Here is a 144179-nt window from a genome sequence, read left to right as displayed (position 1 = left end):
CCACCACCTGGCTTTCCCTGGGGAATTAGACCAGCGAAACAGCTTTACTAGCCTTTGCCTTTGTGACACAAGCAGCAATCTGGTGTTAGAAATGAACCCTTTTAGGGCGCCTGGGTGGCTCAGTCAGTTAAGCATCAGACCCTTGGTTTCGGCTCAGGTCTTGATCTCTTGGTTCACAAGTTCGAGCCACACATCGGGCTCTGCACTGTCAGTGGGATTCTACTTGGGATTCTCTCTCTCTCTCTCTCTCTGCCGCTCCCCCACTCACACTGTCTCTGTCTCTCTCAAAATAAGTCAACTTTTAAAAAATGAATGCTTTTGTGGGTATTATTTTCTCTCATGGTTGAGCTCAGGTGGTTAGGCCATGTAGGCAAGACCCTTCCTTTCCCATTTTCACAGGATACACCTTTACTTAAAAGAAGGGACTTTCTCTCTCACCACCTCTGTGGCCTCTGCCAGACAAGGAATATGGCAGGATTTTCTTTCCTGTTGTTCCCATTCATACAAAATGGCTAGAAATTCAGAGCCCCTGCTAATCAAGTATTCTGGCTAAGGTTTAATAAACCGTACTCTATCAGTTCTCAGCAAATTAGGAAATCAAATGAAATAAATCAAATACTAAGATCCAACAAAAAGGAATCCCCCTCTGGTAATCCAGACAGCACCTCAGGATTATTCCAAACATTGGGGGACAATTATGAAAGCCATTCATCACTGACCAGCACTTTTAGAAATATGCTCTGTTAATGTGAGCTCTCCAGATGTTTGAACTTTGGATAAACATGAACTTACTCATTCATTTCTAAGAACTATAGTTTATCCCAAGATTACAAATCCAAGAAGACAATCATCTTAGCTATTAGCTCTCCGTCCTGAATTGCAGATGGGAATAAGCTGTTGGGGCAGAAATGAAGGCTTGTCATCACAGTAAACATGAAATTAAAGGATTCTGGGTCTTTTTGTATGGCAATTATAAAGCACTAATTATTTTTTGCCCTGGCATTTCCTAACAAGGTCAACCAAAATAACAGTATAAGAGAATTTACAAAATGCACATGCTGTCCACTGAGCTCCCAAACATGAGTCAGACATAGAGCTGGTAGATTTCTTTTTTTTTTTTTAATGTTTATTTATTTTTGAGAGAGAGAGAATGCGAGTGGGTTGGGGCAGAGAGAGAGAGGGAGACACAGAATCTGAAGCAGGCTCCAGGCTCCCAGCTGTCAGCACAGAGCCTGATACGGGGCTCGGACTCACGAGATGTGAGATCAAGACCTGAGCCGAAGTCATACACTCAACCGAATGAGCCACCCAGGCACCCCGGTAGATTTCTTATTATTTGTGCTGGCCCATCTTAAAGAGATATCTTGAAATGGTCACTAGGTAGTTCCAGTAAAATTGTGAAGGCTATTTTATAGATCTAGTTCCGGAATGTGCTCAACATTTAGAAATCAGTTTGTAGGGGTGCCTGGAGGTCTCCATTGGCTAAGAGTCCAACTCTTGGTTTTGTCTCAGGTCATGATTCTCACTTATGGTGAGTGAACACAGGTTCATGAGTTCAAGCCTGCAATGTGAGTGTGGAGCCTGCTTGAGATTCTCTCTCTCTCTCTCTCTATCTCTCTCTCTCTCTGTCTTTCTTTCCCTCTCTGCCCCTCCCATACTTTCTCAAAACAAATAAATAAACTTAAACAAAAAAAATCAGTTTGTAAAAGAAAGAAGGAAGGGAAGAAGGATAGTGATCTCATGTCTCCATGAAATACAGCTAGCCCCACCATAATCTATATCATGTAGGCAAAGAACTGTATCAAAATAGTCCTAACAACTCTTGAACTTAAAAGAGACTTTAACAAGAAAATGGGAACAATTTTATCTCCCTCTCCCTAAAGCCACAAGAGCTGGTCATAGCAATCATTTTAAGATTAACCCCTTGCAAAGGAGAGGAATCTGGTCAAGTAAGAACTATTCAATTTCCATACATCATTCACTCTTGTGTGTTAGCATGCTATGTGGTGTGCGTGTGTGTGTGTGTGTGTGTGTGCGTGTGTGTGTTTTCATTTGCCATGAACATGGCTTCAACTCAGCAGTTGCCCTCCATGTGCCTCCCTTGGTTCTTTAAGTCCTTCCCTCGCAGCCTTAAAAGAAGGGAGGTGAGTCCCCCTTTTCTCAAAACCCTCTGCCTCTCCAGCATACTCAATGGAGCCTCCACTGTCCCTTTCCTTCTGTCATCCAACATGCTTTCATTCCCCATCTGTGGAAAATCCTCCCGAGCTATCAGGAGACGTGGCTTCCAGCCCCTCTTCCTCTATGCACTCACCATGACACCAGTAAGGCTTCCAGGAGCATCACCTCTCCCCACGCTATGTTTCCATGACCTGGCCTTGCACCTACCCACAAACATTGCTGTATTTTGGTTCTATCTTCAACAGCCAAATCTTCATTAACTTACAACCCATTCTCTCCATAAATACCTAAAATACAGCTTTCACGTCCACCACACAGCCGAAATTACTCTTTAAGATCATAAAGTCCAAGTTTTTTCACCAAATTAAACGGTCTCTATAGGCTCTTCACCCTTTGGGCTTTGGAGAGATCTGACATGACCAAGAAAGCTCTTCTTACAAACCTTTTCATCAACGTCCCACATTATCTGCCCCCCTCTGCCTCGCCTCTGTCTGGTCCTACCTGTTTGCTACAGGGGCACTTGGCTTTATTCATAGCTGGGTAACCAGCTATCTGGTGAGGGCTTCAAAGATGATAAGGTGTTGCTCTCCGCCCCCACTGTCCCCACCACCATCACACACTGAACATGTGATTAATGAGTCATCCCTTTGGGTCAACATCCTGCATCTCACAGAATCTTCTCTTTAAAAACTAAATGCCTTTGGGGCTCAGTCGGTTGAGCATCCAACTTTGGGCATCCAACCACATTGGGCTCTGTGCTGGCAGCTCAGAGCCTGGAGCCTGCTTCAGATTCTGTGTCTCCCTCTCTCTCTCTGCCCCTGCCCACTTGCACTCTGTCTCTCTCTCTCTCTCTTAAAAATAAATAAACATTGGGGCACCTGGGTGGCTCAGTCGGTTGAGCGTGCGACTTCAGCTCAGGTCATAATCTCGCAGTCCGTGAGTTCGAGCCCCGCGTCGGGCTCTGTGCTGACCGCTCGGAGCCTGGAGCCTGTTTCAGATTCTGTGTCTCCCTCTCTCTCTGACCCTCCCCCGTTCATGCTCTGTCTCTCTCTGTCTCAAAAATAAATAAACGTTAAAAAAATTTAATAAATAAATAAATAAACATTAAAAAGTATTTTTTAAACAATATGAAAATTACCATAATTGACAACAGGCATGGTAATATCCTACTAACTCTCCAGAACCCTGATTAAAAATGACGAACGTGATGCCCCTTCAGAGAGTAAAGTCTATAGTATGGAGGACTCTGGGAAAGTTAATTATCAATATCTGTCTATGAAGTTCTAAAATAGCATGATGATTTAATGTTGGAAATATGAAAGAGAACGTTCCTTTTCTACCAAATGTTGTAGTGCTTTTTAACTGCCCTCCCCGACTCTACCCAGAGAAAATTGGTCACAGTTTCTGCTGAGACCACAAGGACCTGATCCTTTTCCCCATAAATAGCTTTCTCTGCTCATGTGCTCTGTGGGGAATACTTAACCTTGTACCATTGCCGTTGATAAAGTCTTAGAGCCTCACCCTGATGATTAGCTCACCACCATTTAGGCAATTTCTGGCAATCACCATGCTTTGTATAAAGCAACTGAGTGTTTATTTATCAGACTTCACTCCTTAATTTTTGCAGCTGCCCGAGATACTTCTTTTTTTTTGCAGTCCCAGAACCTAGATCAGTGGGTAGGAAATAAATTGTCTCGATACTAGGTGTAAAAGTGGCCAAGTTTAAAGTTCTCTTTTCTCTCTCTGCAAAACGTACTCTGGTACCCGATTAATAAGATTACGCCTCCACTCTGGAGCAAAGTGCCACCTTTAATCATTTCCAGAAGTGGGCCACACGACCTTCTGTCTGGTAGGTTCATGAACAACAGGAAAAAGATCACCAGACAGTGTCAAAGGCCAAAAATACCTTGTCTCTGAGGACCCTCTTCTCACAAAGGGTCTTAGGAATCAAAGCAAGGGCATAACCACCTAGGATTCCACAAACAGGGGAACTGAAAGCCCCTAGCGTCTGTAATAAAGGAGACTGTGCAAATCGTGCTGAAATCAGAAGCACACAGGATTTGCAAGTAATATCCATTATCTGGTATGCTGGCATGATGAAATGGGATTCAAGGACAGCATAGAAACTGAGTGTATCGTGGATCTTACTACGAGCTGATTCTTAGGTTCTTTGCCTCTTTGTGTATTTGACTGGCCATGTCTTGAGGGAGAAAGCAAACTGTGGCCAGAAGGCAAAAAAGAGACTCTCTTGCCCTGCTATTAGTAAATTCTACCACAAACAGGGTCTGAGGATAGGAAACATGTGCCAAAGGTGAATTATTTAGTTCTTCTTTCCATGAAAAAAGACACCTGCCCTCTTTACCTATCAACAGGGTGCCTTCTTCCAGAAGCCATGGAGCAGGAATTCTTAATTGCACTGTATCAAGGGTTGGCAAACTATGGCCCACAGGCCAAGTCCAGCCCATTGTCTGTTTTTACAAATATAGTTTTATTGGAACACAGTCATACTCATTCATTTACCGATGGCTGCCTCCGTGCTGCAATAGCATAGTTAAATAGTTGCAACGAAGTGCTGATGGCATGCAACACCTGATACTAACTTATTTACCCTTTATGGAGAAAGTCTACTGACTCCTGCCCCGTATCCTCTATGGCAAAGCTAAAAACAATTATAATAATGGGCAATGTTTATCAAACTTTTCAATATTCAATACACTATTAAACACATTACATGAATTACATCGTTAAATCGCCAGAGCAGACGTATGAAGTAGGTGCTTTTGTTTTCTCCATTTTAAAAGTGAAGGATCCAAGGCTTGCAGAACTACTAAGTCTCCAGGACCAGGAAGTGGTGCAGGCAGGGTTCGAAGCCTGTCAGTCTAGCACCCCGTGCCCACTCTTTCAACTAGTAAACAATATTTCCTCTAATACAGTGATAATAATTGCTACCATTTGCCAAGTGATTTCTATACACGAGCCTTTGCACATATTGTCTCTAAAGCTCACCAGTGCCTATGTTTGTACTTTCCAAAGATCAGGGGACAGGAACCCAGATTGGTTAAATAATTAACCCAAGAGCAGACAGCTGAGAGTAGGAGATCCTGTGTTCGAACTTTCACTACATGTGCCACCTCACAGGAGAAAGAGAGCCTTTAGGACACAGCATAATCAGCATAAGAAATTAAGGATTTTTTTCTAATTTCCATTCTCTCTAGAAAGACTATGGGTCACCCCAATCAGGTACTAGCCCATTCGCTAACTATCTGTGTGGCGCTTGGCACAGCACTTAATCCTTTCAGATCTCAGTTTCCTTGTTGGCAAAAGGAAGAAGTTCAGGTTGGATGCTCTCTGAGATATCCCAACTCAAACACTCTCTAAACTTCCCTTTCCATCCTTTCACAGAGTTATGTGGTCATTTTTGCTCTGTGTGTATGCACATGGTCTTGATAAATGCCAGCTATCAGAAAGAAGCAGTCCGTTGCTGATTTAAAACTCTTCCCACGGGAAAAATTATCCCACAGGATAATCTCTCATTATCTCATTATATATCTCACACTCTACCTGCCTTCCATTCAAGAGAGAGTCTGAACTCAAGTCAACTCCTATCGTCACTTACCATTACATCATGGCTCATGAAGATAGCTGCTTCCCCTTAGAACACAAAAAGGATGCCAGGCACTAATGACTCTTGTTCCATTTTGTTGTCTTTGATTTGGGGTATTTTGGCTAATTTATTAAACAGCCGGTAAGATCTAATTCCTAAGACCCAGTTGGGTCAAATGCAATAAATGTACATTAAATATTATGTGATTTGGTGGAGGTGATTGTTTTCCCCTATTATATAATATTTTAAATCACTACCATCTATCTGGTAAATTAAAATAGAAGGCTTATGGCTGTTTATAAGGTAGGACTTCTCCAATGAGCTGTTTTATCTGTATCTTATTTCCTAATCCTATTATCTTTCTCAGTAGATTATCAAACATTAAGGGCCATGGAAGTCACCGTATAGATGCCTTCATCAGTTGAAAAATGGCTTCCCAAGCAAAAGCTGAATTCTAAAAACTGCCATGTAGAGGTTCTCAAATGGCAGCTCTTCTCAGCCTAGCTTCCCTTCACTTTGACTGATGGGCAAATCTGATGTAAGGAAATACTTCTACTGAGTTTACTTCTTTAAGCAACTTGATTTAAAAAAAAAAAAAAAAAAGGCCATCTTGCCAGTGATCCCTTTAAGCCTTTTTAATTGCAAAATTCTTTTTTATGGTGTCACTGACCCAGTCTTAGCAGAGTTCATTTCAGAAATGTGCTGGAGTGGGTACCAGCTCTGACAACTAAGGCTGAGAAATGTTTTAAGTATCACGACTCTACATTTTTCTCCTGTCTGTGAGGTTCAGGGATTCATCCTGTCTGCATCATGCCTGCCCTTTGTTTATGCATGAATAAGATATTTTAGACACTGAGGACACGGCATAGACACCAGCCCTTCCTGGAAAAATAAGACCTAGACCTCAAATCACGGTGAGAACACAGACTGTCCTCAGTGCCAGCTAATTTCCAAATGCGAATACAGAAACACTGGTTAGCAGGCTTCTCCAGTTCTTCTGTTGGCCCCTAACCTTTAGCAAGACAAAAATGTCACATATAATAGATCCTAAAATTAACAGTACATCTTGCTTTTCAGTTGATCAGATCAGCTGAGAATGAGGTCAGTCTCTTACCTCCTCCAGATAAGAGGTTGTCATTGTTTGAGTACATTTAACAACACCACAGACATTAGGCCCCAGAAAATATCTGATAATTTAGAAGCTCAGAATACAGATCAAAAATAAACCTGAAAAAAGTCATTCAGCTTCATGTCCTAATTCCTGGTAGGGCCACACTTAAAGCATCCTGTATCACTTAGGAAAACCTCTTCTTTGCTCATGCATCTACTAGATAACATTTCTTGGGCACCTGCTATTTACAAGACACTGTTCTAGGCCCTGGACATACTCTGAACACAAGAGACAAAGTCCACATTGTAATAAATCTTACATTCCAGTAAAGGAGACAGACAATAAACAAATAAACAAGAAAAAATGTATGGTAGGAGTTAGGACTATTTTGAAGATAAAACAGGATAGTATGCTACAGAAGGATGAGACTACTTTTTAAATAGTCAAGAAAGATTCTCCAAGGAGTTGACACTTAACTTGCAAATGGAATAAAATGATGATACCCTGTGAAGACGTTGGCCAGGATAAGAACATTCCAGGCACAGGGAATACCTAGTGCAAAGGCCCAAAGACAGAAAGCAACTTGAAGTTTTCAAGACATGGTGAGTCAGGGTGAGAGAGAAGAGAAATACGAGATAAAGTCAGTAGGTGGACAGAAATGAGAATTCATAAGGTCCCGAAGACTCCATTGGAGAACTTCATTTTGGCCTAGTTATGATAAGAGCTTGTAGAAGTTTATAGGGAAGTTTATAGTTTAAAGGGAGCTCTGTGACCCAATTTTTTTAAAGAGTACCCTAGGGGCGCCTGGGTAACTCAATCAGTTAAGCGACCAATTCTTGATCTCCGCTCAGGTCCTGATCTCATGGTTCACGGGTCCAAGCTCTACACTGGGCTCTGTGTTAACAGTGAGGGGTCTGCTTGGGATTCTCCCTCTCTCTCTCTGCCCCTTCCTGCTCACTCGCTCTCTTGCTCACTCGCTCTCCTTCTGTCTCTCTCTCTCTCATAAGTAAGTAAATATTAAAGAGTGCCCTAACTTCTGTGAGGAGAACGGATTTTGGAAGCAAAAGTGGAAGCAAGGATGCCACTTGGGTGACTGAAGTGGTCCAGGTGAGAGATGATGGATGCTTTCACGGGGCCACGATTAGTGAAGATGGAGAGGAGTGAGAAGTTTGGAGAAATGTCAGGGTTTGCTGACAAACTTGATGTAGAAAATGGGGGTGTCAAAAAACGACTCTCCAGTTTTGGGTTAGCTCGTACACACTCACCCTGTTCACTGTACTTGGCATCTGGGATTGTGATGTTCCAGCCAAATGGCACCAGAAGCATGACCAATTGCACTGTAAATTTGAAATGCACCAGAGGAAGCTGGTGTATTTTATAAACTGTCATCAGAGAAATCATCACTGTTCTGACTCACTCCTACAGAGATATTTTGCTACTTGAGAGAGCCTTTGAGCATGCCTGCCTAAGAGTAGTATTCTTAACTTAAGCAGAAAGAGTGCATCTCCTCATTATGTTCCTGTAGCCAGGAGGCACACGAAATAGAGAGTGGGTTTGGGATTCTGTGCTTTGTTAAAGTGAAGGGACAATCAGCATCAGGAACATTAGCCATGGCAGTACACAGGATTGCTCAACGATGTATGAAAAGAAGAACCAGTCATCTGAATTGAATTTTCAGCTGGAGCCTAAGAGGCCAAATTTAATCATCCACCTAAAATTATCACACAAGTCAATACTTCCTCCCTTCTCCTTGCAAAGGAAAAGGGACTGATTCTTTACTTTTCAGTCAAGCAGGTGGCCTTGAGGCAGCTAACCAGCTGGCTGAAATCTAAATACCTTCGCCAAGACAAAAGCCAGTAACATGATTGATTATCTTCTCATTGTAGGAGAAGAGAACCTCCCCCAGCCAATCAGCATGCAGAATCGCTATCAGATCACCATTGAACAAAACCAGACTCACAGCTGATAAACAAAGGTGCCCAAGTCCCAGGACCCGACTGGCTGGGGCTCCAGCTACCAGCTCAATTCCACGTAAGGCATTGATTTCTAACAAGGTTCAGTTAGTTCCTTGGTTGTTAAGCCCTAGCCTTCTTTTTTCAGACCCTGAATAGATATCCACACTCCCAGTCAATTATTTCAATACATCTAGCTCAGAGTTAAAACTGGTCTCCCCTAGAGAGAAGACTCCTCCCCAAACCTCTCGGAAGTACAGACTTCCAAACAGTGTATAGAGTCTCCCTTCTATGTGTTCTAAGGGTGAAAAATGCCTGGTGTACATCCCACTTAATTGGGAGCCCACAATTAGGATCCTATCTGACGATGGCTTGCTGTCCTGCGTCCCATGAACCTTGAAAGCAGGAAGCAGGATGGTCCACCTAAGGCATCAAACCTGACTTCTTTGCCCAGGGAACTACCAGGGGAGGGTAAGGCCATGCCAAATGGCCCCTGTTAGGTGGCACTCCCAAACTTTGGTGGGATTCCTGCCTTGGTGCTGAAATTCTCCTAGGCATCTACCATATCTTCTGATCTCCAACCCAGGAGGAATATGAAAATTGAGGTTAAGAGATTTTAACAAGCAGGTGACCACAGGTTTCAAATTCCACTTGCTCCTTGTTACTTATCAACCCTATCAGTACCTCAAACTCCTCATTGGTAAGATAGAAAGGAAGAGTCGCCAAATAAAACACTAAACAGAGGAATATAAGGGAATTAATCTTCTCCTGAATGGCAATCCCATTCGAGGGTCAGAGTAACTCCTTCTGAAACTTCGTAATATAAGTGTCCCTTATTCCTAAGAAACCCAAAGGATGCCATGCACTCTTCAAGAATCTTCTTTCTTCTTCTTTGTGATCGCCAGTGTCATGGTTGGTAATGTTTACTACTAGCCTTGATAATTGAGCTTAAGAAAAAGACCCTCATAGAAAGAAGTTGTCACAGAGGCAAAAGAAAGCCAAGCACCCATTACCCTAAAACCTCCTTCCACAGGCTCAGGGCGAAAGGCAAGATCTTCTTGCCCTGGCACATAAATCTTTCCTCTGTCAGCTCAAGAAGGTTGTTTTCCTCCTAAAAACTGAACATCAGACTTGTCAAAAACTTTTCCTTATTGATCAGACAGAGACAGAATATTGAGGTTAGACAGCTATTTGCTGAACCACTTCCCTTATTTCAAGGAGAGCCTGAAATTCTAATGGTGCCTCTACCATGAAGGTTTTGATACAGGTTGTGTGAGGGTGGAGGGAGGGCTGGGTCAGAGGCACTACCTACCTCCAGCCTGGAAATATGAGCCTGATTATCAAAGGCAAAATAATGGCAATCAAGTTAGTGGGAGCTGGGGGAGGACAGGGAAGCCAGGTACAGCTCCGCTCCCCTCCCTACCAACAGGATTCGCGACGAAATCACAGGAGTCCCATAGCTGCTCTGCTTCTACCTGCATTGTCTCCACCTATGCTCTTAGGCAGAAGCACAAATATATCTTGTGAGAAGCTTAATAGCATGGGCAGAGGAGGAATGCTATTTTCAAAGGAATCAAAGGAGCCTCAGCTCAGTCCTCAGGGTCCCCGCACAGCCTGCTTCCCGGACCCCTGCTCCTCCAGAGGCTTTTCCCCAGAACAGCAGCAGCCTGCCACATTCCATAGACAGCAGGGCCATGTGCTACTTGGTGGGTGCTTTAAATGGGTGTCCCCCCTCAGGGTGATCAAAATTCAGTTACAGTTCTATCTACAGGGGAGGAAAGGGAGAGAAAAGCCATTCTGTCGTGCTTTTGTTCACTAATGGTATCCTTTATATTCAAGTGGTGTTTTAAACAGTAAGGAGAGAAAGAAATACAGCAAAAGGAGAAGGAATGAAAAGGGAGAGGAGGAAGGGAGGGAGGAAGGGAGGAAGGCAGGAAGGCAGGAAGGAAGGAAGGCAGGAAGGAAGGAAGGAAGAGATGAAGGGAGGGAGGGAGGTAAGAAGGGAGAGAAAGATGTAAGAGAACACTTTCAAAATCAAAGAAGTGCCATTGGGGCACTGGGGTGGCTCAGACCCTTGGGTGTCTGACTTCGGCTCAGGTCATGATCTCAAGGCTCATGAGTTGGAGCCCCACATCAGGCTCTGTACTGACAACTTGGAGCCTGGACCCTGCTTTGGATTCTGTGTCTCCCTCTCTTTCTGCCCCTCCCACACTCATGCTCTGTCTCTATCTCTTAAAAAATAAATTTAAAATGTTAAAAAAAAAATCAAAGATGTGTCAGTGAGTATGCTACTGTGTCATCAAGCATAGTGCTCATGGTCACCACACAGAGGAGGGAGGGTATTAATCACAGAGGGGTCACATGGCAGCACCCAGGGAGTGGGGGAGGCTTAGCTATCAGAATTGCCTGAGCAGCTTTGCCAGAATATCATTCTCCTCCTCCTAGGTTGATCTACAGCCAACAATTTGGGAAGATGTCCAAGATGCGGTAAGTAAAAAACACGAGATGCAAAAGAGTCCATTTAGTAAGATCCCATTTCTGTAAATAATATAGCCATAGGGTACCTGGGTGTTTCAGTGGGTGAAGCGTCCTGACTCTTGGTTTTGGCTCAGGTCATGATCTCATAGTTCCTGGGTTTGAACCCCTCATAGGGCTCTGTACTAATAGTGCAGAGCCTGCTTGGGATTCTCTCTGCCCCTACCCCTTGAACTCTCTCTCTCTCTCAAAAGAAATAAGTAAACTTTAAAATAATAATAATAATAATAATAATAATATAGCCATAATTACAAGTCACATTTGCACATATCATTACATGCCTAGAATAAAATGGCAGAACATACAGCAAATATGAATACTGGTTTTAAGGGATGGTGTTATGAAGCACTTTATGTCTTGACGTATATTTATGGGAATATTTCAAATTATTAATCAGTATGTTTCGTCCTCTTATTAGACTCACCACAACCCTTTACTGGTACCTTGGCATGAGTCACACACAACAGAAAAGAAAAATATTGTCAATACTCGACTTTTAAGGAAAAAAATGTTTTTTGTTTTCTGCTCTAAATCTAGGCAGGAAGATTCTGCCATACACTAACAGAACAAAGGTTTAAGACTGAGCAAGACTGGAAGCAAAGACCCGATGGGCCGGAGAGAAGACACGCAGGGGGCACCACCAGAGACAGGAGAGGTTGACAAGAAGAAGTTGTGGGTCCCATGGAGGAAAATCTTTCCAGCTTCTGGGAACTGCAGGAAGCTGAGAGTGGCTGGGTTATCTTCTCTTTGTCCCTCGGTGAGGACCACCGATGGCCAAGGGTGGATTGCCACCCAGTGATGTCGATCTTGGAATGACACTGATCTACCCACCCCTCCACATGTACCCAGCACTGCCCCATGGCTGCTTCCCATCCACCTCCAGTGGAAAACTCCCAGTATCTAGTTGAACACTAAATACTCATGACCCACCACCTTATCCCAAATCAGATGAACCATGGGCAATAGAGAGTGATAACAGGAGGAAGTAAAGCCTTGCTACGGTCTAGATGGAACAACCTTGAGATTACTTCAGGATGGCAATGGGAACATACCAGTCTTGTCATATGAACATTTCATAATGCTTTCAGTTTTTGCTGCATGCACGTAGTACTGGACGACGAGAAACGTGTTTTAGGGACATTCGTCTGGCTCAGTCAGAAGAGCGTGTGAATCTTCATCTTGGGGATGTGAGTTTGAGCCCCATGTTGTGTAGAGATTACTCAAAAATAAAATCTTAAAAAAGAAGAAGAAGAAACATGTTTTAAAAGAAGCCAATATGATTCACCATTCACTATTTATCAAATCTAAACTCAACACTGGCTCTTAAGACCTTCCTTCTGTCAACTTTCTGTCAGACCAATCCAGCATGTAACTCGTGCCCTGAAGACGCCTTTTCCCCATTACAGGTGCATAAGCTTGTGTGTGCATGAGTATGCCCCATACGATCCCTTCTTTCCATCACATCGCCAGGCTCTCTGCCGGGAGGCCCTCTTCCTTCCACCCTTCTCTTTCCCTTAGTTATTAAACACTGACTGAGTTTCTCTTTGGCTTTTGAAAATAGCCACATTGTTTCACAGTGACTTGATCTGCTGCTGCTTGTCCTCACACAGAGTGAACTGGGGATGTCTCCTCAGCAACAACGGTTCATTTTCACTCTAGCATCATAGCACCTGACTCACCACTGTTCACTGCCTGTGATACAGGATTGGAAATAAACTGCCCTTCAACCAAATATGATCACTCACTAATAAACCTGGAAGCTAAGCACTGTTTCTAGAAAGTATATTTTCAGGGGCGCCTGGGTGGCTTGGTCCGTTGACGTGCGACTTCAGCTCAGGTCATGATCTCACGGTTCGTGGGTTTGAGCCCCGTGTCGGGCTCTGTGCTGACAGCTCAGAGCCTGGAGCCTGTTTCAGATTCTGTGTCTCCCTCTCTCTCTGCCCCTCACCCGCTTGTGCTCTGTCTCTGTCTCTCAAAAATACATAAATATAAAAAAAATTAAGAAAAGACATTTCCTGACCAGAAATGGTTTTTAATACTTCCTGGTGGTGGTTGAAATAGGACTCCATCACCAGATTAACAGAGAACAGTGATGCTAATAAGTGTGTACACAGAAATTTATAGTTTACAGAGATCTCTTCACATGTGGTTTTCTCACAGAATCTCATTCAGTCCTCAAGGAATGGGATATTAGAATGAGATTCTTTCTGCCTCCATTTCAACTGAGGTGCCACAAAATTGGCATCTGGTGTCAAGATGACTGGGACAGACCACTCCCAGCAGACTCACAGAGATGGTCCCAGAACCCCTTCCACAACTCTTGATCCCTATATTTTGGTGAGGGTATGAAAAGAGGGCATGGATGGGGCGCCTGGGTGGCTCAGTCGATGGAGCGTCCAACTTCAGCTCAGATCATGATCTCACAGTTTGTGGGTTTGAGCCCCACATCGGGCTCTGTGCTGACAGCTCAGAGCCTGGAGCCTGCTTCGGATTCTGTGTCTCCCTCTCTCTCTGCCCCTCCCCCACTCACACTCTGTCTCTCTCTCCTTCAAAAATAAACATTAAAAAAAAAAAAGAGGGCACGGAGGAGAGAGAACTGTTTGAATGAGAATATCCATAAAGATGTCTTCAGACAAAGCTATGCTGTTCTGAGTCCTCTGAGTAGCCAACAAAACCCCTTGTGGACCAAGTGGGGTGCTACCCAGAGCACTGAGAAGACTTCAGGTGACCACACTGAGCATGTGTTCTATGCAGCTGTCTCTACATTCTGCCCAAATTGAATAACTCTCAGAAGAAAGCGTGGTTGAAATGTGAAAAACCAGTAGAGATGTGCACTGCATTCAGCTTGCTTCATGAGCCTGAGAGCCAACAGAAGACTAAAAGGGAAAGAATTCGGCTGGAGAAGGAGCTGCAGGCCAATTCTGGCTCCCTTCCTGTCGGGTCAGGGTCTCAGCAGCTGGGGAGGAGGTAGACATTTCTGGTTCTACTATGCTCATATCCCAACGTCTGTGGCCTGGTTGAGGGGCAGCAGATGGTACATTCCGCAGCCTTGACCGGCGTGTGGCTCCACATCACCGAATGGGGATGCAACCCAAAGAGACAGCACCATTCCCCATTTGAAGACCAAAGACCACGATTTACCTCATCTTGAAGGGAAAGAAAGGGATCTTCTTGCCTAGAGAAAAGAGGGGAGGAGAGGGAAAGAGACGCAGCAGGCCGAAGGAGAGAGAAGGGGAGGAGAGGTGTTGCTGGTGAAAAGTCTTTGGAAATATCAAAGATAAACACAAAGCCTGGAATACATCCATCTGCTTCCTGTATTATTCTGTTTCTGGAAGTGTAAGTTTGACCAAAATGCGTGTCAATGGAAAAGACCCTTCTCTCACCTCATTGAGAGTTTCTGCATGGGTTGTCTTAAGACCTACATATGAATGTGTGCCTTATTATTCACCAGCATCACTTTTGCAAATGGCCACACGGGCCCGGGCTAAATATGGAATGATTATTTAGCATGATGGAAACCAATAAAACACCATTAAGCTCTGGGAGGAAAAAATATTGACAGACTAAGTGTCTCTTATTTAAGATACACAGTAATAAAAACAACACACCTGTTAAAAATAACGGTGCTACATTCAACTTTGGGAATCTTGATTTGATTGCTTTGAAACGCAGCAGAGTTAGTCCCCATTTTCGTGATGAGGATGTCCTGATTTCTACCCCACTTTTTCCATTCATAAGCTTGCTTGCAAAGTCTCTAGGTAAAGCGTCCACCTGTGGAAGAGTCATCTGCTGTAGGCAGATCTCAGGATGTGACCCCTACAAAACACAGAAACTAATCTGTTCACTCCATGCTGAGCCCAAGTCAAGCCTTCATGCCATCCCTTCCTTGAGCAAGTAGACCGAGAACCCACCTTGTGCCAAACACGATGCCAAGAGCTGTGCATAAAAGAGTGAAAAAGACACCCAAGGCATCTACCCTCCTCGTGCAGTTCCAGGAAATTAATTTGGAGAATTAGCTGGAAATCTGTGACAGGTAGAGATTTCAAAGGAATTATAACTCAACATCAAATTAAGTTTAGGTATGTGGGATTTGGGAGTTTGGGGGGTTTTTTGGCTGCCCACACATTTTGTACATGATAAATAATCAGCACACAAAGAGTTCATCGGTAAAGGCCAAACAGGTGCAGTCATAATCGGGAAATTCCAGCCCTTTTTGTTGTAAGGCACTGCTAACCAAAGAATTGATATTAGGAATAAATATGAGATGTAGGTAAACCTATGGTGCTGTTCTTATATAGATTCTATTGTTGATGCCCCCCTGGCAACCACGTGTCTCATGTTCTGTGATTCCTATTGCCCAGGGGATATGGGAGACTGTGGGAACATAAGAGTCAGGCCAACAAAGAAATGTATTTCTGTCCACCCATCTTTTGTTCTTAAACTCCCTCTCAAATAGGTAAATACTCCTTAAATGGAAGAAATTGGTCTCTGCTTTTTCCTGAACTCCCCTTCCAAAGTGAAGGAGATTTTCTGTAAACTTGTGTCTCTAACCTGCAGATTCTGTCTCAGTGGATCAATAAGAAAATGTTTTTGACAAGTCAAATGTTCATTTTTTAGGGGAAAAATAACCCTCTCTATCCAAGCTGCCAAGATTGTGGCTTATGTGTTCTCTGTCCCTCAAGCTATCAATCCGCATTTCACTGTAGACATTGCCCAGATGTCTTGGTCAGTGCACATTAAAGGCTTAGTTTGCTGGCTTCTTAGGAAAGAGATTTAACATTAGCACATGTTAGATGTTAAGGAACATCCTTCTCCATTGAAAGAGAAATTTTATTTCTCAGGGAGAAAAAAATACAACATGTAGTCACTAGGATGCATTATGAACCTGCTATTGCGTGTGGGATTTATGATCAAGGTCTCTCTCTTCTACAAGGATTCTTCAGCTAAGGGTGGAATTACAGATTTAGGTGGCCACAAAAAAAAAGGGGGGGAATCTTTCACGGTCCTTTGGCCCCATCTAGTGGCCATATGCTGTCAGGTCTCGCAAACGTTTTCCTCTCTGAATTTGAGGAGAATGAGAGGCTCTGGCCGCGAAAGCTCCAGAGCTCCCACTCTAAACAGGCTTGGCAGAGGACAGACTTGGCCAGCACGGGAACTGTTCCTCAGAACACTGTGCTGGGTACATGGCATTTCCTCACAGATTCCCAGAGAGAGAGCTGCCGCCGGATCTCATGGCATTCTGAAAGGAGCCATTTTCAAACCCATCTGTAAAGTGCTTTTGCTGTGTCTGCTTAGTCACCTGCTTGAAGCACACTGTCGGGAACACACGGAACGGGGGGGGGGGGGGTGGGGGGGGTGGTGAGTGTCTGCGCGTGTGTGTGTGTTGTGGGGGAGCAGCATGAAAACGCTCAGGGCTTGCGCTGAGCTCTGTGGTGCCAACTGGCATCAGGAAGGGACATATGCGAAATCACACTCCACATGGCCTCTAAATTTAGATAAGCTGTCAATATCCTGCACTAGAGGGGCCTTCTTTCTCCTTGCTCTGGTTTAAAGGCTTAGAAACAGAAGCCAAGTTTAGCCCATTTGAAAGCGCTGGCACTTAATGGTGCTGTCCAGAAGGATGTCAAATAGCAGCTTACGCTATTGACTGAATGCAATGGAGACGGCACCAGCCTCACAGCAGCGGTGACTCTGGGTCAGTCCCCTCCCTTTCTGCAACCCTGTACCTGCCCAGCAGACACAAAAGGCAAATGGGCAGAGGCGTGGAGAACTCGTCCTTACGGTTCCCTTTTCCTTCTCCCCGCTCCACACCTCCCCCCCCCCCACCAGGAACCACTACATGGCTGATAAATTTTAAGAGTAAATGTCAACAGAAGTTGGGCATAGATGGATACCCAGATCCTATTTTCTCCACCAAGTCTGTATTCCAGGAGGAGATGGTGACGGAGATGAAAAGGGGGCATCATCAGCACTGTAGGGTTCAAAAGGCCTGTGACAAAAAGCTTAAGCACCCCATCTGCCTTCCAGAAGTTCTCAAGAGCAGACAGGTAGGCGAGGACAATCCTGAGGTGACGTCCATCATTTCCACCCATCTCGACCCTGGCAGACCATGAATCTAGTAATCATGGCTCTATTTTTTTCCCTGCCCTATTTATCCTTATTGCCCTATTTTTTAAAATTATTTTGAAATTATTTTTGCCTGTCAGTAGGGAATTTAAAAGTAAGATGTGGGTAAGACAGAAATTCACTTTTTAGATTCCCGTGTCTATTTAATTCCCCAGTAAAATGTGCGCCTTACCATTGAAAAGATATTAGTTACCTCATTAACCCCCATCCTGTAAGACAGAGCTATTAATAGTATCTGCCCCATTGGGTGACTGTGAGAATTAAGTGTGTTAATACATGCACAAGGCTTGGAACAGTACCTGTGCTCTCAATAAATGTCAGCTAGAGTTACTTAATTCCAGCACTTCAAATGAGCAGGGCCAAGGGGCTAAGATAGATGATTTGCTCTTCACGAATGCTTTTTGTAGGCTGCGTGACGATGTTTTTAGGAAATGCATGTGTTCTTGCCAAGACCTCGAGCTCCATAAGGAGGAGAAAGAATGTTCCATGGGACTCTTCAGCCTCCAAATTCCATGCAGACCTCAGGAGACCAGGACAATTTGAATGGGAAGATGGGGACTGCCCACAGGTGCCTGGGGACGCCTCCCTGATCACACGCAGTGGCCTCCGAGACCCCTCAGAGAAGAGGGTCCCACCGCCAGCAGCTGTGATCCCCTGTCTTGGAATTTCTGAAAACCCTTAGGAAGCATTATAGATGTACGCTTCAACTTTCAGGGCAGGCTTGGAATTTTAATTCAATGAAACTATCTGAACAGTCCACTCAGGAGAAAGATTGACATACCGCGGGTGGGGAAAAACTGCTTCATTATTCATCCTTACTAGGAAGACAAGTAATTTCAGCCTGACGAGACAAAAATGAGAAGAGGCAGACAGAGCGAGCAAGTGAGAAAATGAGACAGGCAGGCAGACGGATGGGTGGACGAACTGACGGACAGATGGACAGATACATACATATGTACATACACACAAAGAAGGATTGATAGGTACACATATATGTGCATACGTTCATACGTGGAATGGTGGAGAGAGAGAGAGACATACATACATCCACAGGCTACTAAGGAGAAAGGTACAATGAGAGACACGGAATACAGCCTTTTTGTTCCTCGCCCCGGAAACACAATGGATCCTAGATTCCAGCCTGTACATCATCTCTTTTAAAGCTCATTGAGAAGTTCGGTCATGATCCTGTCCTTATCCCAGAGCTCTCGGGAAACCTTGCCATTAACTCTTACAATTGCTGCACCTGCTTATTCACTCCTGGGAAAATGTCAAGATCTTTTTCCTTTTGTGGAACAGAGGCTACAGTGAAGGCACTTTTCTTTTTCTGAGACTTTTTCAGATGTTTTTTTTTTTTTTCTGCTACGATTCCAAAGATTTTCTTTTAGACTGCGATGGAAGGCACAAAGAGGCATTCAGCTCAGCCTGCAGATTGCTAGAAAACCCTTCACATCCCTCGGAAATTAGAGAGGCAGCCGCACTCATCAGCAATAGTGTATAAATTTGGAAGGAGTGATTTTATAGAATCAGACCATTTTAGAATGAGGAGAAACATTAGTCCGTCCTCTACATCTCAGAGATGAGGGGACTGAGGTACTTAGGATCTAATCTTCAACTACTCAGTGCCTCGTTTTTCTCATCTGTGAAGCAAGAGAATGATAGTACAGTGGCTAAATTACCCACAAGTTGATATTCAGGACTGTGTTGTCAAAGAGCTCATGCTGCCTCTAGAAGCCCTGGGCCCAGGCTGCCTCGTCCACGCTGCTGAGCAGAAGCATATCTACCCGCTCCGGCCCCCAGGCCCCAGTCACAGGCCTTCTTCACCCTGGATTCACAAGAAGTAAATCCAGGTAGACGTCCTGGCTAGTCCCAGGCCACCCGGCAATTACAATTCTGAGTGTTATTTACTCGACGACCACATTAAGCCCACACCTGTGGTGGGGAATATTTAATGCAGCTGTTTGGGAAGCAGCTTTGCCAACACCGTGCAAAAATGCATGCGAGGAAATTATCTCTTGGTCCCTCGGTGGGTATCATGTCTTTTATTGTCTCTGTATTTTGAAGTATTGTCTTTTTTAAAGATGCAATTTTAAAAGACTGCTCCGTCGAGGGCATGGGGAAGAGGGGAGTAGGGATAGAATAAAACAAAGGGGAAATAACGCAAGGGTGGCTCCCGCCTGCAGCAACCTGAGCTGGGACGAGCTTGAGCAGCCTTCCCGCCGCTGCCCGCACGGAGCTGTGAACCAGACATCTGTGTGGAGACAACGGGAAGCTGATGTGAGGAGCAGCAAGAAGGGAGAAGACGAAAAGGATGAAGGTTTCTGTAAAGCAAGATGGCCTCTCCCAGTGGGGCCGGGCTGTGTCAAGAAGGTAGGCCCGTCGGCTTCAAGTGGGAGGGAAAGATGCCAACATTTGGCCAACACAGAATCCACTCAAGGACTGGCCAGTGAAGAGCAACTAGCAAAAAAAAAAAAAGAAAGAAAGAAAGAAAAGAAAAGCAGAGAAAGTGGCCACACAGAAGGCAGCAGGAGTTCCAGGGGCGAGAGTGTTCCCCAAAGGCAAAAGATGAAATCTTAAGGCGCTTTGGGTTTCAATCTGGGAATGTCTGACATCTCCAAAGGAGAAAGGAAAAGGATAGTTACCTGGGCTAGAACCTGCAAGATCACCACAGGAGGGAGGAAGGCAGGCAGGCATCTGGAAACAAGATGGCCCACAAGGTAGCACCTGCTCCACTCCACCCATCCCAAAAAGCAATGTCCATATGGATGAATCAAAGTTTAAAACACGAATTGGGCCGTGGGAGCAACAGCATGGAGCTTTCAGGGGGGCAGTACACATGACTAGTTTCTTTTTGGATTCACCCACATCCTAGAGGAAAGAAAGCCTGAGGGCGTTCCCTCCTGAGAGCTGTTTGGAACTGGAGGAATGGTCTAGGCAGGGGAGAGGAGAGTACGCAGAAGTAGGCTAAATGGGCAACGACAGTCACCTGGTCTTCCCTTAGTGTCCAAGGCCACAGAAGTCTATTTCTAGCCCAGGAAAATGAGTCCTGAAGCGTTTTACCTGAGCTTGCCAGCCACTGCATTGGGGTTGGGCTATAACCCAAATAGCAAGGAGGAGTGGCCTCTACCTGGCTCTGTGCTCCGTGCATATGCTTGCAGGAAGGTCCCAGGAAGTGGATGTCACAAGAGAGGAACAGGCAGCCTGCACAAAGCAATTGTGCAAAGCAATTCCCAAGAGCCATCTCAGGGACTCTGAGGCCAATATAAGACCTCCAAACCTCAAAAGATTAGGAAAGACAACCAGGAAGATCCATAGCCCCATTGGTCTGAGCAGTTGAGGGTTAGGGTTTAGGGTGAGGGCAGCATCCAGCCTAATCCGACCAGGGTAGCTAAGACTGACCAGATAGAATAAGAAGGACATCTGAGAACATCTCAGAGGAATTCCCCACACAATTTAAGAGAGGGAGCACAGAACTATGGATAGGACTCACTGCCCTAAGATTGTTATAAGGTGCCTAGAATCTTTGCTACATTTCTGTGGCTGTTTCTTTTCCCTTGTTCTGTTTCCCCATGGTGAGCAGCACTGGAGACCTTGGACCAGATGCTCCTTGGATCCTTGCTGCAGAAACCAGGAAAGCTAGAGAAGGAACCTCCTACTTTACAACTTAGATTAGGAAGGAGGAAAAGGGCAGAAGATGACAGCTCAGAAGAGGAGCATGAGGGTCAGGCTGAACCTCTAGAGTCTTCATAACTCAGTAAGTGCGAAGCCAGTTGTGGGACTTGAGGGACTGAACTCGGTCCTGAACTGTTGAGTGAGGAACCAATCTTGACTGTGGACCTACCTCTGTCGGCAAGTCTTCTCTACCTCTCTGGGTCTAGTCTGATCAGTAAAGTTGGAGTTCACTTCTTTACTGAGAAGTTGGCCAGAGCAATGGTGTACTAAGGTGGCAGGTGTGGGAATGTTTAGCCCAGAGTGCAGGAAATGGGGAGTGCATTATCATTAGAGAATTTTAATACAGTCATAAAACTGGCTCAGTCATTCTGCTTTTTTATTGTTACTATTTATTTTTTATTATCACCTTGCAAAGGCAATTGGAAGCAACGTCTATGCTAAAATGTTCTCTTTGCCAGACTATTGTATTACACACACATGCACATATACACATACCTGTTTGCTCTGAGGACATGGGGTCCTCAATGGGCAGGAAGTCCATGGAAGAGCTTTCCAGTGCCATTCAATAATTCCAAATGGTTAGTGCTACACTAACATTGAAACACAGTATTGCTGAAAATGTAAGGAAGGTGATGTAGTGAAGAAGGCCCCAAAGATATCAGGTCTTAATATCTGGAGCCTGTAAACGTTACCTTACTTGGCAAAACCTTTGCAGATGTGATCGAGTTAAGGATCTTGAGGTAGAGAAATTATCTTGGATTATCTCAATGGGCCCTATATACCATCATAAGTCTCCTCATTTAAAAAAAAAAAAAAAGAGGCAAAGGGATATTTGACACTGGCAGAAAAGAAGGCAATGTGGCTGCTTTGAGCAGCCATCAGAATCTGGAAGTAGGTGGGCACCTGGCTGGCTCAGTCAGTTAGGCATCCGACTCTTGATTTCGGCTCAGGTCATGATCTCACAGTTCCTGAGTTCAAGCCCTGCATCGGGCTCTGCACAGACAGCACCTAGCCTGCTTGGGATTCTCTCTCTCCTCCTCTCTGCCCCCTCTCTTGCTCGCTCTTTCTCTCAAAATAAATAAATAAAACTTTAAAAAAATTTTTTTAAAAATCTAGAAGTAACAGATTTCCCCCTAAGCTTCCAGACGAAACATAGCCAGACAGACACCTTGAATTCAGCCCAGGGAAACCGATCTCAGACGTCCAGCCCCCCAGAACGGTGAGAGAATAAATTTCTGTGGTTTCAAGCCACCAAGTCAGTGGTAATTTGTTACAGTAGCAACAGGAGCCCAAATCAGGCAGTGAGGGGAAAGTAAGTGCAATGAATGGAGAACATCTTCAAAGGGGAATTTGGTCTCTACAGACAGGACTTCCCGAGGTTCCATGGCTCATTTCCATCTGCACCTTCTCCCTGGGGCCCAACATTCCAGATCATCGGAAGGTAGCAGGATATACTAAAGACACAAAGTTGGAAAAACAGCTCCAACAGCTCCAGCCCTCCCTCCCCCAGTTAGCCTCTGTGAAACTCTACCTCGAAGAAGATGATAGCCACCCACCTCTGTCGACAGTGCCCTTGGGACATTAGTGTGAATGTGCCACCAGACCAGAGCTCCCGGTTCGGGCACCCGGCCCGGCCAGGGCGCTCAGACTCAACTGACGTCCTGCACAATTCCTGGAAAGCCTTCCTCGCTTGGCTTTGCCTCTTGTTCTCTGTCTGGACTGTCCCTTTGGTAAACATTGTTTGTGTGCTGTTCAGATGGCAGATCATTTATCCATTGCATGGAGCATTTCATTAGTGACCTACTTTCGCACTCCACACATCACAGAAACCCAAATCTCTGCCTAAAGTGAGAAGAGAATAGAGCCAGGAGTCCAAAGAAATGAGTTGTGTCGTACGTAAGCCCCCACGAGCAGAAGTAACACAACAGGCTCACCTGGGCTTCACTCTGCCCCGTAACAGAAGAAACTTGAAAAGCAGCAAAATGCGATGAGAGATGAGGATTCATATTGGTTAATAAACGCACTGAAAACGTGAACCGCCTCTGTAACTTATCCCAGCTGTGCCTCACGTTTCCCGCCGGTGTGCGGCTAGGGAAAGCTCTATCGGGAATGAGTGTATGTGAATCAAAACACAGCTTAAATACACTGAGCCAGAGTTGCTCACTAAAGCAATCTCCCTGTGAATTCTTTCATAATGTGAGGACTCTATTTTTAATTTATTTCTGATGAAAATCTGGATTCTTCCCATCATATTTGTTTAAGGAGAGGTGCAGATTTACAAGTACAAATTCAAGTGAGTTCTGCTCCACTGCCAAGGTTAATTGCCGTCCTTCTTTCAAGGAAAGCGAGGACTCCAAGCCTCAGCTGCACTACTTTTGCAAAAGCATCAACCCTGCCTGCCCTACAAGAATTCCCCCGGCAATTCCCACAACTTACTCCCAGGGTGAGGAACACGAGGGCCCCTGAGTCAGGAAATCACCGAACCACCCCCCCCCCGCCCCCCGCCCCCCGCCTCCATAGTAAAAGGTACCTATTCAGGAGGAGTAAATTTTCAATGAACAAATAACAAAAGGTATATTGACATTTTTAAACAAGAGGATGAACTCAAAATACTCTAATTCTATTATATAATTAGGGGGAAAAGAAAGGAAGATAAGGGCTGGCAGAGAAAAACAGAAGAAAAAGAGAGGGAAGAAGATCAAAATAAAATAAGACACAAAGGAGGAAAAGTCAATATCATGAAAAGATAATGAAGGCTATGAGGATAAAGGTACAGTGGGTTCCAAAATGTGGAAAATCTCTCACCGCTGGGCCTGTGAATTAAGAAGCCGGGGTGCACAGTGGCCCCAAATCCTCGCGTGCTTCTTCCATTGTGTGGAGGCAGGTAGGCGAATACTTTGAAATCACCCCTATTCCATCTGTACTACATTGTGCTTATAATCTGGGTCTGCTTGGGCAGCTACAACAAATTACCATAGACTGGGTGGCTTAAACAACAGATATTTGTTTCTTGTAGTTCTGAAGGCTGAGGAGATCAAGATCAAGTTGCCAACAGATTTGGTGCCTAATGGGAGCTCTCTCCCTGGCTTGTAGACACCTCCTTCTCCAGGTGTGTTTGTGTGGTCTTTCCTGATGTGTGCTTGTAGAGAGAGCTCTCGTGTCTCTTCCTCTATTATAAGGACACCAATTTGATGGGGCTCCACCCTCATGGCCTCATTTAAACCTAATTCTCTCCCAAAGGCCTCACCTCCAAACACCAAAACATTGGGGATTAGGACTCCAACATCGACTGTTGGGGGACACAACCATTTAGTCTATGACATAACCCGAACCACGGAATCCAGGGTCTGTCAGAAATTAGGCTAGGTACTGGTAAAGACCATTGACCAACGCTGAGATGGGGAGGGGCAAGGGGGTAGAAAAGCAGAAGAGAGGAGCTCTGGAAGGCCCCCTCCTCCCTCAGCCTGCCCCCTACAGGACTGCAAAGTGTGGAGTGTTTATCCTGGACCCTTCCACCCCTCTCTCAGAAGCCTCCAATCCTTGGATAGCATCTCTCTCCAGGGAAGATTGGGGTCTCTGATAGCCTACCTCACCCTGCCTGCCCCTGGTGGGATTTTTTTGTCCCTAATATAGATAGAATGTTTGTGTCCTCCCAAGATTCATATGTTGAAAACCCTAATCCCCAATGTGATGGTTATTGGAGGTGGGACCTTCAGGAGGGAATTCGGTCATGAGGGTGGGGTCCCCATGGTAGGATCAGTGACCTTATAAAAAGAGACATCAGAGCTTGAGCTCACTCCCTCCTCCTCCCTACCCACCCTCCACCCCACCTCCTCCCCTCCCTCCCTCTTTCCTACTCTCCCCCCTTCCACTCTCTCTCCCCCCCTCCCTATCATCCCCATGTGAGGAAACCAGGAAGACATTCTTACCAGAACCTGACAATGCTGGCCATGATCTCGGACTTCCCAGCCTCCAGCACTGCAAGAAATAAATGTTTGTTGTTTGAGTCACTCAGCCTATGGTATTTTTGTTATAGCAGCTGGAACTAAGACACTCACCCAACTTAAAACCAAACATTTTTGTTTATCAAATACACAAATCCTTAAGCCACCACCATTCCCAACCCCCAACTCAACGCGTGCACATGTGTGCACGCATACACACACACACACACACACTATACTAGTAAACGCATGCACACACACACTATACTAGTAAACGTTCATCATTCCGTCTCTAAAAGAAAAAAATGCCCTGATTTATAAGATTTGCTCCTTCAATAATGCAAATACTACCACCATGGCTCATTTCAAATAACCAACATGATGCCACCAAATGGGGAGTTGGCAAGAGATACCAAATAGTACATCCTTATACAGCATTTCCACCATACAGACACAGTAGACGTAGATAGCTTCAAGGTGCAGATCATTGTAAAATAATTAGAAAATGATGACTTTTTAGTATTTAGTACCTCTGTCTCTAACATAAATTTATTGAATTGTAGTGTATATAATTTAATTCATAATAATGGTGGTTGTGATTAAGAACCAGCTCACAAATATCCAGAACACTTAACCCTCAGCTCTATCTAGCCCACAGAAGCTGGCTGCAGCACACATTGCCCCACGCACTCCCCGTTCAGGCCTTGTTTCTGGTTTGCCAAGGCGACTGCTAATCGGTGACATTTCTTACGCAACTCAAAGGATCAACTACAAAGGTTGAAATTTTGGCAGGTACCTTTGCGAGCGTATGAAGTAGATGTTTCTTGGTGTCCTAGCAAAGTACCAGCGTTTTGCAGTGGACGCCCTACCACCAGACAGATAACGGACTCGTGCTCCGCCAACCCTGTGCTTCATGCCAGCTGAAATCCATATCCGCGAACTCAACTCAACGTGGCCCCCAAACACGGGAATAAAAAGTGAAAATTGCAGTCAAGCACTTGCTTTGGCGATACGATGCCAAAAGACTGGCGTAACTAAAACGTTTCCCCTCTGAATTGCCCGCACAGGTGGATGCCGCGTAGAGGAGGCCACATTGCACAGAACAGCCACACGTATTACCTACTGGGTTCTTTCTGAGAAAGGCTCACACGACTTTGAAATAAGGGAGAAAGGCCAGCTGTCTGCTCTGCTCCGACGCCCTTGACAAGAGGTTTAGCTTCCTCACTCATCTTTCCAAGCACACAATATTTGAAAAAAGGACGGCAGAGCCAGCAAATCCTCTCATCAAAGAGGCATTGACTTTTAATTTTACAAATGTGGCTCTTTTCCATAAGGAACAGAGAGAATTCATTAGCACTGTACTCTAGAGACTCATTTCACCTGCATGTTTCTTTCTTCTGGCTATCTTATAATTATACCCCAGATTTCTGATTACAGAAATTTCCCCCCCTTAACCTCTGTACAGTTTTAGACTCTCTCCTTTTCCGGTCTCTCCTTCTCCAGTCTGCCTTCGAAAAAGAGAGGAAATAGGAAATTGGCAAAGAAAGGTACCTTCCTTCCCAGATTGCACTTCCTCCGCAGATAGAAGGAATGGGTGGGGAAACCATACTAATGACACCGTCACCATCCCCAGGAAACAGTTCCAATGTGTGTCCTTCTTGGGAGGGAGCAGAAGCCAAATCTGAAGCCACCCTTAGGTCCGAATAAAAGAAACACTGAAATCAAGTTCGCTTAAAACCTGCGACCCTACCTAGACCTGTTAATTGCCACATCTACCAGCTGTATAGATAACTTCACATGTCACAACCTGTCCACGGCACTGTTTTCACCGTCGGCTGAGGTGCACTGAGGAGGAAATTACACAAATCGGCAGCCTTTACTACTTGCCTCCCCTAAATCCTTCCTCTGCTCCCACAGAAGCGAGGCCATTTCCAAAGCCACTCTGTACGAAAGTGTCCCCAGGATGTGTGCTCCTGCGAGCAGTTGTACGGTGAGAGGCATGGGTGTCGGAAACACGGAAGGAGGTGCTAATTCAAGAAGGAGGCAGCCCCGGACGGGGCTCCTATATGCCTGTGGCAAGTGCATAGCTGTGCTAGTCGGGAGAACAACAGAACATCTGAGCAGTTGCGATGTCTCTCCCCGAGTCACACACTTATCATTTCTTCTTTTCGAAAACGAAATTTCTCTCTAGCTTTGTGTTATTAGCCTCCAGTGATGAACAATAGGTTGGAAATTCTGAGAAAATAAACTGCTGAAATTATTATGCACTCCTTGCTCCAGATTGCTCTGTGAGCTACGGAATACATGTTCTGCATTCGGTGACTAAGGCCCCGTCCCATGTGTTTTCCCAGTTCAATCAACTGTGCTAAGAACTGTCACAATAGCCCTTGACGACAAGAAAATAAAATTTAGGGTAGGATGGAAAGCCTGACTTGCATGGTAATTCTTGTTTGCACCTGTTTTCTCCCCCTCTTGCTTCCTTTTCCCCTCTCGTTGACAATGTTTGCGAACCTTTTCATCCACCTTAATGACAAAGGAAAAGAAATGGGTTATTTTTCCAGTTCGGATAATTGCTTCTGAAATGCCGTCACCATCTTGCAAATGACTACATTCCTTTCATGTCAGACCACTGTGATCTCTGCACAACACAGGTTACCGTTTTGTTAGGGTTCTGGTCTGCTGAGAGGCTTGAGGGTTTTGTTCCGGTTTTTTGTTTTTTGGTTTTTAAGAAAAAGCCAAAGCCCAAACCAAATAAGTCACCGTGATACCTTATGACAGAAAAATCAACATCTGAATCGAATGATAATCGCAGGAGCCAGGCAGCAGGGGGAGGATGGGTCTCGTGCCAAGAAAAGAAAGGCACGGAAAGTTATTTAAAACTGATCGAAACCCACTAGGAGTCACAATCCCATCACGGCTTCCCTTTGGAAAAGCAGTTTTCAGAAGCCCCAATTAACCTTAATTGAATTCTGCCTTAGTAATATCTAGAATTTTAATTGACTGGGAAGGTGATCATAAATCTTGGTTCATAATGCGGCCTAGCCATTAGTAAATCCCCGGATGGCACACAGCCTTGTCATGCAGGGGAGTTACTATTCTGCGGTTGAGGCTGGTGTTTAGATCATAAAACAAACATTCGAAAGAGAAAGCCCCTCACTGTCAGAGCCAGCCTGAAAACGGCTTCAGTGCAGAAGTTCAGAAGGAGAAATAAAGGATTCCAATGAACCAGAGTTCACGTCTGTGCTGTAGGCTTCAATGCCTTCCTGAAACGTGACCTGAAGCACCCAGCCCGCGTTAGCCTCCCGGAAAGAAATTATCCCCCAATCATTTAGGATCAGCATAGTGTCGTTCGTGTTTTCTCTTTTAGAAAATCAGCCGTCAGTTCCCTCGGTTTTTGATTAAAACTGCGGAGGACAGGGAACTATCTTAGGCCTTTCAAACTGCCTGAATGTGGCTATTTAACTCAAAGAGTCTCAATAAGGTGCCTCTTCAGAACCCCAAAGGCATCCAAAACAGGGAAGCCTGAGCATGTGTGTTTTGAAGGAAAAAAGAAGTTTCCCTTGTAGATGCTGATCTGGAATTCCCTCCTACCCACCCCCCCCCCAAAAAAAAACATACCACCTGAGGTTGAAAACCCATGGCTTTAGCCAAATTGGCTAACCCAATCAATCACATGGATTGATTCTTCTCTCACGAAATTGAATGTATGTTTGAAATGAACTAAGTTACTAGGTATTTTGAAATCCTCTAGAAATAGTTTGGATGTGATTTGATGTAGGAGGACCCATGCCTCAGATAAGTTACTCGCTTTCTTTCTCCCCGTTTTAGCCCACACATCTTGATCCCTCGGCCACAAAAAAAAAAAAAAAAAAAAAATCACAGTATTTCCCCTATTTGATGGTCTCCCCACTTTTGTTTGTTTCATTCAAACCCTCACAACACTGCCAACAGAGACCATCAAAAGCCTAAAAATTCACCAACGGCAGGGGAAAAGTTCTGTATACTAGCCAGGTGGGGAAAAGCACGAAAGGGTGAATCTAAAAAGTCCTGGTTGGGCACAGGGAAAATCTGTCTCTTCTAGAGATTCCCAGCTCTCTTCTCACTTCAACTATCACCAACTTGCAGGAACTACTGAGTTGCCCAGTGGAGAGAAATTGGTCAGAAATGAACCAGGCAAACTGACACTATATGCAAATTCTCTCTCCCTCCCTCTCTCTCCTATACATATTTTGAATACTTCTCATCCAAAAAACACTTTTCAGGAATGACATGAAGAGAAAGGAAGACATAACTGTTAAGGAAGTCTAGACACCAATTAATTTCGCCCCCTGCTTGCTATGTAACTTGTCAAGCCTCCTTGGTAAGTGAGAATGAGCATGTCTGTGATGGATGAAAGTTAAAGAAGATGCCTGCAGAACAGGACCCTCATTATATTAATTCCCTCAATATACCTCATTTAGAATAAAAATATCAAAGAGAACGGAGGGAATTACTTGAGTAAATCTGGCATCTATATGGCATAAGGGTGAGAGATCGGCATTCTCGGCATACTGATATTTGTTTACCAGTTGGCCTGTTTCAGGAAATGTTTCCAATTCCCTGTAATTAAGGGCAAATCACAGAGCAAGCCCAGAAAGGAGACACAGACTAGTTCAGAGTCAATCTTTAATATCCAGGCCAATATTTCCAAAGTATGACCAGTGAAGTGCCTGCATTATAACTATCCTGGGCCCTTATCACCAATATCGATTCCTGAGCCCCATCGCTGAGAAGGGGGCCCAGGAATATACACTTTACAAGCTCTTCAGGTTATACCTACACTCGCTAAAAATTAGAAATCACTAATGTAGGCAACAATAATTGTCACGTATGAGGAATTTTCTTATCAAGATTAAGTCAAGGTGATCTAGTTATTTAACAATTGAACTCAGGAGAAATTTTTTTCCAGGTTTATCATTGAGTTGACAAACGAAGTCAGGCTTCTTATTTTGTTTTGTTTTTAAAATATGAGTTAAAGAGGGGCATCTGGGTGGCTCAGTCAGTTAAGCATCCAACTCTTGATTTTGACTCAGGTCATGATCTCACCGTTGGTGAGATCAAGCCCCGAGTGAGGCTCTATGCTGACAGTGTGACAGTGCAGAGCCTGCTTGGGATTCTCTCTCTTTCCCTCTCTCTCTGGCCCTTCCCCACTGGTTCTCTCTCTTTCTCTTTCTCTCTCTCTCTCTCTCTCTCTAAAAATAAATAAATAGACAGAAAGAAAGAAAGAAAGAAAGAAACAGAAAGAAAGAAACAGAAAGAAAGAAAAAAAGGAAAGGAAAGGAAAAGAAAAGAAGAGAAAAGAAAAGAAAAGAAAAGAAAAGAAAAGAAAAGAAAAGAAAAGAAAAGAAAAGAAAAAACATGAAGAAATGAACTTAAGCTCTCTAGGACTTAAGAGTCAAGTGTTTGCAGTGGGGGCAATAGAATAACTCCAGCCTCCCGTGGGTCTGCATGAAGCTCGGAAAGCCACAATTGGTGATATTGACCAGGGGGTCCACCAGGTGACATGGTGAGTCATCTAGAGTTTGCTACAAACCACTCCAATACTTTGAGGCTTGAAATAACAATCATTTAATTGCTCATGATTGCAAAATTTGGTTGGGTGGTTTTCTGGTTTTGACCTGGCTCATGTGAGGCCAAGTGGGCTAGGGCGACCTCACTCACCTGTCTGGAGACTCAGCCGGTGCTGGCTTATCTCTGCTCTCCAGGGTCCTCCTTGGCAGACTACAGGTGCTTCCTTACATGGGGGCCACACTTCAAGAGAGCAAGTGGTGTGGTGCCTGGGTGGCTCAGTCGGTTAAGCATCCGACTTCGGCTCAGGTCATGATCTCACGGTTTGTGAGTTCGAGCCCCGCGTCGGGCTCTGTGCTGACAGCTCAGAGCCTGGAGTCTGCTTCAGATTCTGTGTCTCCCTCTCTCTCTGGCCCTTCCCCTCTTGAGCTCTGCCTCTCTCTCTCTCAAGAATAAAATAAACGTTAAAAAAATTTTTTTATTTTAAAAAAAAGAGAGAGAGAGCAAGTAGAATGTGCAACCCGTCTCAAGGAGCAGGCTTAGAACTTGCACAATGTCATACGAACCACATTAAATGTGGTCAAGGACAGACCAAATCCGAAGAACCGGCAAATAGACTCTACCTCTTTATGGACAGAGGTGCAAAGAAACTGTGGCCATTTGCAATTCTACTTCATAGCACAGAGAGGCAGAGATAAGGGAAGATTCTGAAGCATTGGAGGTGTTGAAAATAGGATCCAAATGGATGCTATGTCTGTGCCCCTCACACAGTCAGCAATGGCCTGGAAGCGTGGCCCCCCCTTCAGCTAATAACTCTCACTCTCTTCACATCCTTTTCAACCACATCTCTCTCCCTTTTGTTTTCTATGCCCTTTTTCAAAAACAAGATAGCCTCTTTATGACACGAACACTGTCAGGACTGGAAAACATGGTAATGGTTAACACTTCTCCCCAGGTTGTCCAGCCTCAAAACTTCTGAATCACCTTTGTCTTTCTCCTCTTCTTCTCACGATCGGTCATTATCTAGCCCCATGATACTATCTCTGCAATACTGCTTTATCCCCGGAGCGTGTCCCCTGCTGAGGACTCACGCCATCACCCTCCTCAGCACCTCAGTATTTCTCCAACATCTACTAGTAATGACGAGACCTTGGGCAACTCCCTTCAGGTTCTCATGCCTGTTTCCTCACCTGTGAAATCAGAACAATAATGTACTCACCCAACAGAGCCGTTATGTGGATGAAATGGTACGTTCCATGTGAAGTATTTAGCACAGAGCCTAGCACGCTAGCAAATGTTTACTGAACGTAACCCGTTCTATTCAGCCCATAGCAAATCATCCTCCTTATTTACCGGATTGTTTGTCCGGTTCAGAAAAACACAGGAGTTCCCCCAAAGACTTTGAAAGTAAATTTCTCAACCTAGCATGTAAGGCCCTTCACATCTGACCAGATTGTACCTGCCCTCTTTCTTGACCTTCTCCTCACAATTCCCTGTTCTTCTGATGAAGACCTCCCACCCTTTTCCACCTATCAAAGTCATATTCATCCCTCAAGACATGTGCCCACAAACACTCTGTGACCACCCACCTGCCCAGGCACCACACCAATACCCTCAAATACACAGTCACAGTCCATATCCTGGGAAGTTCACCGTCCCCTCAAAGGACCCCCCTTCTATCACACTTGTTCTCATTCTCCATCATACAACCCAGCCCCAAATGATCCTTTCTTCCTTTGAACATCCCAAATAATGTATCTGTGCTTGTCTTACGGTACTTATGTCGTGCCTTGTATTGTAGTTCTGACTAATCTCACATCCTGGATTGCAAACTCTCAGGACCAGGTCTTGTCATCTAACCTACACAATTATGTTTAATCCAGTATCATGCAGATAACAGACCCTCAATAACCATTTTCTGAACTGAGAGGTAGAATTAACCCCTGCCTTATCAGCATATTGGATCTATATCAGGTTGTGTTATATTTTGAACCATAATTTAGCTGAGCTGATATAACAATTCACCATAACAGTGGGGCACCTGACTGGCTCAGTCGGTTAAGTGACTGACTCTTGATTTCAGATCAGATCATGATTTCATGGTTTGTGAATTCAAGCCCCATATCAGGCTCCACCCTGTGATACTGTGGAGCCTGCTTGGGATTCTCTCTTTCTCCCTCTGTCTCTGCCCCTGCTGTGCATGCTCTCTTTCTCAAAATAAATAAATAAACTTCAACAATTAAAAATAATAATAATAATTCACCATGACATTATTATGCTCTGTTGTACTTGTATCAAGACAGAAATGTGCACAATTCGCTGCCTCAACCACTTCCTATCTATTTTTGAAGAAACTGTAGGAGCATGAGGCTCTCAAAGCTCTCACTCGCTCATGATTTTTTGCCCCTTTTCATAGGATCTGTGGGTGAACTATTATCTCTGACTGATGATATTTTAAATTTACCCAACGGTACTTAAATTTATCTGGTGGCATTTTAAATTGATCTAATCTATTTAATTTATTTCATCTAATTTAATTAAACATCATTTCACCTGATGTTATTTAAATTACCCACATGATATTTTAAATTTATCACAGAAGTTAATCAGAATCAATAAAATTGGTTTAGGGCAGTGGTCCTCAAAGTGCAGTCCCTGGACTAGCACCACAGATTCACTTGGGGACTTATTAGAAATGCAAATTCTCAGACCCCCAACCCAAAAATTCACGGGTGGGGCCCAGCAGGCTATGTGTTAACAGACTTCAGGTGATTCTGATGCATGCTAATGTCTGAGAACCTCTGGTGAAGAGATGGAATGAAATCATTTCTGGGCAAATAAACTGATAATGCAGATACAAGATGGGAAACAAGTTTTTTGATGAAAATCAACTATCCCTGGGTTATGGTTTGCATAGATTTGCAGAAGACCAGCAGAGATAGCAGATGAGTGCAGTGGCTGAGACCCAATTTCTGTGATTGGCCAAGGTACAAGATATGCATCTGTTTACCCTGGAACTAAGGGAATAGAGACTGTGTTATAATGTGATAGTGTCAGCACCCAGAATTATTTTTCGAACTGGGCTTTTTCCTTCACAGGTGGAAGGGAAAAGTCCGAAAGATTTAGAATATGCTCCAAAGAATGCAGTGCATGAAAGTGTTAGAATTTGGGTTTTCCCTTCACAGTGGGAGAACCAGAAACAAAAGGAAGAAGAGTCATTGACTGCACGATGACTCACATCACAGAGGACCCAGCCAGCCTCCCCTGCAGGTGTTCAGGCATGCAAAGCAGTGGCTAGGTGGCTCAGGAGCCTCACCTGATCTCCCTGAGAGCTGCTGGTGGACACCTGCTCTCACACACTCTCACGTGAACTAGGATTACCTTATTAACCTTTACCACACCGCAAGGCCGAGCAACTCAGATCACATTTTGCTGCATAACTACTCATCTAAAGTCTACTGACAACTTTCCAACCAGTAGAAAAACATGCCTTAACTTGTCTGAGAACTCATTACTAGGCCCAGGTAAGCGAAATGTGCCTTTCTGAAAAATATATAGTACGGGCACGTAAAAGTTTAAAATTCATTCTATACAGGTTGCTGTTGGTTAAGTTCCTGAATCAAAGAATTTTCAGCGATTTCTTAGAAAATCAAATTGGCTGCAGAGATTTAATGATCTGTGTTAGAGACGTGCAGCAGATGTGTAGAGAGAAAGAGTAACGCATGACACAATGCCAGAAGCTTCCATGGAGACAAGAATTTGACACATAATTCCTAAGTTTTTAAAAATCGGGGCGTAAGTGATAAGGGCTAACAGAATCCAGTTGGAAGTCAAAGTGGAGGTCAAATCAGAAGTAGCTGCATAAAATTATGACGATAAGGTAATGGGAAAGTAAGTTAGATTCCACATCCAGTGCAGGTTCTATCTGTTTAATGGTACCCACCACTCACTACAGAAGGTGACATTCATTGACAAACAGTTTGACATAACTTTGGGTACTACAGTACCAGTAATTTTTTTTGGCCTTATTGAGGTATAATTACATATAAAATTGTAATATATTTCAAGGATACATTGTGACAATTTGATACATGTAGACAGTCCCAGTAACTTTATAATGGACTTTATACTGTGCCCTCTTCCCCTCATTCCCAGCCCCACCTCAATCAAAACCTAAAAATTTACTAACAAATACATTGTAAGAGAAAGAGGAATCTTCCCTCCTTGACAATGCCACTAAAGAACATCAGTATAGTTAACACCAGTAGGAAATTCTTTCGCAGATTTTTTGCCATCCCTTCTCACCTTTCAGATGCAAAGTGATTTATTCAGTACGCAAATATTCATTGAGCTCCTAATAAGTTCCAGATGCTGTGCTACAAACTGGGAATACATTCAAAGAATTTGCAATCAAATGCAGCACACCGAAGTTTCTTCGGAATCACCTGAGGTGCTTGTTAAAATACCGATTTCCAGGCCCTGCTCCAAACCTTAATCAGACTCTCTGGGAATGGAACCTTAGGTCTGTGGGCTTCAGAGGCTACACCAAGTATTAAAGCCCACGGGTACGCGTTAATGGGAAAAGCTTCTTCCCTGTCTGCAGATTATGGTGCCTTTGTCCTCATGTCAGTGACTGCTTCCTTGGAAGGAAAGCTGTCTGCATGGCGGCCTCTAGCAAATGCTCCCTGCACTCTGGCCTTACACAGACCCCAGATTCTGGCAAAGGCAAACGAGCCACTAGGGAAAGGCTTAGGCCATTTGGCCTTCCGCTAAAGCTCTCGGACCATGAGGGAGGTGTCAGCAGAAGAGGTACCGCCTACCGCAACCTGACGTCATTGTACTTAGCGTGTGTGCTGGGGTAGATGGAGGTTCTAGGGACGCAGCAGAGTAAGACCTTGGAGGCAATGATTTGGGGCTTTTATCATAAGAGTTCTTAACTGAAGGACAAAGATACTTGTTTCTAATTTTACATCCTTTGGACTTTACCATATCTGGACTTGAAACTTCAAGAACATTTAATTATTGAACTTTAATTTCTTCCTGGAAATTTGATAATGGGAAAGACTTTATATCTAACTTTGGAGTATCTCTCTACTGTTGGCACTTTATTATTAGGTCACTTAATCTCCTCATGGATTCTCTGATATGCAATGCTGAACAGCAGGGCTGAAGGGAAAGAGGTGCTATTTCTTGGGTCCTCTGTGTCCTCAACAGCCTTGGTATAATCAGTATCTCTAAACAGCAGAGATGTGCTGAGGGTCTGTCGGGTGCGTGTTCTGACTGGGTCCCCTGGAAATTAAATGTCCCTGGTTTAAACGAGGCGAAAAGACATTGAGGGAGCCTGGGACTACAAAATGCGGTGATGCAGCGGTTCTGGGAAATCAAATAGACTTAGACCTGAGCCCTAAAAAAGACAGACCCAAAAGCTATCATAGCAGCATTTGGGAAGTGAGGTATCAAAGACTCCCAGACTCCTGTTGTCAGAGTAAGACCCAAGAATGGGACAGGGACCCAGAGAGTCCAATCAACGGGTTTAAACTAGGAGTTCTCAAAACATGGGACCCAGAACAGCACAACAGCACCACCCAGGAAGTGGTTAGTTATTTCTGTGCCTAGTCAAGTTGTTGGTAGGATTCCAGAAAAACTCCTTCTGCCCTGACACGCCCAACATCACAACACAGAGGTGCAAAGCCAGAGGTCATATGACACTGAGAATGTGTCCGAAAGCTAGGATGCCCTATAAGCTATTGTTCCAACTAGGTGAGCTAGCCTAAAGGATCAGGTTGTCAAATCGAATCAAGCTGTGCTAGTAATTTTAAGGATATAAATAAATAGGAGACAAAACAGAGTGAGGTCTGCATGACTACCCAAGTCCTTCCTTCCCGCATCGGACACATGTCCTCTGGCCCACAGTAATAACATATGGGGTCTCTAGATGAGGTTTATGCATCCCCCTCACACGGTAGGGAATTTTTAGGTTATGAAACATCCCCGTGTAATACCCAGGTAGTTGTACAAGTAACATGATCTTCTCCATGCATCATGCCTTATAAATCTATATCATCTAGGTTTCTTGACCGTACGTAACCTTAAATCAGAAATATTCAGGTAAGAACATTCCATATATAAGGACTCTCCTATCAATATCATTAGCCTATCAGGAGTCCAATATTCAGCATGTTTACAGGGAGATGGCATGAGGCCACTGCCTTACTTTTTTGGAAGGATTCCCCCAGGAATCAGAGGAGAAATGGAGCACAGGTGAGCTGCTTTAACTCCCTTCTCCTCCACCCCAGGACGCTTTTGAGAGGGAATGGAAAGACCCCATTAATAATTATGCCAAGGGGCGCCTGGGTGGCTCAGTGAGTTGAGCGTCTGACTCTTGATTTCAGCTCAGGTCATGATCCCGGGGTCATGGGATCGAGCCCCAAGCTGAACGTGGAGTCTGCTTAAGATTCTCTCTCTCTCCCTCTGCCCCTCTCCCCACCGCCACTAGCTCTCTGTCTAAAATAAAAATAATAACAATTATGCCAAGACAACAAGTATAAACTAGGACTGACCCAGATAAACCAGAATATATTGTCACCCTATCTATAGCACCCAGCCGGGAGGTGGGTACCCGCCAGAAGTTTGTGGGTAGCAGAAGAGAAACAAGATTTGAACGGCAAGGAACTAGAAGCCAGTATATTGAAAACTATCTTAATTTTCAGATATGTACAATTATAACTGGAGGATTAAATTCTCACTGAAGCCTGGTCCAAACAAAAGTTCTTTTCTGTCAGGAATATACTCAATAATGCAAGATATACAGTTACAAATGCACTAGATATTTTTTCTTTTTTTGATGAGAATTGTACAAATCAGAATTTGTTATAACTCCTGTATCCTAGGCCAAAATCCTATAGTTCTAGTAAACAACAAGTTTGTGTGTAACATCGCATGATTCATATATTGTCAACTCTAAGAAAATAAAATTAAAAAGTTCTGATCCTTCATGCTAAAGGAAGGACCGAATCATCTATCAGCACTATAAAAATTGACATTATAAAATCATTGTCATGTAAAGAGGCACCCAAAGAGTACTGCCAAAAAAAAGGAGGGGAAAAACATAAAAGTATCCTAGAAAATATATTAATAAAATAGTATGTTATTTTCTGGATTGTGTCATGTTTGTGATATTTTTCAGCTTTTGGGGCGGCCCTATAGTGAGATAGGGAAAAAAAAGAGAGACTGGGGAGTCAGACAGACTTGGTTTGAATCCTGGTCCTCCCATTTGCTAATTATGTGACTTTGGATGAGTCCCTTTACTTTTGGTGCCTCAGTTTCTTCATCTGTAAAATGGGGAGAATAAGAGTGGCCTACATCATAGGAACATCATGAAAATTAAGTAAGTTGCTACCTATAGAGTACCTAGAACATAACCAGGTGCATAAGAAGTGCTCTATTTGTGTTAACAATTAAGTGGGCAAGTTTCCTAACCTCCCTTGAGTCTTCACTTCTACTCTTACAAAATGAGGAAATAATACTCATCTTAAGAAATGTAAGGATTCAAAATAAGTAAATAAAATTAATTAAAAAAAATAAAAAAGACATGTAAGGATTCAAGGTTACTAAAGTCACTGGAATTAGTAAGCATCAATAAATGAGAATTATTGGTCCTCAAATAACAGGTGCCAGTGAGTCAATGAGTCCCTTGTCCCAGCTTCCTCAATGAAGGACTCTCATCCACTGGGGAGGAGGTGTGGAAACTCCTGCCTGTAGCCCCCCTCCCCCACTGAGCCTGGTTCCCCTCCCTGTCAGCACCCCCCCACCCCCGCACCCTCCTCTCCTCCCTCCTCTCCTCCTCCTCACCCTCTCAGTTTAGACTTTAGATAACAAGTTTACGTTATCCTTTGTTTTGAATAAAAGTGCCTAAGTCGCCTTAGGGCAACAGGATTTCTGCCTTTTACATTTTATTTCATGGTTTTTCTTTCTTCTCTCTTTTTCAAGTTTACAGTGTTTACTTTATTACACTCAGTATGAAAAAAAAAGATGAGTTGTTAATTGGAATGCCTGGGTTCTCTCCATGCCAAGAAATTAAACGATACACTTGGGTCTCAAGAAGAAATGGGTATTGATTCCACTTTAACTGTCAGGGATGTTCTCTGACTTCCAACATGCCCTTTGTTCCCTCCCCCCGCAGCCAGAAAACAGCATATTTTAGGTAATGCAGCCTGACTTACCTAATGGAAGGGGTTGAAGCCTTTATTTAAAAGCAAAAGCCCCAAACTAACACCTGAAAAGAGGTCATTTCAATGTTGTACTTGGAGGAAACTATGAAAAACTTGGTACTTCACTGAACTTCAACCTCGGTGTCAGTTTAATCCACTCATTGATTTTTATTCATTTATAAACCATTAAGGCCCTGCGTGGTACTCAGATAGGCACTCCTCAGATACAAGGCCAAAGAAACCAAACTTTTACTGCTCCATTTCTGAATGTAAAAGCCTGGGTGCTGCAAAGACCAAGAGGCTGAACTAAAGAGGGAAGGAGGGAGGGGGGGAGGGGGCATCAGCTCTGGGTCTCTGTCCAGCACGGCCAGTTGTGCATTATCTGCAGGACTCCCACCCAAGCAAAGTTTTGGGGTTTTTTTTAAATGAGACAGACCCACATAGAACAACAGCTCTTGCAGAGGGAAAATCACCAATAGTACCCAGGTAATTCCAAGGCATCATCCTATTAAGCTGTTGAATCTATACAGCTGAATGAGGAAGATACATGTTTTACTACCTTTCAGGGGCGGGCCCCTAGCATTCCACACACAGAGGCCTGTGGGATCATCTGGTTGTTCCCCACCTCTGAGCTGAGGGCTCCCCCTCCTAGGTCTTATCTCATTGTAGACCTGGATCTCAACTAGCACATGAGTACTGATGCTCAGCTCCCCCCACCACCACCCCCCCCCACCACAGCACTAACACCTTTAACAAGAATACCCAAAACCTGCTACAAAAATAGTATGAGAGTTGAATATTATTTTTGTAAAGAAAATATATACTTTATTTTTTTAATGTTTATTTTTGAGAGAGAGAGAGCATGTGAGTGCAGGCGCATATGGGAGCGTGAGTGGGGGGAGGGGCAGAGAACAAGGGGGACAGAGGATCTGAAGCAGGCTCTGTGCTGACAGCAGAGAGCCCAATGCAGGGCTCGAACTTGCGAACCATGAGATTATGACCTGAGCTGAAGTCAGATGCTTAACTAACTGAGCCACCCAGGTGCCCATGTAAAAAATACGTATACTTTGGGGCGCCTGGGAGGCACAGTTTGTTAAGCGTCCGACTTTGGCTCAGGTTATGATCTCGCGGTCTGTGAGTTCGAGCCCCGTATCGGGCTCTGTGCTGACAGCGCAGAGCCTGGAGCCTGCTTTGGATTCTGTCTCCCTCTGTCTCTGCCCCTCCCCTGGTCACGCTCTATCTCTCTCTCAAAAATAAATAAACATTAAAGAAATTTTTTTTAAAAAAGTATATATATATGTATATATATTTATGTATGTATATACTTTAAATATGTGTGTGTGTGTGTGTGTGTGTGTGTGTGTAAATTTAAATAACTGAATCATGGTGTTTAGGCGATTTATATGTGCATGTGTTGTATACTATAGCCCCCTTCCTGTTCCATCCTTCCTTCCCTCCTTCTTTTCCTTCCTTCCTCCTTTCTTTCTTTCATCTATTTTAGGCCAGAATCTCCAGGACACTATCTGTACTATCAAGGAGTGATATAAACTCCTCACAGGCTTGTGATCTGTTCCTGTCTAAGCTCTCCCACGATCGTAGGATATCCAGCTCTAAAACATTTCACGAAGCAGGACTCTCAATTCCCACTGCAACCCAATTGCCTAAAATCCCGGACAGAGGACCATTTACTCAGGATCCCCTGAAGAGTGTTACCTGCTAAACAAAACATTTGGCTGTTGTCCTTCACAAACGAAGAGGCTGCAGTGGACCCATTGCTGGCAAGGAAAGTACAGGACTGGCTTTGGAATCAAACAGACTTGGGTGAAACTCTTGGCTCTGCCACTCACCAGCTTGTGGCCTTGGATTTAGAAACCTCTGGTTTCCTCACCTGTAAAATAGGAAGAAGTCCATCTACCTCAGCAGATTGTCGTGAAGATTAATGAGGTGAGGGTGCAAAGTATCTGGCCAAATAGGCTCTCAATCAATGGTACTAATCAATATTAAGGGCTACCGTTAAGACCAGGGCTTTGAGCTAGTTTCATGGTAAAGCACAACCCAAGTAATTAGCATCCCTCTTTCAAAGGTCAGCTTTCTTTGGTAGGCATTGACAAAGCAGGGCTTCAGTTACACTTGCCTGAGATCTCTACTGGGAAGTGCTCCCTCCTCTAGGCCAGGTCACTGCCCACCTTGTGGCTGGCTGATCACTGTCTGGGACTCCTGATACGGACTTCAAATGGCTGCTGCTGCTTCTTGCTGGAAGCCGAGCTATCCCAGCCTGATGGCAAGGCCCGGGCTGTGGACGGATTGGTGAGTTCAAGGCGGCCCACCGACAGTGAAGCTTCCTGTACTCCCGCTTTTAGGTAATTTGGCCTTATTAAAGTACCGGGGGTATTGTCTGTTGGGGAATTGCCCTCGACAGGCCCCCTGGGAAAAGAACCATTAGGGAAGAAAATAAGGTTCCGCAAGAAATTGTGCAGCCTTACGTTTAGCCCTCGCCATCCCCTAAGGAGACTCCTCTACTTACAGGAAGGATAGCCTCACACATTTGCCAACAAAGAAGGCCCGTAAAGGAGAGACATATGGATTCGAAAGCCCTACTCTGGTAACTAAGGAGTGTATCTATGGACACAGGTCACTCTAACCCCTAGGCCCACTTGGCCTCCAGGAGGCATTCCAGATGATGAGTGAACCTAGTCGGTTAAAGTACAGAATGGTTCATTAGTTCCTAGGTGCATGGAGAATGTATGAGGCATGGGTTTCTAAGGCTTTTTTGGCCCCTTCCTGGCACCTCGGACCGAGGCAAACACATTGTTCTTCTGGCCTCATGTGGTTAGGAGGTCATGTCCCTGGAACAGTCCCATGTTCCACTTGAGGAGAAACGGAGGGCCTTTCACGAGAACAGCAAAGCAAATGCTTTCTAGACTATAGATAATTATAGATAAACGCAGATGCATAATGGAATAGTGTAAGAAATTAATCAATAATCAAAGGGTATGTGGGAACATTACGAGAAAATCGCCACGTTATTTCTTAAAGGTTGACTACACATAGGAACATTTTCAAAATTAGGTAATGTCAGAAAAACATAGATGACGTATGCTACGAGGAAATTGCTAGCATATATAATGCCACGTTTGCTACAATAAATCGGCCAGATCAACGCACTGCTGTTGTCCGTGTCCATTTTTATTTTCATTTTTTAGTTTAGTCTTGTTGTACCTTCACCGACGCCGTTCTTCCTTCGGGAACCCCTGGACCTGCTGGAGCTGGGCTCCGGCAGCTTCTCTAAGGGAGCGAGCAGAGAGGGACATGTGCAGGTAGCACCTCCTTCTATTGTGCTGTCTCTTTATTCTCTGCATCCCTCAACCGGAGGCCACACAGGGACGCGTATCAGATTGCCCTAAAAGGCTGGGGGAATTCAAGGGAATTACAACATTGGAAAAGAACACAAAGTTCTATGCTAAAGACGATGTTTCCCCTGGACCCAGAAAACTAACTCCCCCTGAACAAGGGGCCCAGCCCACTTCCTAACACTGCTCTCCCAGCCTCAGGTCTGCCCACCTCTCAAAAACATCTTTCCTTTACGCTCTGCGGGAGAAAACACTATGTGTTAACCAGTCGTTGCTCATCTGGCTCTTCCTGGGCACAAAGGGAGACTCCACTCCCCGCCCACCTTGCAGTTAACGTTAGGGCAGAGGATTGGGGTCTGGACAATGGGACATGACCAGAAGTGTCCATCACAGCCACGTCTGGCCTTCATACCATCATGCCTGATAATTCCACTCCTCCTCCTCTCCTGCCATAAAGTCCTTGTTTCAGATATGGCATCACTACAAGATGGAAGAAGCCTGCCCAAGACAGAGGAACGCTGTCCACGGAGTGTGTGTGGAGAGCAAAGCATAAACCCTTATTGTGTGAAGCCACTGTGAATCCAGGACTTACGGGTTAGCACAGCACAGCATCGACCACCCATACAGATACACCTCAGGCTCAGACTCTTCATTCACCATGCAAGACACCCCTACCCTCAGGTACTCCAGAATCTACCTCCCTCCTCTACCAAATCTGAGCTAATCATCTCAAATAACACCCCAAAGAACGAAGTCAGACCTTATCAGAACAGTCGGTGATGACTTTGACTCTTCAAGTTCCAAAGAAGAGTCCAGCAAGATCATCTCAGACCAGGGCTCACAAACTCAAATGGCTACAGTGGACATCAGTCACGCAGATGATGCCAAGGAGTGGAGCAGGCTGGGTACAGAACCATGGCAAACTGAGTAAGGTACGCCTTGTCTAAAGGAAGCAGCTTCTACCAATCTCCCCAACAGGTACCATGCAGACCGTGGGCCAGTGTTGCCAGATCTTCCAGTCACTTAAAAGAAGACAGAAATCTGGGTTTCTATATAAAATCGCCAAAGTTTTGTAATTCGTCAACCACTTCAAATTAAAGACAAACACTTGGCACACCGAACGAAACTGAATCACCCGCTTCATCGGCCTGTGCCGTGTCACATTCCCATTTTTCATCCTCTTTCTAACCTGTATTGATAGGGGAAAAAATTGTGTGGTAAGGTGGCTGACAGGACTGATAGGGGAACTCCAGGCCCCAACTGAAGACTCACTCCCCTTCCGGGTTCTTCTTCCCGCCCCGCTTGCCTGAATGAGCCGATTTACTAATACGGAAGTAACAGACAATAAATTGTCCCCCATGCTTGCTCAGGCCTCAGACCTCTGGAGAGTGATCTCCTCTGAACCCCCCGGTGGGAAATAAACCTCCTGCCTTCCAAGATCTGCGAGTGCCACTTGGTTCCTCCGCCAGGTGATCCAGACCAGGTTCCGTAACAGTATGATTCCTTGACTCCTGCCCTATAGTTTGCAAGGCTGTTCTCCCACAGTGAAGTTAATATCCTACAACTAGGCAGAGCAATACCTTTCTCTTATCACCAATCCTCCCCCATCCCCAAATCCTCAAATTCAAATTGTGCCTCTGTGGTCAGCAAGAATCCAACCCGCTGATAAATACACACACACACACACACACACACACACACACAGATACACACATTGACTACAGCTCTCTTACTACACCAAGACTTGCCCCAAGCTTTAAATTACCATATGCAAGGACTCTGTTAAATTCTTGAGCCAGAGACTGTCCTTGCTCCATTCTCTCAGGAAAAAAGGAGTACCATTAGTGATTACGCCTCTCACTGACCCACCTCTCTCATCCAAACGCCCTTGTGAGCAGCAACCTACCAGGGTGAAATAACAGTCAGGAATTAGAACTATTTTTTGTGTGTGTGCCTACTACCATTTTTCTGAGAACAAGGCTAGCTAGCTTTTAGAAGGATCAAATAGAATTTGAAAATCACCCTACTTTATATGGCAAGAGCTTTAAGAATATCAAATATTTCTTACCCAGGGAAAGCATTTGCAAGCAAATGGGTCAGAAGATTTTTCCACGATTATCTCTTCCAGAACAGAGCAGTTTGAAAGCAGAGAGAATGGGTGTTGCTGTGGGGGAAGGGGAGGGACACTCTAAGGAGTATCAGAAAGCCAGTCCCTGAGAATCTGAGACACAGAGATGGAATAACTTTCTCCTACAGCACATGTGAGCTTCAAGCACAAGAAAGGCTGCCTTTCAAGCAGAAAGCTCTTTTCAAAGCGCAAATATTGGAAAAGTAGACCAAGACATCAGCACATTCTAAACACAGCTGTGTTTGTCCACACCTACTCCCCGCCAGGCTGTGTTTGATCGAACCTGGCAACCCGGGGGTGAAAGGCTCTCGCATCCAATTATTTTAATCTCTGAAATTCTTGTTCTCCCAGCATTATTATGGTTAATGCTGGATATAGTAAACTGACCTCTTTTTAGATATTGCAGCCAACAGAGAAGTTTTAATAATCTTTTTGCAGTTTCGTATTAAATGTGTGTTTAGAGGGCTGTGGTTTGTATTCAGTCTGGGAAGGAAAATGTCCAGCCACCTGTTCTGAGTATCATGGGCCCCTCCCGCTGGGACGAGCATTACCGCCCCGGCTCCAGCCCCCTCATAATGCATCTGAGTCACAGCCCTCTCCAGGACAGCGCATTTAATAGTCTCAGGGCTGGGGAGACGGGAAATGCCTGTAAGACTTGCCAGTAGGCTGGGCTAGGCAAGTTGCAGGTCAGCAGGCTACTATGAGAGCTCTAGGCCCCCTGGGAGTGAAGAGACCACAGAAGTTGTCCGGAAAGTACAAAGCCCCCGGTTGTCATCAGGATAATGAGCAGGCCTGGCTGCACTGTTATCTCCAGCCTGCATCACGAGGCTGGGGAAGTTTACAACCGAGCACTGATGGTGCAGTGTCAGCGTGTCCCTAGTTAGGGCCTGAGGGTACAAGCGACTGAGCATCAGCATCCAATAGATAACAACAAAAGCCATTATCTCTCTCCCGGCTGGGCTGCCAAGTGCAGGGGCCAGGATTGCCTGGTGTTTGCAGTTTCCATAGCAGCGCTGTTTTGTTCTAGCTGGCAAAGCACACGGACAGAACTGCAGAAACGATGCAGGAAATGACACTAGGCAACCCAGTACTGAGCCTGGGATCTCAGGGCACACTTTGCCCTTTGTGAGGCAGCGGTGGAGGTGAGGAAGGATGCTTTTCAAGAGATGCCTGGAAACTGACAGCTCCTTCCAACACGGTGCCTGGCTGAGCATGGCCAGCCACCCGAGGCCGGAGCTCCGGGCCTCTCTGCTCCGTTTCCCAGACCTCTGGAAAAGCAGGCAGTGCACTCAGAACACCGCTAAAAGGTTGAGAGCCCCTGGGCAGGCAGGGTGAGGGGTGGAAGGGGGGTGCAGCTCTTCTCTTACACCCAGGACCTTGTAAAGCCTTTGTTCCCGCACCCGCGCCACCCCCACCCCAGCCTCATGCTACTCAGCCACCCACACGGCCACCACAGAAGGAGCACTACAGAGGCGTCTCACTGACCCTGAGCATCGTCCCCCATGCCTCTGTGTTAGTGGCTGTGGGGAACACCAAACACACCTCCAGCCCTTGCACTGGAGAGCACTGCAGGAAGACACTGCTCGGACCCATTGTTTGCCAGACCAATACTCCTTGCTACAAAGGAAGGAAGGAGGAAGGATGGAGGAAAAATTCATTATGTATGAGTCATGCGGTATATTATAGGCCTAAAATTCCCTTTTATTTCCCTTTTAATCTGTTGGGTAGAGACTGAACTAGTCATCTCAGAAAAGGGAGCAGAGTTCTCCCCGGCACTAAGAAGTCCAGCAATTTCTTGGTATTACAACATCAAAGCGCCTCAGCAGTATTTTGGGCGTTGAAGTCCTCTAATTTAGAAATCCTCAATTATTTGTACGCCATCCTCTTACTGTTATCATTACAGCCTCCATCTGACAAAGGGGAAAAGTCAGAAGTCCCATTAAGTGTCATGTTTGCAAAAGGTCCTAAGTGTCAGCATGAGGGCGAGAGGTCGGGAGCTCTGAATCCTAGTCACAAACTCATCTCACTAGGCTGATGACGCCTCTGGTTCCCAGCCCTGCATGGACACAGAGGGTTGAATGCAAATAAATTCTCCCTGCTCTCGGATGTGGCTGCCCTACTGTTACTTCTCTTGTGCATGGAGTCAGCTAAACGTACTCCTGTGCCACCCAAAGTTCTTCCCTGTCTGAATATCTTTGCATCTGAACCGTCAGGTTAATGGTCTTAAATGTTTTACATTTAGGTGAGCCAGAAAATAGGAGGGTCTCGCTAAATCTAAAATGTCTAAATTAAAAGGATAAGAAAGGAGCTGAGGAAAATCCACATATTTAAACCTGCACAGTAACAAAGGATACCTGTTCTAAGGATTGCTTTTACCTACGATCAGAAACCAAATCTCATTTGTCTTTGTTTCTCCAGATTCATAACCGGTTGCCAGACACACGCTAGGCGCCCATAATTATTTGTTGAACTAATGATATTCCCCAGGTCCCAGGATCAGTGTGAAAAGAATTGTCTGTAGAACGCTTACCTGCACCTCAGGCTCACCTGCTGAGCCTCCAACCGTCTCCCTCCTGTCGGGAGCCAGCCCACTGGGAGCATCTGAGTTCACAGTGGCTGTCCTGTCACTCCCGGCTGATGCTGGAAAGCAGGGTAGGTCATGCCCTGAGGGGGAAAAGAAGCAGCAATTTCTATCCTTGTGTTCCAGCTCTAGGTGAGGACTTATTCTTTTTAATTATGAGTTAAAAATGAAAATACTTGTCTCCCTGCAATCCCTCAAGAAACGGCAAGTTATGTCACCATCCACATCATGTCATGTTCGTGACTAGCCCTCTGAGTTTTGCACAAAACATTCTCAAAACCGATTTGAAGGGAGCAACTAACAAAATAAAAACACAAATCAAAAAGCCTCTGACATGTGGAGCTTATGGTTTAATATTAGCCATCATTTAGGGAGTATTTAGTAACTGCCATCCACTGCGCTAAGCATGATACTAACACCTGATTGATGCTTCAAACCCGTGGAAATTGAAGTGCATCCTCATTTTCCAAGTGAAGAAACAGCTCAGAGAGACGGAATCGTCTGCCTTGATCACACAGCTAGTAGGCAATGGATCCAAAACAGGAATCCAGGTTTCACTGAGCCCAAATTCCAGGCATGCTCTTTCCCATTACAAGCTGTCCCCTCCAGCCTAAGGCAAGAGGCAGTACACGTGCCGTATAAATGATAAACGAGTCCACAGAAGTGTTGCAACCACTGCTCCCCAGACAGGCGAGAGGGAAAAGCATTGGAAATGTTCAGAATTTTTTTCAGTTTGTGTTTTGTTTTTTTGTGTGAATAGGTAGAACATTTACAGGCTGCAAAAATCAAACAATCTTCAGAGGTACAGAGTGACGCATCTTTATTCCCAACCATCCCTGCTGGGCTCTCTAAAAAAGGTAACCACTTTCTCAAATTCTGAGAACATCCTTCAGAGTTCCTTCATGCAAATACAAGCACGTATGAATACCCATTTTTTTCCTCCTTGTTTGTCACCAAAGGTAATGCACTCGACATCCTGTTCTGCACCTTGTTTTATTTTCCACTTAACCAAAGACTTGTCAGTCTTCCCATACGTAGAGTCTTCCCTCTTCGTTTATACCGCAGCACACTATTGCTTAGCATCCTGTTGTATTGACACATGACAATTGATTTAGCCAGTTCCGTGTTAATAGCCAGTGGAATTGTGCCCCATCTTTTGTCACTAAGAAGAATACTGCAGTGAATGATTTTGAACATATACCATTTCGTACGTATGCCAGAGTATCTACACGACAAATTCCCAGAAGTGGATTGCTGGATCAAAGGATATATGGGTTTGCAATGCAAACAGGTACTGGCAATTTGCTCTCCATAGGAGATACACCAGGGGCACTAACGATACATGGGTGCCTGTTTTCCCATTGGCCTTGACAAGAGAGATATTGTCAAAGCTTTGAGTTCATCCAATCTGGTGGGTTACAAAGATGGTTATCTCCACGTAGCTTTAATTTTCTCTTGTAAGGTTCAAGATCTTTTCATGTATTGCAGGGACTTTTATATCTCCTTTTGGTGGGCTCTCTTTTCATATGATTTGTCCTTTTCCTTTTCTATTTCTATTGTTTCCCCTATTTTTAAAATAAGATCACTGAGGCTTAGAGAAAATAAAACCTTGTTGTAGGAAATAAAATCATGAAGTGATAGGCCAGAATTGGAACCCAGGTCTGTCTGGTTCCAGAACCTGAGAATTTCACCACCAATCTGTACTGTCTTATGTTATTTTTCAAAGGAACTATTTTTTTTTAATTTTTTTAACGTTTATTTATTTTTGAGACAGAGAGAGACAGAGCATGAACGGGGGAGGGGCAGAGAGAGAGGGAGACACAGAATCGGAAACAGGCTCCAGGCTCTGAGCCATCAGCCCAGAGCCTGACGCGGGGCTCGAACTCATAGACCGCGAGATCGTGACCTGAGCTGAAGTCGGTCGCTTAACCGACTGAGCCACCCAGGCGCCCCAACAAAGGAACTATTAATGGAGTTGTTTGTTCAGAAAGAATGCAAAAATGAGATTGCAGTTGTCTCTCAATATCTTTTAATAAGTATGACATAAAAAAGCAACGATGGGGCACCGGCTAAGTCAGTTAAGCGTCCGACTCTTGGTTTTGGCTCAGGTCATGATCTCACCATTCTGGGTTTGAGCCCTACGTCGAGCTCTGTGCTGGGAGTGCTGAGCCTGCTTAGGATTCTCTCTCTCTCTCCCTCTCTCTCTCTCTACCCCTCCCTCACCTGCGCTGTCTCTGTTTCTCTCAAATAATAAATAAATAAACTTAAAAAAAAAGCAAGCATGATGTTTGAGTTCCATCAGATTCATTTCTACAATAAAAATTTCAAAACGATAGTGGGAATAACCGATGAAAATGTATGAGGATGGTCAACAAGGCCTCAACCCAATGACCTGCATCCACTGGTTATGGTGGGCAAGTACTTAATGAGTTCTGGGTAGTCCTCGCTTTCAATATGCATATACTCTAATTAGAAAAGGTCTGCAATTCACACATGAAATGTGGAAGGATCAAAATTGGAAACAAACATTCTAACTTTATTGAGGAATTAGATAAAATATGTAACAATACGATCTTGCCAAAAACATTAATTATTTGTTCATTCATTCAACATCCTTCTTAAACTTTTATTTCAGAGGTAGAGAAACAAGGATGGGCTGGAGTTAATAAAGGTCGAGTGGATGCTGGTCTCTCTTTGGGAATTCATGTGGTTCTAGGGGAGGGGATTCTATCCCAGAGACAGAGCCTCATGCATAGTCCACACCAGTCAGCATTTACCAACCCCTGGTCAAAATGGCAGGCTCAGAGGTGAGCACAGTCAGCTAAGCACGTCCATCAGATCAATGATTAGTGCCTTACTTGGAACTTTAGGATAAAGGTATTTTCTCTCCCTCTGAAAAGTACGAAGTAAAGTCATTTGTGCTGTCATGAGGAGAACCAGAAGGAAACAGAATTTTAAAATTAAAAAAAACAAAAAACAAAAAATCAAGGCACCTGGGTGGCTCAGTTCAAGCCCCATATCCAGCTCTCTGCTGACAGCACAGAGCTTGCTTCAGATCCTGTGTCCTCCTCTCTCTCTGCACCTCCCTGCTAGTTCTCTCCCTCTCTCTCTCTCTCTCTCTCTCTCTCTCTTTCAAAACTAAATAAATGTTAAAAAAAAAAAAAATAGTGTCCTGACGATTTTGTGATGATGATGATACCTCCAGCTCAACCTCACACAAAGACTAGCTTACCTATAAACAACGCAGTGGCATGAACCATTCTTTATGTTCAGTAACATTCTTTATTATTTAGGACAATTTGAGTGAGTTTCTATGGTTTGAAATGAAGAACTTAGGTGAGAGATTTCATGAGGATATTAATGTCCGATTGGGTTTAAAGTAACTGGATAGTTTGGTATACAGTGAGAACATTCCAGAAAAGAAGAATGATCCAAGCAAAGGTAGGAATGCCCTTGTGGTGCTTTACCCCTGTTTTGTAGAAGTTGCCTTGAAGGTGTGACAGCTCTCAGAATCCTTGTGCTCCACTCCCAGTGACTTGGCTGAACTTAGTCACCTTTTTTTTTTTTTTACAGTGTCTTAATTGATTGGAACCACCTACGACTTCTCTTCTTTGTCTCCTCCATTGTTATGGGTATTCTTTCTCCAGTAAATGATGGACTACTGCATGTGCCTAGAGCATCAATCAAGACTCTCAATTGTAAAATGCGTCAATCACTTAACATAAAGTAGACACTAGAAAAAGAACCAAGTGCACCCAACCTGCATATTCCCCACTTTTGCCTGCTCTATGGGAACTTTTCCTTTAACCAAATAACCATAATTTAATTTATAACCAGATCCAGTCCTAACACTTGTCACTGGTTAACTACATAATGTCAGTTTCATTGCAATTTATTTTCACTTTCTACCTAACGTTTGATTTATTCTATTTTTTTAATGCTTATTTACTTTTGAGAAAGAGACAGACAGAGCATGAACAGAGGAGGGACACAGAGAGAGGCAGACACAGAATCCAAAGCAGGCTCCAGGCTCTGAGCACAGAGCCCGACACGGGGCTCGAACCCACAAGCTGTGAGATCTTGACCTGAGCCAAAGTCGGATGCTTAACCGACTGAGCCACCCAAGCACCCCTGATTTATTCTAAGAAGAAAGCAAGTCCTATTCCAAATGGTCTGGCAAATTTGCCTTTAAGACCTAAATTGATAAGTGTTGAATCATTATACTGTGTATCTGAATCTAATATTATGCTGTATGTTAACTAACTGGAATTTATTTTTTTCAAGGTTATTTATTTTGAGAGAGACAAAGAGAGAGAGAGAGAGAGAGAGAGAGAGAGAGAGAATTCCAAGTAGGCTCCATGCTGCCAGTACCAGAGCCTGACAAGGGGCTTGAACTCCCAAAACCGCAACATCATAATCTGAGCCGAAACCAAGAGTCGGACACCTAACTGACTGAGCCACCCAGGCGTACCGTAACTGGAATTTAAACTAAAACTTAAAAAGAGACCTAAGCGGATACAGGCATAGCTCAGAGAGATTGCAGCTTCAATTCCAGACCACCTCAGTGGAGCAAATCTCACAGTAGAGTGAGTCAAATGCATTTTTTGGTTTCCCAGTGCCTATATAAGTTGTGTTTACACTATACTATAGTCTTTTAATTGTACCTTGTGTCTAAAAAAAATTTATATACCCTAATTAAAAATACTTTATTGCTAAAAACTGCTAAACATCATTTGAGCTTTCAGCAAATCATAATCACTAGTGATGGATAACCATAACAAATATAACAATGATGCAAAAGTTTAAAATGAAGCAAGGAGTACCAAAATGTGACACAGAAACATGAAGTGGAAAGTACTGTTGGAAAAATAGCACCAACATACATGCTTGACACAGCGTGGCCACAGACCTTCAATTTGTAAAAACAAAACAAAACAAAACAAAAACACACAAAAAAACACCTCAATATCTGCAAAGTAGAATAAAACGAGGTATGCTTATATTGATTAAGCAATAACATTTATTCAGCTCACTTTAGAAGTAGTTCAGTTTTTGGCAGGTTGATGGGACAGTGATGGGGAAAGGGGGGGGGATATAGTTTTGAGTATCATTATCTATTACTGTGTAACAGTTACCCCAAAGGTAGTAGCTTTAAAAACACATACAGTTGTTATCTCACAATTTCTGTGGGTCAGGAGCCTGACCACAGCTCTGCCAGGTCATCTGCTTAGAGTCCCACAAGGGCTACAATCAAGGTGTCGACTGGGCTGCAATCTCATCTGAGACTCGGTTGGGGAAGGATCTGCTTTCAGTCTCACTCAGGTTGTTGACAAAATACAGCTCCTTGTGGTTGTAGGACCAGTGGGGTTTAGTTTTTGCCTGGATCCCAAGGCAGGCAGCCCTCGGTTTCTACAGGCCAATTGCATTTCCTTGCCACGTGGGGTTTCCCTACATGGCTTCTTGCTTCTTTAAAGCCAGCCAGGAAGAGAGATTCCAGCAAAACGGGATCCTGTGACAGGATCATGTAATCATGTACACGTAATCTCATACATCTTGTCACTTTTGCCACATTCTATTGGTTAGAAGCAAGTCACACGTCCTTCCCACACTCAAGGGGAGAGAGTCATAAGAGTGTGACTACCTTAAGAATCTGTCTGCCTCAATGTGAGAGAAGACCTCATCTGAAATTAAAGTGAAAAAGTCTCCTTTGAAATACTCTTGCATACTTGGTCTTGTGGCATGAGACATGCACTCTCCCACCAAGCTCCTAGCTGAAATCGATCAAAGAATACCAATGTTAGTTCAATAATGACCCACCTTCACTAGATGCATCAATGTCTACCTCACCGCAAGCACACTCTTGCACGTTGCCTGCCCTTCCCACATCTTAGCGCTCACCGCAGGCAGTGGTAGGAAAAGGGGTTCCTGGGGGGGGGGGGAGGGCATATGGGAAGTGATGGGTTTTTTTCCCCGGAGCACGGTCACAGGGTATGCGTTTACATGTGTCTGTGTGCAGTACTGAGCTCCGAGGCCTTGTAGCAGAGATGATGGATCTCCACTGCAGAAAAATGACAGTCAGAATACGAAGACGAAGCCAATTTGTCACTTAATGCAGAGCCTGATTGTGCTGTAACAGCAGCCTGGCGCTGGGATTGATTACAAACAAGATGACACTTCCCCGTGGGCTGCCTCGCGCGTTATTATAAATAAATACCATTCGCTTTAGCATCTGCATTACTGTAGAGGACAGATTATACCTCAGCGCCTTGGGTAGACAGTAAATATCCCAGGGAGTACAATGGCCCTCCTCAACCTACAAGAGGAGTCTTGCCTCATGTAACACCGTTTCATAAATAAAATAAGGCTGTAGCGCAGCGCCACGAGCACAGAAAATGAACACAGAGTTTGACTGATATTAGGGATTCATTTCCATGCAGGGCATACTATAAAGTGTGGTAGGTTTTTGTTCCAAATGGCCTGGGGCCCCTCAGCAGCTGGATGGCATTTTTGATTGTTCACTGGCAGTGAAGCCCAAGAGAACCACTTGATTCCTGAGAGTATTTCCTGAAAAATCAGAGTTCGGCTTTCAAGATGGAAATAAATCTGTTGGATTTTTCAAATATCCCCTTGCCCTTGCCCTGACTGTTCCAAATCTGTCATCCCATAGTTTTCAAATAAATAAGTCATTTTAACCATGGAATAAAGACCAACTCTTCTCTGTTTCTTTTCTCACGCCTCGCTTGAGTACAGGGTTGGATTTGATCTACCTGTGAAAAATACCTTTTTTCATTTCCATGCCTATCCACTCATTTTCTATCTTCCTCTGTTCCTCTTCTCGACATTTCCCTACCTCTTCCTCTCTCTCTTTCCTGAGCGCAGACAGGCACCGGGAGGGGGTTGGACTCGCCCTTTCTTCGGTGTGACGCGAGCGCCCTCTGCTGTCCAGAATGTGAACAGCTCTGCATCCAGGCAGGTTCAGACCAGCCGAGCCGATTGGAAGAAACCGCGCGGGCGGTTCTGCCTTCTCTGGGCAAACGCTGGAAGTATTGTTAAAATGAATAATTTATTAAACCACAATTGTTTATTGACTGCCCCTTCATTATTTACTTTTCGGTTATTAAACACACTCGGCGGAGTGCCTGGGTGTCAGCCCTTCACCGACTTGCCCCTCCTTTCTGAGCCAGTGGTATTCCCAGCCCCCTCGCTTCTCTCCACACGAGACATTTTCGATCTCTTTTGTCAGGTCAGGGTCAAACTACAGTTGTTCTGTGATGACTTTATCAATTCTCAGTTGATAGACTCTAAATGAAAAAAATGCCTACTGCTGCCTCGTCGCTGCTTAAGAAGAGGAGTTATTTGTGTAATGTTGTGTCAGTCCGGCAGGGTCTGTGACAGACACAAGGAGGGGAGTGATATAAGGGAGATGTTTTTAATGCCTTTTTTTTAACCTCCCTTCCTTACATCAAGGAGCAGATGATGTCCATTGTAGGCTGTCCTTCCCAACCCAAACGGGTGAGAGAGGAAATGTCCCCCACCCTATTCAGAAAGTAGTAGCCAGACCTGATTTAAGTAAGTGTGCTAATTATTGCCCTTCACCTTGACGTGTTTCAAAGTCAAAAGCACTGGATGGAGGTAGGAGGGGGCTCTTTCCTCAAGAAGAAAATTCTCTGACCCATATTTGACGGGAAACATCAGTCTGCACCCAGAGTGGCTCCTGTTTTTAAAGGGCAACTATTTCCATCATCCAGAATTTAAGGAATATATGCTGTAACCCTTGAATGAATGAATGAATGAATGAATGAATGAATGAATAAGGCTCAAAGCAAAGAAGCAGCAGAAACTCTCAGAAATCAATAGATTTTATTCTAAAACCCAACATTAAAAAAAAAAAAAACTTGGTTGATATTACACTCAAGCAAAAGAAACCTTTCATACCTCCTATCTCTCCCCCCACCCCACCACACCCACATACCCTCCATCCTGCTGAAATAAGGCAATAGCTTCATTTTCAAATTAACCATTAAGGATTTGCGTTTGAATACAAAGAGACCTATGACCAGATGTTGAAAAAAAAAAAAAAACCTAACAGTAAGTAAAATTGAGAATTCATCAAATTACATCTTTCCTTTCCTCAAACTAAACATGACTTTCCAGGAAGACTCATACCTTGATATTTTCTCACCCAACACTAATATTTGCAGGCTCAGCATCCTGGCGAATGGGGGAGGGCGGGGGACACCACAAAATATGCCAGAGGGTGCTGGGGGGAGGGGATCAGGGAGGGACCCTACCAGCAGGTCTGCATAAACCAAAGCACTGAAACATGTAATGTCTGTAAGGTACAGTACATTTTAATAATTAAGAGCACTAAATCTGAAGTGAATCTTGCCTCCTGACCTGGTTTCCTGCGGTGGCTTTGACAGGTAATCAGCTGTGTGTGACTTGAACATGTCTCATAAACTCACGAAGCTTCAGTTTCCTTGTTGGTAAAATGAAACTGATGCTTCTTCTTTCATGAAATTAAATATGAGAGCCCATGCATGTCACATATGCAAAGTCCTTAGCACAACTAGGGGTGCAATGAGCATGCAATATGCATATGAGACCCTTAGCTTTCTATTTTCATTCCTTTCTTTCCATCCCATACACTACAGTCAAGAAAAGGATCATCCCATTTTAAGCTTCCTAGATAATCCTGCTTGCCTTCATTTATTTATCCAGCAATCATTCATTAAATCCTTCCTATGTTCTAGGTACTATAGGAGGCTCTCGCTACTCAAATGTGAAAACAGAATCCTCACCCTCTAGGAAGAGAACACATAAATGAATAATCTATATAATAAAACTTAGTCTCTAGTTGTCTCTTTGTTATTGGCATGAAAGTAATCGGTGTCATGTATGACTATGTGGCATAGATGAAATCCACTTTGGGGAAGGCTATCCAGGAGTAGGAAGGAACAACAATTATTTTTCTCTACATACAAAGTAACTACAGCACATCATTTTGTTCAGAGTAACACAGTATGCTGAAAGTATAAATTTATAAGTCTATGTATTTTGAATGTGACCATAATTTTAGGGATGGTAAAGAAGGCTCAAAATATTCATGATTTTTTTTTGCAGTTGTCCATTTTAATTTTTCTATTTTTCCCCCATGCATTCATATAAGAAATAATGCTAGGGAAAAAAAACTGTCATCTTGAAGATAAACAAATCCTAGACCCTCATCAGCAAGAGCTACGAAAATTTGAGAATTTTTTGAGTCCAGAGGTCCTAATCTTTTTCTCTGCTGTGTCCTCAATGTCTAGTCCAAAATCTGACATAGAATAGGTGTTTGAGCAGTCTTTTATGACAGAAAGAGGTAACAACATGGGAATGCAAGCTGGGACAGCCACTCTGGAAAACAGTATAGAGGTTCCTCAAAAAACTAAAAATAGAACTACCCTACGACCCAGCAATTGCACTGCTAGGCATTTATCCATGGGATACAGCTGTGCTGTTTCGAAAAGACACATGCACCCCCATGTTTATAGCAGGACTATCAACAATAGCCAAAGTATAGAAAGAGCCCAAATGTCCCTCGATGGATGAATGGATAAAGAAGAGGTGGTATATATATACAATGGAATATTACTCAGCAATCAAAAAGAATGAAATCTTGCCATTTGCAACCACGTGGATATAACTGGAGGGCATTATGCTAAGTGAAATTAGTCAGAGAAAGACAAAAATCATATGAATTCACTCATATGAGGACTTTAAGAGGCAAAACAGATGAACACAAGGGAAGGGAAGCAAAAATAATACAAAAACAGGGAGGGGGACGAAACATAAGAGACTCTTAAATATGGAGAACAAACAGAGGGTTACTGGAGGGGTTGTGGGAGGGGGAGAGGGCTAAATGGGTAAGGGGCATTAAGGAATCTACTCCTGAAATCATTGTTGCACTATATGCTAACCAATTTGGATGTAAATTAAAAAATAATAATAATAAATAATTAAAAATAATAAATAATAATTGCTTCACAAAACACAAAAAAAAAGAAAAAGAAAGAGGTAACAACATGAGGGCTATCAAAAGAGACAGGCTCTTTCAAGAAGTATCCACTCGGGGCTACATGGGGACCCCCAGGGAGGGGAGGCAAACAGCAGGTGCACTCCTGAGCACCCAGAGATGGGTGGCATCCTCCCAGAAGCTGAAACCCTGTGCAAGGAGACATCCGTGGAAGAAACCCAAGGGATCCATCTGGAGGCAACCTGAAGAGCCATGCCATTCATGCCACAGGGAGAAAATACAAATAGGATTGCAAATGAGTGAGCCCAAAATTGACTGTTCTGAATTTAATATTTGTTCAAGATCTGAAACTCATCTGGCTTGTCAAGCCCTAAAATAGAAAGTCTAAAGGATTGGCAATTTAAATGATAAAGTCAGGACCTTATCATCCAGAATCCAGAACATTTAGAAAATAGCAACAGAGCCGCACATAGTACATCTTAAAAGGATGCAGACTAGAGAAATCGGTAACTGGTCCCTGGACCCAGGAATTCCCTCAGATCACCCCACATGCTGCCAAGTGTGTGAGTGAACTAGTACGTTCTCTCAAAACCACCAAGGTGGGCACTCAGGTTTGCACTCACTGATTTTTTATCAAATTGCTTCCCACAAGGGGATCCCCTACCAATATTGATTTCTGTGTGTTCCTACTAACAGAATTTTAAAATGTAGTATAAAAAGCAGCTTTACTGCAAGGCGGGAAATTAGTATGGCTCTGAATTCATTCTTATTATTTTTTTAAATCACTACAATTGAAATATTTATTTTTAGTCTGCCCATTTAAACCTTAACAATAATTAAAAATTGCCCTGGCAATGCCAGGTAATACAGCCAGTTCCAAATAATAATAATAATAATAATAAGTGGCCAGTGCAATGACTGAGCTCTGTGAAGAGTTCTGGAAGCAGTGGGAAGTGTGGAGGAGAAGAAGGGAAGAGAGGCTGGCCTCTGAAGAGACTCTGTTAGGATCAACCCAATAAACCCACCATTAAGCCGAAAATGTATTTACGGCGCGTAACCTACCAAACATCACAGCTTGGCCTTGCCTACCTTAAGTGGGCTTACAACGTTTCCATTAGCCTACGGTTGGGCAAAACCCTCCAACACCGAGCCTATTTTGTAATCAAGTGCTGAATAACTCGTGAAATTTACTGAATACTGTGCGGAAAGTGCAAACAGAATGGCTGTGTGGGTAGAGAAGGGTTACAAGTGTACCAGTCATTTGCATGGCTGACTGGAAGCCACGGCTCACCACCACTGCCCAGCACGGCGAGAGAGTTTCACAGGGCGTATCACCAGCCTGGTAAAAGATCAAAATGCAAAGAACGGCTGTCAACCGAATGCACAGGACTTCCACACCCCATCATAAAGTTGAAAAATCGTCAGTGGAACCATCATAGGTCAGGGACCATCTGTATGCATGGCCATATTTGAAATGAATGACTAAACCTGGGTACTGAATGAATATGTCCAAACCCAAGAAAGGGAGTTTGTAATTGAGACCTTCCAAGCACTCTGAAGACTGCTCTGTTGTCATATTGAAGCAAACCAAATGATCCAGTAATCAATTTTCAAAATATTTTTATATTTTGAAGTATCTTGAGATAACAAGAAAAAAGGAGGCAGAGAGGGAGAGGAGGAAGGAGACGGAACAAGTCCCCCAGCAGAAAGGAACTGGAAATGTTCCTTTATACAGAGAAACTTTCTTCCCATAAATGTATCTGTCTACCCTGATCAGAATTTACAGAGAGCCTATCATCATAAACCCAAGCACTTTTCATTATTTTTACCAGAGAAATGGAGAAAGCGTACACTGCTAAGTGCTTCGAAGTTTCCTGAGCAGTGATGCTAAGTGCAAAAAGGTGTTATTATATCCCCCGCCTTCTTCCCTGATCCAGAAGGCACTCTCCGGAGAATCATCACATGTTAGGAATGGATTGGCATGATGTGAGGTCAAGGAAAATGGTGGTCGAATGTTGGCAAAGATATCTACAAATGACACCCATGTCATTTTGTCAAAAAATACGTTTCACTCAAACAGCAGCAAAAGAATTTTTGATGAGCTTGGAGAGAGTGAAGTAATACAATTGTCTGACGATAGCCTGAGCTTTCTTCCCCACCCTCTGTAGGGATCTATTAAAGACACAGGAAATGGAAAGAGAAGTTCAGCGTGTGATGAATGTCAGTTACCATTATTTTTTATGAAGCTCTTCTGGAAGGGCCCTGGGTATATACTGGTATGTAACAAGGTAAATACATAAATAAACAGTCACCTGCATTCCAGGGTTATTTGCTTCAGCCCTTTTTGTGAACTTGTTGAGAACTGGGGAGGTTACAAGAGAGATTCCAGACAGAGTGTAATATGAACTTGTCACTGTGGCAATATGCTGAACAAAACAAAAAAGATTTGTGGCTTCTGTCTGGGAGATCTGATGGATTAGGGCATTAGATTCTTCACTTGTTGGTAGGGGAAATAAAGAATACTCAAATCCCCCTAGCCTCAGTGTTTGCCTCCTCGTGCTTTATGGATGGTTTTGTTCTGATTCGGAAAGTCAGTAAGGCTAGGACCCTCTACAGGCAAGTGATGGGAATATGAGAAGCCACACATGGTCTTGCTTATAATAAGCCATGCTGATCTATATGTCACCAGAGGAGAATATTCGGTAACAAAACACACTTTCAAACAAGTGATAACAGTGCCTTATGTTTGCATGGTGTCTTTTTTTCTGGACGCTTTTTCCAGCATTTTACAAACTTTTATAAAGGGTCCCTCACCAGTCATCGGAATGCAGTTGTATCCAGGGTAGAATAAAGACAGCTGCTCTGCCAGAAAGCGAATATGTTTTCAGGAAGAAAGGTTATTTTATAAGTGTGTTTACGAAATTCTCTGATTTTTTTCTGTTTTTCAAGGCATTTCTGTATGAGAGTAGAGATGGGGTAGTGGGTACAAGGCTTGGGACTATTCCAGTAGGCGCAAGCTGGGGCATGTGATGTGCTACCGACACCCTTCACCCTCCCTGAAGACATGGCTCAAATGAGCCAAAATGTGTTAAAGGAAATGTCATAGGCAGTTGGAAGTGTGTGTGCACGTGCAGGGGAAGAGCTGAGTTGCAAAGGGGGCAATGTTCTTCGGAGATATGAGACTGTGTCACGTAATAATTATAAAAGTCATGGGTCCTTTTTTACCACCAACTGGCAGATCAGAGTCCCTTTCTTCGCCCTAGCAGCCTGGATCCCTGGGCTCAGCCACCAGCAGGAACTAGTATGAAGTCCCCAGAGGGCCAACTTTATGGGCTACAGCCTGTGCAGTCACATAGGGCCCCCACTCAAAAGGACTTCGCACTTGATTTCATGCTGCATTATTGTCATCTAAAAATTCCCAATACTTTTATCCCTGACCTTGTGTTTTATAAGTGAAATCCAATGGGACAATGGAGTATGAGCAGAGGAGACATACGTGTTCATGTAGGGTTACACCATTCCATACCACCCCTGCACATATACCATTGGCAATGCCCATCCATAGAATTCCAGCGTTCCGATGATGCACGGGCGGCCAGCATGACTCAGTTACATGACGACTAAGTGGTGCCTCCCTTACACCACCCCCAAAAAGAAGCCACATTTTCTCTGAAAACCAGGGAAAGAAATTTTCGGGGGCAGAAAGAAGTCAGTAGTGTTGTAAGCAAGCAAGAAGAACACGCAAGGAACCCTTTCATATCCTTTCCCGCTCATGTTACATCTGTTTAGCCAACCACGCTGAAAATGATGACATAGAAGGAAAGGGAAAGAACAGAACAACCCATAGTTCCTTTTCCTGTCTGTCTTTCCTTATTTAGCAAGCAGATGGGAGAGATTGGTAGAATGCATCATATCAAGTCAGAATTTTACATGGAGTCAAAAAAGCTGATTTAAGTTCCTAATTACATCATATTTTTTAAACGTTAGAATGACTTTTTAACAGCACCCAAAACTCTAAAAGCAGATGACAATCTGATTGAAAAATATTTATAACATACATGACAGAAATTTCCTTAACATGTTAAAAGCTCTTACAAAACAATAAGAGTGGGTGCCTGGGTGGCTCAGTCAGTTAAGCATCTGACTCTCGATTTCAGCTTAGGTCAGGGTATCACAGTTGGTGAGATCTATCCCCATGTCGGGCTCTGAACTGACAACACAGAGCCTGCCTGGGACTCTCTCTCTCTCTCTCCTTCTTCCTCTGCCCCTCCCCGTGTGTGTGTGTGTGCACGCACATGTGCACTTTCTCAAAAATAAATAAACTTTTAAAAAAAAAAGAATAAAAACAATGGGTTTCCTGGGTGACTCAGTTAGCTAAGCATCCAACTCTGGCTCAGGTCATGGTCTTGTGGTTGCTGAGTTCAAGCCCCTCATCAGGCTCTATGCTGACAGCTCAGAGCCTGAAGCCTGCTGCAGATTCTGTCTCTCCCTCTCTCTCTCTGCCCTTCCCATGCTCATCGTTGTCTCTGTCTCTGTCTCTGTCTCTGTCTCTCTCCTCTCTCTCAGCCAAAAATAAATAAACATTAAAAAAAAATAAAAACAAAACAATAAGGGAAAGATAAACACTCAAATCAAAAATGTGATCCAAAAATGAATGATTGGGACCTCATCAAAGTAAAAAGCTTCTGCACAGCAAAGGAAACAATCAGCAAAACTAAAAGGCAACAACAGAATGGGAGAAGATATTTGCAAACGACATATCAGATAAAGGCTTAGTATCCAAATTCTATAAAGAACTTATCAAACTCAACACCCAAAAAACAAATAATCCAGTGAAGAAATGGGCAAAAGACATGAATAGACACTTCTCCAAAGAAGACATCCAGATGGCCAACCAACACATGAAAAAATGCTCAATATCTCTCATCATCAGGAAAATACAAATCAAAACCACGGTAAGATACCACCTCACACCTGTCAGAATGGCTAACGTTAACAACTCAGGCAACAACAGATGTTGGTGAGGATGCAGAGAAAGAGGATCTCTTTTGCACTGCTGGTAGGAATGCAAACTGGTGCAGCCACTCTGGAAAACAGTATGGAGGTTCCTCAAAAAATTAAAAATAGAACTACCCTATGACCCAGCAATTGCACTGTTAAATATTTATCCAAGAGATACAGGTATGCTGTTTCAAAGGGGCACATGCACGCCAATGTTTAGCAACACTATCAATACTATCAACAATAGCCAAAGCATGGGAAGAGCCCAAATGTCCATCGATGGATGAATGGATAAAGAAGAGGTGGTATGGGGCACCTGGGTGGCGCAGTCGGTTAAGCGTCCGACTTCAGCCAGGTCACGATCTCGCGGTCCGTGAGTTCGAGCCCCGCGTCGGGCTCTGGGCTGATGGCTCAGAGCCTGGAGCCTGTTTCCGATTCTGTGTCTCCCTCTCTCTCTGCCCCTCCCCCGTTCATGCTCTGTCTCTCTCTGTCCCAAAAATAAATAAACGTTGAAAAAAAAATTTTTTTTTAAAAAGAAGAGGTGGTATGTATGTGTATATACACATACATACAACGGGGTATTACTTGGCAATCAAAAAGAATGAAATCTCACCATTTGCAACTATGTGGATGGAACTAGAGGGTATTAGGCTAAGCGAAATTAGTCAGTCAGAGAAAGACAACTATCATATGACTTCACTCATATGAAGACTTTAAGACACAGATGAACACAAGGGAAGGGAAGCAAAAATAATATAAAAACAGGGAAGGGGACAAAACATAAGAGACTCTTAAATATGGAGAACAAATAGTGGGTTACTGGAGGGGTTGTGGGGGGAGGGGGTGGGCTAAATGGGTAAGGGGCATTAAGGAATCTATTCCTGAAATCATTGTTGCACTATATGCTAACTTGGGTGTAAATTTAAAAAATAAATAAAAATTAATTAATTGATTTTTTTTAAATGTGATCAAACACATCACAAAACAACTTCACATGACCAACGATAAGCACTGTAAAATGTTTTAAAATTCACTAATAAATGAAATGCCAATAAAAACAATGATATATAAATTTCCACCCAGAAAGTTGGAAAAGACAAAAATGAAAATAGCCACAGCTGGTGTAGGCTTGAAGTGGAATGTAACCGGGGAATACTTTGACTATGCAGATCAAAATATTAAATAATGGAATCTAGTAGATTCCTAACAATGGACTTTTATAAAGATGAATATGCAAGGTTGTTCACTACAGCATTATTTAGAGTCTCTAACAATCATAATAACCTAAACATCTATCTATTGGGTATAGGTGTAATCAATTATGGTAAATCCATATTGCATATGCAGATTTTAAAAAAGAATTAGATAACTTTATACATAGTGATCTGAATATGTACACAGTATGTTGGGGTTTTTTAAGTTATAGAACACAAAATGACCCCATTGGGGGGAAAATGTGTATATAAAAGTTTATATATTCTTATTTTCATTATTTTTTTTCCTTTCATTATTTGAGAGAGAGAGAGCAGGGGGAAGAGAGAGAGAGAGAGAGAGAATCCCATGCAGGCTCCACATTCAGCACCAGCACAGAGCCCGATGTGGGGCTCAATCCCACCATCCCGGGACCATGACCTGAGCTGAAATCAAGAGTAGGATATTCAACCAACTGAGCCACCCAGGTACCCCAAAAGTTTGTATATTCTTATGCATTTCTCTGGAGGAGATCATATTTCAGGGATACCTTTGGGAGGTGGAATTCACTGTAGAAGAGAAGAAATAAATGAGACTCACCCTTTACCGTGTGCACTTCTGCAATGTTAAAGGGGAAAAAAAATAACAGAAGCATATATATTTGTTGTCATTTTTTAAAACCCAAATGTTAAGAGAGTAAATTAAAATCATTTAGTGCATATCTCTACAATAGAATATTAAGTAGCCATTAAAAATGATGCTGTAGGAGCACCCGGGTGCTCAGTCTGTTGAGTATCTGACTCTTGATTCTGCTCAAGTCATGATCCCAGGATCATGGGATCAAGCCCCACACTGGGCACTGCACTGAGCATGGAGCCTGCTTAAAATTCTCTCTCTCTCTCTCTCTCTCTCTCTGTCTCTGCCCCTCTCCCCCACTTGCCTGTGCTCTCTCACTCTCTCGCTCTAAAAATAAAAAAATTTGTAAAGTGATGCTGAGAATCTATACATATTCACACCAAAATACAGTCATAACATATATTTCTATAAAAAGACAAGGAGGGGCGCCTGGGTGGCGCAGTCGGTTAAGCGTCCAACTTCAGCCAGGTCACGATCTCGCGGCTGTGAGTTCGGGCCCCGCGTCGGGCTCTGGGCTGATGGCTCAGAGCCTGGAGCCTGTTTCCGATTCTGTGTCTCTTTCTCTCTCTGCCCCTCCCCCGTTCATGCTCTGTCTCTCTCTGTCCCAAAAATAAATAAACGTTGAAAAAAAAAAAAGACAAGGAGGCAATTGAGCAATAAATATTACGCAATCACATTTGTATAAAATGTTGTGTCTTTTGAGAGAAGAGTCAACTTTCTGAAAAGATGTTCACCAAATATGAACAGTAGTTATCTTTGTATAGTGGTACTTTTAATGATATTTGCCTTCCTTCATTATGCTCTTCTCTGTTGTATAATTGTTTTTACGGGTGTGTATCCTTTTTGTAAATCAGGAAAAAAAAAAGCTATTTCCAGTTTTAATTCATTAACATGAGTAAAAAATTTCCACGAAATGAACAAAAAAGGAATGTTTTTGTCCTGATTCCCAAGAGTATCCTTAAAGGCAGTACAAATAAAAATTAGAACCTGCCTATACTCTGACTTGAATTTTTGCCTCAATTTTGCCAACTTTACTAAGAGCAGTACATCAAAGCCCCCCCCTCATGCAAACTCATTCCTAATCTATTTATCCAGCAATACATTTTCAAATGTAGCTATTTGAATTAAAATGGTTTGATTTCTAAACCAACTTATTCTTAACTTTTCCATTTATCTCTTAAGCACTGTGCTTAATGTTTAAAAATTTTTTTACAAAGTTCTGACTTGAACTAATATGAGTGCTACCTTAATGTGCAGGTATATTTTCCCAATTTTGTCCCAATGGCAATAATTATTTCAGAAGCTGGCTAAGTCTCACTTCCTTATCAGTCTTTCCAATAATTCTCACTAGGAAAAATGGCAGTTTTATCCTTCTTTTCAACAGAGATTTAGAGGCCAAGAACTATAGTGAATTCTCACCTGACAAAGAGTTTATTGCATTTTTCAAGATATACTGCAAGACGTTTATTAGTAGACTATGAAGTATTTATCACCAGTAATTAAAACTAACTGTTCCTGTTGTAATAAATGCATACAGAGATGCAATACTATTACTTTTTATTGTTTATTTGCTCTCCCTTTAATCTAATATAAAATTTCCTTTTTTAATGTGCTAAGGCATTTATCTTAAGGTTGACACTAGACAAAACTGTTCGGTTTTTATTACGAATACTAGCATTGGAAGTCACTATACAAAGATTTCTAAGGCAACAGTGATGAAGTTTTGGGTGATGGTGGGGTGGTCTGGAGCCGACAACCAAGAAAGAATTCTCGAAGACGTCTTTGGTGCAAATAGGTGATTTTATTAAAGCATGGGGACAGGACTTGTGGGCAGGAAGAGCAGCACTGGGGTTGTAACGGGTAACTCTTTATATACCCTCAGGTTGGAAGGGGGTCAGAGATAGAGTAAGTCTCTAAGGTATTTTGGAAGCAAGGTTTCCAGGACCTTGAGGGGCTAGCTGTTGCTAGGGAAATGTCACTTATTAGCATTTAATAAAATCCCAGTCATGAGACCCTTCAGATGTGGGGGGGGGGGGGGGGCAGGGAGAGGAGGCAGCGGGTAAGCTTGGAGTATGATCACCAGCATATATCTTGGGGCAGTAGAGATAAAGGAAGTAGATTCCCAGGATCCTTGAGATTGGGATAATGTTAAACTAAGGTTCTCTTTTGCCCTAGCAAAGTGTCATCATAGAGGCAGCTGAGCTCCTAGAGGGAGGTCACTCTGCCGGTTTCAAGGACTTGTCAATGGGCTGTAGACAGTAAGGGAATTTAATTTTTCATTTGCCTTAGTTTCCCACATCACCATGGCAAGCATTTAAACCCCTTTCCTTTGTTCTTGGGTAGCCAGGAGTGTCCGAGGAATATCACACACATTCCACCTGGGGTGGGGGTGGGGGTGCCATTAGCCTCGACTTTGTCCTCACCTTGCCCCATGCTCCCTCATCAGCAGCCCAAAGATCCAGGAACATTTGTGTATTATCAATAGAAATAAAAGCAAATTGACTTTTAAAAGATAAGAAGGTCAAAAAAAGGAGCGCCTGGGTGGCTCAGTCGGTTCAGCGCCTAACTTTTGTTTTCAACTCAGGTCATGATCTCACAGTTTGTGAGTTTCAGCCCCTACATCAGGCTTCATGCTGTCAGTGTGGAGTCTGCTTGGGATTCTCTCTCTCTCCCTCTCTCTCTCTGCCCCTCCACCACTCACTCTCTCTCTGAAAATAAATAAATAAACTTAATCCTTAAAAAATTAAAAGACGGTCAAAAAAAAAAAAGGATAAGAAAGTCATCTGCAACATGGTGGAGCCTTAAAAATATTCATGCCCTTGACGCTAAGACTTTCATTTATCCTAAAGAACTAATCATGAATATACATGATGTGCTTAGCTATGAGACTGTCCAACCATGCAGGATTGGTTTTTAAAACTGTCTAAAACACTTCTATGCCTATAGAAATTATGTTGTAGGGGTGCCTGGGTAGCTCAGTCAGTTAAGCCTCTGACTCTTGATTTGGGCTTAGGTCATGATCCAAGGGTCATGGGATCAAGCCCCACATCAGGCTGAGTATGGAGCTTGCTTGTGATTCTCCCTCTCCCTCTGCCCCTCTCCCCACCCCTCTCTCTAAATTTAAAAAAAAAAAATTTTAAGAAATTCAGAAATTATGTTGTAGAAAAACATATAATTACAATCCAAGTGGGAGAGGAGTAGTTTATAAAATAGTATGCACAACGTGATCACATAGATAATAGATTAATGCCAAAACCAGAAATGTATCAACCAAGTATTAGAAAATCACCAAAATATAAATATTGTAATCTCTGCATAGTAGAATTATAAATGGGATGTATATTCTTCTGTGTGTTTATCTGTTTTCCAAATCCCTACAATGTACTTGTACTATTTTTATAGTGAGAAAAACTTCTTTATTAAAAGATAGTAATTACTCTCTAAATACTTGAGGAATACATGCATTTAGTTTCTCTCCTTATATACTGCTTCTGCTTTGAGGACTTTCTACATATATAAACTTGTAATTTAGGAAAGAAAAGAAAAGCTTTAGGTGTAATTCAAACCCAGTCTCGCTGAGACCTCAACAAGAGCAGCAAGAACTATTCTCAAAATGTCAACACGCACACACATAGACACATGAAAGTTGACTGTGTCACATTCTAATAGCAGCCAAACGTGGTCAGATTATGGTTTAGGAGTAATGGTTTGAGAACAGCCACAAGCAACCCAGTTTCACCAAAGACTGAGTATTCTATTAAATTCAAAGCACATAAACTTCAGGGCACCTAGGTGACTCAGTCGGTTAAGCGTCTGACTTTGGCTCAGGTCATGGTCTCATGGTTCATGGGTTCAAGCTCCACGTGAGGCTCTGTGCAGACAGCTCAGAGCCTGGAGCCTGCTTCAGATTCTGTGTCTCCTTCTATCTCTCTGCCCCTCCCCCACACATAAACATCTAAAATTAAATTTAATAAACATGAATTTTTTTGGTAAAACCTCACAAGTTTGTGTGTGTGCATTTGTGTACACACACATGTACGTACAAACCAGATCTCAAAGTTCTGGCAAAATGATGGCGCATCAGTCAAACACGTGGCAAATGTTAGGTGAGATCTGGTTACAACCTAAGTTGGCCCACAGATTTCTAGCAAGTAGAGAGCAAGTCAGTTCACAATTGAAATTTCAGGCCTATACTTTAAACTGTCGTCTTTATTTTTATCATTTTAGTGATATTGTTGTTTGGGGAATGCTGGGGATGAGAGTCCCTTTAAATCAAAAACTTTCAGTTACTTAAAATGAAAAGCAGTTCTGGGGGCACCTGGGTGGTTCAGTCGGTTGAGCGTCCGACTTTGGCTCAGGTCATGATCTCACAGCTCGCGGGTTTGAGCCCCAACTCAGGCTCTGTGCTGACAGCTTGAAGCCTAGAGTCTGCTTTGGATTCTGTGTCTCCCTCTCTCTCTGCAATCCCCCTGCTCTCTCTCTCTCTCTCTCTCTCTCCCTCAGAAATAAAATAAACATTAAAAAAAATTGTTTTAATGAAAAGCAGTTCTGGAATCACTGGCCAATTCACATACCCAAGGTTTACCAAAGCCATGTGGAGTAATATCACCAGCAAACCACCAAGAGGCTCCCTGTTTCCCTTTGAAGTTTCGAAATTGTAAAGAAGTTTTGTAATTGTAGGGGGCAACGGTGGCATGGCGTAAAGAATTTTACATGATAGAACTTAAAGTAACGCCACGCCAACTTGCCTCACTCCTCCTCACTCTTGGTTTCTAAGACAATGGTTCGAAGACGATGGCTCTTTAGCCAACCTTCTGGAATATAGGGACCATGGCAATCATGCAGCAAACACTGCTTATTGTTTCGGCCTAAACAACCTGAAAATACAGAACTTCCTTTATGCAGCTGTAACTCCTTAGGCTTCTCTCACCCCGGCAAGCCAACGAAAAGGTTCACACACAAGTGTCATGACTGAAAAGGTCAGGTAAATCATGAAAGTGAAATTAAGTCAAGAATGCTTCCTCCACACGCAGAGGGTTCTTTCTGAGGTGGTGTCGAGGAGAATGGGTGAGGGAATTCCCGAATCTCTAGAAATAAACTCAACGCCAACACCGCTCTGCAGCTCTGTCCTTGCTGAGGGAAGAATTTCAGAGGCAAGCCGCATTTCAGCCCAACTTCGCCACCCGTCCAAACCCCACAGGGCCGGAAGGAGAAAAGACCACCATTGACTTTATCCCTCTTCCCTTCAACGAGTTTTGAAGGGTTTCTTTTTACCAAAGAAATAATAAATGTCCCTTGTAAACTGTGGGAGAAAAATGTCCTATTTGGAAGTAATTGAAAATATGTTTTGCAGTCACTTACAAACTCTTTTCCAAATAGCTTTCTTTTCTAATTAACTCACCACAACGCTCGGCTCTGGAATTCACTGGGTAGAGAGTGACATCTAGTGTGTAATAAAAGAACTTGAAATACAGAAATTTGGGCCAGGGCCTAAGATCCAGGTTAATAACCATGACTTTTAAATACTTCCATTCTAATACGCTAATAATTGCCAAGTGGAAACGCGAGGCTGATAGGCTAGAGGTTTCAAGATTTGAAAGGATGAGGAAGGTTGCTTTCTCTTTAGATAGAAAATTTGGGCTGTTTTAAGGCACATTTTGTGCAAAGAGACATGCTGATCCTAAAAGCAATTTGTATGGGGACCAGGTAGGGTCATAACACCTTAGAGATGAAGTATGGCTTCTCCCTGAGGTCAGAAAAGTAATTTTCACTTTAAAGTGAAAGTGAAAGGACTCAGTGATGACCAACCGCCTCTGAACTCTAGGAGCTTGTCATTCCAGGAATTCGTCCAGGCTCTGCAAGGAGAGCTTTCAAACCTCGTGCAAGAGGAAACGGTCACTGCCAATCTCACGGACGTGTAGACACCGACCGTGCACACGTCTGTGCCACAGAGGCCGCAAGGCCAGGCAAACCCCTTAACTGGAATGTAAACACAGTGCTGAGGCCAGGGACACAAAAGAGGAGGCAATCTGACAGAAGGAACAGTCACTATTTGGTTGGGATGGTCAAATGATGAATAAAATCTCTGACACGCAAAAATGGGAAGAAGGGGCATTCCGGGTCAAGGAAGTGCCCTGAGCAAAAGCACCGATCATGAACCTTTCCGAGTGCCATTCTGCTTCCATAGAGCAGCAGGGAGTACATTGTGACCCAGATGCAAGGTAAACACGGAAGAGAAATAGAAGATACGGATCGGCGGCATCTCGCACAGACTCTCACTTGCCAACGGAGGGATTTCTGTACAGGGTCACTGGTGCCTTGCATCACTGCTCTTTATCAGGGATGCGTGCCTAAGTTCTCTGATCCACAGAGCCCACAAAGAGAGCATGAAGTACAGCAGAAAAGCTGGTAGACAGTCCCCTACGATGATTCCGAGAGGTAAGGCCAGCCCTATCCTGTCAAGGTCGTTGCCAAGCCCCCGCATCCCCTGTTAACATCTGTCACTGACAGTGAGCAATATACGGAGAAGTTTCTCACCCACACCCACTTTCCCTCCTCCAGATTTAAAGAAAAATATATCAGATATTCCACAGGAATTGGGCATTTCTTCATAAAGGAGATTACCACCGTCTTTGACCTTGTCTACTCTGTCAATGAGGCAAATTTTTTTCTAAATAGATACATGTCAATAGCCAGACCATATCTGCCTGCTGAAACAGGGATTACGTCATTAAAAATAGTTCTGTTTAGGGGCAGCCAGTGGCTCAGTCGCTAAGCGCCAGACTCTTGGTATCGCCTAAGGTCGTGATCTCGCTGCCCTGAGATGAAGCCCTGCATCTGGCTCCTCGTGCTGAGGGTGGAGCCTGCCGAGAATTCTCTCTCTCCCTCTCTCTCTGCCCCTCCCCTACTCACTCTCTCTCTCTCAAAATAAACATTAAAAAAGAAAAATAGTTCCATTTTCAGTAAGCCTTCTCTGAGTACAGTAAAAGAGCCAAGAATTATTGACTAACTAAAAAATGGCGGGGCCCTGTCAAAACTTCACTTGTATTTTCTAGTCCCAAAGGACGGAAGGCCCTTTCTTGGAGGCAGTGAAACCAGACATTTGAAAGCTGATAACCAACCACAAAATAAAGGTACTTGGGGGATTCTGAAGTCTAACATTAGCATTGGATTACTTTTTCAAAGGAGGTCAGATAACTCTCCCTAAGGACAAAGCCTTTATGCTAAATTCTTGTAATTTGCTAATTCAAAATTGGGGTGCCAGTTACACTCAAGCAGCTCCAAAGATTCATGATATGTGATGATTTGTCATTTTACTGAGATACAAATTTGAATTAAGCCTGGTCTCAGGTCCAACCTGTGACTTTCTACACATCATCATACTCTCTGAAATTCTGAAAGTCTATTCTCTAGTTTCTACAGGGGAAAAGGCAACAGATAAGAGAAAGAGTATCAGTGAAAGTTGAAAAACAGGTTTTGGGGAGCCTGATGACCCTACAGTTTGGGCTCCTTTACAAGAAAAGAAATTTTTAAATATCTGTATAGAACCAAAGAAGAAATCTCAACAAATTATAAATTATTTAAAGCTGTCAAACACCATAATCACCAAAATTAGAAAAGTAACTTGATGGGGGCACCTGGATGATTCAGTTCATTAAGTGACTGACTTCAGCTCGGGTCATGACCTCACAGCTCATGAGTTCGAGCCCCACATAGGGCTCTTACTGACAGCTTGGAGCCTGGAGCCTGCTTTGGATTCTGTGTCTCCCTCCCTCTCTCTCTGCCCCTCCCGTGCTCATGCTCCCTCTCTCTCTCTCTCTCAAAAATAAGTAAACATTAAAAAAAAAAAAACGATGTTTTTATCAAAGTCCTGCCACGCTTCCATAAGTGAGATAGTACCTATCTCATACCTGTTGTGAAAATTAAGAGATCAACCATGTAAAGTGCTTAAAACAGTGCCAGGCATATAACAAGTGCTTAATTATTAGCTATCATCATTATTATTACTTGCCACAAGACTTGAAGGATGAATAAGATCAATCCAGGGGGCGCCTGGGTGGCTCAGTCAGTTGAGCGTCCGACTGCAGCTCAGGTCACGATCTCGAGGTCCGTGAGTTCGAGCCCCGCGTCAGGCTCTGGGCTGATGGCTCAAAGCCTGGAGCCTGCTTCCGATTCTGTGTCTCCCTCTCTCTCTGCCCCTCCCCCGTTCATGCTCTGTCTCTCTTTATCTCAAAAATAAATAAACATTAAAAAAAAAAAATTAAAAAAAAAAAAAGATCAATCCAGGACAGGAAAGGCATCCCAGGCATATGAAACAGTAAGAGCAAAGGCACAGAGGTATGAAAATGCCCATCACATGTGGAGGAGAGTAATTAATACAATGCAGCCAGAGCATGGAGGGTGGTGAGGAAAGATTAGATGATGGGAAGGCTTAGTTACAATCAGTCCATGAGGAACCTTGAGTATTATTATTTAAAAGAGTTTGTACTGGGGCGCCTGGGTGGCGCAGTCGGTTAAGCGTCCGACTTCAGCCAGGTCACGATCTCGCGGTCTGGGAGTTCGAGCCCCGCGTCAGGCTCTGGGCTGATGGCTGGGAGCCTGGAGCCTGTTTCCGATTCTGTGTCTCCCTCTCTCTCTGCCCCTCCCCCGTTCATGCTCTGTCTCTCTCTGTCCCAAAAATAAATAAACGTTGAAAAAAAAAATTTTTTTTTAAATAAATAAATAAAAGAGTTTGTACTTTATTTTGGCAGTAGGAGGAAACAGTAAGGTTTTTCTTATGCAAATAAACAAATAACGTAACATAATCAAGTCTACAAGTACCTTGAATGCCCAGGCCTCATCAACCTAAGAGTATAAATTAGACCACATTTGAATAACTTCCTCTGAGTATTCACTGCCTGCCTAACAGAAAGTCCAGTCTTTGCCCAGAATGGTGCCGGTGGGAACGGAAAGAATCAAATTCAAGAGATACATCAGAAACGAAAACAGTTAAGACTTGATGACAGACATTTAGCACAGTATAATCACATACACACTTAAATACTTTGGGTGATAATATCGATGATGATAATGGTGGGGATGATAGCCATGCAGAATTACTTGCATCTGTTTGATCCTGGACCACATCATGGGAAAGCAGTTAACAACACCACATACACACAATGTTATGTAACAATTGTATCTTATAAAAGTTTTTTTTTATGATTTAAAAAGGGAGGAGTTGGGAGAAATTCACATATAATAAGGGGTGGAAGGTGAGTGACACAGAACATCTTCAACGACCCTGAATACGAATGTGTAATAGTTTTTAAGAAACTGTCAGGCCTGGGGTGCCTGGGTGGCTCACTCGGTTAAGCATCCGACTTCAACTCAGATCGTGATCTCACAGTTCATGACTTCGAGCCCCACGTCAGGCTCTGGGCTGACAGCTCGGAGCCTGGAGCCTGCTTCGGATTCTGTGTCTCCCTCACTCTCTGCCCCTCCCCTGCTTGTGCTCTGTCTCCCTCTCTCAAAAATAAATAAACATTTTTATAAAAATTGTTTTTAAAACTGTCAGGCATCGCAAAATATCCCATCTATTTCTAGAAAGCTCTGATTCACAAAAACAGACATTTGGTCGTACTGGGTGGAAACTAGAACCCTAGTTACAAGTGAGTGTGAGACATATTCTTAGCTTTCCTGCCTCTATAGTACAGGAAGACAGGCTAGAAGGCAATTGCAGTAGGCATTGAGTAAATATTAGAGAGTTCATGGATATATTTATTCCAAAAAGGTGATCAAATAAATATTATAATAACTTCGTTACAGGCAAAGAAAGAGCCTCTGTGTCAACTGGAAAGTGTTTTAACTGTCTTTGTTGCTGGGGCTCGTCTGCTTCTATGCCATAAAGCACCCTAGGAGGGGGACAAAGCCTCGTGAAGACAGCATTCCATCAGGGGGTGTTCTCCATTTTTGCCTATCTGAGCTTCAGAACCTTCACACTGAACTTGTTCTATCCAACAGGTTTACATAGCAGTACCTGACTGGTTTTGTTTGTTTGTTTGCTTACCATTTTTATTTATTTTTGAGAAGCTGAGACAGACAGAGCATGAGCGGGGGAGGGGCAGAGAGAGAGGGAGACACAGAATCCGAAGGAGGCTCTAGGCTCTGAGCTGTCAGCACAGAGCCCAATGCACTGACAGGTTTATTTTTAAGTTGGAATTTTATTAAGATGACATATGGATTTGCTCTATAATGAGAACTATGTACATATACAATGATCTGTAAAGATTATACAGGAGTTTCTGGACTCAACCTCCAGTTTCTCCTCACTGAGGAGGCGGTCATGACAACTTGAGCCCAAGGGCTGGGAGATTCATTCTGCTTCGTCCTGTATCTTACTTCTCAGGATTTTAGAGTGTTCTTATCCCATGCTCCGGTCCTCTGTGAGATATGTATTACTTGGTCCAGAGCCCTTCTCTGCTGGTCACACAGCTCAAGACCTTTGTCTTATAAATAGGTAATATTTTGCAAATATTACATCTTTACATGCAATTTCTCCCTTTCAATTATACCTTCTAGGGGCACCTGCGTGGCTCGATTGGTTAAGGGTCCAACTCGTCGTTTCAACCCAGGTCACGACCTCGCGGTTCATGAGATTGAGCCCCACGACGTCACGTTGTGCACTGAGCATGGGATTCTCGCTCTCCCAATCTCTCTGCTCCTTCCCCGTGCATGCGCGCACTCTCGAGATAAACAAATAAATAAGCAAACAAGCAAACTTCTAGAAGCCTCCAGTCACAGGTCATGTCACTGAGACTTGGAGCCCCAGAGCAAGAGAGAAGAAGAAGAAGCCCCATAGCAGAGTCTTTCAAGCAAGACTGTGAGCTTGAAAAACAAGGTTAGGCAATCCTGCTCAGGTTCCCAATGGGTCGCCACTGACATTTCCAGCAGCACAATTGTTCTGCGTGGAGACTGTCATGGGTAATTTCCCCACCTCCATAAATGCCAATAGCACACTGAAGTTATGAACCACCACGCTAAAGAGTGCATGACCTCCACGTCCTCAGCACAGCACAAGCTCAAGTCGGACCTGCCTCACATCACACATTTCCTCTTGGTGTATGCGGAATAAAAGCCAGTCGGCATAGACAGCTAGGCCTCGGAGACCACCTCATCCCAGTTTGCCAGGGACTGTTCTGGTTTTCGCAGCAAACCCCTGAATCCCAGGCAGATGAGGAACGTTGATCACTTTGGCTCAGCCATGAGGCTGACCATTCTACCAAAAAGGATCAGACCAAAGAAACAATTCTTCCAGTCAGAAGGTTCTATGGGGGAGAGGAGAGGGAGCAGAGGGATGGATCGAAAGAAACTACTCCCAAGGGTCTCTCTTTCTCTTCTACCCCAGACACACCCCAAACCCCTCCTTGTGGCCCAGAAGGCCTTAGAAACATCCAGCTTGGTGTGAGGCACCTGAAGGCAGGGGCTTCTACCCTGTTTCCTCATTAGGAAGCCATACTCTCTCCGGGGGGGGGGGGGGGGGGGGCAGGAGAATCACATCTGGTACTATCACCCTACCTGTAAAATAAGGGAGGCAGAGAATCACATCTGGTACTATCACCCTACCTGTAAAATAAGGGAGGCAGAGACTTCCTCTTAGGGCACTATTTACTCTCGCACAACTAAAGTTAAACTTTAAAGTTCTGTCCCTTTAATGTTTCAGAACTTTTTTTTTTCAAATTCTGGGGAACCAGAGACAATTTTTTCAAAGGAGGAGCCACAGCTGTCAGGCTTGTTTAAGTAAACAAGCCGCAGAGGGTAGAAAGTGACTCGTAATGAACACGCTACCTCACCCTTCCCGCCTGCAGCTCTCTGCAGGGTACCAGAGAGAAACCCACCGTATTCGTTTGCTAGCCCTGCCACGACAAAATCCCACAAACCGGAGACTAGATCCAACCAAGGTCAAGGTGCTGGTTTCTTCTGAGGGCCTCTCTCCTTGGCTTGTACATGGCATGTTCTCCCTGTGTCTTGATAGGGTCTTGCCTCAGTACAAGTCTGTGTCTAAATTTCTTCTTCTTATAAAGACACCAGTCAGATTGGGTTAGGGCCCACCCCAATTATCTCATTTAAACTTAATCACGTCTGTAATCTAAATCACCAGGTAGGGGCGCCTGGGTGGCGCAGTCGGTTAAGCGTCCGACTTCAGCCAGGTCACGATCTCGCGGTCCGTGAGTTCGAGCCCCGCGTCGGGCTCTGGGCTGATGGCTCAGAGCCTGGAGCCTGTTTCCGATTCTGTGTCTCCTTCTCTCTCTGCCCCTCCCCCGTTCATGCTCTGTCTCTCTCTGTCCCAAAAATAAATAAACGTTGAAAAAAAAAATTTTTTTTTAATAAAAAAAAAAATAAATCACCAGGTAGGCAAAACGGGTGAAGGGGCCCAAAAAGAACAAACTTCCAGTTAGAAAATAAATAAGCCATGGGAATAAAATGTACAGCATGGTGACTATAGTTAATAATACTATACTGCATTGGGGCACCTGGGTGGCTCAGCCACTTAAGCATCTGACTTCAGCTCAGAGCATGATCCTGCAGTTCATGGGTTCAAGCCCCGCATGGGGCTCTGTGCTGACAGCTCAGAGCCTGGAGCCTGCTTTGGATTCTGTGTCTCCCTCTGTCTCTGTCTCTCTCTCTCTCTCTCTCTCTCTCTCTCTCAGAAATAAATAAACATTGTTAAAATTTTTTAATAATACTATTGATGAAAGTTCCTAAGAGAGTAGATCTTAAAAGTGCTCATCACAAGAAAAAAATATTTTGTAACTATATATGGTGAGGATGTTAACCAGATGTATGGTAATGATCATTTCCTAATATATACAAATAATGAATCATTGTGTTGTATATACCTGAAACTGATATGATGTCATAGGTCAATTATACCCCAATTTAAAAAAAAAATAAAAATACTGCCAAGCCAAAACCTTAAAAAAAAAAAAATCACCTATCTCCCAAATAAAGTCACACTTTTAGGTACAAGGGGTTAGAACTCAACATGTGAATTTAGCAGACACACTTCAGCCATAACACCTACCTGCCTGAACTTGACATTCTTTCCTCCACTCTCAGGTCCTTGAGTCCATTTTCCCTGAAGATCACTGGGCCCAGAAGAGAGACTCTGGCAGAACCATTCACAGCCTGTTGATGCAATGACCATCTCCAGCTGCTGGCGAGGGTCAGTGTGGTTGAGGGAAGCTCTCTTTCAGGAAAACCTTAAAGTGGCTCTCGGATTTTTGGGAAAAAGGAAATAACATGTTAGTATTATGAAAATAATTTTGACCTTATAGACTCTCTGAAAGGGTCTCAGGGAATTCTAGGTATCCCTGGACATACTTTCAGAACAACTGCCTTAGAGGGGCACCTGGGTGGCTCAATCCATTAAGCATTGGAGGTCATGATCTCACAGTTTGTGAGTTCGAGCCCCACATCGTGCTCTGCACTGACAGCAAGGAACCTGCTTGGGATTCTCTCTCTCCCTCTCTCTCTCTCTCTCTGCCCTTGCCCTGCTCATGCTTGCTCGCTCTCAAAATAAATAAACAAACATTAAAAAAAAAATGCCTTAGGAAAAAAAACCTACCTCTCTATTGATGCCTCTACCTTCTGGTTATTCTTGGCTTTTATTTCTCTCTGGCCAGTAGTGGCCTTCCTCGTGAGGCCAGAGGGACTTCTTGCCCAAATCCACCCAGAAACACAGAGCAAGGCCCCGCCTTTAAGAGTTGTGCTTGTAGCTGAGTCCACAGAACCTAGGTCCCGGGAGATAGCACAAGGCAGGAATAGACATGAATAAACATTAAGCCAAGGTCAGGATGCCTCCAGCTCTATCCTCCACAATGAGGTCACTTTTTCCTGGTTTTTCCACAGGTGAGTCAACAACTCCCCACATTAGGTAAATAATAGTGAAAAAGACTGTTAATTAAGATTACATTTAGCTGAATATAAGAACCAAAAAGAAAAGAAAAGAAAAAACTTTTTTTTACTTTGGCTTAAATAAGACAGAAGGACGCCTGGGTGGCTCAGGTCATGATCTCAAAGTTCTTGATTTGAGCCCCACATTGGGCTCACTGCTGTCAGCACAGACAGAGCTCACTTTGGATCCTCTGTCTCCCTCTCTCTGCCCCTCCCTCCCAAAAATAAATAAATAAACATTTATATAAATAAATAAATAAATAAATAAACAAACAAACAAACAAACAAATAAACAAGACAAACATATCTCTCTTTCGTAGAAAAGAAATCTGGGGGTAGGCAGCCTAAGACTGGCATGGTGGCCCCATAAAATTGTCAGGAACAAGCATACTTTTCAGCTCAGCCTTCAATGGCATTCAACCTCCAGGTCCAAGGTGGCTGCTGAATTCCAGCCACAGCAATCATACTCCACCCAGGAGAAATGGGAAAAGAATCCTTCCCAGGAATTATATATACTTCTCAATGGCCAAAACTAAGTCACATATTTAAAGGAAATAAGGAATGTTTTCCTTTAGTTCAGCAACATTATGTCTAACCACTGAAGAAGGAGAGAATGTGCCTGGGCGGTACTAGGCAGTGTTAACCACAAATTGTCAATTGGTTGCTCCTCCCCTATAGAGAACAAGAAAGCCAAATTCAGATACCAACACCTGGCAGCCACTATGTGACTCATTAGCCCATTGACTCACTCCTACCCACCAGCTTGTCAGCAAAACCATGTTTCTACCTGTCACAGACCTTTCAGATTAATAAATATATTCAAAACTCTGAATGTTAAAGTGTTGAATGCAAAGCGTCTACTATGTAGCACATTCCCTAGATTTTCAAATTGTTTATTTTATATAAAAATTATTACTGAAGGGCCCCTAGGTGGCTCAGCAGGTCGAGCATCCAACTCCGGCTCAGATCATGATCTCATGGTTCATGGGTTCTAGCCCCGAGCTGGGCTCTGCATTGACCGTGTGGAACCTGTTTGAGATTCTCTGTCTCTCTCTCTCTGCCCCTCTCTCCCCTCTCTCAAAATAAATAAATAAACTTTATAGATAAAGCAATAAAACATAAAAATTTTTAATAAAATAAATAAGTAAAAATTATTATCTATAGCAAACACCTAAGCAAAATGCATTCCAACATCAACCTAAAGGTTTCCTGGGATCATTTCTGAACAGAATTACAGGACATATTTCTTTTTTTTTCTTTCATTTTTTTCTGTAGATTAAAATGTTCCTCCAATGCAGGTACATTGCTCCTCTAATTAGATAAAATAGTAAATTTCTTTTCAAGAGCCCAGCCTTCTAGCCCTGTCTTTCATTAGTTGAGGGATTTATTCATCTGTAACCCAAGGTAGCTGAGTAATTTAAGAAATCTGATTCTTGAAGTTGTACTTTACCCGTGACCCACTCTATACTTCATTTCATACCATGCATCTTGGGTTAAATATAAAAATTATATCATGACCTTTCTTATTATATCAAAGCAATAACTTTTCATCAACTCTGTCTTACAGTTTAAACAGAACCTGAAAATAGACATAACCGGTGAACAACATTTCTTAAGAATAGTTCTGCTTGGCTGTTACAATTAAACGTGAGTCAGAGGAAGGAGGAGTTCTATGGTTCAGACTTTGTAAGGAAAAAGGAAGACTTTTTTTTTTCCCAGAAACTCTCCTGGAGGAATTCCCCATCTGCATTTTTAACTTTGTCATTTTCCAGGGAGTTCTTGGCAACTGAAAGTGAAGCCAGGAGATTGGAAACAGCTCAACGTGCTGATCTGAGCCGACCACCTCGGGGGCTCCAGAGCGGAATGTAGGTCGTGCTGAGTGAGGCAGGCTGGGGCCCCCAAAGGTGCCAGGCCAAATTCCTGGCTCCCAGAGGAAGCCTGTCCAGCACCCCACACCCACACCATGCTGCCTTCTTTCTCTCCAAAAAAGGCATTAACTGAAAGACTGAAAGACAATTCTTGGTTTTTGTGTTTGTACTTGTTGTCCCTACCCGGGAGCCAAAAGACTGCCAATCTACCAATTTAAACACGCCAGCCTTGCTAGAAAGACACCCAAAGGCACAGGTATCAAAGCATTAACTTCACACACAAAGAATAGACTCGCTATGTTGACTGAAGTCTTATAACGGTGTGTGGGCATACAGAGACAAAACTGGTCCACCCCGGGCAAAAGGCTCAATTAGTTTCTCCAGGAAGAGGAGGTGGATTACTATGTTTACTTCAATCTCATCCATATCTAGCCATTAATGAGCCTGGGAGAGGGGTGAGCCCTACAGTCCACAGTGCACATTGACATACAGTAAACACCTCCCCTCCCCCGCCCTGCCACCCTGCCCCAGCCCAGAGCCACGCCTCTCATCTGTGTCCAGCAACCCAGGAACAGCAGGATAAAACATAAACCTTTTACGGTCAGCAGGAATAGATTCTCCTTAAAGCTAAGGAAGCTTAGGCTTCAGGATCCCTCACTGACACAATCCCTTCCCAGTCTCATTCTAAACAAATACTCGGCTTTCTTACCTAACTTCCTTTTGTAATTTTTTTTCTATAAAATGGTCACTAAATTCTATAAGGGGTAGACTCCACAAAAATTAGATTTTCTGCTCAGCAAGCAAAACAGTGGGTCATGTGCACTTACATTGTTTTATCTTTTTAAATTTTGCTTTGTTTTGTTTTAGAGAGGGAGAGAGAGAGAGAGAGAGTGAGCAGAGGAGAGGGGCAGAGGGAGAGAGAATCTTAAGCAGGCTCCATGATCAGCACAGAGCCCAACTCAAGGCCTACTACAGCCCTGGGATCATGACCTGAGCCGAAATAAAGAGTCAGATGTTCAACCAACTCAGCCACCCAGGCACCCCCTATTTTTTTTACATTTTAATTGTGGTCAAAAAACACAACATAAAATGTACCATTTTAACCATTTTTAAGCATACAGATCAGTGGCATTAAGTACATTCATATTGTTTTTTGTTTTAAAGATTTTATTTTGGGGGGCACCTGGGTGGCTCAGTCGGTTAAGCATCCAACTCTTGATCTTAGCTCAGGTTATGATCTCACAGTTCGTGAGTTTGAACCCCGAGTCAGCACAGAGCATACTTGGGATTCTCTCTCTCTTTCTCTGCCCCTCCCACTCATTCTCTCTCTCTCTCTCTCTCTCTCTCAAAAATAAAATAAACATTGAAAGTATGTATATTTTAGGGGCACCTGGGTGGCTCAGTCGGTTGAGCATCAGACTTTGGCTCAGGTCATGATCTCACAGCTCATGAGTTCGAGCCCCGCATCGGGCTTGCTGCTGTCAGCCTGTCAATGCAGAACCTGCTTAGGATCCTCTGTCGCCCTCTCTCTCTGCCCCTCCCCTGCTTATGCTCTCTTTCAAAAAATAACTTAAAAATATTTTTAAAATAATAAAAATTTTTAAAAGATTTTAATAAGATGTTATTTTATTTTTTATTTCATAACCCCAAGATCAAGAGTTGCACGCTCTGCCGACGAACCCTCGAGGTACCCCTCATTCACCTTGTTGTGCAACCACCTCCACCATTTATATCCAGAACTTTTTCATCTTGCAAAACTGAAACTCTGTAAACTGTTAAGCAATAACTCCCACTTCCCTGTGCCCCCAGCCCCTGGCAGCCATAGCGGTTTTCTACCGCTATGAATCTGACTACGCCCAGGTACCTCATGCGAGCGGAATCATGTAGTATTTGTCTTCTTGTGACTGACTTATTTCACTGAGTGTAGTGCCCTCAAGGTTCATCTATGTTGCAGCAAGTGACAGGATTTCTTTCCTTTTGAAGGCTGAATAATATTTCGCTGTCTGTATATACCATATTTTGTTTATCCATTCGTCTGTCCATCAACATTTGTGCCTGTTTTTATTTTAAGAGAAATGCATGCATTTGGAAAGCCACGTTCTTGCCTTAGAATTAGTTGTACAGCGTGTGCAATAGTGGCCCCTTGTCAGTCACATCTAGGTGAGGATTCAATGACTTTCTCTTTCTGAGTTCAATGAGAAGTCAGAAAGGGTCAGTTACCTGTTCATTGCCACCTTGTGAATAACGCCCTAACAAATAACACAGTCTATCTTTCCTCACCTGGGCATTCTACAATCCTTTCCATATCTCTTACCTATTTTGGTATTTTTTTTTTAACCAACCAGTACATATGTATTGACAGATATTAGTTCATTTTGTTTTCAACTATTATTTAGTACCTTCAATGTTCTGGGTATAATTACTGAGGAAGGCAAAAAAAAAAAAAAAAAGTATAAAAGTAAGCCTTCATAAGTTTACATTCCAGAGGAGGGAATAGATTCACAGATTCTAAAACAGAGTAGTAAGTTCAGGAATAGAGCCATATACAAGGTGCTAAGGGAGTACATTAAGGGAAGGATTAGTTGGACATAAATGAGGCAAGCAAGACTCCCCAGGGAAGGTAACACTCAAACTGGGCACTGAGAAGGATATTTGTTTGACGATGGAAGCTGCAGAAGAAACAGAGTGAACCAAAGGCCTGAAGGCATTTGGTACGTTCAGGAAAAAGCAAATACTCTGGTGTGTAGAGGGCAGAATGCATTAGCAGAAGTAGCAAGGGATAAGATGCAAAAGAGGTCAGGACAAGCCCGTGAAGGTTTTATGAGGCTTGCTAAGGAATTGGGGCTTTTTCTGGGGAGTAATGGGAGCCACTGAAGATCATTAAGTGGGGAGAGGGAGCAGCACGATGAAGTCTGTGTGCTGGGAAGACCATCCTTTCACTAAATCAGCCGCCTGCAGGATAGGTTAATATGAAGAGCAACTGGCAGGATAGAAACAAGGGCAAGAGGAAAGGACAAGGAGATCCCTAAATCCGAGTGAATATTTAACCAAAAGACAATGTTTTTCCTCTTCATCAGCAGAAATGAAAGGTGACAAGCAGGTTGACTCCAATCATTAAAGAAAAAAAATGCACTTCAGCCCCTTTGAGCTTTAAAACTGCTACACAAGTGTATGTGTATACGATGCTATACCAGAAAATGCTAATGTTAGCCACCTCTGGACAGGGAAATTAAGGACGATTTTTTTTTCCTGTGCGCTCTCCTCTATTTCCCAAATGTTCTATATGGAAGTGTATTTCTTTTAGCATTAGGAAAACAATATTTTTATTTTTTTAAGTTTATTTATTTTGAGAGAGAGAGAGAGAGCATGCACAGGGGAGGGGCAAAGACAAAATCCCACGCAGGCTTCATACTGTGTGTGCACAACCTGTAGCACGGCTCAAACTCACCAACCGTGAGATCATGACCTGAGCTGAAACCAAGAGTCCAGCACTTAACCGACTGAGTCCCCAAGTGTGCTAAGGAAAACGATATTTTTAAAAGACCATTCTGGGGTACCCGGGTGGCTCGGATCCCCTGCCCCCTCTCTCTGCCACTTCCCTGTTGGTTATAAATAAATAAATAAACAAACTTTAAAAAATAATAAAATAAATAAAGACCATTTTGTTTCTCGTCATCCCTAACTCTTTTTTTTTTAATTTTTTTTTAACGTTTATTTATTTTTGAGACAGAGAGAGACAGAGCATGAACGGGGGAGGGGCAGAGAGAGAAGGAAACACAGAATCTGAAGCAGGCTCCAGGCTCCGAGCCATCAGCCCAGAGCCCGACGCGGGGCTCGAACTCACGGACCGCGAGATCGTCACCTGAGTTGAAGTCGGACGCTTAACCGACTGAGCCACCCAGGTGCCCCTATCCCTAACTCTTTAATATGTTGCAAGTTATCATTTGACTGTGTGGTGAGTTGGGGACAGGTGCAATAGCATCGGGGATTCTTCAAAGCCCAGCCTACTCCTCCGTCAGTCCCAAAATAAATGCATATGACCAGTGAAGAGGGAGAAAGAAATATGCATACAAGAAAATGTGTGACACTTTTATATGCACACAGGCAGTGTCTATGTTGTGACGAAGAACTGAGGCAGACAATGAAGAAGATGTGAATTGGAGAAAGGAATCCTTCAAGGGATTTGAGCCCTCAGGGTAGATGGTGGGATGCGTGCTGGTTTCTCTTGGAGATAGAAAGTGAAGGCTTTGGCAGAAGGTGAGGAGACCAGGTAACTGGGAACAAAGCATGCATATGGGACACAAGGTTGAAAGGTGGATTTGAGCCCCAGAACCCACTAGGCAGTGGGGAATCGGTGTTAGTTCTGAGTAACAGTTCTGATGCAAGACGCACAGGACTTTAGGAGGATCAGTTGGAGGGTGGTAGGGAGGAGACACTGCCAAGAAGGAAATGGGGTTAAGGTGTGGCTTCCGGATTGCCACACACAGCTAAATGTCTGTTGCCAATGCTGGATGTTTACTAGTTCCTTCCAAATGTGCTGTTTCTTTCTTTAAAAGTAAAAACGGGGCATCTGGGTAGCTCAGTGAATTAAGTGACTGACTTCAGCTCAGGTCATGATCTCCTTGTTCATGAGTTCGAGCCCCACATCGGGCTCTCTGCTGTCAGCACAGGGTCCGATTCAGATCATCTGTCCCCCTCTTTCTCTCTGCCCTTCCCCCACTCGTGCTCTCTCTCTTTCTCTCAAAAACAAAATAAAACACTCAAAAAAATAGTAACAAATAAAAAAATAAAAACAGCTTCGTTGAGATAAAATTTCCATACTAGTATGGAAAAGTACGGTCACTTGGTTGTACAGATATCACCACAATTTAATTTTAGAACATTTTCATAAAAGGAACCTCATACCCATTAGCAGTGGCTCCCCATTCTCCCCTAACTCCCCAGCCCTAAGCAACCACTAATCTACTTTCTGTCTCTGTGGGTTTGCCTGTTCTGGACATTTCATGGAGGTGAAATCATACAACATGTGACCTTTTGTGTCTGGCTTTTCTCTCACTTCACATAATGTCTTCAAGGTTCATCCATATTCATGTAGCACATGCCAGACTTCACTCCTTTTTGTTGTCAAATAATATTCCATTGCACGGACATACTGTATTTTGATAGTATTTTGGTTATTTCCACTTTGAGGCTATTATCAGACAAGGTTCCTATGAACATCCATGTGCAAGTTTTTGCACAGACATAGGTTTTCATTTCTCATGGGTATCTCCCTAGGAATGGAGCTGCTAGATTAAATGGTTACTACGCTCTGTTTCTGACCTGTACGTGATCTCTGATGAATCTTATCGTGTGTGTGTGTGTGTGTGTGTGTGTGTGTGTGTGTGATGTCTCACCCAGTATGACTCTGAATTCTACCCAACTAGTGGAGTGTCCACCCTAACTTAACTCAGCCTCGCTTGTCATTTTCAAAGCCAACAAGGAAGTAGGTGCTGTGTGAGAGCCCAGAGCCCTCTGCTCTGCTCAAGAAAGCAGATGTGATCACAGAGCAAGTCACAGCAGCCCACATTTGGGCTACCCTTGTGCCTCCTACGCTTTCATGGTAAAGGAAACCAAACGTCAATCTCTCTCAGTGTCTCTCTCTCTCTCTCTCTAAAGTCTAGGTAAATCAAAAGCATCCTGTATGGAAGCAGATTTCAGCCCAGTCAAGGATCTTCTGGGGCACCTGCGTGGCTCAGTCAGTTAAGTCAGTCCAACTTTGGCTCAGGTCATGATCTCACGGTTCATGGGTTCAAGCCCCGCATGAGGCTCTGTGCTCACAGCTCTGAACCTGGAGCCTGCTTCGGATGCTGTCTCTCTCTCTCTCTCTCTCTCTCTCAAAAATAACAAAATATTTAAAAAAAGAAAAAAGAAAAGGATCTTCTGCTATTAACTCTCTTCCTTGCGGACTGAAACAAGGATTCCATAGGGAGGAATCTCAAGATCTCAAAACCGGTAAGAGTCAAAGCAAAAGTCAGAACCCAGTGCTTTAGAAATGTGTGCAAAATTAGAAATATCATGAGGTGTTGGCTTTTTTAAGGTTTTAAGCAAGAACCCCTGGGAAGTAAATGACAATCAAAATGAAAGGAAAAAGAGCCTCACTTTGGAGCTCTAGGTCAGGGCCGTATCATTTGAAACAAAACAAACAAAAAATGCAATCACAGTGAGATAAGAGAGAGTTTTGAATAAACACCTTGGATCTTGAGATTCCAGAACACCTCCTCCCCTATGAGCCAATGTAGGTAACCAAAATCACACACAATACTAAAAATGCCGGGTTGGCCGAAACCAGCTAACTGACCCATGATCGATACCAAAAGCCATCGATACGTGGTCAAGCAATAGCAAATGACTGACCTGTACCGAAGGCTTGACAATAGAGGGAGCAAGATTTATACTTCAGTATTGTTCTACCAGTATTTCAACATCCCTGCCAGCCCTGTGGGAATATAAATAGATTCTGCTAAGAGTAATAACCTTACTCTCAGAATCCTGTATGTATAGGAAATAGGGTGCCAGGGGAACAGACATGCTGAGACAGTGGTGTTATAAAACTCAAGTTAGAGAAGAGATTAATGTTTCGGTGCTATAGAACAAAACATTCCAAGGAACACAAGATGATGGCCTGTCTCCCGGTTATTGGGAGCTTGTAACCTACAAAAAAACATACGAGGTAACAAGTAACTTGACATTAGAAACAGTGAACTGCCTGCCTTCAGAAAGTAAGGATTTCACTCTTGTGGTACAAAAGTGTTGTACAAACTGGATTGCTAATAATCAGGGAAGTGATCTGTTCAATGGGGAGAGACGGGTATCTTCTTTTTCTTGTTTCTGGACTCTGATTCTGATTAGCCAGAACATCTTCTGGAGAAATCATTCATAACGTCTCTTTTGAAGTCCTCGCAGAAAAGAATCTTTCTGGAGAATTATATAAGCTTGGGATTTCTGCCACTCTCCTGGTTCCAGATACCGTTTTGTTCAGTCTCCTGCTGCCACGGACCAGCTGTGCCAGCTCCACGTCACCTCCCCACTCTGAAGCCTGGCATTCGGTCAGCTGGGCACCCGCAGTGCGTTCTGTCTTAGCCATGTGCTTTCCCTGTCCCTAGTCCCAGATTCTTCCCTTTACCTCCTGGCTGGCTGCCTGGAGACTGACTGAAGTGAGTACAGTGCACCCAAGGGAACTTAGAAATTCAAGGATACGCAGTACACTGTGAGAGCGGCCTCTGACCGTCTACGTGTGGGTCTCATTGCATAACTTCAGTTTACCTGGCCTGCCCAAGATGAGAAATATTGAAAAGAGATGAAAAAAGGAAGGAAAGAAGGTAGGGAAGGAGAGAAGGAAGGAGGGAAGGAGGGAGAGAGGGTGGGGAGGAATCAACCTCTAGTTGTTTGAAAACTCACAATAGCCCATCATACACAACAACAGACTTCAGCCAACTAGCAACACCTTTAAAAGGTTTTCTTTTGGCTACAATTAATAACACAGGAAACAACAGATGTTGGCGAGGATGTGGAGAAAGGGGAACTCTCCTACAATGTTGGTGGGAATGCAAAATGCCACAGGCACTCTGGAAAACAGTATGGAGGTTCCTCAAAAAGTTAAAAATAGAACTACCCTACGATTCAGCAATTGCACTCCTAGGTATTTACCCAAAAGATACAGAAATACAGGTTCGAAGGGGCACATGCACCCCAATGTTGATAGCAGCACTATCAACAATAACCAAACTATGGAAAGAACCCAAGTGTCCATCAACTGATGAATGGATAAAGAATATGTGGTACACACACACACACACACACACACACACACACTGGAATATTACTCAGCCATCAAAAAGAATGAAATCTTGCCATTTGCAACGACATGGATGGAGCTGAACTGTATTATGCTAAACGAAATAAGTTAGAGAAAGACAAATACCATATGACTGAACTTATATGTGGAATTTAAGAAACGAAATAGATGAACATAGGAGAAGGAAGAAAACAAAAGAGAGAGAAGGAGTCAAACCATAAGAGACTTTTTCTTTAAGGATGATTTATTTATTTTTTTGTTGTTATTTTTTAATTTTTTTTTAAAGGGAGAGAGCATGCCAGCAGGGGAAAGGGACAGAGGGAGAGAGAGAAAGAATCCTAAGCAGGCTTCATGCTCAGCATGGAGCCCAATGCGGGGCTCATTCCCACAACTCCAGGATCATATCCTGAGCCAAAATCAAGAGTTGGACACTCAACCAACTGAGCTACCTAGGCACCCCAAGAGACTATTAACTACACAGAACAAACTGAGGGTTGATGGAGGGAGGTGGGTGAGGGGATAGGTTAAATGGATGATGGGTACTTGTTGTGATGAGCACTAGGCATTGTATGCAAATGATGAATCACTAAATTCTACTCCTGAAACCAATATTACACTATATGTTAACTAAATAGAATAAAAATAAAAACTTAAAAAAAAAACACATACAAGCAGAGAAAGAAAGAGAAAAAGAAAAAGAAAGAAAGAAAGAAAGAAAGAAAGAAAGAAGGAATTTTCTTTTTGTTTTTAGTTTTTCCCTTAATACTAAATTTCCAGTAAGAAAAACTTTGCATTTAACTGAGCTCTGCTTATACTCAAATTTCCTTTTCAGCCGCCAAGGTTAAAGGCCCAGAAGACACTTTTCCAAGGGGAGAAATAGCAAATTATGTTAACTGACATTTTAAGAAAATAAAAATCTTCTATCAAGGAGAAAACAATTCCCCTGCTTATGATGAAAGTGACTTTTGGGGAGTACCTGGGTGGCTCAGTTTTTTTAAGATATCCCTTTATTTCTTGTCATTATTCTTTTTTAAATGTTTATTCATTTTTGAGAGAGAGAACGAGTGCACGAGTGGGGTAGGGGTAGGGAGACAGGGAGACAGAGGGTCCGAAGCAGGCTCTGTGCTGAGAGCAGAGAGCCTGAATGAAGCAGGGCTTGAACTCATGAACTGTGAGATCATGACCTGAGCCAAAATCAAGAGTCAGGGGTTTAACCAACTGAGCCACCCAGGCTCCCCTGAGCATCCAATTCTTGATTTCTGTTCAGGTCATGATCTCGAGGTTCATGAGATTGAGCCTCTCCCCCTGCATCAGGCTCTGCACTCACAGCATGGAGGCTGCCTGAGATTCTCTCTCTCTCTCTCTCTCTCTCTCTCTCTCTCTCTCTCTGTCTCTCTCTCTCAAATAAATAAATAAACATTAAAAAAAGAAAGAAAAAGGTTTGGGGGCGCCTGGGCCGCTCATTTGGTTAAGCCTTCAACTTCCTGGGTTCGAGCTCCACATCGGGCTCTGTGCTGACAGCTCAGAGCCTAGAGCCTGCTTCTGATTCTGTGTCTCCCTCTCTCTCTGCCTGTCCCCTGCTCATGCTCTGTCTCTCTCTCTCTCTGTCAAAAATAAACATTTTTTAAAAAAAGGCAAAAGTGATTTTTTTTAAGTCCTACATAATTTCCTACACCTTGCTTACATCCTAACATCTGCTTATGAAAAACAACAATCTATACATTATATGAATTACATTTCTCTCTTTTTATAGTTAAGTTTTTACACTATACATATGCATTTGTGCTTTACAATTCAAATTATTCAGAGGACTATAGAGTAAAAAAAGTCAAAAATCTCCATTTTTCTCCTCCCCTAGGTCCCACAGGGGACTCTACATCATACGTCATCCCTGAGAGAGGAGTGTTCACGGTGTGCTCTTCTAGAATTTTTTTTATGTATATGCATCTGTTGACACATACAGGTATTACGACTTTTATTTTTCTACACATACTAGATTGTGCTAAACATATCGTTCTGAAAGCTGCTTAATGTTGAGTCAGAAACATCTTCCATATCAACAGACGTAACACTGCTTCACCCTCCTTAGCAAATGGAGTTACCACTGTACCATAAAACGTTCAACTACTCCCCAGTTTGCTGTTTAATGCAAATAATGCTGCAATAAATATTCATGTACAGTGACATATACTGCTGAATCAATGTCTAGAAGCATTACTGTTTTGTCAGATGTTGCCAAATTGCTCTCCGTAAAAGCTTATAACTATGAACACTCCCGCTGATTGAATATGAGTCTATTTTTATTTATTTTTGTGCATTCAGGGGATAAAATCACATATTATTGCTGTTTCTATTTGTATGTTCCAGACTTTTGTGAGGTTAAGTAACTTTTCATGTTTCTTGGCCATTTTGTATCTCTTTATCTATAAACTGCCTTATGTTCGCCCTTGTCTGCAGAATGACAGTCTTACTTTTTCTTGTGATTTCAAGAAGCTCTTTAATAGGGGTACCTGAGTGGGTCAGTGGGTTAAACCTCTGACTCCTGATTTTGGCTCAGGTCATGATCTCACCATTTGTAGGTTTGAGCCCCGCATTGGGCTCTGTGCTGATGGCACAGAGCTCACTTGGGATTCTCTGTCTCCCTCATTCTTTCTTGCTCTCTCTCCCTGAGAAATAAATATTTTTTAAAAAGCTCTTTATATATTATGGTTTTCATATGGGTCTGTGATAGCATTTCCTCTCTCTGCTGTCGGACATATAGTTTTGTTTATGCATCATTTATTAAATAGAAGTTTAAAAAATATTTCTGATAACAGGTGTGTCAATCTTTCCTTTATGGCTTTTTTAAAAAAAAAAATGTTTACTTATTTCTTTTTTGCAGGGGTGGGGAGATAGGGAGTGCACAGGTAGGGGAGGGGCAGAGAGAGATTGGGAGACACAGAATCCAAAGCAGGCTCCTGGCTCTGAGCTGTCAGCACAGGGCTCAAATGTTGAGATCATGACTTGAGCTGAAGTCGGATGCTCAACCGACTGGGCCACCCAGGCGCCCCTGCTTTATGGCTTTTAAGGTTTGACACTTCTTTGGAAGGCAATCTTCACCTCCAAGATGATTGTTTAAAAAACAAAACCAAAAAACTCCTATACTTTCTTCCAGTACTTTTATGGAAGTTTTTTAATATTTGGATTTTTAATTCATTGCGAATGTGTTTCTGAGTATGGTATGAAACAGAAACCCCAAATAACATGGTGATGGCAGAATTTCTGTCCTGTTCCCATCTTTAATGGAACTCCCCTAATGTCTCATTAATATGATATTTGCAGTGGGTACTGACTTTAAGCTTGTTAATAGTTTCTTTTAAAATAAAGCATATTGGGGTCGCCTGGGTAGCTCAGTTGGTTAAGCGTCCAACTTTGGTTCAGGTCACGATCTTACAGTTTGTGGGTTCGAGCCCCGCGTCGGGCTCTGTGCTGACAGCTCGGAGCCTGGAGCCTGCTTCCGATTCTGTGTCTCCCTCTCTCTCTGCCCCTCCCCTGCTCATGCTCTGTCTCTCTCTGTCTCAAAAATAAATAAAACATTTTTAAAAATTTTAAAAATAAAATAAAATAAATTTAAAAAATAAATAAATAAAATAAAGCATATTGAATTTTATCAACTGTCTTGTCAGCATCTAATGAGATCATTGATTATTCTGATTGAGTAATAATTAATTAATTGCATTATTGGATTTCCTAAAGTTGAAATTTCATTATTTTCCTAGGAGTTATAATTCTCAAATTTTCAATGTGTCTGTCTGACACAAAAAGAAATTACATATTTATCCCACATTATTCTAAAAGAATAATTTAAATAATATAAATATTAAATATTTTTTAAAAATCTAATCATTCTGCTTTTTCAATCTCCAAAACCCTGTTAGTTACACAAAGGGATATGTTTTTATTTTTGTTTCTAGAAAAATAAATACTCAACTTGATATTCTAGCATGTGGCCCAGGCATTACTTTTCTGAGATTTTTTTCTATATGCTTTCATTCACATCAGTTGAAGGTCATCTTGTGGGGGGTTTTTGTTGTTGTTTTGGGGGGGTTTTTTTAAGTTTAGTTTTAGGAGACAGAGAGAGAGAGAGAGAGAGAGGGCGCGTGCGTGCACACAAGCAGGCACGAGAAGGGGAGGGCCAGGAGAGACAATTCCAAACAGGCTTTTCACACTGTCAGTGCAGAGCCTGTCGCAGGGCTCAAACTCACAAACCATGAGATCGTGATCTGAGTCAAAATCAAGAGTCAGTCACTTAACCGACTGACCCACCCAGGCACCCCAGATGAAAGTCAGCTTGTAATTCAGCAAGCTTCCATGTGCCTGTTTCTGGGTTTGCTGTTATAAGGGATTCAGAATGCCTAAGAACCAGTCAGTCCTCCATCCACTGAAGCAACACAGAATTATCTGGGTCTCATCTTTTTATCTGTAAACTCAGAGAGAAGCCCTGTTTATGCGACCTAATTCACAGAAGGCACAATATCAGATGTTAACAGCAGCCATCATTTCTGTTTGTGCATACGGACCTCTCTGGGTATCATCCGTGCATGCCATCATAATATCCACGCATGATAAGGTGACTAATCAATTCTCTTTAAATAAAGTTGATAATGGTAAAAGTGTTAAAGAATAATGAGAACTGGCAGCCACAAAAAGCATTACAGAAATCAATGTGTGACCATATATGTACATAAGGTCATTTAAATCATCTTTGTATTCTCACCAGTGACGTGTGAATGGTTTCGAAATATTCTCAATGACCTCTCAACCTGAACTTAGTTCTTGTTTTTACTCGTTAGAACCTGTCAAGTATTCAAATAACATTAACTGATCTATTTCAAACTGTCAATAATTGATGATGAAACTTCTTCTACTTACCTGGAAACAGATCTTATTAGTTTGGGTTAATACATAATTTATAAATCAAATACAATTTTTTCAGGACAATTTTTAGGAACTTTTCAATGAGTATAAATCGAACAGGAATGATCTCTCATAAAGACCTTTTCTCTAAGCCAATTGGAAATTAAATGAATAATAATAGAAGGATACTGAAGAAAACAAGATAAGGAAATTACATTTTTTAAAATTCATTTCATTTCCTAGGTACATCACTAATTTCCTAGTTTTCCAATAAGTATTTCCAATAAGTTAGAATAGTGAGGAGAGTATAGTGGAAGAATCTTCATCTTTTGAAGCCTGTATACACTGCTTTTTCAAAAGCAGATATTAAAAGTAAGACATGATAGGGGCATCTCGGGCTGGCTCAGTCAGCAGAGCATGAGACTCTTGATCTCAAGGCTGTAAGTTCAAGCCCCATGTTGGGCCTAGAGCTTACAGAAAGAAAGAGAGGGAGGGTGGGAGGAAGGAAGGAAGGAAGGAAGGAATGAAAGGTAACACATGATATGCATTCTTACAGAAGACAATTTATTGAACAGAATTATAGAAAAAATAATTGAGGAATCATTACTATTATACCAAGGAGACTTGCAATCATTTTGAAATTTTTATTGAATATATACTTTCCAGAACTTTATAAACAAAGGATAATTTTTTTAGAAAAGCAAGAATGGGGCGCCTGGGTGGCACAGTCGGTTAAGCATCCGACTTCAGCCAGGTCACGATCTCGCGGTCCGTGAGTTCGAGCCCCGCGTCAGGCTCTGGGCTGATGGCTCAGAGCCTGGAGCCTGTTTCCGATTCTGTGTCTCCCTCTCTCTCTGCCCCTCCCCCGTTCATGCTCTGTCTCTCTCTGTCCCAAAAATAAATAAACGTTGAAAAAAAAAAATTAAAAAAAGAAAAGCAAGAACATTTGCTTACAATGCAAAATCAGATTTCAGCTATAAAATAAAGCCTATTAAAAAACAAGATCAGCAACAACAAAAGCAAAAATTCCAAATATTTCTTCAGCAATTATAGTAAAAGCAAATATTCATTTTTAAAAATTAAAAAAAAATACTTCTGGGTTTTTTTCTCTAAAAAGGAAGACAAATAAAAAGACTCAGATATCTGAGTGGACTATTGGTGGGTTACAAAGAAATTATAATTGGAGACAACAGTAAGAGGAATAAAGATTATCTTTATTATCTCTTCCAGTTGGTAAGTGATAGAGAGTACTTGGTATAGGTAAGTTCAAAATGTTACATTCCCTTAGTTCCCAAAAGATTACCTGCTTTATTTTTTGAAGTTTATTTTTTTTATTTTGAGATAGAGAGCCCGAGCAGGGGAGGGGCGGGGAGGGCGGAGAGAGAACACCAAGCAGGCTCTGCACTGTCAACGCAGAGCCTAACTCAGGGCTCCAGCCCACGAACCATGAGATCATGACCTGAACCAAAATCAAGAATCAGATGCTTAACCCACTGAGCCACCCAGGTGCCCCAACAATTACCTGCTTTTTAAAATAGGTGCTGGGGTGCCTGCGTGGCTCAGTCAGTTAAGTGTCTCATTCTTCATCTCAGTTCAGGTCTTGATCCCAGAGTTGTGAGTTCAAGCCTCGAGTTGGGCTCTGCTGGATGTGAAGCCTACCTTAAAAAAAAAAAAAAATAGGTGCTTTTCTTTGTTTGTTTTGTTTTTAAGTAGGCTGCATGCCCAACATGGGGCTTGAACTCACAAGCTAAGGTCAGGAGTCACTTGCCCTACTGACTGAGCCAGCCAAGTGTCCCATCCCTCTTTGTTTTGAATTGCTTCTCTAAAAATTAGGAAAAGTACATGGTTGTTGAAAAAAAAATTTTTTTTATTTTTTTTAATGTTTATTTATTTTTGAGAGAGACAGAGACAGAATGTGAGTAGGTTAGGGGCAGAGAGAGAGGGAGACACAGAATCTGAAGCAGGTTCCAGGCTCTGAGCTGTCAGCACAGAGTCTGACGCAGGGCTCGAACTCACGAGCTGTAAGATCATGACCTGAGCTGGATGCTCAACTGACTGAGCCAACCAGGAGCCCAGAAAAAATATTTTTAATACAAATGTACATGTAATAAAATGTGAACGTCCTTCTCTCCCCTCACCTTATTTCTACTTTCACTTCTCAGGCCTTGCCTTGCTTAACAGTTTTTATATGGATCTTTCCAGATTCTTTTATGAGTAGATAAAATACAGTTTTTTCTATGAATACAAATCTATGTTTATTTTACATATTATTATACCACTTTTTGTTTTTTTAATATGCCAAGTTCACACAGCTGGAAAGGCCTGGGATTGAGACGTGACTCTTGGTCTGACTCTAGAACTCACTTTGCTTCCAATGCACAGTTGCCAAGAACATGACACCAGTTTGGGAAGACTGGTCTAGGGGCCCCTGGGTGGCTCAGTTGTTAAGCATCTAACTTCAGCTCAGGTCATGATCTCACAGTTCATGAGTTCGAGCTCCACATCAGGTGAGCAGGAACCCCACCTCAGGTGAGCTTATGCTCTACTTCAGGCAAAAACACAAGCCCCTAGTGAACCCTGCTTCTCTCTCTCTCTCTGCCCCTCATGGGATTCTCTTTCTCTTTCTCTGTTCCTTGCTCACTTGCACCGCACCCCCCCCCCCAAAAAAAAGACTGGTCTAGCAGTAGTGTATAGGTATATGACATCAGTTGAATTCTTGATTCAATCCAGACTTTTTTTAGAGATAGAGTGTATGTGTGCGTGCACACACATGCACACATGCACACGAGCATGAGAGGGCAGAGAGAGAGTGAGGGAGAGAATCCCAAGAAGGCTCTGCACCGTCAGTATGGAGCCCCACTCAGGGCTCAACCCCCTGAACCATGAGATCATGACCTGAGCTGAAATCCAGAGTTGGACGTTCAACCAACTGAGCCACCCAGGCGCCCCTCAATCCAGATATTCTTGATTTGACACTTACAGTTTATCCAGCAAGCAGAAAATAAATTATGGTACATCAACTAGATCATATATCAATTATGAAAACTACAAAACCCATGTTCCAACATGGAAAAGTGATTGTGGTGAAATCTTAAAAGAAAAATGGTACCTTCTCATGTTATTTCCCAAAACAAAAGAATTTTGCACCAAACCTAAGTTGATAAGTTCACCTCCTATAACAAAACCGCCACCTAGATTTAATGGAAATGTCCCCCCTTTACAAAAAATATAAAGTCCTATCTCCAAGGGTAGAAATAACTCTAAAGTCATTAAACAACTATTAATTATGATTTTCCTACAATGACACGAAATGGGCATGGCTTGAATTGTGTCCTCCAAAAAGAGGTGTTGACACTCAAACCCCCTGGGACCTACAAATGTGACCCAATTCAGAAATAGGGTCTTTGCAGATGTAATCAAGTGAAGATGAGGTTATTAGGATGAGCCCTCACCCACTATGACTGACCTCCTCAAAGAAAAGGGAAATCTGGATACAGACACACAGAGACAAGATCAAGTGAAGACACAGGCACTGAGGGAGGACTGTGATGAGACAGAGTTTTGCTGCCACAGCCCAAGCAACATCCGAGGTCAGCAGGAGCTGGAAAAGGCGAGGAAGGCGTTAGACGGAACATGGCCAATACCTTGATTCTGGACTTCTGGCCTCCAAAACTGTAAGAATAAGTTGTTGTTTTAAGCCATTGAGTTTGTGGTACTTTGTTATGGCAGTTTTAAGAAACTAATACAGAAATCATTCAAGATTTTTTTTAAGTTTATTTATTTTGAGTGAGTGAGAGAGAGAGAGAGAGCGGGGGAAGAGAAGAGAGAATCCCATGCAGGGTCCTCACCATCAGCACAGAGCCTGAACTCACGGACCGTGAGATCATGACCTGAGCTAAAATCAAGAGTTAGACATTTAACTGACTGAGCCACCCAGGCATCCCAAGAAATCATTAAAGAATTTTAAGAGGGGGTGGGAAGACTAACATTGATTGAGAGCCTATTATGTGGCTCCAGGCTCTGTGCTAGAGGTTTTACCTGTTTATTTAATTCTAACAACTCTGAGAAGAAGGCATATTACAGATAAGGAAATTGCAGCTCAGAAGCTAAGTAATAAGCTGAAGTTCCCTCAGAGGGAAAGGGCTGAGGCTAAGGCTCTGCTTCGAAAGCCCACAGTGTCTCCAGCGCAAGCTTGCCAAGGACACGGCGTTGTTCTAAGAAGACTGATTCAGCAGAATTTGCTCTCGCTCATGTTAAACATCAGTTACGATGCAACCTTTACCCAGGTGAACCAGATCTTCACGTCTCCCTGGAAGATATGTGAATAAACAATCCCATCTGTTTACTTATAGACCTTTTTACTGAATGGGAGAAGGAAAACATGGTATGCATACTAGGGTGGATGATTCTTTCTTCAGGAAATACCAGTCACAGGCACTATCCTAGTATCTAACTCGCTTTTTGGTTTTAAAAGTTTTCCTTCAGGGGCACCTGGGTGGCGCAGTCGGTTAAGTGTCCAACTTCAGCCAGGTCACGATCTCGCGGTCCGTGAGTTCGAGCCCCGCGTCTGGCTCTGGGCTGATGGCTCAGAGCCTGGAGCCTGTTTCCGATTCTGTGTCTCCCTCTCTCTCTGCCCCTCCCCCGCTCATGCTCTGTCTCTCTCTGTCCCAAAAATAAATAAACGTGGAAAAAAAAAATTTTTTTTTAAAAAAAAGGTTTCCTTCAGGGGCACCTGGGTGGCTCAGTCGGTTAAGCATCGGACTTCAGCTCAGGACATTTGTGAGTTTGAGCCCCGCTTCAGGTTGTCTGCTATCAGCACAGAACCCTCTTCAGATCCTCTGTCCACCTCTCTCTCTGCCCCTCCCCCACTCTCTCCCTCCCTCTCTCTCTCTCTCTCTCAAATAAAAATAATAAATAAAAATATAATAAGGGGCACCTGGTTGGCTCAGTCGGTTAAGCATCTGACTTTGGCTCAGGTCGTGATCTTATAGTTCGTAGGTTTGAGACCCTGCTGAAAGCTCAGAGCATGGAGCCTGCTTCGGATTCTGTGTCTCCCTCTCTCTCTCTGCCCCTCCCCCGCTCACATTCTGTCTCTGTCTCTCAAAAATAAATGTTAAAAAAATTTTTTAATGATAAAATAAAAAAATAATAACAATAAAAGGTTTCCTTCAACCTTCATATTCTCCTAAGGCTTTGATGACTGCTAACTGGTAAATGATAAAGCTGGTTTCCAGGGTTTCCAGTACACTATTAGTTTATAAGGGCCATATGGAGTGTCGTCAAGAATTTAAATTCAAACTCTGGAGCCAGAATGGTTGGGTTCCAATGTGCACAGAGACACATGCGGAGTAGGTGGACAGTGGGCTAGATTCAGGCTCCACTCAACCCTTCCACTGGCATCCTTGTGCAGGGCGTAACCTGTCCAACCTTTCATGGCAACCCTGGAGGTAGGTTTCCACCTCCCCCTGACTGTGGTTGGTATCGTTCTCCATGTCACACTATCTACCCAAAACATCATGTAGTGAAAAGGAAACTGGGGGTCCCTGGCCGGCTTAGTCTGTAGAGCATGCAACTCTTGATCTCAGGGTTGTGAGTTTGATCCCCACATTAGGTGTGGAGCCTACTTTAAAAAAAAAAAAAACAACAAAAAACAAAAAACGAAGAAGCAAAATGATCTGTGAGTGCAAAACCATTCAGTATATTTGATACTCATGGTATTGCTGATGAAATCATGCATCCCTCCATCCAAAAGGAGAGAAGTAGAAACTGTCGGTATTACTCAAGTATGGGAATCATAGTTTTCCTCCAGTGGGACCCAGCAGTGTGGTCCTGGGATTTAGTCAGTGTAGCCCTACACACTCATCCAATTCCACTCCCCAAGCAGGATCAGAACATGACACCCTAGCTCTGGTTCAGGATATGTGTCTCTGGGAGGACTAATTAGCAGCTCATAGAGAAGAAGCCATTCTCTGGTGCCCCATTAATTACAGTGCTCCTGGCAACTCAGACGAGCCCACATGAATGCCTTCTGCACCGAAAGGTCACATGCTGGTGTTGCTAGTCAGATCTGTGCGAAATCTTGTTGCTGTTCATGGTTATTTCCCTGATAATCGCTCCCCAGAGATCGGTCTGGCTACAACCTAGAATATTTGAGCACAGTAATTTGCAAGATTTATGGAAAACAATTTTTCAGAAATGTGCTCTCAATTTTCATTGGGCAAATTCCTCTTTCTCTGGTAAGCGCTGGAGCATATGGAGCAGGTAAATGGTTTAATGGACAGCATAAAAGTAACATTTTTCTTCTGAAGTTGATGATTTGCACTTAGGGCTTCCAATCCCATTTTTTACTACAGCAAGTGTTCAGAACAAATTAAAGGGCGAGGGAAAAACTCCAATCTTTCCAACCTTGCTATCTCCAAGCTCGGTAATGACTGCATCATTTCACAGACTCATATCACCCCCTCTGGTGCTCCCATCCTTGGGGAGGAAACTTTTATTGAATTTCTCTCCCCCAGGTTTTAGTTTTCCACCTGTATCTTGTGTTATATACATTGAACTCATTCCTTTCTAACACAATTTAATGCAATAAGCTGAAAATGGCCAAGGGCAGTCTTTCCAGTCTCCGGGAGGAAAAATTCATAGTAGAAACAATCACCTAATGAAAAGTTAGGGGAAAAAACACGGTGCAGGCAAACATTACCCATGTGGGTATGTAAAGCACCTGGGTACGCTTCAGAATCATAACAATTGCAACCATTATTAATGTTTTCCTTTTATGAGATGAACGAACAATAATAGTGGTCTTAGAATCGGCCATCGAACCATTTGAAGTAAAATAACAGCAATACAATTTATTCATTGTTCAGTCACATCTATTCATGAAGCATCTACTATGTTTGACACATCAATTTTTTAGACCCCTAGTGTAACCACCTGTATTATTCTCACATGTGCATCAGGTGGCCTTCCTCCAGTTGCTTTGAACACCTTCTGTATATCTCCAGCAAAGCATGTATCACTTTATATGGTAATTACCTGATAATACGTTTGTCCTCCAAGTTGACGGTGGACTGGGTATTTGGTGGAGGTAGTGACACATCCTACCCTCCTTTGAATACCCAGCACCTGGACCAGATGTGAAGTGATGAATGACACCACGTGTTCAATCAAAGAATGAGCTCTCACGTGATTGTAAAACAAGCTCTGTTCTCCTAAGGTCGATTCGGAGAGTCAACAGGGAAGACTGGATACTTCTAAGGAATTCTGAAGTTAAAGGAATAAGCTCTTTCTCTACAAGTTACAGATCAGAGGCCTCTTTAAAAACTGCTATTAGATTTTTTTTTTTAAGCACCAGAACGACTTGTGGATACCATCTAGCAGACTCCACTCCTTTCTCTGCCCTTCTCTATATGTAGAAGAATGGAGGTTATGAAATCTGCTTAAACTCATATAACTTGTTGGCAAATGAGGCATAGAGTCTGGGTTATTGGATGCCCCTAGTCCATGTACATCGAAAGGCAAAGCTGACCAACTCAAGGCAGACCCTTCAAGCACAAGCTTCTGTTTTTATAAATGCAACTCTGTGCCTTAAAATGTAGATCAGAGAAGAAACATCCCATGAATCCTGTCCTGCTGCCCTTCTCCTAGTTTGTAATTTATTTGACCTCTTTACATCTGCTTCGGGATCTTTGCACCATTCCCCATGCATACATCACACCCCTGGGAAATCTCTCCTTTTTATTCTCTCACCCCTCCCCCAGGCCACTCAGATTCTCCTTTATACACCAGCAGGGCACCTTGTAACTTCCCATTCATAGGACTTATCTCAGTTTGAAACTACATATTTGTCCAATTGTTTAATTAGCATCTGTGAGATGTCTCCTCCAGATTAGATTGAGAGGCCATAAATTATATCTCTGGAGATAAGAGGCATTCTAATAGCATATCCTAACCCAACGTTTCTTTAACATACCAACCTGGGAATAGAAATGGGATCAGTATAATATCAAAACTATTTCTTTGAATCTACCCCACTTGCTGGAGTGGGTCCTTCAAATTCAGTTCAACACACCCCCCTCCCCTCCCCTTCCAGAGCTCCAGGGATTCCAGGGTGTGTTTCCCATGTACTCACCCTTGAGGCTCCTCGTCTCTCCTTAGATATCTCAAGTTCTTCCTGTTGGGTGCTGGCTCCCTGCATCAATGTGCTGCTGAGGCCTCCACACTCCTCAGACCCACTTTGGTGTTGATATGCATAATACATGGGTCCCAAACACAGAAATTTTAGTCAAACCATTCTTTCCATTTCTACTCCCAGCCTTTGCTCCCTATGGCTCAAGATGAGAGTGCTTGGGGTTGGCAAAAAGACAAACATCTCTCCCCTCTGATCTGGAAGCAAAGGATTAGATCACACTGGTGTGCTTTGACTCTAACCTTAGGACAAATTCTTTGCCAGAATCCTCCTTGGTGGCTCATATAAATAGTCCCCTGTACGGCCTTCCAGGTGAGCCCTCCATTTACCCCGGGCTGTGTGCATTTCAGAGGAACAGAGCTAAGTCCCAAGTTGGACCCCTGCTCAATTCAGAGGAAACAGTAGAATGTCAGTGCAAGCTAAGACCTTGTCCTGGCCCCGAGGGGAGGAGAACCTTCTCCTGCACCCACTCATTCAGCAGCTGTACTTAGGAGCAAGGTCTTCTGGGAATAACCCGTGCACAGGCACTGAAAATTCCAGCCAAGGACACTTGATGAGTTGCAAATCTTAGCAGAGTCGTTAGGAATATGGCTATGGGATTCCTGGAACAGAGGCAGACATGGAGTGGAAGCCATTAGCTGAAGACTCAGACATGACTGGTTTGAGTCTTGGCTCCAACTCTCTTCAGATATGTGAGCTTGGGCAAGTTCCTCCACCTTCATGAACCGCAGTTCCCTCATTCATATACCAGCCCAATCTCCATCTCTTAGGAATGTTATGAAAATTAAACAAAACCAGGTTGGGAATCATCCTGCATAGGGCTCGGGATATAACAGATACTCAGAAAATATTCATTCCCTTTCCTGTAACTTTTTTATCTGCCTTGATTTTTACAATCGTTCCTTCGCCATTGGCTTTGGTTTAAAATTTTTCCATAAAAATGTTAGAAATACATATTTTATTAAGTACCAGCTGAAAATTCTTCTGTGCCCCTAGAGTTTATTATTGCACCATTAAATACAAAAAAGTACACTTTTTACTAATTAGTAAGTTCCTGGGTTCACTCCTTCTGATGAGGAGGGGGCTGAGGGAAGACACCATTTTCCCCAACTCTGAAAGTGGTTCCCAGTTCAACAAGCTTATCTTTGGTGAAAGAATGGGAAACTAATATTTATTTATTACTTATTATGTGCCAATGTGACAGTAAAGCCTGGCAGCTAATTGCTTACACTTTGGAACCACAATGATAGTGTTTAAATCCAGACTCTACAGCTTAACTCTACAGCTTAACTAGCCGTGTGATCTTGGGCAGGTAACAAAGTCTTCGTGCCTGAGTTTTTAATCCACAAAATGGTGGTGATTGTACCTACACACCCCCAGAATGCCCGTGATAATTAAATGCAATAATTAGAACAATGTGTGGCACATAATAAATGCTCAATATATAGTAGCTATAATTACATTTCTGTGTTTTTTTCTAATTTCTTTAAACGTTTACTAATTTTTGAGAGAGAGAAAGAATGCCCCAGGAGGGGCAGAGAGAGACGGAGATACAAAATCTGAAGCAGGCTCCAGGCTGCGAGCACAGAGCTCAAACACTCGAGATCATGAGATCATGACATGAGCCAAAGTCAGATGCTTAAAAGACTGAGCCGCCCAGGTGCCCCACTTTTCCGTGTATTATATACAGCTTGATACTCACAGCAGCCCTTCAAGGGCTATGTTTTTCTCTCTAATCTCCCCTGAATGAGCAACGGTGACTAGAGTCCCACAGTCCCCAGAGTCCACAGCTAGTGCACATCTCTTTAGCACTCCAGCCCGATGTTTTATGAGCCCAAAGCCCTGACGTTCGTCTACAGCCGGACCTTTCAGGTGGTTGAAACTGCTTCCCTTGAAGCATTAAAACAACAACCAAAACATCACTTATGAGATGGATATCGCATACATTCTAAAGCATGGTTGACATAAAACATGTTCCCCTCTTTGGGGGGAGTTTGGGAGCTACTTTTGTTCCAGATTAAACCATGACCACATTCATAGTGACTGAACCCTGAAGCCACCTGGCAGCCAGAAGACAGCATTTCATTTTTTTTTTTTTTAATGTTTGTCTTTTTGAGAGAGAGACAGAGTGTGAGCGGGTGAGGGGTAGAGAGAGGGAGACACAGAATCCAAAGCAGACTCCGTGGTCAGAGCAGAGCCCCACATGGGGCTCGAACTCACCAACCATGAGATCATGACCCAAGCCGAAGTTGGATGTTTAACCGACTGAGCCACCCAGGTGCCTCAGAAGACAGCATTTCAAACCGAAAGCTACATAACTGTCTCAACAAGCAAAAAGGGAAAACGAACTCCTATTTATTGAGTGAAGTACGTCGTGCTAAGCATTTTATGTGCGTTATTTAATTCTCTCGGCAAGGTAGGTACTGTTTCCCCCATTTTCTAGATGAAGAAATTCAAGCTCAGACAGGTTATGTGACTTCTCCAAAGGTCAGACGACCAGTAAATGTCAGAGGCAGCTTAACAACACAGGTCTACCTGGCTCCAGTGCCTTAGAAATAAACCATCACCATGAGTACTTGGCCCCTCTTTATGACACCCTCGCAAACCCGTTACTTAAATACTATACTGGCTTAAGCTTACCCGATGTTTGCTGTGGGCCCGACTCTATCCTAAGAACTTCCTTGCAATATTTCATCTAATTGTCACCATGGTCCTAGGAGGTTGGTACTGTTATTATCCCAGTTTACAGAAGAGGAAACAGGCCTTACGGAGTTAACAGCTTGTTTCAAGTCACATATCCTGGAGGTGGAGCCAGGCGATTTCAGAGTTTGTGATCTTAAGCACTAGGCCAGGCTTTCCTCTATATAAAGAGGTTATGAGCATGGAAAATAAACCCAGTATTCTTTCTATAGCAACATGCTAACCTAAAAAGGGCACTGGACTAAAGACAGTTGCTCTGAGCTCTAATTGACTCTCACTGTGCAACGTTGAGCACTCAGTTTCCTTCTCTGTAAACCAGAGTTTGCACCTGGGTTTGCTCTGGTGCTAGAATCGATGACTTAAAGCACATCAGTATAAATGCCATAAGCAAATCAGGAGAGAAAATTTCATTTGGCCATAGATACTCTTCCTCATCAAAGAAACCACTTACGACTCTACCCGCTGGAGGCGGGTAGACCTGTGTCATTAAGCTGCCTCTGACATTTACTGGTCATCTGACCTTTGGAGAAGTCACATAACCTGCCTGAGCTTGAATTTCTTCATCTAGAAAAATGAGAGAAATCGTGACTGCCCTGCCAAGAGAATTAAATAACAAACGTAAAATGCTTAGCACAACATGTTGGCAATCAACAAACATGAATTCCTTTTTGGTTATTAAAACAAACAAACAGGGCGCCCAGGGGGCTCAGTTGGTGAAGCGTCCAACTTCAGGTCATGATTTCACGGTTCTTGGGTTCGAGCCCCACATTGGACTCTCTGATGTCAGCACAGAGCCCACTTCAGATCCTCTCTCCCCATCGCTCTCTGTCCCCCCCTTCAAAAATAAATAAACATTAAAATACATATATACATATATGTACGTATATATTCTTTAATTTTAAAAATTCAAATACTGGGGGCGCCTGGGTGGCTCAGGTGGTTAAGTGTCCAACTTCAGCTCAGGTCATGATCTCACAGCTTTTGGGTTCGAGCCCCACGTCAGGCTCTGTGCGGACAGCTCAGAGCCTAGAACCTGCTTCAGATTCTGTCTCCTTCTCTCTGCCCCTCCCCCACCTGCACCCTATCTCTCTCTGTCTCTCAAAAATAAAGGTAAAAAAAAATTATTAAAAATTCAAATACTGATAGAAAAAGAAAAAAGGCAACAAATACAAAGAAGCAATCCAAAAGTGAGCTGGAAAGATAGATTTTTTTACGGATATCCATCTAAATTCAAATGCATCCTCCAGTGGGGCAGGAGCAAGGGAGAGGATGAAGAAGAAGCCACAGTAAGTTTGCAAAATGCTGCAAATTCACTTAGAGTTGTTTACTGACTTCTTCTCCACTGGCTTCCTCTCAAGCTGTAGGGAACATAACAGAGAGCTCTAAACTCTAATTTTTTTTCCACATGGATTCTCCCTTGGGAATTCATGTTGTAATTCGTTAACGTCCCTGTTGTCAATTTTAACCACAGAAGTCACAAAAATCTGTTACGGAAATGTTTGTGCTTCCTCCCGTACAGGCTGACATATTTGGAAGAGTCATCAGAAACACTTTCTGATGAACTGACACAGTTCCCGGGGCACAGGAAGAAAATAAGAACAAGGCTTCCCTCATAGGTCAAAGCAAATGCCACGAAAGGGGAACCAGAGAACAGAACAAGCAGATTTTTGTCTTTTTTTTATTAATTAAACTTTTCTTTTTGAGGTAATTATAAATGTACATGCAGTTGTAGGAAATAATACACAGAGACCTTGTGTGGCCTTTACCCACCTCCCCCAGTGGTAGCATCTTGCAAAACTAAATGACAATATCGCAACCAGGATACCGACAATGATGCCGTCGAGATACAGAACAGCTGCACCACCACAAGGGTCCCTCATGGTAGCCTTTTATAGTCACATCCACCCCCCTCCCTCCTTAACCCCTAGCAACCATTAATCTGATATTTCTATAAGGACAGCAGTACAGAATGCTACAGAAATGGAATCACACAGTATACAATCTTTAGGGATTTAGTTCTCTAGAGATTTCATCCAGGTTGTTGTGTGAATCAAGAGTTTTCTGTTTGTGTTGCTAAGCAGTATTCCATGGTGTGAATGTATCACTGTGTGTTTAACCATTTACCTTTTGGAGAACATCTGGCTTGTTTCCAGATTTGGACTATTACTAATAAAGCTACTGTAATCATGCATGTAGTGGGGCGCCTGGGTGGCGCAGTCGGTTAAGCATCCGACTTCAGCCAGGTCACGATCTCGCGGTCCGGGAGTTCGAGCCCCGCGTCAGGCTCTGGGCTGATGGCTCGGAGCCTGGAGCCTGTTTCCGATTCTGTGTCTCCCTCTCTCTCTGCCCCTCCCCCGTTCATGCTCTGTCTCTCTCTGTCCCAAATAAATAAATAAACGTTGAAAAAAAATTTTTTTAAAAATCATGCATGTAGAGATTTTTGTACACAAGTCTTCATTTCTCTGGAATAAATGCCCAGGAGTACTGTTGCCGGTTTGTATGGCAGCTGTATGTTTAGTTTTACAAGAAACTGCCATATGATTTTCCAGAATGAGTGGCTGTGATATTTTATATTCTCACCAGTAATGTATGGGAGATCCAGCTTCTTCCCATCCTTGCCAACATTGGGTGTTGCCACTAGTTTTTATTTTAGCCATTCTTTTTTTTCTTTTTAATACTTGCTAATTTTTGAAAGAGAGACAGAGTGCAAGCAGGGGAGGGGCAGAGAGAGGGAGACATAGAATCCGAAGCAGGCTCCAGGCTCTGAGCTGTCAGCACAGAGCCTGATGTGGGCTGAAACCCACGAACTGCAAGATCATGACCTGAGCCGATGTTGGACGCTTAACCCACTGAGACACCCAGGTGCCCCATTTTAGCCATGCTAATAGGCATGTGATGATATTTCATTGTGACTTTTATTTGCATGTCCCTAATAGCCAATGCCATTGACAATATTTTCATGTGCTTATTTGCCATCTATATATCTTCTTTGGTGAAATGTTTCTTCATATATATTTTAAAATTTTTGTTAATGTTTATTTACTCTTGAAAGAGAGAGATAGAGCATGAGTGGGGGAGGGGCAGAGAGACAGGGAGACACAGAATCTGAAGCAGGCTCCAGGCTCTGAGGTGTCGGCACAGAACCCGATGCAGGGCTCGAACCCACGATCTGTGAGATCATGACCTGAGTGAAGTTGGTTGCCCAACCGACTGAGCCACCCAGGCGCCCCTGTTTCTTCATATATTCTGCCCATATTCTAACTGGATTGTTTGCTTTTTTACAATTGAATTTTGAGAGTTCTTTATGTATTCTAGGTACTAGTCCTTCGCAGGATACATGGTTTGGAAGTATTTTCTCCCATTCTGGGCTCGTCTTTTCATCCTCTTAACAGAGTCTTTCATAGAACAAAAGTCTTAATTTTGATGAAGTCCAATTTATCAACCTTACTTCTCCAGGACGGCATTTTTAGTGTCAAGTCTAAGAACCCTTTGCCTAGCCATAGATCTTGAAGATTTTCTCCTATTTTTTTTCTAAAAATGTTATAATTGTATAGTTTACACTTAAGTCTGTGATCTATTTTGAGTTGATTTTTATGTAAGGTGTAAGGCAGGTCAAGGTTCGTTTTTCTGTCCATGGATATCCAATTCCTCTACTATCATTTGTTGAAAAAGCTACCTTTCCTCTATTGACTTGCTTTTGCATCTTTCTCAAAAATCACTTGGCATATGCCTGTGGGTTTTATTCCGGGCTCTTCATTTTGTTCCTTTAATCAATTGTCTGCTTTCTACCAGTGCTGTACGGTCTTGATTAATATTGCTACATAAGAAGTCTTGAAATTGGATAGACTGATTTGTCCCACTGTATTCTTTTCCAAAATTGCTTTCGTTATTTCAATTTCTTTGCCTTTTCTCATAAATTCTAACCTTATCTGTATTGAAAAAAGTAAGTCTCAATGAGATTTTGATAGGAATTGCATTAGATTTTTCTGTCAGTTTGGGGAGAATTGTCATCTTTGCTATGCTGAGTTTTCTTCCATGAACATATGCCTCTCCATTTATTTGGTTTGTTTTGACTTCTTTCATCAGCTTTGTGTCGTTTTCAGCATACACATCCTGTACATGTTTTATGAGATTTACACTTAAGTATTACTTTTTTTCCTAAGCAGCTGTAAATGGCATAGTATTTTTAATTTCAGTGTCTACATGTTCATTGCTCCCAGATAGAAATACAATTGATTTTTGAGTGTTTACATTGTATCGTGTAAATATTTAAACTCATTTATTAGTTCCAGGAGGTTTTTTGTAGATTTCTTAGGACCAAGAAAATCATATTATTTGCAAATAGGCACAATTTTATTTCTTCCTTTGCATCTGTATGCATTTTACTTCTTTCTCCTCTCTTATTGTCCTGGATGAAATTTCTAGTACTATAATTGAATAAAAGTGGTGAAAGTAGGTATATTTGCCTTGTTCCCAAAACTGGGGAGTGTTATGGGCCAAAATTGTGGTCCCCCCCCGCCACAATTCCTATACTAAATTCCTAATCTTCAGAACCTCAGAATGTGACTTTATGTGGAGACAGGGTCTTTAAATTTGTAAATAAATTAAGTGAGATACTTAGGGTGGGCCCTAATCCAATATGACTAATATCCTTATTAGGAGAGATTAAGGACAACAGGTGCCTGGGTGGCTCAGTCGGTTAAGCGGTTAGTACTTCAGCTCAGGTCATGATCTCACAGTTCATGACTTCAAGCCCCATGTTGGGCTCTGTGATCAGCTCAGAGCCTAGAGCTTGCTTCAGATTCTGTGTCTCCCTCACTCTCTGCCCCACCCTTGCTAGTGTTCTGTCTCTCTCTCAAAAATAAACATTAGGAAAAAAAATTTTTTAAGAAGAGATTAGGACACAGACTCATAGAGGGAAGACTATGTTAAGACACCACAGAAGATGGACATCTGCAAGCCGAGGAGAGAGGCCTCATAAGAAATCACCCCTGTTAACACTTTGCTATAGCTTCTAGAATTGTGAGAAAATAAGTTTCTGTTATTTAAGCCACTGAGTCTGGTACTTTGTTATGGCAGTTCTAGCAAACTCATACAGGGGTAAAGCATGCATGCACTTTTTCACCATTATGTATAATGTTAGCTGTAAGTTTTTTGTAGATGTTCTTTACCCACTTGAGGAAGTTCTCACCTATTCCTATTTTTTCTGAGAATTTTTATCATAAATGGGTGTTAAATTTTGTGAAATGCTCTTTCTGCATCAATTAATGTGATTATGTGATTTTCTTTAGCTTGTTACCATGGTAGATTATATTTGATTCATTTTCCTCGCTAGATGATTCTCATTGCATCTCTAGAATAAATAAGTCTTTGTATATATTGTATATACTGCTGAAATCTATTTGCTAATATTTTGTTAAAGAGTTTTACATCTATAGAGGAATGAAACCTGACCACGTTTTTACACCATACACAAAAATAAATTAAAAATGGATGAAAGACCTAAATGTAAGATAGGAAACCATCAAAATCGTAGAGGAGAACACAGGCCGCAATCTCTTTGACCTCTGCCATAGCAACTTCTCACTAGACATATCTTTGGAGACAAGGGAAACAAAAGCAAAAATGAACTATTGGGACTTCATCAAGATAAAAATACTCTGCACAGTGAAGGAAACAATCAATAAGACTAAAAGGCAACCTACAGAACGAGAGAAGATATTTGCAAATGACATATTGGATAAAGAGTTAGTACCCAAAATTTATAAAGAACTTATCAAGCTCAATACCCAAAAAACAAATAATCCGGTTAAGAAACGGGCAGAAGACATGAATACGTTTTTCCAAAGAGGACATTCAGATGGATAACAGACACCTGAAGAGATGCTCAACATCACTCATCATTGAGGAAATACAAATAAAAACCATGATGAGATAACACCTCACACTTGTCAGAATAGCTAAGATTAGTAGCACAGGAAACAACATGTGTTGGTGAGGATGTGGAGAAAGGGGAACCCTCTTACAATATTGGTGGGAATGCAAACTGCTGCAGGCACTCTGGAAAACAGTATGGAGGTTCCTCAAAAAGTTAAAAATAGAACTACCCTATGACCTAGCAGCTGCAGTGCTAGGTATTTACCCAAAGGATAAAAAATACAGATTTGAAGGAGCACATGCACCCTGATGGTTATAGCAGCATTATCAACAATAGCCAAACTATGGAAAGAGCCCATTCATCGACTGATGGATGTATAAAGAAGATGTGGTATGTATGTACATATGCATATATGTGTGTGTGTGTATATATATATATATATATATATATATATATATGCAATGGAATATTAGCCATCAAAAAGAATGAAATCTTGCCATTTGCAACAACATGGATGGAGCTACAATGTATTATGCTAAGCAAAATAAGTCAGTCAGAGAAAGACAAATACCATATTATTTCACTCATATGTGGAATTTAAGAAACAAAACAGATGAACATAGGGGAAGGGAAAAAGAGAAAGAGAAGCAAACCATGAGACTCTTACTGATAGAGAACAAGCTGAGGGTTGATGGAAGGAAGTGGGTGGGGGGTGGGCTAAATGGGCAGTGGGTATTAAAGAGGGCACTTGTTATGATGAACACTGGATGTTATACGCAAGTGATGAATCACTAAATTCTACTCCTGAAACCAATATTACACTATATGTTAACCAACTTGAATTTAAATAAAATTTTGGGGAAAAAAAAAAGAGCTTTGCATTTATATTCATTAGGGATATGGGTCTATACTTTTCTTTTTTGTACTGTCTTTATCTGGTTCTGGTATAAGATAATACTAGCTTCACAAAATGAATCATGAAGTGTTTCCTCTTCTTCTAAAGAAAATGCATAAAATAAAAAAAATTTAAAAAAGAGGGGCACCTGGGTAGCTCAGTCAGTTAAACATCCAACTCTTGATTTCAGCTCAGGTCTTGATCTCACCATCGCCATTTGTGAGATTGAGCCCGAAGTAGGGCTCTTTGCTGACAGCTTAGAGCCTGCTTGTGGTTCCCTCTCTCCCTCTCTCTACCCTTCATCCACTTGAGCAAGCACTCTTGCGCATTCTCTCTCTAGCTCTTTCTCTCTTGCTCTCTCTCAAAATTAAATACTTAAATAAAAAGTAATTGAATAAATTTTTTATTCGTTTTTTTTATTTTTTTTATTTTTAAAAAAAATTTTTTTTAACGTTTATTTATTTTTGAGACAGAGAGAGACAGAGCATGAACGGGGGAGGGTCAGAGAGAGAGGGAGACACAGAATCGGAAGCAGGCTCCAGGCTCTGAGCCATCAGCCCAGAGCCCGACGCGGGGCTCGAACTCACGGACGGCGAGATCGTGACCTGAGCTGAAGTCGGCCGCCCAACCAACTGAGCCACCCAGGCGCCCCTCTTTTTTTTTTTTTTTTTTTAGAGAGAGAGAGAGAGAGAGAGAGAGAGAGAGCGAGCTTGTGAGTGGAGAGAGGGACAGACAGAGAGAATCTCAAGCAGGCTCCACCCTCAACTGACTGACATCCAGGTGCCCAGTGTTCATTCGTTTTAAATGTTTGGTAGAATTCTCCAGTGAAATTATCCAGGTTTGTAGATTTCTTTCTTGGAAATACTTACATTATGAATTTAACTTCCTCAATAGTTATAGAGGTATTCAAATTATCTATTTCAGATTGGATGAACTGTGATCGTTTGTGTTTTTTAAGGAATGGTCGTTCCATCTACGTTATCAAATGGGTGTTTGTAGAGTTGTACTTATTCCTCTCCTTTTATTCCATTTATTTTTAAACTTGATGATGTACTTAATTTTATTCCAAAGTGGAAGAGTTTTTTTCTTATAGTAAAACTAAAAACATACTTATAGTAAAAAAAAAAAAAAAATCATACAATAGAGAATAGAAATAGGAAGCAAATCTAACCAATCAAGACTGTTAACACTGTAGTGAAGAACTGTTCAGATATCTATCCATTGTCTACCTACACACAAGCACACACATGTATATTTAAATACACATTTTTATAAAAATTGAATCATACTATGCATGCCCATCTGTAACCATCTCTTTCATTCAGCCATATGTGATATAAATCTTTCTACATCAATGAAGATCTGTATGTTCATTTATAATGACAAGACCTTTCATGGTGTAAATATATCATAATTTACGTAGCTCAATCTGATACTTTAGTTAGACAAAAAACTAAAGTGTTTCTAGTGTTTTAATTCTATAAACAACACTGTGGTGAACATCCTTGTGCATATGTATCTTACCACATCTGTGTGATTCACTCCTTAGAATTATGCCCTAAGAGAAAGATGGCTGGTGTGTTCATTTAAAATTCTGATACATAGGGTCAAACCACATCCCACAAAAATGCATTTTTCCACCATCACGTTGGAAACACAGGATATTATCATTCTTTTTTTCCCCTCTTTGCCAATCTGATATGTGAAAAAGGATCAGGATTTTTTTTTGTTGTTCTGGTAGTAGTTATTGCCTTGCTTCTTTAATTACTGATGAGGTTGATGTGTTCATGGTTATTTGTCTTGTCATTTGTATTTCTTTAGGAGCCACCTAGACAACGTAGGTTTTAAATAAATGGTTTTATCTGACACTCTGCAGGGTTAATTTTAAGAATATGGAAAATAAGGTCCCAGGGCACCTGGGCGGGTCAGTAGGTTAAGCATTTGACTTTGGCTCAGGTCACGATCTCATGGTTCCTGAGTTCGATCCCCAAATCAGGCTCTCTGCTATCAGCACAGAGCCCACTTCGGATCCTCTATTCCCCTTTCTGTCTGCCCCTCCCACACACACACTCTCTCTGTCTAAAAAATAAATAAGCACTAAAAAAATAAGTTGAGTGGTGATAAAAAATTTTTAAAAAAAGATCCAGCTTTAATACCTGTCCCAAATGCCATGGCAGTGTGATAATTTTACTGAAAATTGTTCTTATTTCCTTCATTAAAAAAATAATAATAATAACCCAGTTGGGGATAGATGGTGGTAAGGTTGCATAACAATACAAATATATTTAATGCCACTGAAATGTATACTTAAAAGCAGCTAAAGTAAACTTTATATTCTGTATATTTTATCAGAATTAAAATATAATCTAGTTGGGGATGATAGATACAGACACAGACACAAAGACAGTGATGCTTATACACACATACACATATATAAGAATTTATATATACACTTATATAAATTTTTACTTTATTACTTTATAATGAAAGGATTGGTTCTCAATGTACTCTCCTCAAAAGGAAAAAAAATGAGTAAAGAAAACATGTCTAATATCTCTCTTTTCTCTTCAATGCTCTAAGAAACATGGGCTTCTTAAAAGATTAAATCTATCTTTATTTTGAGGTTTATAAAATAGAAAGTCTTGTCATGAATAAATTGGACAGGAAGTCGAGGGCACATTAGAGAAACATAAATAAATTATATTCTCATCCTAAAGACTGCTGATACTGCTGTAAATTTACTTCAGAGAAGACAGTTATTCTATATCAAACTTTTGGGATAACAAGGCTTTTTAAGTTCCGTTTATGCTTCTTTTCTGGTCCAGAAGACTTAGAGGTCTTCTTCCTGCTACTTGCTGATTTTTTTTTTTTTTTGTAATTTCATCTGGTATTTTGCTCATATTTCACTATTCTCTGTCATTTTCATGGACTGATACCATGAACTGATATTTCCTCAGTTCTTGTGACACAGGTCCTGTGGCCGGATCATTAAGTCATCACCCATTAACTGGCACTTCCCATTAGCCCAGTAAACCATGGTCAAAGTCTAGAAAAGTCTGGAGAAGGAGGTAAGACCTCTCCCAGCCCTTAGGGCCCTGAAGCCCGAGTCTTCCTATCACCTCTCCGCTCTCCTCACACATACACGGGGCTTTTCCATAATGCTGGGATCCAGAAAGAAAAGACTCCTGTGGTTATGAAGAGGGGAATTGAAAGTGGAGAGTTTCTAGCAATCCTTATCAAAATAACACTAGTATTCCTCACAGAGCTAGAACAAACAATCCTAAAACTTGTATGGAACCAGAAAAGACCCCGAATAGCCAAAGCAATCCTGAAAAAGAAAACCAAAGCTGGAGGCATCACAATTCCAGACTTCAAGCTGTATTACACAGCTGTAATCATCAAGACAGTATGGTACTGGCACAAAACAGATCAATGGAACAGAATAGAGAACTCAGAAATGGACCCACATATGTATGGCCAACTAATCTTTGACAGAGCAGGAAAGAATATCTAATGGAATAAACACAGTCTCTTCTGCAAGTGGTGCTGGGAAAGCTGGACAGCGACATGCAGAAAAATGAACCTGGACCAGTTTGTTACCCCATACACAAAAATAAATTTAAATGGTTGAAAGACCTAAATGTTAAGACAGGAAGCACCAAAATCCTTGGGGAGAAAGCAGGCAGAAACCTCTTTGAGCTTGGCCGCAACAACTTCTTACTCAACACGTTTCCAGAGGCAAGGGAAACAAAAGCAGAAATGAACTACTGGAACCTTATCAAAATAAAAAGCTTCTGCACAGCGAAGGAAACAATCAGCAAAACTAAAAGGCAACCGACAGAATGGGAGAAGATATTTACAAATGACATATCAGATAAAGGGCTGGTATCCAAAATCTATAAAGAACTTATCAAACTCAACACTCAAAAAACAAATAACCCAGTGGAGAAATGGGCAAAAGACATGAATAGACACTTCTCCCAAAAAGACATCTAGATGGCCAACCGACACATGAAAAAATGCTCAACATCACTCATCATCAGGGAAATACAAACCAAAACCACAATGAGATACCACCTTACACCTGCCAGAATGGCTAACATTAGCAATGGCTAACTCAGGCAACAACAAATGTTGGCGAGAATGCAGAGAAAGAGGATCTCTTTTGCATTGTTGGTGGGAATGCAAGCTGGTGCAGCCATTCTGGAAAACGGCATGGAGATTCCTCAAAAAACTAAAAATAGAATTACCCTACAACCCAGCAATTGCACTACTAGGCATTTATCCAAGGGATACAGGTGTGCTGTTTTGAAGGGACACATGCACCCCCATGTTTATAGCAGCACTATCAACAATAGCCAAACTATGGAAAGAGCCCAAATGTCCATCGATGATGAATGGATAAAGAAGATGTGGTATATATATACAATGGAGTATTACTCAGCAATCAAAAAAAAAATGAAATCTTGCTGTTTGCAACTATGTGAATGGAACTAGAGGGTATTATGCTAAGCAAAATTAGAGAAAGACAATTATCATATGACTTCACTCATATGAAGAATTTAAGATACAAAACAGATGAATATAAGGGAAGGGAAGCAAACATAATATAAAAAGTGCGGGGGACGAAACATAAGAGACTCTTAAATATGGAGAACAAACAGAGGGTTGCTGGAGGGGTTGTGGGAGGGGGGATGGGCTAAATGGGTGAGGGGCATTAAGGAATCTACTCCTGAAATCATTGTTGCACTATATGCTAACTAATTTGGATGTAAACTTACAAAGAAAGAAAGAAAGAAAGAAAGAAAGAAAGAAAGAAAGAAAGAAAGAAAGAAAGAAAAAGATAAAAGAAGAGAAGAGAAGAGAAGAGAAGAGAAGAGAAGAGAAGAGAGAAAGAAAGTGGAGTTTCCTGCTCCTGCTGTTTGCATAAAAGGTGCTGCCTTCGCTAGGAAGTCACTAGGGAAACAACAGAATCTGATTCCATTGATACTATATCCCCTTACAACACCTTCTCCACCCAGCCAGATGTTTTGTGTTTTATATGCTATGTTTTTAAATGTGTTTTATATTTAAGAACATCAATCAGATATTGTTTCTTTGTTGCTTAGTCTCCGATGGCTTTCTATTGCTCTTAGAATAATATCGAAATTCTTTATTCGACAGTTGTGATGTGGCTCTCATCACACTGGCTCCTTCTGTCCCTCAAAGTCATTGATTTTCCCACCCCAAGGCCATTCATTACCCTGGCAGTTCCCTGCCCCAGCTCTTCCCGCATGGGGGCTCATTGTCATCCTTCAGTCTCAGATCAAATGTTACTTTCTATCACATGGTCTTACCTTCTTCATAGCATTGACCACACTGTGTAATTGTCCCATTGATTTCGCTGACCTATTAATCTGTGTCTTTTCCCTGAACTAGAATGTAAACTTCATAAGGCTCTGTTGTCTGTCTTGTTCACTCACTGTTGTGCACCCAGCACCTAGCACTGCCTGCAGTAAAGGATGCTCAGTAAAAGTGTGTGTTGGATAGACAAATGAATGAGTGCTTAAAAATCCCTATACCCTCTGCCCCAAATCATAGTGGCCATGAAAACTGAGCATACCACGTTGTAGGAAAAGAAGTAACATGCAAACCAAGAATTCACAGTCTGAAGTTTCTTCTCAGAGAAAAAGGCAAATACTCAATGTGCTAAGAATTACAGTTAAGAAAGTGTCTCGGTCCCATCCCCAAAATAGATAAAATTGGGATAAATTTACCGTTTGAAAAGAGAACGCCAATGGCTAGTACCCACATCTTCCAGGTGTTGAAAAGATCAGGTGCTTGGGGCGCCTGGGTGGCTTCGTCGGTTAAGCGTCTGACTTCAGCTCAGGTCATGATCTCGCAGCTCGTGGGTTCAAGCCCCCCATCGGGCTCTGTGCTGACAGCTCAGAGCCTGGAGCCTGCTTCGGATTCTGTGTCGCTCTCTCGCTCTGCCCCTCCCCTGCTCATGCTCTGTCTTTCCCCTTCTCTCAAGAATAAATTAACATTAAAAAAAAAAAAAAAAAAAAAAAAAGCTTAAGAAAAGATCAGGTGCTTGCTAAATCTCCACTTAGGGTGTATCTTCAGGAAGACATGACTGGAGCACAGACATGTTACAAAACGTAAGCTTCTTGGAGGCCTGGGTGCGGGGCCCCGTGCGGGCCTCCGAGCCCCGCTGCTGCTGCCCATGCGCGGCCACAAGACCCGCCAGGACCCGCCGGCCAAGTGCAAGGGGCCAAGTGCAAGGGTGGGTGCGTGGCGACCCGCCCGTGGTGGATCCGGTTGAGTCCCGCCAGACGGTGCGCGCCCCCAGGTGTGTGTGACAGGGAAGAGGCTGCCGTCGGCCCCGTGGGTGGTGTGTCGAAGCTGGCGCGCCCAGAGGGCGCCGACTTTGCGCGCGTCTCCGCCCGGGCTGGAGTTGGCTTCGCTTCCGAGATGCAGAAGAAGGTGCACGAGGCCCGGGCGCTGTCCCGGCAGAGCGCAAGGTGCTGCGGGATACCGCTGAGCACCGCGACCTGAGGGCCTGGAACCAGGCGGAGAACCAGCTGCTGCTCCGGCTGAGCGATTGGCGAGGCTGCGGCAGGAGGCGCCTGAGCAGAAGCAGCGGCAGGTGCAGCAGAAGGCGGCCCGTGCAGCTCAAGGAGCAGGAAGTGCTGCAGCTGCAGGAGGAGGCAAAAACATTTCATCACCCAAGACAACCTGGAGGTGGGGGTGGAAGAAGCGCTGGACTCCCAGAAGAGCTACAGCCAGGCCATCACCAGAGAGGAGCTGGTGGGCAGGTCCCGGCACAAGGGCTCTGAAGTGCCCAGTGAGGACAGTACCCACCCAGGGCCCATGTGTGTATGCGGGTGGGAGGGTTGGGCCTGATCTGGAATCAACCAGTTTCTTATGAAGAAGGAGGCTCAACCTGTCCCGGTGGGGCCCTTACATGGTGGCCTCTGCAGCCATCACTTGGTCAGAAACTCCCATACGCAGTTTCCTGTGCTGCATGCACGTACAACTCAGCAAAGCACCAGACCTTAGAGGTTTCCATCTCACGGAGGAGCAGAACGGACCGTAGTCCCCCAGGCAGCCACGTCATCTACTCAGTGGTCATGGAGGGCAGTGGTTGGCAAATTACAGTCCTTGGGCCCAATCTGGCCTGCTGCCTATTTTTGTAAATAAAATGTGTTGGAACACATGCACACTCACAAAGAAACTTAAACTTCTTTTTAAGACGTACCTAGAGGGCTGTGGCTCAAATGGGGTCTTAAAAAATGAGCACCAGAAGAAAGAATCTGCCTATGTTTCTCAAACACTGTGTATTCTTGGGAAAAGCATACCTGTTTCTTAATAACCAGTCCTTCTTTATAATTATTCTGCAAAAGTGAAAAGTAATCCTTTCATAGCTAGCAAGACCAGGAGCCATTGAGAAAGGGACCCAATTGCTCAGTGCTGCTGAGGCACCTCCTGTTCCTTCTGTCCTGCTGGCCCAGGCACTTGGGCAGATGCCCAGGTGCCTTGGGCAGGCTCCTTCCAAGGAAACTGAGTAAGAGTTACCTGGGAGAGGGACACCTGGGTGGCTCAGCCACTTAAACATCCGACTCGGTTTCCGCTCGGGTCATGACCTCATAGGTTTGTGGGATGGAGCCCCACTTCTGGCTCTGCGCTCACAGTGCGGAGCCTGCTTGGGATCCTTGCTCCCCGTTTCTCTTGCTGCCCCTCCCTCCCTCCCCCCTCTCTCTGCCCCTCCCCCAACTTGTGCTTTCACTCTCTCTCAAAATAAATAAAAACTAAAAAAAAAAAAAAAAAAAAAGAGTTATCTGGAAGGGAAGGAGGAGTCACAAGTGAGGCTGTTCTGTTGTTTGAATGATTGATTAAATGTCTTAAAGGGAGGTTGTATATATGTATTACCATAAAAAGAGAAAACAACCTTACTTGAAAAACAAACCTCTAATTTATCTTCTCAGAATGAGATTGTCTTCCTGGGTAAGAGCCACTTGAAAAATAATTTATCTTTTTCATGAATGTACATTTACCACACAATCCAGCAACTGTACTCCTAGGCATTTATCCAAGTCCACACAAAGACTAGCACATGAATGTCCAAAGGACTTGGTTCTTTTTTTTTTTTTTTAAGTTTGTTTGAGAGACACAGATACAATGTGAGCAGGGGAGAGGCAGAGAGAGGGGGGGTAGAGAGAGAGAGAATTCTAAGCAGGCTCCAAGCTACCAGTACAGAGCCTGATGCAGGGATCAAACTCACAAACCATGAGATCATGACCTGAGCTGAAACCAAGAGTTGGACACTTAATCAACTGAGCCATCCAGGAGCTCCAAAAGGACTTTATTCTTAAAAGCCAAAGCTGGACACAATTCAAATGTCCAATAACAGGTGAGTGAATAAACAAACTGTAGTATATATGGAATACTTTCCAATAATAACATGAGGGGAACTAAAGAGACACACAACAGGGCACCTGGGTGGCTCAGCCAGTTAAGGGCTGACTTCAGCTCAGGTCATGATCTTACAATTTGTGGGTTCGAGCCCTGCATCAGACCCTAACAAACAGCTCATACCTTGGAGCCTGCTTCAGATTCAGATTCTCTCTCTCTGCCCCTCCCCTACTTGTGCTCTCTCTCTCTCTGTCTCTCTCTTTGTCTCTCAAAAATAAAAAAAAATAAACATTAAGAAAAAGAGAGAGAAAGAGAGGGGGCACCTGGGTGGTTCAGTTGATTAAGCATCCAACTTCAGCTCAGGTCATGATCTCACAGTTCCAGAGTTCGAGCCCCACATCGGGCTCTGCACTGACAGCTCAGAACCTGGAACCTGCTTCGGATTCTGTGCTTCCCTCTCTCTCTCTGTCCCTTCCCTACTCGTGCTCGCTCTCTCTCTCTCTCTCAAAAATAAATAAACATTTAAAAAAAAGAGTTGGGGTGCCTGGGTGGCTCAGTTGGTTAAGCGTCCAACTCTTGATTTTGGCTCAGGTCATGATCTCACAGTTGGTGAGTTTGAGCCTCACATTGGGCTCTATGTTGATGGCACAGAGACCCCTTGGAATTCTCTCTGTCTCCCTCTCTGCACCTCCCCCACTCATGCTCATTCTCTCTCAAAATAAATACTTTAAAAAATTTCTTTAAAAAGAGACACCCACAACAACATGGATGAATCACAAAAGCAGTATGCTGAAGAATATATGGTGTATATTTCATTTATATAAAACCCTAGAAAAAGCAAACTGAAAATATAACAATATACAAGAGATCAGTGGTTGCCTGAGGTCAGGATTTGGGAGTAAGGCTTTACTAGGAAGGAACACAAGGGAACTTTTCAGGGGATTAGTAATGTTCTCATCTTTATTGTGTTGGTGATTACAGAAGTGTATACATTTGTCAAAACTCAGAACTGCACACTTAAAAATGGAGGCAAATTTTGAAGACACTGGACTGTGAGATGTTTAAAGAATTCGAACTAATCCTGACGTCATCAAGGAAATATAAAAGGGATTTTTAGGTAAATACAAAGGCAAGGAAACCATTCAGGAGGTAATGAAATGCGCCAAGTATAAGCTGTTAAGTGCCTGAACTAGTGAAATACAGTGAAGTAAGGGCAGTGGTGTGTGGTAAATGTTTAACAAACATCTGGGGGTGGGAGAAGACCTGATTTTGTAGCATCTGCCCATTTCCCAGGATAAATATTCCCACCATGGCTATTTTCCAGCTACCAATGTGATGTTACTGAACAGGGTTTGAAAAGAGATGCTCACGGGGCACCTGGGTGGCTCAGTCGGTTTAACATCTGTCTGACTCTTGATTTCGGCTCAGGTCATGAGCTTGAGGTTCTTGAGATCGAGCCCCGCGTCAAGCTCCTCTGGCGGCATGGAGGCCTGTTTGGAATGCTATCTCTCCCTGTCTCTCTGCCTCTCCCCCCATCCCACGCACGCGTGCATGTGTTCCCTCTCCCTCTTTCAAAATAAGTAAACTTAAAATAAACAGTAAGAAACAAAAGAGGTGCTCACAATTGGCCCTTATGAGTCAGTGCAAGCCAGCCCCAGCACACAACAGAGTAGAAGGCCTTGTTAGATTTGAGAAAAATGGTTAAAATATTTGCATGTGTTAGGGTAAGGCAAACTGCACTAACAAATGGATTTTAAAATTTAGTGGTTCAAAACCAAACTTTTTTTTTTTTTTCCAAATAATATTCAGGGGCAGAGATCCCAAGTTGGTGAGGGCTCTGGTTCACATAGTCATTCAGGGACCCAGGCTGACTGAGTCTCAACCATTTTTAATACATTGCTTCCCAAGCCACTCTGGCCATCACTGGAAAGGCCAATTTAGCCCCTGAGAGGAAGAAAGAAAGAAGATAAAGGAATGTGCGTGGGATATTTTATAGATCAGGCTTAGAAGTAGCATGTATCATGCCCTGCTTATATTCCTTTAGAAAACGTAGTCACCTGGCTCTATCTAACTCCAAGGGAGACTGAGAAATGTTATAAAGCTGGGAAGCAAAATGGGAGAAAGAGAGAGAGTATTCTGGAGCTCGAATGGCAGTCTGTGCTACTTTGAGAGATTCTGAGAAAGTAAGGCTGCCAGATAAAAGAGAAAATGCCTGGTTAAATTTGAATTTCAAAGGGAAAAACTAAATAATTTTGCGGTATAGGTATTCCCAAATATTACACAAGACATACTTCTGCTAAAAAAAGTATTTTTAATTTATCTGAAACTCAGATTTAACTGAGCACTTGCATTTTTATTTACCAATCTGGTAAGGGTAATTGCCAGGTTACAGAATTGGATGAAATGATCCTTGATAATGCTATTATCTGGAGGAAAAATGACAATTTGAGGAGAATCAAACACACGAGAGATCCACTATAAGCTGCAATGCCAGCTCATTAATTTAAAAATGGGACAGGCGTTTGGTAGTATTAACTAATATTTGTCATTGGTACAGGTCATTCTGGGTACTTCTAAGATAGTGCGGTCAAGAAACAATAATCATAGATCAAGAAAGCAGGATGGAAGAAATAGCATTAGGGTAAGCTACAAAAACGATTTCCAAGATACATCAAGTAAAAAACAAGCAAGGCACAGAGTAATGTGTACATGTGTGGCTTGTCTATGTGTGGAATATCTGGAAGGAAACAAAAGACACCGGTAACAGGGATGGTCTCTAGGGAGAGGAGCCGCACATGTGAGTGAGGGGACAATGGATGAAAAGGGGCTAATTTTTTTAATGTTTATTTATTTTATTTTATTTATTTGTTCTTTTTTTTCAATTTATTCATTTTTTTAATTTACATCCAAGTTGGTTAGCATAGAGTGCAACAATGATTTCAGGAGTAAATTCCTTAATGCCCCTTACCCATTTAGCCCATCCCCCCTCCCTTATTTTATTTATTTTTGAGAGAGAAAGAGAGAGAGAGATCAGGGAAAAGGCAGAGAGAGAGAATCCCAAGCAGGCTGTGCACTGTCAGCACAGAGCCCGACACTGGGCTCGAACTCACAAACCATTAGATCGAACTCACAAACCATTAGATTATGACTGGAACCGAAATCAAGAGTCGTCAGATGCTTAAACAACTGAGTTACCCAGGTGCCCCGAGGCTGATTTTTTACTATATCGCCTTTGTAGGGGTCAATAGCAGACCATCCCAAGATGGACCTACTTTCTCCACAACTGTCTAAAATAATTTATGGAACTTGCTCGAGGAAGAGACCTGTCACCATAGATAACTACAGTAGGTATGAACTAGGTGTATGGTGAATATGGAGGAACCTTGTTTGATCAAAGTCCTCTGTGCCCCATTGTCTCTGAGTGGCCCAGCAAACTTTTGTTTACCAAACATTTCTCCTTTTTCATCTTCCTGAAGATTGTATTTCTTCCCTTTGACGTCCCAGACCTCTACTCCCTTTTCCTTAGTTCAGGATGACCTATATCCTTCATTTTGCTTGACTGTCTCTGGAATTTCCAGGTCTGTGTGGGTTCCTTGTACATACACTATTGTTGCAGGATTTTTTACCTCAGTACCAGGGTTTGTTGTCTTGCCTCTTCGAAGAATGAAGAGGTGGACACAGAATAAAATGAGCAGCAGGCAAAAGTTTATTAGAGTATAAGGTCAGAAAGAATAGTATGAAAGCTGTCTTTGCAGAGAGGGGGCATTTGAAAGTGAATACCCCCCGACTATAGGCAAGAGAATCTGTTTTACAGGGGTTTGGTTGGCTCCCTCCCCCTCCATCCTGTTCCTTCTCAGGTTCTACCCTTACTGGCTAGGTAACTCTATAGGCCTGGTCATTCCTTCTCAATTGGCTCATTTCTACCGTATGAGGGGTTGTCTATGGCCTTATGTTCCTTGCAGGTCATACATTTTATGGTCTACTGCTTTTTTTTAGTCAGGTCTTTTGTCAAATTCCTGAGGGAAACCTGAGGGGGAGTAGGTGGTGTGTGTTACATTCTCAAGAGGAACTTTACGCCTGAGGGAGTTTGCTCCAGGTCACATGTTCCCAGATGCTCCAGGACCCAGGCTCCTTCCAGTCACGTTTCACCTTCTATGAAGTGTTACCCTTATTCTCATGGTTCATAATGGCTTCCAGACTTCCAGTCATCGCACCCACATCCCAGCAAACGTCATGGAGAATTCTCAGAAGTACCATATAACACTTCCTTCTTTGAGAAATAAGCCCCCTGATACAATCAACAGAGGGAGGCAGAGACTCATAGCACAGTGAAGCAAGGCTTTAATCAACGTTCTTGCAAGAGCAGGTGTCTGATGGACAGGCACTCTTGTGGCAGTTACAGCAGGCAATTTATCTCCTAGCATGAAGTCCCTCCCCTGATTCCTCATTGGCTGAGTACTACAGAGGTTACAGCCTTACCTGGAAGCTGCCCGTGCCCATGTAAGGCCAAAAAGACATTCCTTGAGGTGACCCAAAGACTTCAGTTCTTTAGTACATGCTCATGGCAAAGCTCGCAAAAAATAAGCCCACGAAATGGAGAGGAGAAGAAAGAACGAGGAAGTGAAGTATCTAGGGGTTTGGGACTTCATTGGCGGGGGGAGGGGGGTTGTACATATTTCCATAGGATGTAAGCCTATTAACTAGACAGCACAGCTTTTATTTGGTATTTCTGAAAATGAATCATCTCACTTACTTCTCACACTTCCACTCCTTGTTAACCCAAATTTAGTCGTATGGCTCCACCTTTTTGCAAAACAGTCTAGAAAATGTAGTCTTTTAACTCGAGGTACCGGGTCCTGCTAAAACTCAGGATGCTGTTGCTCAAAAGGAAGGGGAAAATGAATAGCCATCTTAAGATAGGCATTACTAAAACCATTTTATAGTTGATGAAACTGAAGCTCAGACTGGTTAAATAACTTGCCCAAATTCACGCAGCTGGAATTTCACCTCAGCTCTATCTCCTTTCAAAGCTGGTGGACTTCTCAACACCCACTTCTAGCCCGGCTCACTCTCAGCACAAGAGTTTGGTGCTCAGCAACAGGCCAGGTTCTCTGAAGCCACACAATACACATAGCACATTCATGTAAGACACCTTTTACTCCAGGGTTTAGGAATAAAACAAATTTATTTGAAACAAATATGGATACGTTATGGTGCAGAAGGCCAAATTTGCACTTATTTTTATGATGAAACAAAAGACTTGGAAGAAATTTTACAATGGGTCAGTCCCTGTGGACTGGCCAAGATTAGCCAAGATTAAGAAGCCCCTCACTGCCCTGCACTGTTTTCACTGTGCTCTCCAGCTTGGTGTTATATGTTGACTCTATTTACTGTTTTCTGAACTTATCAATTGCAGAGTTTACTGTACTATAAACCTGTAGCCTCTATATCCCAATAGTACTCACGTCTTACGTAGTATTGATTTTTATGGGCTGCTGTGAAAAAGAAAACTAAAGACCCCAAATGGTATCACTTGGGCCTGGCCAAGTCACCAAACCAGGGCTTAATACCTAACCTAATTACAGTTTCAACCTCCCCCAGAAATGTAAGTCTTAATTGGGTGAGTCAGGAATTTTCCCATGAGCAAATAAGGTAATCTGTCCCACTGCCCATCTCTAGCCCCCAAAGGAAGATGAGGTCATCTGCATAATAAGACCTCTTGCCCTCCCCGTAAGGGAAGTTAGGTGACCATGCCTGAAACAAGCCTTTCTTTTCTTTTGCTAATAACTTTCTTGCCCCACCCTCCTTCCTATTAAAACCTTCTTGGGGCGCCTGGGTTGTGCAGTCGGTTAAGCGTCCGACTTCAGCCAGGTCACGATCTCGCGGTCCGTGAGTTCAAGCCCCGCGTCAGGCTCTGGGCTGATGGCTCAGAGCCTGGAGCCTGTTTCCCTCTCTCTCTGCCCCTCCCCCGTTCATGCTCTGTCTCTCTCTGTCCCAAAAATAAATAAACATTGAAAAAAAAAAAAACCTTCTATTTTGTACAACTCTGGAGCTCTCCTCTACTTGATGGGATGCTGCCCAATTCATTAATCATTTAATAGTGCCAGGAGTGCCTGGGTGGCTCAGTCTGTTAAGCAGTCAGACTCTTGATCTCAGCTCAGGCCTTGATTTCAGGGTCATGAGCTCAAGCCCCACATTAGGCTTCACTCTGGGCATGGAGCCTACTTAAAAAAAAAAAAAAAAAAAAAAGCCAATTAGATCTTCAAAATTAGCTTGATTCAATTTTGTTTTTTAACACTCCAATTGATTTTTTTTTAACTTTGACTTTTAATAGAAATGTTTTGATCCTTTTAAAAGCTGGAAAATGACTGGTGATCCCATTTGGATAGGGGCCCTATGTAATAATATTATTGCTACAAAATATAATTTCCCAGTCATTTCACACAGGTTTAAGAATATCTGCTGAACGCTATCGAGAATAGCCAAAGTATGGAAAGGGCCCAAGTGTCCATCAACAGATGAATGGAGAAAGAAGATGTGGTATATATATACAATGGAGTATTACTCAGCGATCAAAAAGAATGAAATCTTGCCATTTGCAACTACATGGATGGAACTAGAGTGTATTATGCTAAGCGAAATTAGTCATTCAGAAAAAGACAAGTATCATATGACCTCACTCATGGAATATAACATACAAAACAGATGAACATAAGGGAAGGGAAGCAAAAATAACATAAAAACCCAGAGGGAAACAAAACATAAGAGACTCTTAAATATAGAAAACAAACTGAGGGTTGCTGGAGGGGTTGTGGGTGGGGGGATGGGCTAAATGGGTAAGGGGTATTAAGGAGGAAACTTGTTGGGATGGGCACTGAGTATTATACATAGGGGATGAACCACTGGATCCACTCCTAAAATCATTATTGCACTATATGCTAACTAACTTGGATGTAAATTAATAAATAAATAATAAAATGAAATGAAATGAAATGATAAAAAAAGAATATCTGCTGATTTGCAAAGAAGGGACTTGATTCTTTTTTTTTTTTAATGTTTATTTTTTTTGGGGGGGAGAGAGCACAGCTGGGGAGGGGCAGAGAGAGATAGGGGGACAGAGGATCTGAAGTGGGCTCTGTGCTGACAGCAGAGAACCCAAGGTGGGGCTGGAACTCACAAACCCTGAGATCATGACCTGAGCCGAAGTCTGATGCTTAACGACCGAGCCACCCAGGCACCCCAGGAAGGGTCTCAATCCTGACAAATAAGGCCTTGTGACCCTGAAGACACACAATTTTAACTCATGATTACATTTACAGCCTAGCAGTTCCTGTGAGAAGTAAAAGAGATGATTCATTTTCAGAAATGCTAAATAAAAGCTGTGCTATCCAGTTAACAGTAGGTTTACAACCTACTGGAAATATGTACAAACCACCCCACCCCCATAATGGAGTCCTAACTTTTCAGACACTTCACTTCCTGGTTCTTCTTCCCCTCTCCGTTTCATGAGGTTATTTTCTCGGGCTTTGCAATGAGCCTGTGCCAAAGAACAAAGGAAGGACTGAGAGTCTGCATCACCTCAAGGAATGTACATTTTGTTCCATTCAGAATACTTTTTGCCTTACATGGGCATTGGCGACATCCGGGAAAGGCTGTAACTTCTATAGGAGTCAGCCAATGAGGAACCAGGGGAAGGACCTGCATGCCAGGAGATAAGTTGCCTGCTATAACTGCCTTGGGTGTGCCTGTCCACTGAGACACCCACTTTTGCAACACAGTTGATTAAAGCTCCCTTCACTGTGCTCCAGTCTCCACATCCCTCCTTTGATTGGGTCAATGGGCTTATTTCTCACAGTTCCTTTGATGCTAAGTTTCCAGACAAAGTTTCCCGCAAATGGATCATTCATGGGTGGAACTTTTAACTGCAGAGCTTCATGTGGCTGATGAGATCCTATTATGGTGTCTGCTTAAATGTTGTGGTTCAGTTTTAAATAAAGCTTTAGTAGAATGCCACCAAGTTTGGTGTTTGTTCCCTACAGTTATTATACAAGCTAATGAAGTTTAAGAAAACAATTTGGAGGACTATCAAATTGGTTCCAGACTTCTGATGGATGGGTACACAAATGAGTAGAAAGATTTAGAATATACATAAAAAACATTTCTTTTTTTAAGACACAGATACAAAACGGCTTACCAAAATACACCAAAGTTTGACTATAATGAGAAAAATGGATTCTAATTTATATGGCCAAGTAACTCAGAGACTTTCTAGTGTTAACAAAAATCAGCTTGGTCAGTTTGATGAGTGAGCATAAAGCAGGATGATAGGCCACACACACACCCCACCAAAGTGGGATATGTGTGACTTTCCTCAGGCACTTCTGGCTGCCTAAGAACAAAGGAAAAAACAAAACATGGTTAAACTGATAGAGTCTTGATAAGTTTACAAATATCTATTCAATAGCCTAATCTCCAATAACTTCCTACTATCTTAATGATAATGCTTTGCTAGGGGGACAAACAACCTTAGTTTGACAATAGCTAGGATTCTAGTAATCTGTAAATCCTCTTTAGCATATGGAAATCCCTTTAAGAAACTTCCTCTTGACTTTATCTCCCCCAACTCCATAGTACATAACCAGTCACTCTTCAGGACTCCATCGCAGCTCTCTCTGCACGGGTCCTGTTCCCGTGCTTTAATAAAATCACCTTTTATGCACCAAAGATATCTTCCAGAATTCTTTCTTGGCTGTCAACCCAGAACCCCCATCACTCCAAAATGTCATCAAATTTGCCTAAGGCTAACATACAGGTTTCTGAGGTGATTCGTTGGGGAAAAGGGAGAAGAGGGAGCATCTGAAATCTTAGATGTGGGAAATTGCACTTTCTAATACCTTGGTCTCTTGTAAATGATATTTAAGCCAAACAAAAAGAAAGATTGGAGCCATTGCATTTGCTACACTGGAACACAGAATATTTAGACATTGGGGGAAAAAATATCTAAGAACATCTTGAAGGTCATACAAGTTTTGTCCTTTAGGATCCAAGACTCTGGCTCTGTGATGCCCCTGTTTCTGACACAGCTTAGAGTGGTTGGGCCTAACTCACCCAACCAGGATTTAGCATAAGGCAGGAAAATCATAAACTTCCCAGTCAGTTTTAGGTGAATAAAAGCAGATCTCAAAAAAGATCTAGGAAAACGTTGGTTATAATTACACCTCTGATGAATGTAAATATTGAATTCCATTGAATTTAAAAAACCGTCTCAAATTCCAAGGTGGTAAAATGTAAAAGGGAAAAAAAAATAGCAAACACATATCTTAGAATTGATGACACATAGCTTGGTAGATGAGGACTGGACTGAGGCACACATTTCCTCAACTGGGAAAGAAGCCAAAGAGAAATGTATGTAAAAACATAACGACAATTGTTTTAGGTTGGCAAAAATATTGTTAGGACAAGACTCAGAACTGGGTACGTGCTCAGAACAAACTGTAGGCTAAAGTAATTAGGAGCTCTGAGTGGGAGGACTATTATTATACATGAGTCCATTACAAAGAAGATCTGTGTCAATATCTAGGCCCCATGAAGTCATTAGTTTGTACTGAAATAGTCACACTTCCTTCCAAGCCTACTCCGTTAGTCTTAGATATCCATGGAGAAACTTTCCAATTGGTTTCTTATTCCCCCAAAAACACCTCCAAGGAAGTTGAACCCACATGGTTATTAAATCAATTTATATGTTACAGGGTTTTGTTGTTGTTATTGTTGTTGTTGTTGTTTATTGTTATAGGTTTCACTGATGGACCCTGGGGATTTAAATAAATTTTGGTTGCCACGGTAGCCTTGGGATTCTATCAGCTAGGGACTGATAACTCTAGTCAAAAGGATTCTATCCTGTTTATATTCATAAGTACAGTGTAATATTTTCTCTATTTATATTATGAATGATTGGCTTTGGGCTATTGGTTTTAACATTCTAAATTTCTAATCTTGTCAACTGTCTGTATAACTGAGACAGTTTATATTTTCTTTGCTATCAGTAAAGAGGAGTTCTGCTTAATAACAGAATCATGCAACCTGAAGCCTAAAAGATAGAATGTTCTTGATTGTCTAGCAGTCTGCATTGTCCAAACCTGGTTTGTTGGGCACATATTGTTGCGATGGAGGAACAGATGTCTGTGGCAGAAAGCCCAAGATGGCATCCCAACTCTCTTTGCTTTATTACACAACGTGGAATCTCTGGTCCAATTTCTAGATAGAAAAAACTATCCAGAAAAGAATGCTGACTGGGTAGTGTGAGACCTGGAAAGTTAGAGATGTTTAGACACTATAGAGAAAGTAACAGAATAAAACTGCAGGCTATTCAACAGAGTATAATATAATTGGAAACAGTATGGTAGGAAATTGGTCTGCCTACCATGGTGTAGAAAATAGAGTACATAGGGAACTTACAGTTTAAAAACAGGTCCACACAGGGATGCCTGGGTGGCTCAGTCAGTTAACTGTCTGACTCTTGGTTTCAGCTCAGGTCATGAACTCATGGTTCGTGAGTTTGAGCCACCTGCCCCCTCCCCATCAGGCTCTGCGCTGACAGTGTGGAGCCTGCTTGGGATTCCCTCTCTCTCCCTCTCTCTGCCCCTCCCCTACTTGTGCTATCTTTGTGTCTCTCAAAATAAATAAACATAAATAAATAAATGAATAAATAAATAAATACAGGTACACACAAAAACAAACAGTGACATCAATCAATCAGAAAGTATACCATGAGGGGTGCCTGGCTGGCTCAGTCAGTAGAGCATGGGATTCTTAATCTCAGGGTCATGAGTTTAAGCCCCATGTTGGGCATGGAGACTACTTTTAAAAAGGAAGGAAGGAAGGAAGGAAGGAAGGAAGGAAGGAAGGAAGGAAGGAAGGAAGATAATGTAATGCTATGAGGAAGTTCCCAAAAGGATTAATATTGTTGAATACCTGGGGCACCTGGGTGGCTCAGTCAGTTGAGCAACCGACTTCGACTGGGGTCAGGATCTCACGGTTTGTGAGGTTGAGCCCTGATTCCGGCTTTGTGCTGACAGCTCAGAGCCTGGAGCCTGCTTCTGATTCTGTGTCACCCTCTCTCTCTTCCCCTCCCCCACTCATGCTCTGTCTCTGTCTCAGAAATAAATAAACATTAAATATATATATAGTTGAATACCTAGTATGTGCTAGACTTTATTGCTAGAATTTTGATTATCTCATCTAACCCTAACATTAACTGTAGAATAGGTACTGCAGCTCTCATTATTCAGATGAAGAAAATAGTTTCATGAAATTATATAACTTTCCGAATGTCACTCAGTTTCTCAGTGGTAAAACTGGGATTCAAATCTAGACCTGACTGATTGCAAAGCTATTGTTGTTTCCACAAAACCAAATAGTCCTTGTACTCTAAAAACCACAAAATATTGTTGAAAGAAATTAAAGAATACCTAAATAAGTGGAAAGATATCGATGTTCATGGATCAGAAGATTTAATATTGTTAAAATGCCAATCCTACCCAAATTGATCTACAGATTCACACATTTCCTCTCAAAATCCCACCTGGCTTTTTTGCAGAAATTGTTAAGTTGATCTTAAAATTCAAAAAGAGAGTCAAGGAATCAACAATAGCCAATATGATCTTGAAAAAGAACAAAGTTGGGGCGCCTGGGTGGCACAGTCGGTTAAGCGTCCGACTTCAGCCAGGTCACAATCTCGCGGTCTGTGAGTTCGAGCCCCGTGTCAGGCTCTGGGCTGATGGCTCGGAGCCTGGAGCCTGTTTCCGATTCTGTGTCTCCCTCTCTCTCTGCCCCTCCCCCGTTCATGCTGTCTCTCTCTGTCCCAAAAATAAATAAAAAACGTTGAAAAAAAAAAAAAAGAAAGAAAAGAAAAAGAACAAAGTTGAGGAACTCACATACTTTCTAATTTCAAAACTTACCACAAAGCTTCAGTAATCACTCAGTCTGGCACTGGAAAAGGACTGAATTCCACAAATTAATGAAATAGAATTGAAAGTCCAGAAATAAACCCTAACTAACATTTGTGGTCAAATGGTTTTCAAGAAGAGTGCTGAGACGATTCAAAACTGGACCCTTACCTAACACCATATACAAAAATGAACTCAAAATGGATCATGGAGGGACACCTGGCTGACTTATTTGAGCGTGTGACTCTTGATCTTAGGGTTGTGAGTTCCAGCCCCATCCAAGATGGGGGTAGAGATTACTAAAAGAAAAAAAACAAACAAAAAACAAAAAAAGATCATAGATCCAAGTGTAAAAACTAAAATTACAAAGGTCTTAGAAAAAAGTACAGGGGGGTGCCTGGATGGCTCAGTCAGTTACGTGTCTGACTCTTGATTTCAGCTCAGGTCATGATCTCACACTCTGTGGGTTCAAGCCCCACATTAGGTTCTGTGCTACCAGCACCCAGCCTGCTTTGGATTCTCTCTCTCTCTCTCTCTCTCTCTCTCTCTGCTCCTCCCTTGCTCGTTCTCTCTCTCTCTCTCAGAATAAATAAATAAATACTGTTTTAAAAAAGGAAAAAAGTGTAGAGGTAAATCTCTGTGACTTTGGGTTAGGCAATGGTTTCTTAGATACAAAACCAGTAGCACAAGTGATAAAAATATACTTTTGACTTAATCAGAATTTCAAAGTTTTGTGCTTTAAATAATACCATCAAGACAACCCACAGAATAGGAAAAAATTTATGAAGATTATATATCTGATAAAGGCCTTCCATCTAGAATATAAGAATAATTCTTTTTTTTTTTTTAATTTTTTTTTCTACGTTTTTATTTATTTTTGGGACAGAGAGAGACAGAGCATGAACGGGGGAGGGGCAGAGAGAGAGGGAGACACAGAATCGGAAACAGGCTCCAGGCTCTGAGCCATCAGCCCAGAGCCTGACACGGGGCTCAAACTCACGGACCGCAAGATCGTGACCTGGCTGAAGTCGGACGCCCAACCGACTGCGCCACCCAGGCGCCCCAAGAATATAAGAATAATTCTTATAACTCAATAATAAAAAGAAATCATCCACTTTTCTTAAATGGGCACATAATCTTAATAAACATTTCCCCCAACATCATTACTAATTAAGGAAATGCAAATCAAAAACACAATAAAATACCAACTCACACCCACTGTAGCTGGCTGTAAGCAAATAGAAAATAACAAGTGCTTGCTAAGGAGGGGGAAAATGGAAACTCTCCTACCTTGTTGGTGGGAATGTAAAATGGTGCAGCTGCTTCGAAAACCAGTCCAACAGTCCCTCAAAAGGCTAAATGTAGAGTTACCATATGGCTCAGCCATTCTACTCTTATGTTATATGTCCAAGAGAAAGGAAAACATATGTCCACACAAAAACTTGTACACAAATGTTCAAACAGCATTTTTCACAATAGCCCAAACGTGAATACCCCAACTGACGAATGGTAAACGACATGCAGTGTGACCTTAGAATATTTTTCGGCCAGGACAAGGAATGAGGTAGTGATCCATGCTATAACACTGATGAATCTTGAAAACATTATGCCCATTGAAAGAAGCCAGCCACAAAAGACCACAAACTGCACGGCTCCACTTACAAGAAACCTCCGTGATTGGAAGATCTGCAGAGACAGAAAGCAGATTCATGGTCACCCAGGGATGGGAAGTTTGCAGAGAAATGGAGAGTGACTGCTAGTATCTATGGGATTTCTTTTTAGGGTTATCAAAATATTTTACAATTGATTGCTGTGATGGTTACACAATCTTACAAGTGTATTAAAAACCATTGTACGGTAGGGGCGCCTGGGGGGCTCAGTCGGTTAAGCATCAGACTCTTGATCTCAGCTCAGGAAATGATCTCCCAGTTCATCACTTCAAGCCCCACATTGGGCCCTGCGCTGATGGTGCAAGGCCTGCTTGGGATTCTGTATCTCCTTCACTCAGACCCTCCCCCAGTTATGCGTTCTCTCTCTTTCTCTCTCTCTCTCTCTCTCTCTCTCTCGCTCTCGCTCTCGCTCTCTCTCTCTCACACACACACACACACACACACAGTAAATAAACTTTTAAAAAAGTAAAAACTTAAAAAACTTAAAAAATTTTTTAAATAGGTGAACTATATGGTATTTATCTCAATAAAGCTGTTAAAAAAAACCTATATAGTCTCTTTGTTTATATTTTCTTTCTTTTTTTTTTTAAGAGAGAGGAGGGTGCAAGTGAGCAAGGGGCACAGAGAAAGAGAGAGAGAAGCAGGGCTCGAGCTCATGAACCATGAAATCATGACCAGAGCAGAAGTCAGATGCTTAACAATGCCCCTCTTTGTTTATATTTTCAAGCAGATGTTGTCCAAATAGCCAGTTGACAACTAGTCACTCTGTTTCTCCTTACCATCAGCATTCTCAGAGAGCTTGTCTTTTCTTTTCTTTTTTAAATGACAGCCAGTACTGGGGATTTGAATCACAAGGCTCTGGTTGGATTGTAGAGGTTTGATTTCTTAGAAAATCTGTAAACCTAACTCTCAATTCCTGTTTAGCTATTAACATCTTAAACCTATGGATCTCTGTCTTCTCGTTATGAATAAAAAAGATCGTGCGGATGATCTCTGAAAGTTCTTCCTGTGACACTAAAAGAGCTTGGACTCCATCAGTGGAACTGCTGTTTTGTTTTGTTTTTTTTCTCCTCAGCACCAAATAGTCAAAATCTGGTATGATTTCAATTTACTTAGATGATCAGCAGGGCCAATTATGAAAAACCACTGGCAGATTTTTGTATATACAGAAAAGCAAATATGCATAACAATGTGAGTTTAACATTTGTGGAGGTCAGTTACCCAGTACTCACACTAGAACAGTAAATCAAGTCTCCAGTAGCTGTGTTCACTTCTTATTTTTACCTAGTTTATAAATAATCAATCAAGGGGCTCCTGGGTGGCTCAGTCAGTTAAGCGTCTGGTTCTTGGTTTTGAAAGGGCGGGCCTATACCGGCTGGCTCCATCTTGTTCTGTGTCCTTCACCTAGACCACGCCTCCTCCCTTTGAGTGACCTCCCGCTCACCCATTCAAGCTTCCTGGTCAAAAAACGTCCTGCGTGGCGGGACTCTGACCCTTCCCCAGCCAATTGGCCGAGGCCACGCCCCTTCCCCAGCCAATCGGCTGCCCCTAGACCCCTATAAAACCTTTGTGCTTTTGAAACTCGCTCTCTCTCCCTGGTATCTCACCGCTGCCTCGGTGCAGGTAGGGGACTGAGCTCGAGCTAGCTCGAATAAAGGCTCTTTTGCTTTTGCATCGGACTCGGCTCCCTGGTGGTCTTTGGGGATCACGAATTCTGGGCATAACAGTTTCAGCTCAGGTCACTACCTCACCGTTCATGAGTTCAAGCCCTACATCAGGCTCCATGCTGATAGTGGGGAGTCTGCTTGGGATTCTCTCTCTCCCTTTCTCTCTGTCCCTCCCCAGCTTGTGCTCTCTGTCTCTCAAAATAAATCAGTAAACTTCAAAAAAAAATTTTTTATAAAAAATAGATGACCAATCAAGAAAATTAGAAAAATGTATCCACGTAGGAGGAGGAGGAGCCCAACCTTCAAAGATAATCACTCTTAATATTTCAGTGTGTTTTCTTCCAATAATTTTGCACTGCAGGTTTTTTTCATTAACACTATATTATAAGCGTTTCTCCACATCATTAAGTTGTTTTTATACACATCACTTAATGCCAATGGAGGTATCATGGTATGTTTAACCATTACCCTATCACTGGGCAGACAGACAGGTTCCAGTTTTCCCCTATCTGAAGTAAATGGGAAAAAGATTAATATCTTTATACAGAAAGCTTTTTGGTATTTAGAATCATTTCTTTGGATCGATTCTGATTCCTAAGAATTAAAATGAATGAATCAAAGGATGTGACCATTTCATAGCTTTTTTCAAGAAGTTGTACCAATGTGGGGGACCTGGGTGGCTCAGTGGGTTAAGCATCCAACTTCAGCTCAGGTCATGATCCTGCAGTTCATGAGTTTGAGCCCCACATAGGGCTCTGAGCTTTCAGCCCAGAGCCTGGAGCCTGCTTTGGATTCTGTGTCTCCCTCTCTCTCTGCCCCTCCTCTGCTCATGCTCTGTCTCTCAAAAAAATGAATAAATGTTTAAAAAAAAATTTTTTTGAAGAAGTTGTACCAATGTATGTTTATATTGAGAAGTGGTATAATTATTTTGATTCATATATGGAGACCCACCAAATGGAGGTTACCTAGGGGCCCAGTCCAAGTCACAAATCTAAACTGAAGTCAGATCAGAAGCACCTGTCAAGGGGCGCCTGGGTGGCGCAGTCGGTTAAGCATCCGGCTTCAGCCAGGTCACGATCTCACGGCCCGTGAGTTCGAGCCCCGTGTCAGGCTCTGGGCTGATGGCTCGTAGCCTGGAGCCTGTTTCCGATTCTGTGTCTCCCTCTCTCTCTGCCCCTCCCCCGTTCATGCTCTGTCTCTCTCTGTCCCAAAAATAAATAAATGTTGAAAAAAAAATTTTTTTAAATTAAAAAAAAAAGAAGCACCTGTCAAGAAAACCCAAAATACACATCAATCATAATCATCCGAATCAGCCATAGCTACTTTACCTTACCCTAGAAAATAGGACCTGCTAGCCTTTTTTTTTTTTTTTTCCTTTAAGCTTATTTACTTTGAGAGAGACGGAGAAAGTGTGAGTTGGGGAGGGGCAGAGAGAGAGGGCTAGAGACAGAGAATCCCAGGCAGGCTCCTCACCATCAGTGCAGAGGAACCATGAGATCATGACCTGAGCCAAAGTGGAAGCTTAACCAACTGAGCCACCCAGGTATGCCAGGACCTGCTAACCTTATAAGGAGATCCCTGACCTCTTAGCTAATCATGCCCTGTTTCTGGGTTGCTTTTTCTAAGGCTCTGTGAAACTTGCTCCTGCCCCCAAGTTCCTCAGGCAGAGCACTCCCCAGCTTGTGAGGCACTGTACTTCCCTGGACATACACAGATTGTTTTTCCTTGAATAAAGAACATCAACTGGTTACTAAATTGTTGCAGTTTGGGGGCACCCGGATGGCTCAGTTAAGAGTCTGACTCTTGGATTTGGCTCAGGTCATGATCTCGAGGTTCATGGGTTCAAGCCCGGCAATGGGCTCTGTGCTGATAGTGTGGGGACTGCTTGGGATTCTCTCTCTCTCTCCCTCTTCCTGTGCCCTTCCCCTGCTCACTCACTCTCAAAGTAAATAATTTTTTTTAAGTCTCTTAAAAAAATCAGTTGTTGTAGTTTTGTCACTTGACAGAGATAGTTAAGATAGATTTAGTGTATTTAAGACCTAACATTTCTAAGTTGGGTCTTCATCATTGAAATACAGTATTTACTTATTTATTGTTCATTGTCCATATACCCCTGCTAGAATATAAGCTCCACAAGGGCAGGAGTCTTGGTTTACTGATATATCTCAAGCATCTAGAACAGTGCCTGATATATGGAAGACATTTAAGTATTTGTTTCAAGAACAAATGAAATAGGGAAAAGTTTTATTTTCAATCTTTTTGTACTGTTTTATTTATTTCTGAGAGAGAGAAACAGAATGAGCGGGGGAGGGGCAGAGAGAGAGGGACACACAGAATCCAAAACAGGCTCCAGACTCTGAGCTGTCAGCATAGAGACCAACGTGGGACTCGAACTCGTGAACCTCGAGATAATGACCTGAGCTGAAGCCAGACACTTCACTGACTGAGCCACCCAGGCATCCCTATTTTTAATCTTATTATCAGTTCCAACACTGAAGTGACAAGATTCAGTAGCAGGTTTTAACAACACTGGCAAGTGGATACGTTCCTATATTTATCCCATTCTCTGGTATTATTTATCATGGCACAATTTAAGCTTTAACCGTTTATCACATGCTTACTTCAAATATAAAAGTTGCATTCCTCAGTTCTCATATGCAGCAGAAACTGCTAGTTGCCAATCTAATTTCAGGTTCTCTTGCTTTTTGAAGGCAATGTGCTCATCCAAAAGACTACATTTTTTTTTAATGTTTATTTATTTTGACAAAGAGAAAGAGAGAGAGAGTGCCAGAGCACAAGTGGGGGAGGAGCAGACAGAAGGAGATGCAGGGCTTGAACTTACCAACCATGAGATTGTGACCTGAGCCGAGATCAAGAGTCGGACACTTAACCAACGAGGCCAACCAGGTGCCCCTAGAAGACCACATTTCTAATCTCCCGGCAGACAGGTGTGGTCAGATGACTAGTAAGATATACATGGAAACTGTTGGAAGTACTTTTAGGAAAGCTCTTTGAAATGGGAACAAATAGCTGGCATGGTTGTTTTCCTTCTGCCTCCTGCCTCCAATGTGAACATGATGGTTCCAACAGCCCTGTCTTGTACAATGAGGTAAACTGAAGGATGGAAACTCTGTTCAGTGGATGATAGAGCAGAAAGATAGAAGGAATCAGAATCTCTGGTGATGTGGAGATGTAAAATGAGATTTCAAAATAGAACAAGCAAGCCTAGCTAAGAGTTGTGTTCAAATGGGGTCAGGGGGCCATGAGGGAGGAGGAATTTATGCAGGTCCTCATCAAAGAAACCTTGAACTTTTTGCCAGCAACAGACACTCAGCCTGGATTTAACTTCGTCCTCTCCAGGATACCTGAATCAGTCACATTTTTCACTTCCAAAGGAGCCAACGCCATTCAAGGACAAGTTTCATTTTTTTCTTTCTCTTCTTTCTTTCTTTCTTTCTTTCTTTCTTTCTTTCTTTCTCTTCTTTCTTTCTTTCCTTCTTTCTTTGTCTTTCTGTCTTTCTTCTTTCTTTCCTTCTTTCTTTTTCTTTCTTTCGACATGAACTTTTTATTTTTATTTATTATTTATTTTAATGTATTTATCGTTTAATTTACATCCTAGTTAGCGTATGGTGCAACAATGATTTCAGGAGTAGATTCCTTAAGCCCTTTACCCATTTAGCCCATCCCCCCTCCCACCACCCCTCCAGCAACCCTCTGTTCGTTCTCTATATTTAAGAGTCTTATGGTTTGTCCCCTTCCCTGTTTTTATATATTTTTTTGCTTCCTTCCCTTATGTTCATCTGTTTTGTATCTTAACGTCCTCATATGAGTGAAGTCATATGATATTTGTCTTTCTCTGACTGATTAATTTCACTTAGCATAATACCCTCCAGTTTCCAGGACAAGTTTCAATCCCTCTTTTGCATATTAACCCAACCATACCAGGTAACTTAGTTTCAATCTCCGTTTTGCACAGAGTTCCTAAATGAGAACTGCATTCATGACCTTTTTTCTTCATAACTCTGCCCTTTCTTTGTCTTGCTCAGAACACAAGTCACCTGACTCTGTGTCTCTTGAATTGCAATTTTAACTGCCCAAATAAATGCCCGTTTGCTTATATTGTCAGTGAATTCTTTCTTGGTCAACATAGACCACACCAACCCTGGACTGCCTTCTTAAATGCTATTTTACATAAGAAAAAAAGAAAGCACTATCTTGTTTTAATCCAGTTATTTCAGGTTTCTTATCAGCTAAACACAATTTCTAACTGATAAACCACATATACTGATTGTCATCTTCCTAAAGCTTTGAATATTTTTCTTTCTTTTTTTGTTTGTTTGTTTTGAAAGGTTTATTTACGTTTGAGACCCGAGAGAGCAGGGGAGGGGCAGAGGGAAGGGGACAGAGGATCCGATACAGCTCTGAAGCAGTAAGCCGGATGGGGGGGCTTGAACTCACGAGCAAACTGTGAGATCATGGTCTGAGCGGAAGTCAGACCCTCAGCCAACTGAGCCACCCAGGTGTCCCTGAGGATTTCAGTAATACTATAAATGCTCTTTTAAAACAATGAGACATCGAGTGTCTTCCTGAGTCGCCTGCTTTGGAGGTCTGTCCTCACCTTGGCTCAAAATGGACCCTAACTGCTCCTGTTCCACCGGGGACTCCTCCACCTGCGCCGGCTCCTGTACATGTAAAGTGTGCAAACACACCCCCTGCGGGGACAGCTGCTGCTCCTGCTGCCCCGTGGGCTGTGCCAAGTGTGCCCAGGGCTGCATCCGCAAGGAGACACCTGATGGTGCTGCTGCTGTGCCTGATGTGGGGGAGAGCCTGTTCCAGATGGAGAGAGAGCAACAGGTACGCACCTGCAGTTTCATTTCTATTTTACTTTTGTAAGAGCAAAGTTTTATCTTAAGTTTATTTATTTATTTTTGAGGGGGTGGGAAGGGCAGAGAGAGAAGGAGAGTGAATCCCAAGCAGGTTCCACACGGGCAGCATGGAGCCCAACGCGGGGTTCAAACCCACAAACCGTGAGATCATGACCTGAACCGAAGCAAAGAGATGGACCCTTAACCGACTGAGCCACCCAGGCGCCCTTACACCTGCAGTTTTAAAACACATTTTTCATATTACCCTGTCTGCTACACTCCTGTTTCTATGAAATACAGGAATTATAGTAAAAGTTGGCGACTTTTAAAAAAAAAGTGAGAAATCTTTTGCTTTATGTACTTCTCTTTTAAAGAATAAAATATGGGCTTTTTATTCTGAGCTGATTGCCATGTTTTAATTTTAATCATGAAAAAGAACATTTGGTCCATTGACAGGGAGCGGGGAATAATAATTTCATATGGCATCATTGGACCGGACCTTCCACCAGAAAGACCATGAAATACCTTTGGATGATGTTATAAATGCAGGAATAAAGAGGAAATCTTGAGAGTTCCTCGAGCCCATGCAGAAAAGGAGATTAAAATTTAACTTCTGGTCATGGACAACTACAAGAGTTTGGAGTGTTCATTACTGCATCAAAGAAAACAAGGTTTTTGAAATTTGCTTTTAAACTTGTACACGTGTCTGTCCTCCAAGAAGCAGATGCCGAGAGGTAATTAACTGCGAAACTGAAACCAGCCACTCCCACATCTGCATTAACCTGATTTACTATTCCATTGTCTTCACTTGCATAACTTTACTATTCCAGGAGACTTCTGCTCAGACAAATAGCTTTTTAAAAAAAAAAATTTTAACGTTTATTTATTTTGAGAGAGAAAGAGAGAGCACAAACATGGGAGGGGCAGAGAGAGAATCCGAAGCAGGCTGCAGGCTCTGAGCCATCAGCACAGAGTCCAATGCAGGACTCGAACCCACGAACCATGAGATCATGACCTGAGCCAAAGTCGGACCCTTAACTGACTGAGTCACCCAGGTGTCCCTCAGGCAAATAACTTTATTGTTCATTCCAGAAATTTGTTTGAAAGATCATCAATTCTTGGGGCACCTGCATGGCTCAGTTGGGGTTAAGCGTCCAACTTCAGCTCAGGTCATGATCTCACCCATTCATGAGTGGGAGCCCCACGTCAGGCACATCAAGCCCCACGTCCGGCACATCAAGTCTGTGCTGACAGCTCAGAGCCTGGAGCCTGCTTCAGATTCTGTGTCTCCCTCTCTCTCTGTCCCTCCCTTGTTCGTGTTCTGTCTCTCTCAAAAATAAATAAACATTAAAAAAAAAAAAAAGAAGAAAGATCATCAACTCTTTATTAGAAGGTATCAACATTTTTCTTACCAATACTCTTGGGACTCCGAGCCTCCTAATCCTTTTCTTGCTATTTCCACCAATCCTAAATCACTATTATGTCACTCTTCATTGAAGGACCTGTCTTAAACCAAACTTCAAAATCTCAGTAAGAACAGACTCTGCCCTTCCTTCTTTGAGACACAACAAAGTTCTCTTGAGGTGGTAATTCTCCTGTGCAACAGGGAGCAATAAATTCAATTTTATCTTGGTGGTGGTGGTGATATTTGGGCACTGGCATTTAATACATGCAAAAGATAGGGCAAAGTCAGTGAAGGAAACCGAAAGGACCTGGAAGAGGTGGAGAGAGCTGTTGCCCTCAGAAGTTCTGAGGCAGGATACAGGGAAAGCTGGAAAGGAGGAAAGGGAGAAGGAAGTTTAGGCAGCAGTCCAGTTTTCAGAGAATTTGATAAGGCCAGTGGGGACTTACCGAGTCAAATTCAATCATTCCTCAAAGTAGTCCTACATTTTGCAGGAACCCTACTGCCTTGGTGCCCCTGGTGAGCTCAGTGCACATCAGCCGTGGCTGGACGCATTTTGTGGGAAGCAAGGCCTCAGCATCACAGTGGTGACGGGTGTCAGAGCAATCATACCTTTGCAGTCCCAGTAGGAGATGTAAAGACACATTTCTCCTAGCTCAGGATGCCTGATGAGCTAGCCTCTGAAAAGATACTTGCAAAAAGTGTTAGTTACCTTCTGAGAACAAGCATATAATGAATGAGAAAACTCCAAAGGAGACTAACGTTGATTTTTGAATGAATTTATTAACTATAAAAATCTAGTGAAAGCAATTGGGGTTTTTCTGCATTGTTAAATATGCTAAAGACAATATCAGTTATTCAGTTATGAAAAATTAGAATAGAGTGATAGAATTTGAGAGTCCTTATTACTTTGTTTCATTTTGTTTGACTACTCACCAACTGATGTTTCCAGCTTTTGACAGTGCTATGGGCTGAATTGTGTCTCCCCAAATTCATATGTTGAAACCCTAACCCCCAAAGCGACTGTATTTGGAGATAGAACCTTTAGGAAGGCAATAAAGGTTAAATGAGGTCATAAAGGTAGCACCCTAATCCAAAAGGATTATTAGGCTTGATGAAGTTATGGGGTGATGGGGGGTTCGTGGGGTCCCAAGCCAACGGCCAAGAAAGAATTCTTGAAGACATCATTGGTGCAAAAAGGTGATTTTATTAAAACATGGGGACAGGACCTGTGGGCAGGAAGAGCTGCACTGGGGTTGGGGTGGGTGGGGGGGACTGTTTTATGGAGTCCAGGGAGGAAAAGTCAAGAGGGAGTTTCCAAAGAGACTTTCACATGCTAAAGACTTACTGGAGGCCTAGCTATTGTCAAGCTAAGGTTGTTTTTCCCCCTAGCAAGGCATTAATATTAAGACAGTAGGGAGTTCCTGGACTTTAGGCTATGATGAGATTGCATTTTTCCGGTAAACTTGTGGAGACTCTTACCAGTTTAACCATTTGGGTTTTTTTTTGTCCTTTCCTGTTTTGGAGTAGCTGGGAGTGTCCAAGGAATATCATGCATGTCCCACAGGGGGAGGGGATGTGTACTAACTTGTACTTCACCCTCAGCTTGCCTCACTCTCCCTCATCAGGCTTATAAGAGAGAGGTGCCCGGTTGGCTCAGTCAGTAGAGCATGCAACTCTTGATCTAAGGGTCGTGACCTTGAGCCCCAACTTGGGCATAGAGATTACTTAAAAAAAAAAAAAAAAAACAAACGAGAGAGAGAGAGAGAGAGAGAGAGAGAGAGAGAGAGAGATTTCCCTTGCCCTCCAGCCTGTCTGTGTGCTATTTTTATGTAGCTTTGCCCCAGACCGCTAACGTTAATAGGGGAACTAGCAGAACTGCTGGGCAAACAGTGGTGCTAAGCAGGAAGTCTCAACAGTAGAAAAACTACACTTTCTCCTACGTTTATTGGGCTCCTTCTCCTCAACTTCTATTTTGAGGTTGCTCCAATCTTACAAGAAAAAGAAAGCCTCACCTGGGGCTTTATTCCATTGTTTTTCATCGGTCTCCAGCCTTCCAGTCCCAGTAATCAGTGCACTCTGGTTTCTTCCACCATCACCATGCCTACCTGCAACTATTCACAATGAGCTAAAGAGCCACCTTCTAACTCAAATTCAAAGGATCCAGTCCCCACCTTGATCTCTTGGGAGCAGTTATCACTGCTACACCCTTCTAGAAACTTACTGTCCCCCTTTTTTTTATATATATACATAATATTTTTTATTATTTTAGAGAGAGTGTGTGCACAAGCAGGCGAGAGGCAGAAGGAGAGAGGGGCAGAGGGATAGAGAAAGCTAATCTTAAACAGACTCCACTCTCAGCCCGCCAAGGCTCAACCCCATGACCCTGGGACCGTGACCCAAGCAGAAATCAAGATTCGGACACTCAATCAACTGAGCCACCTAGGTGCCCCATTTGTCCCCTTGCTTCTAAGACACCAATCTCTTGTTCTCTTCTGACCAGGCCTCAAGTCTCTTTCCCTTCCACCAATCCTTAAAGGTACATGTTTCACGGGGATTTCATCCTTACTGCTTTTCTTATCTCACTCTAAAGGCTTTCTGTGGGTGATCTCACCATCTATGGCTTCAACTCCTGGGCTCTTAAGTGTTTGGCCCTGACCCTACTATGAACTCCAGGTCCACCATTTTATTTGTCTACAAAGTGACTCCCCCTGGGGGTTCCACGGGCACATCACAATGATATGTTCTGACCTTAACTCAGTGTTTTGTGTTCCCTGAGAGCAGCATTTGCACCTGTTTTCCTTATTTGGTACTGTTATCCACCAGTCACAGGAGTCATCCCTAGACTCTGTACTCTCCTCCCTCCTTCGACCCTTAGATTTAATCTGTCAACCCTATGGTTTCTGTCTCCTTCATGATTCTTTTCCACCATCACTGCCCCCACTTTATTCATTGAGAGAGGATTAGAGATGTGCATCAGAATCACGTGTGTGTGTGTGTGTGTGTGTGTGTGTGTGTGTTATGCCCCTCCTCCAGAGATCTGAACCAGCATATACCCTTCCTTACCTGCATTGTTCTTACTCTTCCCTGATCTCCAGTCCATCTCCCACACAGCTGACAGAAAGACCTTTCTTTTCAAAATTTTTTAAAAAATGTTTTTGAGAGTGAGCACAAGTCGGGCAGGGGCAGAGAAAAGAGGACAGAGGATCAGAAGCAGGCTCTGCACTGACAGAAGACAGCCCAATGTGGGGCTGGAACTCACAAATTTCGAGATCGTGACCTGAGCCAAAGTCAGGTCAACCGACTGAGCCACCCAGAATGATCTTTCAAAAATGCAACCTTGATTGTACTGCAAACTGTCTGCTTATTTTTTCAAAGGTTCTTCAGAACCTTCAGGTTCTTTATCCTGAAGAATAAAGTCCAAACTCCTCTGGAAACCCTTCACGCGTTGGTTCTTGCCAGTAGCTTCCACCTCATCTCTTGCCACTCCCTCCTGGGCACCCTGCACTCAAGCCTTATCAAAGTGTGGTACTTGCTGTTCCTGGAACATCCGTCCTTCTTTGCCTTGCTGTTCTCGGTGGATATCACCCCTCATTCCTTCCTACTTAGAAGTCACCTTGTTCCAAAAGCCTCTCCTGATTTCTCCAGGCAAATAGGAATTCTCTGTGTTTCCACGGTACCTCGTTCATATCATGATTCTATATTTATTATCGGATAATTATATTTGTGTTTATACAACGTCTCACCCACTAAACTGTGAACGGACTGTTCAGTTCATTGTTGTACGTGCCCTAACATAGAGCCTGGCACAGAATATGTACTCAACAAAATGTTGACTGAATGAAATTTTGAAATGAGTAAGTTTTATATTTTTCTGATTTCTTAAAGTACACAGTGTTTAATATATCTTAAATAATACTACTGACCCATTCTCAGGATAGAATTGCCCTCTAAAACCCTTTTAATGATAACAGTTTATATTTAAACAGTACTTTTAACTTTTCAAAGCACCTTTCCCCCAACACTTATTACAAGTATTTCCAAACGTATGGAAAAGAAAAAGAATTGTAAGTGAACACTCATACACCCATCACCTAGATTCTAATTTGACATATTTTTATATTTGCAGAATACTTTTTATGGGCTAATTTTGTTATCACCTTTTATTTCATGTAATGACTGAGGTATGATTCTATGTTTTATAGATAAGGAAACTGAGACCAAGAGGGCTTAATGACTTCCTAAGGAGATTATTTCC

At 42.7% G+C, this 144179-nt stretch overlaps 2 pseudogenes; both read left to right on the top strand.

The window, feature by feature from the left end:
* Positions 1 to 35454: 35454 nt before the first annotated feature.
* On the top strand, positions 35455 to 116863 carry LOC125164804 (28S ribosomal protein S26, mitochondrial-like; annotated as a pseudogene).
* Positions 116864 to 138227: 21364 nt separating this feature from the next.
* Positions 138228 to 138468, top strand: LOC125164246 (metallothionein-2-like; annotated as a pseudogene).
* The last annotated feature ends 5711 nt before the right edge of the window (positions 138469 to 144179 follow it).

This window comes from Prionailurus viverrinus, chromosome B1, assembly GCF_022837055.1.
Source record: "Prionailurus viverrinus isolate Anna chromosome B1, UM_Priviv_1.0, whole genome shotgun sequence".
NCBI classification, from domain to species: domain Eukaryota; kingdom Metazoa; phylum Chordata; class Mammalia; order Carnivora; family Felidae; genus Prionailurus; species Prionailurus viverrinus.
The sequence above is the reverse complement of the archived record's forward strand: the minus strand, read 5'-3'. Positions and strand labels throughout refer to the sequence as shown.